The sequence below is a fragment of the Hippocampus guttulatus genome, chromosome 12, assembly GCF_054856545.1.
Source record: "Hippocampus guttulatus isolate MCC_2025c chromosome 12, RoL_Hgut_1.0, whole genome shotgun sequence".
Lineage (NCBI taxonomy): Eukaryota > Metazoa > Chordata > Actinopteri > Syngnathiformes > Syngnathidae > Hippocampus > Hippocampus guttulatus.
The window spans coordinates 5,857,670-5,970,113 of record NC_141272.1 but is presented as its reverse complement, the minus strand read 5'-3'; the positions used below and the strand labels follow the sequence as shown (position 1 = coordinate 5,970,113).

At 41.3% G+C, this 112,444-nt stretch overlaps 6 protein-coding genes across 10 annotated transcripts; 4 read left to right on the top strand and 2 right to left on the bottom strand.

Moving 5' to 3' along the window:
• Positions 1-20,434: 20,434 nt before the first annotated feature.
• Positions 20,435-36,576, top strand: vps53 (VPS53 subunit of GARP complex). 2 transcript variants are annotated; one of them, XM_086125945.1, is made up of 22 exons: positions 20,435-20,547; positions 20,905-20,985; positions 21,456-21,505; positions 21,603-21,669; positions 25,671-25,757; positions 25,845-25,960; positions 26,506-26,625; positions 27,728-27,806; positions 27,917-28,060; positions 28,179-28,321; positions 28,478-28,619; positions 29,026-29,130; positions 29,874-29,968; positions 30,646-30,888; positions 31,437-31,584; positions 31,745-31,827; positions 31,922-32,000; positions 32,116-32,264; positions 32,353-32,422; positions 32,518-32,655; positions 35,754-35,858; positions 36,023-36,576. In XM_086125945.1, the coding sequence occupies exons 1-22, from the start codon at positions 20,461-20,463 to the stop codon at positions 36,191-36,193; spliced, it is 2,502 nt and encodes an 833-aa protein (XP_085982071.1). In that variant the 5' UTR covers positions 20,435-20,460; the 3' UTR covers positions 36,194-36,576. The 2 variants fall into 2 exon arrangements, with proteins under 2 accessions (XP_085982071.1, XP_085982070.1); XM_086125944.1 differs by having other exon boundaries at positions 29,023-29,130.
• A 305-nt stretch (positions 36,577-36,881) lies between these two features.
• rflnb (refilin B) lies at positions 36,882-40,190 on the top strand. The gene is made up of 3 exons (XM_086126409.1): positions 36,882-37,429; positions 38,670-38,755; positions 39,087-40,190. Exons 1-3 carry the CDS (start codon positions 37,238-37,240, stop codon positions 39,433-39,435), a joined length of 627 nt encoding a protein of 208 aa, XP_085982535.1. The 5' UTR covers positions 36,882-37,237; the 3' UTR covers positions 39,436-40,190.
• Positions 40,191-41,037: 847 nt separating this feature from the next.
• On the top strand, positions 41,038-44,551 carry dus4l (dihydrouridine synthase 4-like (S. cerevisiae)). Its single transcript, XM_086126363.1, has 6 exons — positions 41,038-41,359; positions 41,572-41,693; positions 41,788-41,905; positions 42,933-43,055; positions 43,121-43,347; positions 43,428-44,551. The coding sequence occupies exons 1-6, from the start codon at positions 41,277-41,279 to the stop codon at positions 43,691-43,693; spliced, it is 939 nt and encodes a 312-aa protein (XP_085982489.1). The 5' UTR covers positions 41,038-41,276; the 3' UTR covers positions 43,694-44,551.
• Positions 44,552-44,969: 418 nt separating this feature from the next.
• bcap29 (B cell receptor associated protein 29) lies at positions 44,970-50,475 on the top strand. The gene is made up of 8 exons (XM_086125263.1): positions 44,970-45,091; positions 45,479-45,589; positions 46,514-46,614; positions 47,369-47,516; positions 47,599-47,734; positions 48,313-48,415; positions 49,423-49,523; positions 49,628-50,475. The coding sequence occupies exons 2-8, from the start codon at positions 45,498-45,500 to the stop codon at positions 49,661-49,663; spliced, it is 717 nt and encodes a 238-aa protein (XP_085981389.1). The 5' UTR covers positions 44,970-45,091; positions 45,479-45,497; the 3' UTR covers positions 49,664-50,475.
• A 1,177-nt stretch (positions 50,476-51,652) lies between these two features.
• Positions 51,653-77,377, bottom strand: slco1c1 (solute carrier organic anion transporter family, member 1C1). Its single transcript, XM_086125262.1, has 15 exons — positions 77,222-77,377; positions 73,358-73,530; positions 71,118-71,259; positions 68,481-68,613; positions 68,266-68,387; positions 68,053-68,199; positions 67,803-67,901; positions 66,661-66,903; positions 66,314-66,478; positions 65,857-66,052; positions 64,603-64,768; positions 63,466-63,638; positions 54,078-54,142; positions 53,871-53,988; positions 51,653-53,791 (listed from the first exon to the last, which is right to left on the bottom strand). Exons 2-15 carry the CDS (start codon positions 73,451-73,453, stop codon positions 53,554-53,556), a joined length of 2,103 nt encoding a protein of 700 aa, XP_085981388.1. The 5' UTR covers positions 73,454-73,530; positions 77,222-77,377; the 3' UTR covers positions 51,653-53,553.
• A 1,704-nt stretch (positions 77,378-79,081) lies between these two features.
• Positions 79,082-111,644, bottom strand: pde3a (phosphodiesterase 3A, cGMP-inhibited). 4 transcript variants are annotated; one of them, XM_086125614.1, is made up of 16 exons: positions 111,147-111,644; positions 95,785-96,030; positions 93,059-93,204; positions 92,870-92,985; positions 91,983-92,229; positions 91,424-91,500; positions 90,947-91,143; positions 90,135-90,290; positions 89,837-89,948; positions 89,350-89,457; positions 89,043-89,242; positions 88,741-88,944; positions 88,260-88,421; positions 86,906-87,173; positions 85,230-85,561; positions 79,082-84,625 (listed from the first exon to the last, which is right to left on the bottom strand). In XM_086125614.1, the coding sequence occupies exons 1-15, from the start codon at positions 111,216-111,218 to the stop codon at positions 85,242-85,244; spliced, it is 2,631 nt and encodes an 876-aa protein (XP_085981740.1). In that variant the 5' UTR covers positions 111,219-111,644; the 3' UTR covers positions 79,082-84,625; positions 85,230-85,241. The 4 variants fall into 4 exon arrangements, with proteins under 4 accessions (XP_085981740.1, XP_085981741.1, XP_085981739.1 ...); XM_086125615.1 differs by having other exon boundaries at positions 79,082-81,100; XM_086125613.1 differs by having other exon boundaries at positions 79,082-85,561.
• Positions 111,645-112,444: the final 800 nt, after the last annotated feature.

Genomic DNA, 112,444 nt, shown 5'->3' with positions numbered 1-112,444 from the left:
AAAATGTCGCTTCTAATTTTGCCTGACATGACATCAAAGGTCAATGAAATTATTTTTGGACTGAGTTGGCTCCAATAAGGTGGAGGCTGTCTGCTGGCTGGCAGCTACTGTACTTGTTATGTAGGAATTAGGGGCTATTAAAAAAAAAAAAAAAGCTTGACCAGATCAACCTGGAATACCTGTTCGTTGTTGCATCATTTCGCATCGAGCGTCTGACAATTTGGTGACTGGCAGTCATTGGAACTTTACGCCTGCTGGAAGCACGTCTAATGATTGGAGCATATAGTCCAAACATGATTTTGGTCAATTTGATCAAGGCAAAGGCAGACAGATTCTGCGCTCCGTGGACATGTGAGGTGGAAATTAATGGATTATATTCAGAAATATGACAACGGCTCTAAATCATTGTAGATCTCAATTTATTGAATGCACGATTTGTATGATATTCCCAATTATATTTTAAAAATCACTCCATTGGGTGCGGCACAGCGACGGGTGGTCATACACAGACACGAATGGCATGAGGGAGAACACAGTCTCTAAGTGGCAAACGTAGATATGCGATCTCCCTGGCCTAGGGTCTCACACACAAATTTGAAAGGGAATCGCAATTGCTGCCTTGATTGGCAGCAAATGGTTTTGACTATGTTCACACCCAAAATGGCGCAAAACTCCCATTTTTAGCTATGCCAAGCTATGTGCGTCTGTGAAAATATCAAAACCAGTCTAGCTGGCTTCTGCACATATTTAAGCGTGCCTCAGGCTACATTTACAATGGACACGAAAATGGAGCCCTTAATCTCAATGAGTTCATCCTAGTTAAATGACGGTTGATGGAGTGGCACTGCAGATTTGTATGTATTTTTTTGCTCTTAAGTGCTAGGACAGACTTGCAACAGCTCGAGGAGTAAAGCTGTCGTTATCTACTTTGAGCGAACAGTTAAGGCAAACTTGCTCATGCCATTGAATGAAAAGTCTCTGAACTTGTGACTGACACTTTAGATTTCAATCGTCGACAACAAAAAAGGTTTCGGCACAGAAGTGGAATTTTCCATTTGTGCAAATCCAGCCTTTGCTTCTCCTTGAAGCCGCACCTTACAAACCTAAACCCCTGTCCTGACATCAACTCTCGACAGAGCTGTCTTATCGGCACAAGCTTCCTCCATCCGTCATTCTATGTTCTCCTCTATCTCTCTCCATCTTGCTGTCTCCTCAGCTTCCCCTCACACCTATACACTGTCTATCTGTTTTCTAAACATGTCCCATTCTTTTATTGTCCCAAAGTTGCTCCATCTCTTTCCCCATGCTGCGGTGATATGAGCTGATGTGTCACTTGATTTGATTGTGCCCTCCAGCTGCCGTCTGCCGACTTTTTCTCCCTCACGTGTCATTTTCTCTTTTCCTTTCGCTCTTTCACTTTCTCGGTCGTGCATCTTCTTTGCTTTTAAAGATGCTTTCACTCTACCGTGTTTTCTTGTCTGTCTTTCACCATCAACCTTTACTTTTGTCTGTGCTCCCACCCTCTCTTTGCTTCCCTTTCTGAGGCAGGCATGTCAACAAGATTCAGCCTCTTGTCCACAGGCAGTCGGATGTGGTTGTGTCTGCTTCGGTATGTTTGCATGTGCGGCACGCCATAGTACTCACATACTCAATTAAGTGCGAGTGACAAAAAAATGGGGTGGCTGGGCATTGTTTGGCTGCTCCAGACATTAAGTAGGTCCAACTACTTACAACTAAACTAAATTTTATGTCTAATCATTTTATGTCCGTAGCAGAAGCTTCGTTGAACCACTGAGACTGATTCACCGAACCCCTGCGGTTCAATCAAACCCAGGTTAAGAACCACTGTGCGACACGATGTTATGGCAGTGTCGCAAAGCAGTGGTTGAATAACTGCACACACATATTACGGAGTTGAATGAAGACCATTGACAGAGCAAGTTGTCTCCTCACGTTTTTGGATACAACACTTGAACACCACATAACACGTATTTTAGTGTTGGTCATTATGGTGGTACTTGGGGAGCCAGGTATTTTTTTTAAGGTGGTGCTTGATGTATGAAGTTTGAGAAATACTTCTCAACGCAGAATTTCAAACTATATATACAAGGAGATGACAAGTGACTCATACTGACAAGGGGCAGCTGCGTTACCCGGTGCTGAAAAGGGGGGGGGGGGGCTGTACACGTCAAAGTTTAAACAGGTTGCACCAAATGTCTTTCATTGGACTGGACAAAATGAAAACTTTGAGAATGATCAGCACACAGACAGCTGGTCTTGAAAGGAACCAGTACTCACCAGTTTTCGGCTACTAGTTGAAGGGGCAACGTACACATCATAAGTTGAGCTAAAACTAACTTCGACCAACAGCCAACTTTTGCAGCGTGCAGGATGTGAAAATTGCCATCCTACACTTAGTGTAGAATATAGCAAAGGGATTATGTAGCAAGAGAGGGCTTAAGGTGCCTCAGCAATGATACAAGATATGTAGAGCAGAGGGTGACAACGATTTGTCAGGAAAAAAAAACCCAAAACAAAATGCAATACAAAATAAAGAAATATCTTGAAATATCTAGACATATTTCTTTTAAAAAAAACTCCATGGTAACTATGTGACAATCGAGATTTTTTTTTGAGTGGTGCGCACTCTAAGACCTTAAAGCACACAAAGCAACGTTCATATGAGCAACATTATTTTCAACATTTTATTTCATATGAGTCCATGTACTGCATGGATAATAGTGTTGTAAGGGGTTCAGATTACATTTTTCAATGTTTTGTTTCCTCATAGGTCACCTTCAATGGTTTGTTTAGGCTTTTAACTCCAGCAATCAATATCACTCTAAATTCTATTCAGCGTTTGTTGGTGTGACCAACGGGGGATATTTAAGATGCAGAGAATATTGTATTGTGAGTACTTCGAGCTATGTGTCATGGTGAGTTAGATGCAGGAAAAATACCTCACAGAAGACCAAAACTGCACCAACTGTAATGCACCCAGAAGCTGGCCTTAGATCTTGGGACTAACTGGCCACCGACAGAGCAGTTTGAAGAAAAACAACTTTTGATTGCATCATCCAAAAAAGGCCAGGAGACAACAGATGAAAACCAAAATGAATGTCCCTGCTATATAACTATGTGTACCATTAAGTAGAGACAGAGGCATTTCATGTGTATGAGGATGAATGCCATTACCGGTACGATTACTAAAGCAAAAAAAAAACCACAGTTACCTTTATCCTACAACCTGCATGCAAGAAACGAAATTGGTTTTTAATTGAATCAAAATAATTGTATTCATGATGAACCCGGTTGCAATTACAGCAGAACATATCCTTTAAAATCTCTGCTGATTGACCAATCCTAATTATGGGTTTTGTCATTAAGAGCCATTCAATATCCATTAAGAAGTGAAAGAAAATTTGTATGCATCATTTTGTGTCACTGCCGAGAATCCCTCCTAACCGGATCTTTTTTTTTTCGCTCGCTGTTGGCGAGCAGGGACCAGCAAGAGATGGCAGTTGGTCCATATCAATGACAATATTGGAACCAGACACTGCAATGACACGTCCTGATTCAAAAAGCCCCCTGATGGGGCTGCTTACTAGTAGGCTTGCAGGGAATACAGTGTACCTACTAGCAAAGAAAATGAAGCAAACATACCTCTCAGGCCATGAAGAGGATGAAAAGAAAAAACATGATGGTGGTAATTGGGTATGCGTATCTGTTACATGAGAAAAGCAATCAAGCCAGTTTGTGGGTTTTCACTCCTGTCCCATCCCACTCTCCGAGAAAAAATCCCGTCCCGTACTCTCCATAAAAGGCCATCTCACACACAATGTAGTGTCTAATTTGTGCAAAAAAATTTAATTGTGTCACTTTAACATAGTCATGTAAATGTAGTCTAACAGGCAGAAATGGGGATCTTGATTGAAACAGGTTTGGTTTGAAGTTTCTTCTAGAAAGGATCCTGTTCGTGTGAGCACAATTCTGTGTGAATCTGATTAAGCGGTTATTTTCCTTGCATGTCTCTCGCGTTGTAAACAATGCACAAAGCATCTCTGGCTTTATAAACACCCTTGTATTCTGCCCCAGGGTGTATCCTAATGTGCTGGTGGAGTGTGACACCACCTTGCCAGAAGCCTCCCCAAGGCAATGGCTGCGAGGGAAGAAACAAGAGTGTCCCTAATATTTCTGACCTGGGGGATTGTATTTTTTTCTGGGGGGTGAGGGTGTCATTATTCACCATGTTTTGAAAGGTCCAATCAACTGTGGGTATTTGGACGCCTCCTGTTCAAAACAATTGGTTGCTTGATAAGGAATGTAAAATCAGCATTCAAATGAACTGACAGGGCAAACCTGGACAGCATGGAGTGTGAGTTTGGAAGATTGAATAGCTCCAAGAATTCTGTCAATGAAAAGGCATTTCTTGATTTTCAAGAATGTGCAGATTACCGATAAAGGAATTCATTCATTTTCTTGCTATATTTGATTTTATTTTTCATTATTTTCAATGCTATTGTTTCAAATTTCTTCCGTTTCTTCCCACAGGACTGTTTCTCTCTCCTTTGGTCGCCTCTCTTACTTTCAGTCTTTTCTTGTCTGTCTTTTTGTACCAGATACGTACCGTACAACTTTCTCAATTAAGACTATTGATGACGCACAGCAGGATTTCTTGTGTTGGTTGTGTTTAATCGTCCCACTTCACAAAGCCTGACGAAAACAGCAGACAACAGTGTCCTCCTCGTCTCCCTCCTATGAATACCAGTTATAAGGGAATGCATTAGTATTAATAATAGCATAGTAATAATCTATATATATTTCTAACATAACAAACCCCTCACCCCCAAAACACACACACATACACACTGCCCAGTTTACTTTTTTCTTTTGCGAAACACGGAAAAGGCCAAACGTTGGTTCTGGATGGCGCAAATATGGGACTATTATTATGTGATAGGCTATCAATGTGTGCACAGCCATTGTCAAATAATTTGCAGTAATGGCTCCTACAATTACTGTGTATTCACTGACTTTATCAATCCCCTGTTTTGTGTCAAGCTATTTTCCATTAAACACTCATTCCCAATGTATCCTGCACATTTTGGTGGTCAAACCAAGTCCTTGTTCCTATTAAATGCGAGCCTTTAATACTGGTTTGTTCAATCATTGTTTTCACTTTGTTTGTTTTCTGGAACAGTCTGTAAAACAACATTTGATCAATACAAGCCTGCTGCCACCGCTGGATTGTTCTTTCATTCCCTGTGGAATCATGAATTCATAACCAACTCTGAGCGAACACATGGGCACTGCACACGCACGCAAGCACACACACACATTCACAAGCACACTAAAAGCCCCCCATACATACACAGGCACATGCAGACTCCAGTTGACGCATAATGATAATGTGCTGATTACCAACTAACAACGGTGCACATTTTTACCAGATAGCCATCTTGGCACGGAAATAAACCACAAGTAGATATATTGTGTTAACAAAAGAGAATGAGTGGGGTAAAATTTACAAAAAAAGAAAAAGGTGAAAGGGAAGACACCGATCACAGACAAATTGGTCCTTGAAGTTTTGACCTTTAAAACCTCCAATATGGCTGCAGTTTAAAAAAAAACACTTATTAAGATTATATTATTTGTTCTGTATTTCAAAAATGTATGCCCACAAATATGTCGTGGGATACACAGGAATGTGAGGGCAAGGGTAAAAAGCATTGCCAAAAGGAATGTGAGGCGTGGGAAATGAAGTGAGTGAAGACAAGCAGTTGATGTGACATGTCTAAGATCAACATGACATCCAACAGGCAAATGTCGTGGTTCAGTTTGAGCCAGTAAGGCAGACATATGATCAGTCACCAGTCACGTAGCCTGCGTTTCACACTTGGGCATGCAAAGGGCATTGGAAACAAAGCCAGTCATCTGTTATTGAGACATATTCATGTTGATCGAGAGCTATATACGGGTACTCTGTTACATATCTGACGATTGACGACAATAAATTCAGATCAACAAAAATATGTGATATGATTAGGTGGACATTTGATCAACAAAATACTTTTGATTTTTTTAATCCATCCATCCATTTACTGATCCGCAAGGGTCGCGGGGGGTGCTGGAGCCTATCCCAGCTGTCTTCGGGCAGTAGGCGGGGGACACCCTGAACCGGTTGCCAGCCAAACGCAAGGAATGATTTTTAAAAATTTTCATTCAAAAATGTCATAATGCACAGTTCTTAATATTTTGCTTTATTTGTAAGCACTTTTGAAGGAGAATGTGTTGTTGACCAATGTGTTTTCCAAGAACCTCTCAAAATATTTGAAATAATCCGAGTCAAAACCTCATGAAATCTGTATATTTAACATAGGAAAAGAAGAATGCAGTTGGTACGCGGCCAATTTTTTTCTCTGGCTTCCACAAAGACCTCCTTAGGCTTCACCCGTCGGAGCAAACACACATCTATGACTGGAGTCTATCCCAGCAGACTTTGGATGAGAGGTTGGATCACTGAACTTGTTGTCGGTAGTCTGTGACAGCCACCTGTGGGAGAAGGAAAACGGGACATGACTCATTATCTTCTTTCATATATTATAGGTATCTTTATTTAACGGCAACAAGACCATGACTCTGTCTGGACACGGACCGTCATTTTAAGCCGTCTGCTGTATAGTATGGTGGCATGAGATCAACCTCCAGGTCATGATTTGATCATTGAGGAACACCGGGAGGGCTGCAAGCACAGTAAGGCCTTGTTCAAACTACCAGCCCTCAATCTATTTTTTCTCTTACCCAGCTTGCTTGTTATGATTGAGTCTGGACAGCAAAAATAAGAGAAATCCAAATCATATCGAGAGTTGGTTTGCGATGTGACTCAAATGAGTTATTAGCCTTCACGTTATGGTGGTATTGCTATTGCTATTTGCAGCCAAGTGGTATCTGTTCCATCTGCACTCTCTACCAGGAGTAATATTGTACATTGTCAAACAGAATTATCATTTGATAATCATGCCGACTTGATTTTCAGCTGCCGTTTACGGCTATTACAGTTTTCTATTTCTATTACAGTCGCTCTGTTACATATCTAAGGACAGAATGGAAATTCTCAAACTACTTGTTCAATCTTCACATTACAGTGTCACTTGTGCACTTCAGCTATACAAATCAACTTCAATTTACAGTAAAATACTCTGGCTTCTTGGGTTAGTGCTGAGGGAATGTCACATTGGCAGTAGAAGGATGATTCTTGTTAATATGTGATCCATAATATTATAAATTTAAAAAAAACATTATAAAAATTCATTCATTCATTCATTCATTTTCCGAACCGCTTAATCCTCACTAGGGTCGCGGGGGGTGCTGGAGCCTATCCCAGACGTCTTCGGGCAGTAGGCGGGGGACACCCTGAACCGGTTGCCAGCCAATCGCAGGGCACACAGAGACGAACAACCATGCGCACTCACACTCACACCTAGGGACAATTTAGCGTGTTCAATCAGCCTGCCATGCATGTTTTTGGAACGTGGGAGGAAACCGGAGTACCCGGAGAAAACCCACGCAGGCCCGGGGAGAACATGCAAACTCCACACAGGGAGGCCAGAGCTGGAATTGAACCCGGTACCTCTGCACTGTGAAGTCGACGTGCTAACCACTGGACTACCGGGCCGCCCCATTATAAAAATGATTTTTAATATTACAGAAAATGACTCGCTGGTATGCAGCCCAAGTAGAAAGAGTGAATGAACAGGTGCATGAGTGAAACAAAAGCAGTGCAAATGTTTTAGCACAACCCAAAAACAATAAGAGGATGGAAAGCACATGTCAAGGAGAATAACGGCACACACAACAACAAGTTCTAGTATGGTATGGTGGAAATACTATAAATAATGCCAAATGTATACCTATACTGCCACAGTATACTGTGTACTTATAGCATAAAGCTATTTTATCCACATTTATGCAAATTGACCTAGAATTGTCATAGCAATAGCCAAATATGTGATAGAAGTGGAATTGAGACCTCTATGTCAAGGTTTTAAAATGGAACAATGTGTTACACTTTCTGAACGGGGCAAAAGTTGCAGTCTACCTGTTGTTTTAATTATCCATTCGTTATCCGAGCCGCTTATTCGCCCGAGGGTCGCCTACATGCTGGAGTCTACAAGATTTATGTGCTAAAGAAAGGGATCTGGATATTCTGTAGGTGCTTATACTGGTATGTATTTTCAGGCAATATGGCTCCACTGAGTGACATACAGATATATGTCATTATACAGTAGAATTGCTAAAACAACAAATCTAATTATGTGTCAGACTTTGGCACAGTACCCTACTTTATAATGTCATCTTCACATAAAATCTGCAACTAAGACAAAGTAAAAGTTTAAAATATGGGTGATGAAAAGAAAAAAATCCAAACAGACCTTTCGGAATACTTTCTAATGAGCCTCCTGCTGTTCAACATACAGGGTTTTCGAGCAACAGCCACCATTTCCATGTGCTTGACTGAACAAACTAAAAAGATGCAGTAGCATGATCCATATCAAAAATTCACAGCGAGGCACAGCTATTGGACTCTTGCCTTCAATCAATCTGTCTGCCTCTGTGTCTCATCTGTTGGCGCATGTTTACCTGTTGGCCCTGACTAGTGAAGGAGAGAGATGGGATGCATTTGAGAAAGAGACAGAAAATGGCACGGGGCCAAACCCAAATGGGAAAAGACCCAAGAAGGTGTGTGAGAAGCAATCGAGAGTAGGCAGGAAGTGGTGGAAATAAAGGGATTAGAGAGGACCACCACCAAGGACAATTCCTGCACACAATTGCCAAGCTCCCTTTGAAAAATTTTGGTTCTTGAGCGTATGAGGCATTGGATGATACTAATTGTTCTTTTTTGTAAAAAAATAAAATAACAATTTTTAAAAATTGCAAAACGTAATAAGGTGAACGGAAGGGCAATATTTTTTTGCTTTTGGGAAATTGTTTCTGTCTCGATTCAAAATGAAAATGTGAATGATTGTCTGATATCTTAAACATCTGATTATTAGCTCTGAAATGTGATGGAACGAACCATCAACAATACCACCCACACGTCACTACAATTACTTCATTAAAACGATTCTTTCAAAAGATTGGTTCAGCGGTCATTCCGGGCTTTGCCATTCAGTTACTTTATACTTTACAATAATTAAGGGAGATGCATCATCAAATGACCGATTCTCAACGAATGTTCATGAGCTTTGGATGCTTTTGTGACATTTGCCGTACATATATCGATATCGTATGATTTATTTTCAATCAACTATCGATGCTTTTTGTTTTCACAAGAGAGTCCTGACTTTTGACTTTGACTTTTGAGGTCTGTACAATACCGGTATATGTTCTCAAAACCACATTAAAGCAGAGCTTTTTTTTTTTTCTTATTTCCAGACCTAAAAATAACTAAATAAATAAAGTTCGTTGTTATACGCAATGTGAATTTCAGAAATAAAAGTGTTAGAATCAATTAAAAAAAAAGTTTTGTTGTGTACATTGCAATGTTGTTATGCTCCTCCGTCATTCGTTGTTCGTACAATGTTAGTGTAGCAAACTCAAAACATTCTTGGAGTGCATGCAATACAATTGACCATCCATTTAGGACTACTTCATCTTGTTGTTAAGCCCAGACACAGTTTTGGGACCCAAATGGCAAAAAGCTTATTTTATTGATGCAATAGGCAAGGTCAAGTAGCATCAGCAGATCGGGCAAGCTGGCAAAGGAAAGTTTCAGATGAGCAGGAAAGTCTTGGGTGATGCAAGTTCGAGTAGCATCAGCAGATCGGGCAGGCTGTCTATGTATTCCCAGGGCTGGAAGAACCAGAGCAGACTTGAACACAAGTTAGTGAATTTTCACAGCTTGAGCCTGAAGGCTTTTCTCGGACCCTTCATCCACGACGGACTGGTAAACTGCAGCGGGCAGCCTGATCAGCCTGATTGGCCCCCACCAACCAGCCTGGGGGAGGGCGCAATCAATTAAAACGTGATGGCCAGATCACCGAACTTTTTAGCTGGCTCATTATGTCGCGGGATGTTTTTGACTTGCCTGTAAAATGTGACGCTGAGAGGGTCTGAGAGAGCAACTCCTTTACATGGACATACATTTTCATCCAAAGGCGTTCTATCATGTTAGTATACACAATATAATCTTAGAGATGCACTGAGGGGACGGCTCATTTACGAAGTTAAGGTGAAGCTACACTTTGAGCATACAAATGCCACACGCGTGCACTTCTTTGCTGTTTTGGCTAACAAGGTTCACAGAAATGGTTCTTGTGCAGTGACTTTTGTGCTCCATATGTCCTCTTAGGTGCTTGGGCAGTAATTGTGGCACAAATCTAACATCATATTGTAGCCTTTGCCTACAGCATGCAGAATGCCGAGGTTGGGGTTTGACCCCCCCCCCCCCGCCCCCCCCCACACACACACACACTTTTTTTTAACCAATATTATACCACACGCTATTTTTCTTGATATTTCTTGTGTTATTTTTGATTGTATATTGAATTATAATCCAGCCTTATGTAGTATATCGCATGATATACTGTCTTCGTCTTGACACATAAATATTCCAGCCTGCTGGCATTTTGAACAACTTTGATTCTTGCTTTAATGATGACAATGACAGGACAGCATTAAATTCCTGATTTGTAAGGGGAAAAAAGACCAAGCGCAGCCAATCGTGGAATACTTAAAACCACTGATCCAGACTTGCCCCTCTAACACAGGAAATGTAACAAGAACAAAAGCAGTCTTGGAATTTGCAAGCATCTCTGCCCACACTGAGCATTATTACGGAAATCCTGGTGGATGCACAGCCTTTTGTCTCAGTGTTCTTTCGTTTTGGAGCTGCCGTTTCCATGCTGCCGTTTCTCATTGATTGTTGTGAAGTTGCTTTGTAATGAATCTGCTTCACGGGAGAACTTTAAATTGGGCCACTTCATTGCGGGTGAGACGGGCTTGAAATAATGTTTCCTACTTGCCGCTTTCTAAAGACATGAAGCGAGTGTTTTATCACAATGTGTCTGGTTCGGGAAAGGCCAATGGGCTTTTAGCACAAGGCCGGGATATCATTAGGTTTCTTGGTTTGTCTTGGCATTTGGAGGCAAGCCAGTTATCGTGCTGCCGGCGGTAGAGAGGGAAGCGCAACAATATTTTTGTCAGGACTGAATTATTCGAATTTGCTTGTAAGGATGAACCTTCCATCCCTGAACTCTCGCTTGCAGTGTAAGTACACTTTGGATAACTAGAATTGAATCACGATACCAGACGTGACTACTTTAACTTTGATGTCAGATATGTACCGTGTGCCACAATTGACCTCCTGTCAAACTTTGTTATCATTCATCACCTGTTTTAATTTCTGAACTGACTACACTTATAGACCCTTTGTCCAAAGCCTCACCATAGACTGCTGCATGGTTCATGGATCCATTTATTGGCATGCTGAAGTGTATTTTCTCATTGTTGTCTTTGCATACGGCAGATGGCACGCAATTTGTCATGCCACTAGGGATACGATATATCCAATTTCTATACTTTGTGTCCTTACGAGGATCAAAGTTAAGCGAGAGCCTTTCACAGCTGCCTTTGGGCAAGAGGAGGTCTCATCTAGAAATCATTCTCAGCATTTATTTGGAGCTCCGTTTTGACATTTGAAAAGTTGCTGCTACTTTCTAGGTTCCGCAAAGTTTTCAATGATTCACTAGCTTGTGTGGGATCTGAAAGATTTGCTCTCTTTGAACCAGTTTTCCTCTCATGTCAGTAAGTGCTTACCAACCATCACCTCAAATAATTGTGCTGTCTGTACAGAGTCGGTACCTTTCAAATTTTGATTGACATGCTGTGGTTGTTTAATTGCCATTCCATACAAATAGCTTTGACTCCAATGTAAATAATATTCATTCTCTTATGGAGAAGTTACCTGACTAAAACCGAATGTCAGTGCGCCTCCTCCTGCTCGGGAAGGTTTGCTTTGAGTCAGCCAACGTTAAAACGGCCACAGTCCATGGCATTTCCAAGAGCAAAGCTGGCTTCCTTTTCCCCTCTGCTTTGACAGTTTACAGTTTTATGGCGTGAATTTGTTGTTTGCAATCAAACAGTCGAATGACAAAAACAAACAGTCTCCGACAGAATAAATGTCCTGATTTATGCAGCCTTGCTTTATTCATACTGTATGTATTTAGAATGTATGTCAGCTCTGTGGTCTTTTTTTTCCAGGTTTTATTTCACATTTATCTCTCTCATTCATATCCCTCTCCGAATTCCTTCTTTCTTATAATAATAATTGGTTGGATGGAGTGGCCAGAATTTCACGAGTGAGCAAACAGAATGACAGAGACATTATATTCAGACACTTGGGAACATTTTCTGAAGTGGAAAATAAAATACACAACGTCAAGTAAAATAGTATATTTAATTTCATCGGGTGTTGTAAAGTTATCTTTGGAAGGGAAAGCCAAAATGATACATTTATGAATAGGCTGTGTAGAGTGTTTCCCACCACTTGTGTGTTCATCCTGTCACCTACCCTTTATAGTAAGACTAACATGAATAACTACCAAGGTCAGGATCATTTTCCCCACACCACAAAAGGACACACAGGTGAAGACAAAGTTAGAGGGAAGTACCGGTAACTAATAATCAGCAGCATGAATGACAGAACCCAAGTCCAGGTGTTTTTTTTTTCTTTAGGGAGTGAAAAGGGAAATAGAAAGAGCAAGAACAGCAAAGGAAAGAGGAGACTCAGAGAGAAGACGCTAAGTGGATTATAGGACAGAAGGGAAGCGTATGGGAGGGGAAACATCAAAGGTGCAGTTAAATATGAAAAAGAAGATAAAAGCAACTGAATTTAGAGTCAAATCGAACCCGTAGCACACCATACCATCCCCGATGAAGATGCTTAACAAGCACCCATAACTTAGAGTCTAAAACAGTACGACCTGACTGCCGTTAGACCTGAGTTTAGCGTCAGTGCCTGTGGGCTATCATAAAATTTAGGTCAAAATAGGTCTTGCCTTCTTATTCGCTCTTAAATATAGGAATGCACTTGGGACTCTTTGTTGGCTTCATATTAAAATAAACCCTTTGGCTTGATACTCTAGTAAATTGTGCGCGAAGCCGTGAGTCTTTGCCATGAATCACACTTGGAGCTTAATGTTTGTTAGCCACAAATGTATGGCATGATTGGAGTACTGTGTATTGTATTTGTCTAAATGCAGTAGCACTCTCCGATGTCATAAAGAAGCATTGAAAGCTCATTTGTGCATTGCTCTTGGTCAGATTTGTTTTATGGCTATATCATTTCAAAATCTCTCAATTGGATTACCAAGACTGTCTCAAAAGATGCAGATAGCTGTTTGAAAGTGCTCTATAAATACAGATGAGTTGAGTTGTGTTGAGTTATTGACGGAACAAGTGCGTGTCGATCCAGAGATTTCTTTCCAATGATGAATTTCTTCGTCAAATAGCTGGGCTAATAGAATGCTTCATGGTCGTAGAGTTAGGAGCTATTTCAGTTTGTTCTGACCATGGACAGCTGCCTTTGTTCAGGCTATCTCTGCACTTTGTTTTTTGTTTTTTTTCTGGGTCCAATTACATGGTGAGAGATGAGCTCTTTTGGCATGATCGTGCCAAGTTTGTGACAAGGGTTTCCCAGTGTTATACAAACACTGTCACTTTTAGTTTGTTCTTCATTCAAAGATATTGCACGGCGTCACAGAGTGTTCCACTTTATTCTCAGGGACGATAATAGTGTGCCGTTACCCGACCTAAACATCGGATTGTTTTTGCAAGGTAAGAAGAAACAAGGGGAGCCTGAGCTCAGCACCACTGTGCTTCTGTTTCTTGCCAATGCATATTGAATGTGTGCTTTCTCTCCCAGGGAGTCCAAAATCCAATTACAAAGGGAGTTGTTGAGGCCAACAAGTGAACGTTTCTCTGACAGCCTGGCTCAGGGAAATGTTGAAAATGCTCATAAGGACATACTGTAAGTCGGCATATTGGCACATGACACAAGTCGGTGCTCTGGTATGTTGTATGGCACCGCTACTTCATACAAATGGCCTGAATATGATCATTTGCACACTTTCTGAGTCCAGAAAGGGTGCATGACTCTCAAAAGCTTATTTAGTTTTCAAACCATGGAGACTAGAGGAAGGTACGGGGTGTAGGAACCGCTGTTTTTAACTTTTAGTGTGTCCTTGTAATTTATTATGCTCTGACTGCCACATACAGTATACCCAGTGCCTCACATACTGTATCTCAACGTGATTCTATTATTAAGATGTCAACGTTTGTAATTGATGAACCAACTTTTGTGTGCTACATTTTGACAAAACACATGAACAAATACTGCTCATGAGAGAAAACTACTGACATTTTGCTGGTTTTATACTCATCAGAGAGTGGAAAAGAGAAGAGGTTGCATTGAGAAGGTATTAAAAAAAAGGAAGAAGCATGAAATCACGTTTGACATTTGAGTCTGGTAAAAAAAAAGAGAGAGAGAGGAGCGGATAAAAAAAGAATAGGCACAAGATTAGAATTGTTTCTCACTTGAATACATGTGGGTGGAAGATAGAGGAGGGCCTGTGGACAGAGGAAAGACAGAGACACACGGGGATGTTTTCTTTATTCTTATCAGAAAAATGTCTTATAAAAATGCATTTTGTGGCTATTTTCATTCCTGTTCCCAAGAGCAGTTTTAAAAGATAATCTTAGCCTGTCCAGATTTGTTAAGATTTGACAAAATGTTGCCTCATGGCTGTTGGGACCGGGCCACAGAGGGAACAGTGAAAGCCAATGCTTGAAAACAATGCAGCGAAAATCAATGACGATTCGGTCCAGATTATCCCCAAAACAGAGGCCGTTTTAAATTTCATCATTTAAAAGTTTATTTCTGTCTGTATAACCCATTGCACACTGTCTGTTGTCTCTAGCGCTGCAACAAAAATGTACAATGGGTTCCATTTTACTCAAAATCTATGTTTTTCTTAAAAAAAAAATTTCAATGAGTACCTTATGCATTCGATACGAGAAAAGTTTAAACTGAAGTGTTTATTTGTTTGAAAGGAAATACTGCTGTGTCCTTGAAAGATTTAATCCTATCTTGTGAATGTCACTTCACACTGATAAAGGAAGACTGTGAAATATATCAACAAGAGTTGCAGCTTGTGTGCACGCGTGTGTGTGTGTGTGTGTGTGCACGTGTGTGTCAAAACGTGAAATGATCACATTAATATGCAAAACGTATCTCATCGAAATGTGAAATTTGTCACATAATATGATCTTGCACTCTTTTATGGTGTGGCAGCCATACGCTTCCCTTGATCCTGAAATGTAGCAGCTACCTTTAAATCTTCACAACGATTTGGCAGTATTACTGTTCACAGACACCATCTATCCCTTTTCTAGACAAAGAGCCATTCACACTTGCATTCAAAACTACGGGCAAAATTAGGAGGACCCGGATTAAACCAACAAAAGCACGGGGAGAAAATGCAAACTTCACATGGAAGGAGACAAGCTGACGTTCAAATTCAGAATCTCCCACTGTGCTGCTAATCATCAAAATACTGTTTTGGGGCTTTACAAGGCTCTCATCCCAGGTCTTGGCATTCGTGCAACACTGTAGAGGTATTGTAGCATGAAATTTTGAAAAGCAGCAGAGCAAATATTGAATGCTGAATGACCCAACGTATTCCAAATATCTGAAGGTTAAATCAGTCTCGGTGCTTACACGTTATTTTTTTTTTTCACGATAGTACAAGTTTTTAAAGAGAAGCCACAGTTGCTTTTAAATACCACTGCTTATCAACTTGTGGCCATGGTCTGACAGGGTACAATAAAGTGGCAAGACATTTGGAGAATGAAAAGACCTGATTCATCAAAGCGGATTGACACATAAGGGAAGTCAAGTATAAAGTTGTCGATTCACTAAAGGGCTATCGCACAACACCATTATAAGTCATTGCAACTTACACGAACCCCCATTGAGTTCATTTGCATGTAATTCCAAAATTTGATTGCCTTCAAACTCTTAAAAATCTCCACCGATGAATTGTGTTTTGTGACTGTGAGTCAAGGCAACTGCTCGAGGCCAGATTCATCTGACAACTGGAACGAGGGATGTCTGTGAACAAATTACACTGATGTAATGTACTCATCAATAGTTAAGTGTAATCACAGTCTTTCCAGCTCCTGATTAGATACGGCAGCAGCCTGTTAAAAAAAATAAAAAGCTAATGGAAGTAAAGGAGTTCCTTCGTGACTCTTCAACACATAAACTAATCCCTCTTGTTTTTTTATCGATGAGTTATATTTTATTTTATAATACACAATCTGATTGGCTGGCAACGAGTTCAGGGTGTACCCTGCCTGCTGCTCAAAGACAGCTGGGATAGGCTCCGGCACGCCCGCGACCCTTATGAGGAAAAAGCGGATGAGAAAATGGATGGATGATGGAGGGATGGATGGAATACACAATCTAGATGGATGGATGTATTCGTCCACATGGTCACCGACTTTATATGAAATGAAATTGAAGAAAACATACACTAGTTGGTCCCATGCTGCAAATATTGCAAATAGCTTCCACTCTTCTCATTATTCTTCAGAGCTATTCTTGACTGAGTTTGGTTATTATGGTAATATTGGGGCATATTTGTAACTGTCATTTGTGAGTAACATTTTTCCTGAAAATTAGTTCTGTTGCAATGTCTTTTTCATTGGAACTGTTGGAACCATACTATTGTCGAAAATGTGAATTTAAGTTTTCCTGAATAATGACTTGGTAAAGCTATTTGAGTGGCGTACATTAGTCTATATGGTGGAACTAAGCAAGATTTCAATTTATAAGGAGGTGTTAGGTATGCCACAAATGGCTAAAACGTAAGAATACATTCTACAAAGAAATTCATTCTACCGGTATATATATATAATTTTTCTGTCATTCACCTTGAGGTATTCTTCATTCTCTTGCTCTTGTTTTCAAATGACACGATAATGGCTTTCCACCAATGGCAAACAATAAACGTGTCCATTCGAAACATACCGTAACTTCTTTTCCGGCACTATTCACACTTTGCAGAGGTGAAGAAGAGGGACGAACATTCAACATGTCATTTTTTCCCAAACACTATAGCGAGGATTTTCATTTTTTGCATCTTGATTCTTCCTGGCTTATAACACCTCCATGAATACAAACAGCATCGAGAAAAAGATCAGTCACGGCAATCAACAGAAATATATATTTAAAACAAATACAGGCAGACAGCCCCTTTATCAATTTGTTTGACGAACAAAGTAAACACAAGAGTTTCGCCCTTTCTCGGCTAATTTTCGGCCTGACGCTTTATGCCGTGAACCAGTGAGCTAACTGTGAGCCAAAAATATTGCTCAACAGTTTCCGTTGGATTTTGAGTGATTACTGTAGTTCATTTGTGCCATTGCAGGAGTCCTCCACCTACACTCCACATTTGGAAAACAAAAAAAAACAAAAACAAAAAATGAGTCTACATTTACCTGCTGCTGAGACAATTACAAAGCTGACATCCCTGTGGCAGAATTTGTTCTGCACATAAAATGAGCAATCGCTCTGATTCCTTTTCTCATCACAACAAATAAATCCACCGTGATGGATATCTATCCATCCATTATCCAAATCGCTTGTGATAGAAAATGAATACATCAATAAATAAAAGACTGCTTTGCTCCTTAATATTATTACAGACTGATAAAAGTTGTATTAAAGTCAAGAGCTTGTCATGCTTACAATATGGAGCAAGAAGGCATTGTAATGCAATTTAATTATGGTTATATATATATATATATATATATATATATATATATATATAAAAAACTATATATAAACTATATATATATATATATATATATATATATATATATATAGTTTTTTTTATTCAAGACTTTCATTTATCTTCATGGTTGAGTGGTGTGATTTGTGTAGACTTTGTGACTAATATTTATTTTAGATTTTGGTGCGACGTGAGAAGACATACTGTATTTGGTTCAGGTTTGATTAGAAAGCTTTCTGGAAGCTGCATCTTTAAAGATTCTTTTGGGGTGGCATGCATTTACTTTTTTCTTTTTGTGGGTACTTACTGCATCAGCTCCTCACCCACAATGATGTTTGAGGAGAACTGCCTACTACTTTTTTTCATACTGTTTGCCAGTTATTGCTGCACTGTGAACAGTGTGACTAGAGAGATTAGAGATTAGTTGGTGACTGTCAGACAATTGCCCATATGAATCCACAACAGGGATGAGATGCATGAATGAACTGGATATGTGTGTGTGTGTGTGTGTGTGTGTGTGTGTGTATATATATATATATATATATATATATATATATATATAGAGAGAGAGAGAGAGAGAGAGAGAGAGAGATGAAAGCGAAAATATAGCCGTAACATACGAAAATAACTTTTTTTTCCCCTTATTTTCCCCTCTAGTTGGAGAAAACAAATCTCAGGATCTCAGGCTAAATAGAGTATCATCTGGAGAGACGTTTTAGCCCAATTTTGTTGGATGGCCTAAGTAAGATGATAAGAGGTTTGCTTGAGGGTAAATATGAGAATTAAAATGGCTGCCACATACATTCCTGTTGGCAGTTATTTGGATGGTGACAGTCATTGGTTACTCACGAGGCTTAAGCTTTTTACCCCCAAATCTATGTACAAGCAAATACAAAAACATTAATTTGAAACTTTTACAATCCAACAAACCTGTAAATCTTGTCACCCACGGCATTTTGAAGGATTTCAACTTTGAAAGTTCCCGTTTTCCCTCTCTGAGGTACTTAAAGCCCAACCCCCACAGTCACGTTGCAAGCCTGATGCATCCAATTTCAAAATCCTTTCAGTCCCCTTCCAAACCGTGAATTATGCCTGAAGCTGCTGATGATTTAGGGAAAAAATGTTTTCAGCACATCTTACATGTAGAAGGCAGTAGTGTTGCAACTCTTTGTGTCCTACTCTGACTAAGGCTATCTGATTGTGATTTGTAAAAGCCCTCTTTTGTTATGGTGGCACACGGTGTTGTTCCTGCCGTGTCAGTTTGATAGTTATTCCATTGTGATTTCGAAAGTTTCTGTCTGCAACTAAAAGAGCTTACTCTTCATTTGGGTCCACTTGCCATTTTTGTTTTATTTCCAATCGTGCCTATTGTGATATCATGAGACATAAAAGATCAGACTCACTGCTGTCATATTTCAGTGATGCTTTCATGTGGATGCCCAGAGGGTTGTAGGAAACAGATTTGAACTTCAGTATTTATCTTCATGAAGAGGATTTGTGGCTCAGTTATGTCGATGTATCACATATAGTGTCCATGAATCATCTTCCGAGTGCTCTTGAATATGATGGTTCCACTGTTTACCAAGACAGGTTTATTAATGGAAATAAATCAATGAGTGTGCAAGAAGAAGGTACCATGTTCGACTGACAACAATGTGATGGGTTCAGATTCCTCATGGAAAAAAAATATGATATCAGCATTTTTTTTTTCAAATTCAAAAATCTTCTCAAAGAGTAATTCATGACAGCAATTACAGTACCAGAGTTAGGAGTAAGTCACACATGTTCAAGTCACAATTCAGTCTCAAGTGGTAACCTTCAAATCTCAACGAAGTCCCAAGTAACTGTGAAAAAAAAAATCAAGCCAGTCGAGTCGGCACCAAATTTCAAGCAAGTAAAGTCATAAACTGGTTAAAGCAAGTTGTAAGACAATTCACAAAATGTTGCTCAGTAGAACATCTGGGGTTTTTCAGTGATTCTACTATAAAAAAAATAAATTATAACTAAAATTTATTGAACATTTACATTTTAAAAAATGAAATTAAAAATTAACTGATAAAATGAATGGCTCCACCTTCATTATTTAGAAGAATGCATGTCATTTTTTTCATACAAACCTTTATATGAGTGACACACGGTTAATGTTAATGATAAATACTGAAACGCTGAATGGGAACGAAAACATCCGATTTAAAATTACATACGTTGTTGCTGGTGTTACCCAAATTTAATTAGCGTGTGTAAATGGGTGAAAGAAAGACATTCATTTTTACAATATTATCTGAAGCTATAGCCTGCAAACCACAGAAACATACTTCTTAAACTTCTTAAACAATTTCATATAATTATAATAGTTCTCCACTTAACAGTTGCTTACTAGGAGGATGATATTAGTGGGCAATTAATGTGGACTAACTAACGAACGAATCAAGAAATTTCACACAAATGGGTACCGTAATCGTAATGCACTGATGAACTATCGGTTGATTGAAGGAAACTATTTTTACCCTGAGAGTCCTGAACGCACCACGAGCTGCGTCTTTGTTATCCCAGAAGCCTTTTCACCAGGAAGTGGGAGGTTCTTGAGGTGGTGAATGTTTTGACAATGATGGAGGAAGAAGAATTTGAGTTTGCCGATGATTTGGAGGCGATTTTGCATCTCACACCAGAGGTCCAGCTGGCGATTGAACAGGTAACTTTTCGGGGGTTGAAAATAAACAGTTGCTTGAGCCACATTGTTGACGGATTTTGCCACCAAATGACGAGATTGTGTCACCCTGTACCTGCTGGTCGTGGCACTAGCAGTATTGTGTGTTTATTATTTGGTTATACCGACTGAAAAGTCGGCAGAATGTACTTTATATATGCGTTTGCAGTGCTTATGTTTGTATCCACAGATAAACGTCAACGGGCTAATTCAATAAGATGGGGTTATTTGAATTCCTGAGACAAACCGCTGTCGGTTTGTTTTACACGAGTTATTTGAATACTGTATTAATGAATATTAAGTATGGCACGTTGACCAAATTGATTTTGTCGTATTTTCAAGGTATTTCCAAGTCAAGACCCGCTTGATAAAGCAGACTTCAATGCGGTGGAATATATCAACACATTGTTTCCGACCGAGCAGGTAAAGCACGGTGTAGTCACCCATTATTATTATTATTATTACAGTATTATTGAATAATCTTTATTGAACGTCTCAAATTACAAAACCGGCATACTGGCAAAGTTATTGACATACATAGTCGAATAGAAGAAAGAGCCGCCAGAGAGATTTGAAATAAAAATGTTTTTAAAAAAAGAGCATGAAGTTCGAGCCGATTTGTTCTTTGGATGGATGGAAAATCCTTTCAAACATTGGACCGGTCTTCTTGTGTAGGTATGCTACATATCCATGAGGGGGCTCTGTAAACCAATAAAACAGAAATGGAACAGAAAGATTAAGTTATTGAAGGACTTAACAGAAATCGTTTTCAAGAAACTGGGTCATATAAATATAGCATAGAAAGATGACATTTTGAATGCTAAAAGTTGAGGTGTTGCTTCTTAATCCTAACCATAATCACTTGATGTCTGCTTTTGTTTTCTTCCCCCTAGTCCCTTGCTAATATTGACGATGTGGTAAACAAGATACGTCTGAAAATCAGGTCAGTTGATCTCAGTTTTTTTTCTTGCCGACTCTGATTATATATAATATGTGGATGCATGTATTTAAATGTTCGAATCATGTGTTACATTCTGTAGGCGCCTTGATGACAACATCAGGACAGTGGTGAGGGGTCAAACCAATGTGGGGCAGGATGGGAGGCAGGTGAGTTGGCTCGTTAAATTTTGCATTTGTTACTTTCAGCCTTAAAGGGCACTTACTTCTGCCAGTGAATGAGCTATTATGTTGCATTACACTTATTGCATTGTTATTAACTTTCATGTCCTAGGCCACACACCAAATGGCAAATTACCCTTTTAATTGGCACAAAAATTCATAAATCAAATTTCACATTGCGGTTATTTGACCTGGTTAAAAAAAAAAATAAGGCCGCAATGCAATAATTGGGGAGAGTACCATCCAATTCAATGTTCAACACCTTCAAAACACACACACACACACACACACACACACACACACACACACACACACACACACACACACACACACACACACTAGCTAGAAAATGAAAGTGCCCCAACATTGTTTATCTCCTGGAGTTACGATGCAACCTGTGGATACTCTCATCTCTGGAAAAACAGGGATCCTTCTTGCTTTCCCTTTCATTTGTCTCCACTGCAATCCACGGAAAAGGACATGATGACTCAGATTCATCCCCATTGCGCAAACTCTACTTTTTTCTATTTCAAAAAAACATGTCTGGGAAATATATCCCCTTGTGTATACTTCTTTTAGTGTAACCCCAGGCTTTATTGTAAGAAAATGATGGAAAAGAGCTGCCCGTGCATATTTCATTCAAGCCTTTTCCCAGTTAAGGGTTTGTGGTTTCAAAGGAACATGACACCTGAAGGTTGAGCCATGAAAGTTCTGAAACGTAGACTTCATTTGGCGTACGAATTCTTCTGGGTGTCTGCCGTGGTGGCCATGTCTTTTCCAGTGTTGCTACTGTTTGGAAGCGGAAAGACTTTAGTCCAACCCCAGACGAATAACATTATCAGGTTGCACACACACAATAACTTGAGGTTGTTTTTCCAAGGCCACGAAGCAATTCCAACATTTCCAGAGGGAATTTTTTTTTTTCGACAGATGGAAAGAAGCAGAGGTGCTCTTTTTAGGATGAAGATTGAGACATAATAGCCGCAATAGAATCAGCAATGTTGTCTGCCGCAAGAGAAATGTGACCGTTAGTTGACACTGAAGAAGATAACTCTTAAAAACTACCGGGAGTTGGCTGTATTGTGCTGTAGGATTCATGATAGTTGAGTGTTGTCATGGAAGTCTGAGGAGGAGTACCCTTAACCTGGGTTTGAATCTAGTCTGTTGGTTTAAAAACAGAAAACTGTGCACTGACCATGACATAAAAAAGTCAAGCTCTTTGAAATGTGTGCCGGATCGGAAATACAACTGAAATTTACTTCCATTACTGTATCCATTATCTTTCTGGAATAGAATCCCACACATGTCCTATTCTGCTATTCCTCCGGGGTCAGTCTTACAGTGTCACCGGTCCCCAAAGTTCCTTCAAACTGCTCTTACCACAGATGGCCTCATGACGAACCAGCATACTTCTGTCTTCATTTATCCTGGAAGTCTGTGGTAGGCCATGAAATTCTGATGTGTCTGGTTTTGAAATCCCTGTGCTCAGAGGTCAGTGACAAACGTTCACGTTTGATGTTTAGCTGTTTGGCCAAGCATGATGACCCCACTGGGAAGGGCCCTCCACACGTGTGACTTCTGCGCAATTGATCCCGAAGGGGCACTCACACACTGCTACACATTTTGTATTGCACGGCACACAGCGAACAGACGACACAAAAACATGCAAGGAGTGACGTCAGAGTCAAAGGGGTGTACAGAGTGCTGCAGGGGTGCAGATGATGCCTTGCTTATGGGCACCATAACATGGAACTGGACTTGAGCTGGGGCACTCTGGCGCCAAAGCCCACGTCATTACAGATTAGCTACTGCAAAATCATAGTAAACATGCTCTTGCTAGTGCAGGTGAAAATGCTGGCATGATGTACATAAACTGCTTGCTAATTGCATGTCTTGCATTATATCCTTACCTCGTCCGCATTTTCCACTTGTGTTTGCTCTTTCTTTTATGTCTGGTGTGGTTAAAACAAACAAAAATGTTGAGGGGCCTTTAGCCCCCCCCCCCCCCAAAAAGCTTCACGTTAATATTTTATGTAAAATCTAAATGTTTCATATTGTCAAAAAAGTAGTTCAGAGGCTGTTTTAGTTTCCACACTTTTCATCCCCGCCCGCTGACTTTGACGGATCCATTTATTTCTGTATTCTGACACTGAATTTGCTGCTGTGAATTGGGAATTTCTCCATTGCGAGACTAATAAAGGTTTTCTTATCTTATCTTATCAGTTCTTTTAAGCCTTTCGAACAATGTGTTTTCTGCACTTGTCATTTAAAGTAACATCTAGGACACAAGCAAGCATGGTGCATTCGTTTTTCAGTTATATGTAGGGATTTGAAAGAAAAGAAGCCTATCAACTGCAACGATGCTTTGATCGCCTTTGCAGACTCACTGCGCATATATATATATATATATATATATATATATATATATATATATACACACACACACACTGTGTATATTTTTTAGTAGTAATCCTTTTTAGTGTAACAATGTTGCATGAGACACTATGCAATGAGGGAAATGTTTCAACTCTTAACACTGGTTGTTGAATTTTTGTTGTGTTGAACTGAACTTGAGACAAATTTTGGACTCATTTTACTGTTATACATGTGAAGGAGAGTTGATGACTTGTCCGGCTTGTTTAAGCATTTTGAAGAAGGTTTCTCCCCCCTTCAAAATACCCCAGTAGGTGCTGCTTATTTCATGTTAAAAGGGATACACAGTTGTGTTTGTGTGGAAAGGTAGATAGCATCTCGGGCATGGAGGCGCCTGTTGGGCAGTGGTCTTCCTTTGCTTTCCTCTGGGACAAATACAGGAAATGAGCACTCGGCAGCGAGCCAGATTGATTCGGCTGAGTCTGCATGACTGACGATTACAACCTTGAAGGGTCTTGGCTCCTCAGGATGGACAGATTTTCTTTAAGATCACCAACTGAGAAGCTCTTCGAAATGATGTGGAACTCCAACTGGCAGATCAAATAGCAGACGTGCAGTTTACCTTCCTTTTTCCAGATTTTTTGGATGTTTCTTTATTTCGAGGGAATGTTGGGCAACTGAGAAGCTCTTAGAAATGATGTAAATAGGGTATGTAGTTTATTGGCTCTCAGAACTGCAAATTATCTCTTTGATATGTTGAAACGTGTATGTGACGGTCCTCATGTTTAGCTTTGTCTCTTGGCCCTTTGCCTCAATTGAGTTGGTGCCCGGTTGGCCAATTAGGCTAAGCCTGACATTACAGGCAGGATTACAAGGATCCTTTTTCACTTGGAGCTACAGCTTGTGGTGAGAGTGAATAAAAGTGCTCTCAACACATCCAGACTTTTAATCGCAGAATTGTAGTTGAACCAACCATCGCACAACCACCCATCCAGTTTAGGATCGAAGAAAAAGGAACATTTCAAGTTGTTTCATTCATAACAAAAGTAATGCTGGACTTACCGGTACTTAAATCGCTGCCAATTTAGCTCACAACCTCATGTACTTTCGGCCAATTATGGCTACCAGCTATATGTCGTAATTTAGAATATTGTCAACATTACTCCGTATGCTGTGGCGACCACAACGGTACATGGTGCCAGAGCTGCTGCCCTCTGCCAAAGCAAATCACCCCGTTACCCAACAGACTGAATTATGTGGTAAATTACCCTAACCTGACCTACTTAAAACCAAATCGAAATAATAACGGACTCAGTTTTATGATTGCCTCAACAGTTTGGATCGATGGCGTGTGTTAACTTGATTTTCAGTGTCCAGTGTCCATACAGATCCCGTAATTGATGATGTAATGATGTGATGCGATGATGTGATTGAGATGGTTTCATTGTAAAGAACACGTTTTTCTGTGTTTTGCATGTTTATTTGTGAAATGTGAATTGATGATTGACTCCCTGCATTTCAAACATGCCTACAGGTCCACTTGCAGCTCTCACGTTTTCAAAACCCCTAAATAACTGATGTTCTATTTTTAATATTGACTTACGTGGTTTCTACAGGCTTTAGAAGAGGCCCAAGTAGCAATTCAGCAGCTCTTTGGAAAAATCAAAGATATCAAGGACAAGGCAGAGAAGTCTGAACAAATGGTATGTACGCACACACGCTGACAGCATTCTGCACCTTCCATCGATTATAATAAAAACAGTGGGTAGCTTGTCTCCTTCTTCCTTTAGGTCAAGGAGATTACCAGGGACATAAAGCAGTTGGACCATGCTAAGCGTCACCTTACTACATCTATCACCACACTGAACCACCTGCATATGTTAGCAGGAGGCGTGGACTCTTTAGAGTGAGTCCACCTGTATTGCACATACAAACACGATTGATTTATTAGCAAACGTGTGCAGAACAAATTAACCTGACATGAAATTTGTACAATTATGTTTTCGTTTTTTTCTGCATAGCATGCATAATACCGCTAATCATGTTTTTTTTTTTTTTAACCAAGCTGTATGTGGGACTTGATTTGTTCCTCTCCTTTAGCTCGAGGACCCGCTTCCAGACTTATATTATTACAGATATAAACTCCAGCTAAATCATCCAATTGAACGAATATGATAAATTCTGACCACTGTTCCAGACACCTCCGAACCGATTTGTTAGTTCTGACCATTAGAAAAGTAAGCTTTTGATGACAAACATTATTGTGTGCATCCTTATGATTGGAAGCTGGGACTTTAAATAATTTTTTTTTTTAGTCAGGACCGACACGTCATTTAATTTTGTATTAGAGTGATGCTTTTTCTTTTTCATTTATTGTCTTTTAAATCCAGAAATGAAGACATTGACAATGACACACTGAAATAAACTCAGGCATATTTGTGTGTGTTCCAGGGCCATGACGAGAAAAAGGCAGTACGGTGAGGTGGCCAATCTCCTGCAAGGAGTCGTAAAAGTACTTGAGCACTTCCACAAGTATATGGCCATACCTCAGATCAGACAGCTCTCTGAGAGGTACCTCATACTCGTACACATATACAGCACCTAATGCATAGTTGCTCACATGTCTACTGTACTGCAGAATCCTTTAGATGATGCTTTTTGTATGGCTAATCTGTCATTTTTACAGCAGCTAAAGCATCAGATGGAATGTGGCTAACTCCGGGTTCAGAGTAGTGTTGATCCGTCTAATCGGGGAAAATGGCCATCTGTTCAGTTTTGACTGAGGTGTGGCAGATAGCGTTGAATACCAAAGAACAGCTGCACGGAAGGAGTAACTTCAGGAGAAACAGATGATGGCACTCAACTCAACTGTATTTATAGAGCACTTTAAAACAACCAGTAAAGAAATATGAGAGGGGGGGAGTAATTAATGCAGAGAAACCAACACGAACAGGGTAATACTGCGAAACAGAATAAGACTGAATGTGAATTAAGCTCCTAAAATGTATCAGTACAGATTTGAAGATTGGACAAACAAAATTTAAAACTGTACAGTCCCCTCCAAATATGTTTGAATTTGGAAAGCGCAAATAAGTTTGAGACGCCACAGAAATAAATTGCTGATGTGTTACAATCACCCAATGACTTTTTTTCCTAACTTTGTGTGTGTGTGTAACTGACTTTTTACTTTTTTTTTTAGCTTTGGCTAAGGCTTTGTAAATACACACACGCGCACGCACACACAAACACACACACACAAGGATTTCTCGAATCTTAAAAGAATTTTATCAACATCAATTAGCTCTAGAGAATTTGGTTTCCGCCACACAACCAGCCGAAAGGGAGATTGAACTTTCTACCGCCTTTATTACCGATTTGTCTTACTGTTTATTGTGCATGTTAAATTGCTCCATGTACAGCACTTTGTATGCAGCGATGGCTGTTTGAAAGTGCTCTATAAATACAGTTGACTTGACTTGAACAATGTTGTGTGTGTGTGTGTGTGTGTGGGGGGGGGGGTGTTGTACTTGATGAGTCTGAGTCTTTCATTTGCGTTTACAAATCTTGCATACAGCTTCAGACCAAATGGCTAGTGAATGGCTGTATAGGCGAATATGACACATTTGTACAACTCTGACACTTCCACTGTGAATTTGCTCTTTGACTTGTATAGAGTAAAAGCAGCACAGAGTGAGTTGGGCACTCAGATCCTGGCAGATTTTGAAGAAGCATTCCCATCCCAGGGCTCCAAGGTAAACACGTCAGCTTTTCAAAATGTGTTTTCAGACTCCTTGAGGTTTATTCTCCTTTATAAAAATAAAAGCAACAGTGTTTTTGATCTATTTTTTTCTCCTCACCACAGAGGCCCGGTGGGCCAAGTAACGTGTTGAGGGATGCCTGTCTGGTTGTAAATGTTCTTGACCCACGCATCAAACTCGAGATAATTAAAAAGTTCATCCGGCAGCATCTCTCAGAGTACCTTGTGCTCTTTCAAGAAAACCAAGATGTGAGTAAATGCTCATTAACAAAGATCACCCTCTAATAAAGTTTGGTATAAAGGCTTGAAAGTACATGTGACTTTGGATTATAGGATGCTTGAAAAAGTACTTGACCAAATGTTTTAGGTTGCATGGTTAGACAAGATTGATCGCCGCTATGCTTGGATCAAGCGGCAACTAGTCGACTATGAAGAAAAATATGGACGCATGTTTCCAGAGGAGTGGTGCATGACAGAGCGTATTGCAGTGGAATTCTGCCACATCACCAGGTAGATTTATTAATCCCTTTGACTGACCTATTCAGGGCTTGGTGTGTATCACCTGCAAATTGCGGGGGGCCAATGTACCTCAATAAAAGTCCAAGAATTGCATCCGTTTGTTTTTTTTACTCTGTCAACTTCTATGTGCATCTTTTTTCCCGAAAGAGTGGAGCTTTCCAAAGTAATGAGAACACGAGCCAAGGAGATTGAAGTGAAACTGCTTCTGTTTGCCATTCAGAGGACGACAAACTTTGAAGGTCTTTTGGCAAAACGTTTCACAGGATGCACATTGACTGATGCCCCTGTGGTAAGAACACGCACAGGCAGACTTCTGTTGATTACGTCAGACAGAATTTTCATTCTCCATTTAGGGCATGGCAGGACTGCCTAAGAATAAAATTCGAAGTGTTTTTTTTTTGCCCCACAAAATCCCAAGTAGGTTGAACAGGTGCACTGCAGAAAATAGTAATTTGGCTCAGCGGAGACCTTTTTGTATCTTACCTGTTGGGTCAGTACAATTTTGCAGGATATGAGTTCATCATTTGAAGTGAAATAAAGGACTTGCAATGAAAATGGGCTATGTGTAAACATTATCCTTAATGTAAACATTTTCCATACATTGAACTAAAGTGTATTTCTCCAATTATACAGCTCAATCTATGACAACATAGATTACCAAAATATGTTTTGTTTTGTTTTATTCTGAGCAGCAGAAGAGGCCAGAGAGCCCTTTAGAGCCCTCTAATCCTTTCTTGGAAGACGATCAAGGTGAAGATGAGGGTAGTCAGAAGGTTGGCAAAGATGGGGATCTGGCAAAGGTGAGATAAGCTCCAATAACAACTACCGGTAATCAATATCTTTCCTAAGAACTGGGTTCTTTTGTCTTATTTATGCTGCAGAAATGTTGAAAAGACCTTTCCGTCCCAGGGATGGGAAGCCCATCTCTGAAGGCAGCTTTATTTATATAAAAGCACATTTCATACATTTGGTAACTCAATGCGCTTCACGCAAACAGACACAGCAACACAACAAGCATTTACAAACAGAACAGTTAATAACGTTCAGAAGCGAAAGTCACTTACCAAAATCACTAAACGACTATAAAAAGACAAGAATTAAACACATTAACAGAAACCCTAAAGAATATTTCCAACATTTTAAAAGTACAAAAAAAAAGTTCAAAAATTATGAAAAGAAAAAAAAAACATTTTAAAAAAATGATTAGATTGTTTTGTGAGGAGGGAGAATGCACATTAATCGGCAAATCAGGAAGTATGCCGGAGTTGGTGCAGTTGCCCTGTGGCATCTCTCTCTCTGTCCTTTCCCTAAATCTGCTCAACCTTCCCCTCTCTGCAATCAGCCAATCATATTGCAGCCATTTACAAGCACCCTCAAACAAAGAAGAGAAAAGCACAATACTGGTGATGGACAGTTTTAGCAGTAATTGAAACCTAGATTTTATATTATTAGGATTTTTTTAACTGCTCATGAACCAAGTAACAAGTAACTGGCCCATATGGAATCATTTGTATTAATGCCTGTTTCTCTTACATTCCTGTAGCCCAGAAAGCCCAAGGCTCCTGAGAATCCTTTCCATGGCATTGTTTCCAAGTGCTTTGAGCCTCATCTGTATGTCTACATAGAATCACAAGACAAGTGAGCAACCCAAAAACGGTTATGCACATACTGCATATACCGTATGAATCTACATCATCAGGAACAGATTGTGTATAAAGTTGACATACGCATCCTTGTTTGCCAATTTCTACGTATTCACTAACACACACACACACACACACACACACACACACACACACACATACCTCTTGCTTTCCAGCTCTCCGGCTTGTCTGTCTTTCCATCTCATGTTCCTGGACATGCCACTGACTTGGTTGTGGCAGAAATGTTTCCCATTAACTACACAACCACAGACGCTGAGAGAGCGGGAGAGCTTGAATAAATCGCTTGCCTCAGCAACCATTCTTTTTCTTTTTTTTTAAATCCCCACCTCTTCATTTTATATGCCCCCCATTTTAGTCTGCTCCTGCCTTGTTGGTTGGCTTTCTTGTTTTCTCTCACTTTTTGCCTATTTTCCCCTCTGTTACTTCCACCAGCCATCACTTTTCCCCGAATACTCTATCCTTTCCGTAGGCTCATAGTGGTTATTCCCAATATGAATGCAGTTATAGAACACCTGTGATTGAATGTTTGTTTTGTGCAGCTTTAAATGGTGCTTGTCAGTGCTCGCTTCAATTAAATCCAAAGACCTGACTATAATTTTTTTACATGCTTGCCTGTTAATCCATCTGGTATTCCGTCTGTGCTTGTTACAGGAACCTAGGTGAACTGATAGACAGGTTTGTGGCTGACATCCGAGCACAGGGCCCACCCAAGGTTGCCACCGATGAGGGTGGTGCTGTGCTGCCAAGCTGTGCTGACCTCTTTGTCTATTACAAGAAGTGTATGGTCCAGTGCTCCCAGCTGAGTACTGGGGAGCCCATGATTGCCCTTACGACCATCTTCCAGAAATTCCTACGGGAGTATGCCTGGAAAATCCTCACAGGCAATCTGCCTAAGTAAGAACACATTAGTTCTGTTCAACGGAATCATAATTTAATCCACATTTGTCACACCCATATGTGGTCTTTCTTTTAGTGCGGTGATAAAACCATTAGAGACTTGAAAATTCATTTTGAAATGGAATAGCTTCAGTCCTTGCCCTGTTTTGATGGGTAGCAGTAATGTGGCAATTGGAGTGGGTTATGTAATCGCAACTGTGTGCAAATTGCAGTAAAATTATTTGGATCACTAACCACACTAGAAATCATCACTGACAGCTGACTGTTTGTGTTGCCGATACACAAAAATGCTAATTACACATGTGCACTCGCTGACTTATGGATGCCATATTGTCGACCATATGCGATCACTTAAACAAACTCTCAAGGGTACACTGGCCCATTAGTCTAATATCATGAGTTATGACCTAATTTAAAAAAAATATACAGTATATATTGAGAACAGCTTGATTTACATGGTGACTGATCATATCGCTTTCTTCTGGCTGTTAGCCTAAGTCACTTTATATGTCTTTATAAGTAATATACTGTATGTCCGTCTACAGGTCGAGCAGTAACAGTGGGGTTCTGACAATCAGCAGTCTGCTGAAAGAAAAAGAAGGCTCGGAAACGGCCAAGTTCACTCTTGATGAGCTGTGCCTCATCTGTAGCATCCTTAGCACTGCCGAGTACTGCCTTGCTACCACGCAACAGGCATGTACATGTAAATTGTGTAAATGTATTTCTTTTTTTTTTTTTTTTTTTTACATCAACATAATAATGACCAGAATAGATAGATTTTTTTTTTCTTCTCTCATTGAGATTCTTGTCATACTGTACTAAATCTTGGATATACATGCGTGGTGTCTTTCAGCTTGAAGAGAAACTAAAAGAGAAAGTGGATAAAATCCTGGTGGAAAGAATTAATTTGACTGGGGAGATGGATACATTTAGCACGTATGTAGCAAATATAGATGATCTTGTATAGCAGCCTGCTTTTGAGTAGATCATTTGTGATATTAGTGTCTTCTCATTTTCACTATTGTACCAGAGTGATCTCGAATAGTATCCAGTTACTTGTTCAAGATCTTGATGCTGCCTGTGACCCTGCTCTCACTGCAATGAGCAAGGTCAGACAGACTATTTTATTTCCCTTCTTACATCAAACACCATTCAATAAAACAGGAATTGCACATTATGAGGAGGCAATGTGACGGTATGTATGCACATTCCTTTTCCTCTCAGATGCCGTGGCAGAATGTGGAGCATGTCGGTGACCAGAGTCCCTACGTGACTTCAATCATCATGCACATAAAGCAGAATGTGCCAATCATCAGAGACAATTTGGCCTCCACGCGCAAATACTTCACGCAATTCTGCATCAAATTCACAAAGTAATAACCATGAGAGATCCTTAGTTTAGTAGTACATGAGTCGGAAGTGAAGATACATGAATTGAATTTTGTCATTTCCCTTTTCTAGCTCTTTCATTCCCAAATTTATCAATCACTTGTTCAGATGTAAGCCTATCAGCATGGTGGGAGCAGAACAAGTACGTGCGTCCAAATCTATTTCTGCCTCGGGGTGCTACAAATGCACAGCTCTGATTTTGACTGGCTTTTTATTTTGTCTGTTCCCTCGAACAAGCTCCTTCTGGACACACACTCCTTGAAGACCGTCCTGCTAGACCTACCCTCTATAGGTTCCCAGGTACTTCGCAAGGCACCTGCGAGCTACACCAAGATTGTGGTGAAGGGCATGACCCGTGCAGAGATGATACTTAAGGTGAGCAACTCTGGTAGGCTTACTGACGTTCTTCGAAACAGGATAGCTTGAGGCAGAGATGGGTATTCCGTCCCTGGGACGGAACGGTCCATCCACCATTCTGTAAACCTCAAACCACAACCCTGGCATCCTTGAGCAAAGTACTCACAGCTAGCCCCTTATCCAAAAATATGTTTAAAAAAAAATCTATATACTTATGGACAAAATGAAAGACGGTGTCCAAAACATAGCATGTACGTTTGATGAAGTTTTTACTGCAAAGAGTAATTGTGACAGTCAAGACAACTGACCTTGTCTCAAACAACCATGTGGACCCTCGTATGTTACTGCCCCTAATTGCCCCACCCTTATCAACTGTCCCTGGGGTGAAGAAAAATGCCAACACCCTCTTAAGTGAATGCCTGTCTGCCTTTTGAATTTGGTGGGACTCCCGAGAGCCCCTCTTTCCTTCCGAAGTTTGACCTTGGTTTTGCTGTTCTGTTCTTGATGTCGATCAGCAGACTTGCATGAGTTGTGGAATTCCTTCTCACGGCTTGACAACCAGTGAAATGGATTTCATATGTTATCGCTGTATGGCTGTTATCTTTTCAGGTTTTAGATGTTTTATCTCAGTTCTGACAGTGTAGCAAAATCTGCACTTACAAAATTGCTTGGTGTTTGTGTTACAAAGCCAGTGTTTGCACACTAAGGGCTTGATTTAGAGCCTCACAGCTCAGCGAGTAGTAGATCAGCTTCCACGTCCTGTTTGCGTGACTAATCAAGTAGGGACCCATTTCTTCACATGCACATGTTTCATAACGTATGACTGCAGCACATGATTATTTACATCTTAATAGTATAATATTATGCAAAATATCTACATCTGTCCATATTTTTCATTTTTTCGGACTCCCAGCAGCCTTTTTAACTGGAGCATACAAACCCCATTTGCAATGTAAGTGGAACATTGTGTAAAATGCAAATAAAAACAATACAATGATTTGCAAATCAATTTCAACCTATTGTATATTCAGTTGAATACACAACAGAGACAAGATATGTCATGTTCAACCTGGCAAACGCCCCCCCCCCCCCCCCCTCAACACTTTCCAAAACGCTCAGACGGGAGCACCAAAAAAACTGACACCGTTGGGAAATGCTTCAAGAACACATGAGAACATTTCATTAGTGATCACTTTAATTGGAAATGGGTGAGTGTTATGCTTGGGTACAAAAGGAGCGTCCCTGAAAAGAGGAGGGAAACATCTAAAACATGCAGTATAGGGGCTTTCGAGGACCGGAGTTTGTGACCCCTGGTTGAAAGAATATTGCCATGTGGGCTGCGGAACACTTCAGAATACCATTGTCAGTTAACAAAGACCGTCGCTACATTTACAAAAGCAAGTTGAAACTCTCTCATGCAAATGGACAGCCATATATCAACAACACCCAGAAAAGCTTCTGGCTTCACTGTGGCCAAGCTCATTTGAGATGGACTGATGCAAAGTGGAAAAGTTTCCTGTGGTCTGTTGATTCCACATTTTCAAATTGCTTTTTGAAATCGTGGACGTCGTGTCCAGGAAAGGGACCATAAGGGTTCCCACGCGTCCTGGAAAACCTGGAAAATGATTGACCAGTTTTCCAGTTATGGAAAACACATGTAAAATTAGAGAAAAAGTTAAATGTCCTGGAAAGGCTTGAGTTGTTCTGGAGAAATTATTTTTCCTCCCTCTTCTTCTGTCTGCTTTGTGGATGAATGCAAACGTTTTAAAACAAACATCAACGTCTGTTTTCAGCTGCCTTCTTTCGGCAACATTGAGCTGGAGCGCTTTCCTGCTCCATCTCTGCTTCGAGCCGGCACAGCGCCCCACGTGGTGCGACTAACCAATCAAATTGCAGATTCTCTTCGAACAGATCTGCTGCCCAGTGTTTCCATATGACTGTTGCCAAATTTACAGACTTTTCAGACCCAAGCAAGGATTTATTTTCTCCAAAGCTTCAGCTCTCAGTTCTAAGAGAGCAGCTCGAGGGATCTAGATGAATTTTGCACTGGTAGCAGTGGTGCGACCAACACAGATTTGGCCGTACCCTTTTTTGGGGCGGGACAACATGACCATATTATTATATTAGAACATAAGTGTCTTGATGGACCGTTGATTGAAATTAAATAAAATACCTTTTTATAGATGGATTGTAAACCCACATTATTTAGAGATTTGTAGCTTTTAACGTTTACTGCTTTGAGGGACTTTTTTTTCTGTTTTAGTTTGAATCACACATTCTCTCAAGGCTGTCTTCTATTGACGTACATATTCTGCTGCATGATACCTTAACATCATTTTTCATTTTCTCACTCGTGTGAACTGTTATTTCTGTACCGTTTATGCATCTCATACGACCATCCATTTAATTATGCACATTCCAAGTACAGCACATTCCAGTATAGGAGTGTAGTGATGTATGTAGTGACTGACATGTTTTCACAGTATGTCTGATAACAGCATATTCTACTTGGCTTCCAACAAGTTTCAAAGTGTTCTCCCATTATTGTATTTATTATTATTATTATTATTATTATCTTCTCTCGCTGTTTCAGTTTCTAGAGGTTTAACGTTGCCACCCTGGATTTTGTTCTTGCTTGGTTGCTTTCTGTGAATACTTTAATAAGGTGTGATATAAATAGAACTTAATTGTTTGATGCTATGCAGTTTGCACCTTTTTTTGTGGACCTTAGCTGCTGGCTGCGCAAGACATTTTCCTTCATTTTAGAGAAGATTGTCGGTTTGTTGTGTACATTGAGGTCGTTTTGTGAGCCACTTATGTTCCGAGCTTTCCGACTGAGGCGGCCTCTCCTTGCTGGTGCAACGCCTGTGAGACTTGGCTGTTTTCCACCCAGGCCAACATCACTCCAATGCTCACTTGTGAAGGTCTCCTCTGGGAACTGTTAAAAAAGCAACCCCCATCCCAACATTTGTTTAACCCTTGCCTTTGTGTGTGTGTGTGTGTGTGTGTGTGTGTGTGTGTGTGTGTGTGTGTGTGTGTGTGTGTATTACAGAGGAAGTTTCAACACAAACTTATAGACTACTATTTTTTTGTTGTTTTTGTTTTGTTTTTTATAGGTGGTGATGGCCCCACATGAACCGCCCGTGGTGTTTGTGGATAACTACATCAAGCTCTTGGCTGATGGCAATCCTGAGACGTTCCAGAAAATACTTGACATGAAGGTTTGTTGGTTTGCCCAGTTGTTTCAAATCATTTTAAACTCATCCGGATGAATGTAAATCCAAAAAACAGACAATTTAGCACAGGCATCTTATGCTAGTATCAAGAGTCTTTATCAAATGCTTTTAGCAACTGTATCTGTGTGTTGTCATTCTTTGGTGCATAGGGTTTAAAACGTGGTGAGCAGAGCAGCATGCTGGAGCTCTTCAGACAGAGGTTACCCACACCACCCTCTGGGGCCGATGGGAGCACCTCTTTGTCTTTCAGTGCCCCCACCCCTGAGCAGGAGTCATCTCGTATACGCAAGCTCGAAAAACTCATCAAGAAGAGACTGTGAAGGAATAACACTTCAAGAAACGGTGTGTTGCTTGGCTGGGCTTTACCACTCAATTATTCATCTCACGAAATGCCATTCTGCTCCATTTAGTGATTGTTAAAAATAAAAGAGATGACTTCATTTACCATCACGGAAAAAAATAAAATCCAAGTTCATCGTGAGTTCTTCAGAAACTTCCTCAAACGCAAATTGCTTTTGGTACATAAACTCATTTTGTGCAATTTCCTCGCGTCTGTGTTCACACAATGGCCATAGATTGATCAATGAGTTGAACAACATCCATTCTTTTCAGTGCATCAGTCTTGTACAGGCAACTTCATCCAAGCTAAATGTTGTTCTTTTTATGACAAATAAAGGGCCATAGAACTATTTGGCAAATCTTAGTATATTGATTTGAAATACGTATGCTTGTCTTAAATGAATGTAACAAAATGAAAGTGTCCCCCTTTTTAGGCCTTAGGAGGCATATTCTGTTCACTATGTTAGACATCACATACACAGAGCTGCCAACCAAACATCGGTTGGCTTCGTCCAAACCAGCCATTGTGGCATTCATGTATTTGAGAACGTGTTTTGCCCCAGTGGTCTCTTGGTGCCATGTTGGGAGTCAAAATAAATATTACTATCTAGTTTTCTTTTGTCCATCCAATCAGAATCGAGGGAAAAAAGGCCATGGAATGGGCGGGTCTTTCCTCTTTCAACGCGAGGATTTAAAGAGGGAGAAGTTTGAAGATCAGCCATGGGGCTTTTAAAGTTATGTTCAACTTTGTCTTGTCCGTTCAGAAAATACAGTATAAAGTATATCAACATAATACCTCCATCTTATTTTGCAAAGGACTTTTAAATTGAAGGCTTGTCGGAGTTGGGAAATTATTTTTTCTTCCATGTGAGCATCCCTGTAAGTAGCAAGGGAAGCAGTGAGACGTGAGCACGGAGGGGGGAAAAAATACAAAAAACGGGTGAACCACATTCTGGTAAGCTGTTCTCCTTCGCAAGAAGCGTTGCCGGCTGCCGGAGTTTTGCAACTTCTCACTTGGAAAGGAAATGGTCAGACGGTTGAACTTTCCAAATGTTTGCGAAGAGGACCCACTTGGTATGAGTTGCCGGGCGGACAGAGGGCTTGACAGCCCGGACTCCGGTTTACCGCCCAGCCCAAGTCCCAGCGCTTGGCTGCTGCCTCAGGACAAAGCCCGCGGCGTGAGCCCGGTACCGGAGGACGAAAGAAACGGATCGCGGGTAGGTAATCGACTGGGTGTTTGGTCAGTGTCAGTGTGACGTATTCGTCACTCAGGAGTCCGATGTTAATTTGACTCGAATGCATGTGTGTAAACGTTCGCTATATCACGCTATAATACTATAGTTAAAACCCTAAATACACCTCAATTATGTAAAACAGACAAAAAAATCACACGAGTTAGCGATTCGATGAGTATACAATATTTCCTCAGAGTACAGAAAGTAATCGGCCGTTATTTGAAAGGTGTTTATTGAACAAATAGGTGGCGTTAGGATAATAGCATAAAATACATTTTTGGACAAACAAATTGCAACAAACAAGAATCGTCCAATTAGCATGATTCAACCTTTGCTTTGTCGTGAACCTGGATGACTGAAAATCTACACAGACAAACCTTTTATTCACTTTTAAAAAAATAATTGATATTGAGACGGTAAATTAAAAAATATTTGATTGATAGATGATTCTCAATTTGGCACATGTCATTACCATTAGTGGTGAAGGGGCTCCTTTCGAGGTATGCAAAAGAATCACTGGGTACTTAACTTTTCAGTTCAAAATATTTGCATTTTATCTTAAAGACCTGTTTGTTTTTAAACGTTTGGTGATGTTTTCTTGTTGCATTTCATTTTAATTCAATTATTTAAGTACCGTTGTTTTAATTTACTGTTGTTAAGCACACTGTTAATGTCCACACTGCGTGTAATGTAACAATGGCTGAAAATTGTATAGAATATACTTTTTAGGAATAAACCTTAGGTCTCATTTTTTTATGAATGCATAAGCCTACTCTGCTTATTTTATTGCTTGTCAAGGCGGTGGTACATGGAGAGCTAAATATTTTGTTTTAGGTGGCTATTGGTGTAATAAGTTTGAGAACTACTTGGGCAATTATCAACTAACAATGTTTAAAGTTGCGGCGTGACCCGAATTCCTACGCAGGCCAGAACCTACCTACTAACCTGTTAGTGCAGCAGTAAATTAATAAATAATTGGATGAAAAGATGTGTAGGCCATACACAAATCAAATGATAAAGCAGTACGTGCAGCAGTAACTGAGCGCACCTTCTTGTGCCATATGACAACATATTGTTATGCTGCGGCACAAACTACAGCACTGGAGTTTTTTTTTTTCAAGAAACAAAATGAAATTAATTAACCCAATTGCTCATTTTAGAATAAACGGGACCACACAAACTATTATCCTAATATGCTTGATTAATTTCATTTATTTTGCAGGTGTCAGATTTGCCCTCTGGTTCCTTTCACCCTTTGTCCTATGGGGAGGGAATCATTATTGACCCTTTACCTCCTAAAGAAGTAAGGTGAGTTCTGTCAAAGTCCTTCAAACAATCCAGCCGTTTCATTTTGTTCTGCGGCTCAGCGTTTAACTCTTGGCTGCAGCCTTGTTCTACCCATGCTAATGCGGTTATTCTCCGGTTATGCCATCTCCCTCCCACAGTCCAAAAACATGCACGTTAGATTCATTGAAGACTCTAAACTGTGGGTGAATTTGAAAGTAAATGCTCGTTTGTCAATATGTGCCCTGATATTGGTTGGAGACCAGTCCAGGGTGTACGCCTCCTCTCAGCCAAAGTCAGCTGTTTGCTACATAGGCACAAACAACAGTCAGGAATCATCTTCCGTCATCCACAGATACACCTCCTCAGTGCACTATGACTCTGGCCGCCACTTCATTCAGAATGTGGCCCTGCAACCGTGGGGTCAGGGCCTGGAGCACTGCACGCAGACCATCACAGCCGTGTCCCACAGCACCTGGCGTCATTATAAGACACAGCTGAATTTCCAGCCCCGCCATCGGCCACAAAGTTTTACAAGCACCACCATCATCTACCCAAAGAAAATGAGCACTGTGTACGCCACAGAGCTGAGCTACAACCGCCACCGACGAGGCAATCGTTTCCTCTCCAGCATCGAGTTGGAGGCAGCAGGAAGCCACTTCAGGAACACAGAACATGTTATTCCGGTCACTCTTGTCCTATAACGTGTCCCTTGGCTGGCTGTCACTGACCCAGCTGTGTTGTCTTCACATTTGAGTCGTTACTTAACTACATGTTATTTTTAATGACAGAGAACAGAGACATAGTCTAAGATAGAGGGAACACCTATTCATTCAATGTCTTCCCAATGTTCTCAGTGGATGAGTCATCCATTAGAAATGATCTTTTACTAGTTTCTCCATATACTGTATCTGTCTCAGTCTTTGTGTTTTTGCGGCCCTCGCCCAGTGGGGTCTAATGACTTGGCATCCATCTAAGGCTCCCATCAAATTGTCACTGCTGATGTTGAACATTTTTAATGAGAGCAAAGACTGTTACTAGTTGATGAAAGGAAGAGAAATTCACTGTTGTGCAGGGTTTGTGGTGCATGCAAAGAAATCACTCACTGAAGATAACCCCGCTGTACAAAGGATACTTTGGGATTATTATTTCTGCACTAAATTAGCACAAATTAAGATCTTCCCAGCCTTTCTTATAGACATTAACAAATGTGTTATTAATGTGGGTGGATTAGATTAACTGTTCAGGATGAGTACATTTACTTCTACATGTGAGATAGATGGAACATGAGTCTTAAAGTGACAAATACAGTATTGTTGATACCTCTCACTGGCCTACCAGTGAAAAGTAACACACTGCATTCCACTTCATTGCATTTTCTATGGCATTTGAATGACATTTTGTATTTATTCTTTTGACATTTGAGATTTTATCATCTAATAAATTTATTGTGTCACTAGTTCAATATTTGTGGTGTTTTATCTTACGTGCCTCGATGTTTTTTCATTTTGCTATTGTTGATTTATTTGATGCGAGTTTGAAATAATAGAATTCGAGGTCAATATTTAAGTTTTGGGTGGAGGATGCACATCATAGAATATTAGATGGATAGACAGCTGGAAATACACACAATTGAAATAATCCTTCCTACAGTACTTGCAACCTGCATCAATAAAAATATAAACAATAATGGCTAATCTAGATCTCCAACAATTGCGCAATAATACACAAAATTAGTTTGGATTGAAGAGTTTAAATGACTTTTTTTCTGTAGTGTTTGAGCGCCTCGTAGTGACCAAAGAGTGCAATGATTTCAATTTGGAGGAAGACCAACGTCCATATAAAGGGAACATCTATAAAAGCTTGTTGAAATGTTGAAAATCTTTATCTAAGTTAAAACCACATTTTTGTCTTTTTAATAAGAAATATTTCCACCCGGTCTTGAACGAATGATCTTTCGCGTGTTTGGCGTGCGTACCACGACACGTTTGAAACCAATTTAAACCAAGAAGGGTTAGGTATTTTTCGAGGGTGTATGAGAGCTACAATATCTCAAAGTAGAGTCAAATATTTTTATTTTTGCATTTGTTTAGCTGCTATAAGGGCACTTACGTGTTTCGGTCAGTAATTTACCATTCGTCTTGGAGGCAACATTGGACGTGCTTTGCCCACACGAACACTTATAATTTTATTATTTGTCGGTCTTGTCACAGTTTCCCAATAGGTCTTTAAATGGCAGGCAATTGTTGTAATTATTCATTTGAAACATACCGTACTTTTAGTTTGATGACATCATCCTTCAAAAGCCACGCCCACAATATTCGGCATAGAAGATGAAAGCGTCTTGTTTTACGCGTTCGAAGCTAAAACTTGGTTCGCACCTGAAGATTTACCAACACAATGACGTGTTTTAAAACATGTGCTTGTATTTGATTTGAGGCAGTTATAGGCAAAGTGACACGGTGCTTTGGAAGCGAGTGCCGACGAGTGGACACTGGGCGGTGTTAGCTGGTTATGCTAAGTGCTAACGCTACGCCTTGGAAGAATGAAGACCACCAACAACGTCGTGGGCATGTTTGAAGAAGGAAACGTGGTAAAGATCTGTGCGCCGATGGTTCGTTATTCAAAGTAAGTTGACATTTATTTTTTTCTCTGCGTTTACTTATTGGTGCACTGAAGTTGTACACCACTGCATTCTACAACCAACGTAATGCAATTAATAAAAATAAATGCATTTGTGCGAGCGTCAGCAGGTTTGTAGCTCTTACCTTGAAAACCCACACGTAGTGTTGTAGGGCTCCTCTGTGAATCATTAGCCCTCTGCTATAATTTCTCCACAGACTGGCTTTCAGGTCATTGGTAAGAAAGTACAACTGTGACATCTGCTTCACTCCAATGATAGTTGCATCTGACTTTGTGCGATCCATCAAAGCCAGAGACAGTGAATTCACTACTAATGAGTGTGAGTAGGAGTAATTCGGGCAACGTTGAGTGCTGATCATGGATTGAGAGCTGTTTGATGTTCAAGAAATGTTTTACTGTTACTTTTCACATAGGTGACAGACCCCTAATTGTGCAGTTTGCTGCTCACGACGCCCAGACTCTGGTTGATGCAACGTGTGCAGTTGCACCTTTCTCAGATGGAGTTGACCTCAACTGTGGATGCCCCCAGAGGTGCATGTCTGTCTCCTTGCAGTGCATTCTTAGATTGCATTTACACAGTAGGTCTGCAATAGATTAGATGTCATAATTAGTCAACAACTAATTGATAATCAAATTAATCAACAACTATTTTAATAATCAAGTAACAGGTGTCAAAGTCCAGTCCTCGAGGGCCTGTGTCCTGCATGTTTTCCATCTCTCCCTGTTGCAACACACCTAATCCAAATGATCAGCTCATTAGCAAGCGCCATAGGAGCCTGATAATGATCCTGCAACAACAACAACAACAACCAAAAAAAAGCCTACTCGGGTGCCATCTCGGAAAACAAAACTGCTTCACTGAAACTGCTGATTCGAACAATCAACGATTTGTAAAGGAAAACCTTGAAAATGATCAGGGGGGCCTTGTGAGGATAAGCGGATTAGAAAATGGATGGATATATTTCGTTTCGTTTGTTTATTGAACATAAAACATATACAGTAATAATTTATAATAATAATAATGTATCATAAATTAATGGTGAGTGGTAGGCTCAAAATAAGCAGAACAGTTTTATTAAAATCAGTGACTTAAATTGAGCATCAACTTTATCATTTTGAAGAGCATTTTTTTGCAGGTTAATCCCAGAGACCTGAATCAAGGGTTTTATTAATGATCTGTACTTTTTTAATGTGTTTGGGCAAACGTGGGTTTGTATTCATCACCCACTGGCGTAAGACATCAAGTTTACATTGACTGGGCAGTCAAACTGGCACGTATCCTATACGCATTAGATTTTTATCCGTGTTTGGAAGGGCCCTGATCCCAATTTGATCATATTTGGTTCCGTGCGGGGAGGGTGGGGGTGTATTTTCGCTGCCACGACGTATGTCCCACTTGGGAGCAAGTGTCACTTGAACCATGCAGTGTAAATCCAGCTTTAGAATACTTTTTCCACTCTTTTGTTCTCAGTATTTATAAGAATCAATATATTTATTGAGCCTGCTTAAGTATGGCAGCAGCAACCTCTTTGAGTTGTATGAAATATCTTGTCTTCAGATGGGCCATGTCTGCGGGATATGGTGCGTGCCTTATCAACAAGCCTGAACTGGTTAAAGACATGGTCAGACACGTCAAGAACCAAGTGGACAATCCAAACTATACAACATCCATTAAAATAAGGTAAACGAGAAAGCTCTTCAGACCTGAATAAAAAAAAGAAGATAATCATTCAATTTAATCTGTAGAATTCACAATGACCTGAGGAAGACAGTTGATCTTTGCCAGAAGGCTGAATCAGCAGGTGTGGCGTGGATAACCGTGCACGGTCGTACGTCGGAGGAGCGCCACCAGCCAGTCCACTACGACGCCATAAAGACAATCAAAGACAGCGTGTCCATTCCGGTCATTGCCAACGGGGACATCAAGTACCCACGCGATGTGGAGTCTATTCACCAGCTCACTGGTGTAGATGGTGAGGTTTTTTTTAAAATTAATATTGCTTTTGTGAAAATATCATTTTTGAAATTAATTTTTCCTGGCGATTTGTTTTAGGTGTGATGGTAGCGCGAGGATTGCTCGCTAACCCGGCGTTGTTTGCGGGGCATGAAGATACACCTTTGGAGTGTATATGGGACTGGGTGGACATCTCTGTTCAGCAGGGCACTCCATTTACGTGCTTCCACAATCATCTCATCTACATGCTTGAAAGGGTTAGCTCCCAGCCTGAAAGAAAAGTATTCAATTCTTTATGTAGTACATCAGCTGTAATTGACTACCTGCAGAGTACATATGGTTCAGTGTATGATTTGGTCACATGAGCATCCATCCATCTTCGATTGCATTTGTGTCACTCGGGGCCCATCACTGCTGATTTTGGGGCAAAGGACACTCTGAGGTGGTCGCCAGCCAATTGTCTGTCACATATAGGCAAAGATACATTCACACTCGCGTATCAAATTTAACTTTTTTGCATAGCACTTTTCATGCATGAATACTGCTTCACACTAAAGTGGGGCTGAAACAGGTCCTCGAGTAATTGGAGCACCTCAGACTAAAAAAAAAAAAAAAAAAATGCTCAAGGCATTTTTCTGCCTCAGGTAACCATTTATTTAGTGTACACTGTCAAAAGGTCAAGCCAACAACTACGGCAACAAGTGTTCATGCTGAAGTGGATGGATTGATTAGCCAGTTATTTAACCAGTGAAAAATGTAAATATGCTAATTTTACTGTTTGTATTTTATGTAAATCTGTGAAATTTAATGCAATATATGCCCATTTTAGTTTTACTTACAATTGAATTATTATTAAATGAGTCAGTTCGATTGTTTTAGTAGTATTTTAATTATTTTCAGTACTTCAACTAAGAAGTTTTTTACTTACAATTGAATTATTATTAAATGAGTCAGTTCGATTGTTTTAGTAGTATTTTAATTATTTTCAGTACTTCAACTAAGAAGTTATAATAAATTTAAAAAAGTAAATAAGCATTTTGACCAGCCAATTTTAGGGGATAAAACAAGCTTCAATAATGGAACAAACTGGAACATATTGTAAACGTAGCATTAGATGCATGGTTTTGGACCTCTTGACTGTGAGGCACGTGTGTGAACCATTCATTCTGCTGATTTGTGGTCAGTTGTAAGTAACACTGAATAAAGCTACAGATTGACCCCTGTGTTGATGTCATGCCACTTGTTTTGTTCTCTGCTGTGCCATCATATGAAACTAATTACATATGATTTAATACTGAGTTGTGAGGATTCAATTGACTTGTTTACACATTTACAGGATTAATGCATTAGTGCACTTAAAAACAACAAAAACATTTTAATGATTTTTGACTGGACCAGAACTGACGGAAGTCAGTTTCTTTCACAATAAAAGCATTTTGGGAGCACCGAATGCACCATTCAGGGATTATAGTTATTTCGTTCACAGTAAAGAGTACTTTGTCGGATTTGACATTTTTGTGCCCCCACGCACCCCACACTATTTTGCCACAATACGCACCACATGACTACATTGCATTTTAATCTGAAAGGAAAAAGCGGAAAACATGCTTCCTACTTCCTATTCCTACCGGAAGCATTGAGGCGGTTCCATGAAGCAAGAAGTGTGTGTGGCAAACAGATCGAGTGATACGACTTTGTGCTCCCAGTATTGTTTTCGTCAAAAGTTGGAAAGTCCGTTGAGACGTCGATTGTGCACCTTCCTGGTAAGTCAACAAGGCATATTCTTCCAGTGCAGCCTGTATGAAACGCATTCTTATGGTTTTAAATAATGCAGCTTAGAAGTTTGGCTGGCGGTCACTTAAAATTTGCCGTGCAGGTGGAAATGTTAACAAGTGCGAGTAATTTTCTCGTGTAGTCGCAGCCGTTCCTTTTATGGGGAGTATTTTACGTCGCATTGTTGTTTGTGACGGCGTGGCGCCGCGTAATGTAATGCAAACTCAGTCTTGAGTCATGCATGACCTGTTGACAGACTGGTAGAGAACTCTCCTGATGAAGATGGACCACGCCTTCCATTGGACCTGTCGCAAAGATGACGGAGGTTGTAAAACCAGTGTGCGCTAATCTTGCCCTTTTGCATTTCTTTTTTCAAGTTGACCTAACCTCCGAAAGATGACGCTGCAATGGATCGCTGTGGCCCTCTTCCTCTATATGGAGATAGGCATCCTTTGCATCCTCTGCCTGCCCTTCATCTCAGCTAAGCGGTGATATACCTTGTTTTATAAGCAATTACATCGTTAAAACACACGAAATTAGTCTTGAAGCATTCCAACCAATTGATCTGCTCATGGTTCAAAGTTTCATGCTGCTATGGCGCTATCATGTGGTCAAAAACAGTAGGATTACATATACAGTACACAGAATGAAATAAGATTGGGGGCTAAACAGTTACAATTTTACCATATTGCAGTTTTAGCAGTTGGTGCGTAGTGCACATATGTCTTAAGAATATGTTTATCAATAAATATCAGAATTTAAAACTGTCAAAATCTGTTCAGGCATCAAGCCCATGACAATGTGAGTGAAAGAGCAATGTGCGATAAATTGCACCAGCTGAGCATAAGTGTATACTCTCATGCAACGATATGACTACACATGTACTGGCCGCAATAAAAAATAAACACAACTGCTAACCATACACAAGAACTTCTATGTATTCTTTTGTTACACACATAGTGACTCCTGAACTCGCAAGCTAACATGAAGCTCACTCCATACGATAACACCTGCCAAGAGGTACAAGATCTCGAGTGTTAGGAGAGAAGGATATGTTGAATGCGCCAGTGACATTATCCGAACAAACAGAGGCCTCGTATGTCATCGGTTATGTGAATTTCTTCTCAGTGACACACACTCTAAATCCAGGCTTCATTTGGCACGCCCACTTTTGCTCCAAAGCCTGTTTTCATTTGGCACATCACTACCACACAACTTTCTCAGGTTTCATGAACTAACCTCACAGCATTTTTTCGTCATACAGCCACTTGACATCGCCTCACTCCACTCCATCATCACGTCCTTTCTGGGATCAATGCATGATAAATTGTGTGTGTGTGTGTGTGTGTGTGTGTGTGTGTGTGTGTGTGTGTGTGTGTGTGTGTGTGTGTGTGTGTGTGTGTGTTTTTCAGGTGGCAGAGCATTTTCAATTTGAGGATCTGGAGCCCAGTTGCCCACTTTTCAAACAAAGTCTTCCTTACAATGATTATCATACTTATTGTCCTTTTCCTTGGTAAGTGCAATCAGTTGTTTAGGAATTATTTAAATAATAATAAAAAATTAATGGCTGCACACTGAATTGCGCACAATCAGCTATAATGTGCTGGTTAACCATCAATTTTGGGGGGGATTAACGATGTTTCCGGTTCTACTATCATCATCATTATCATTATTATTATCCATCCATCCATTTTCTGATCCGCTTTTCCTCACAAGGGTCATGGGGTGTGCTGGAGCTGGTCCCGTCTGTCTTTGGGCAGGAGGCTGGACACACCCTGAACTGGTTGCCAGCCAATCGCAGGGCACACATAGGCGAACAATCATCCGTGCTCGCAATCACACCTAACGACAATTTAGGGTGTTCCATTAACCTGCCAGGCATGTTTTTGGAATGTGGGAGGAAACCGGAGTACCCGGAGAAAACCCACATAGGTGTGGGGAGAACATGCAAACTCCACGCTGGGAGGCCGGAGCCGGAATCAAACCTTGCACCTCTGCATTGTGAAGCGGACGTGTTAACCAGTCGACAACCGTGTCTCGCTATTATTATGGTTATTGTTATATTCTTTGCTTTATTTTTACTGGTACCCGTTGTTGGTGGCATCACAAGGGAAGGGGGGGGGGGGGGGGACACGCTAATCACGCTTTTTTTGGAGTTCATCCCACTGATGAATCACAATTCTGAAATTTCCCAAATTGTGTTTTTGATCATTTGAATCTTATGAAAGATGATAGCGTGACAGCATGGTCTGCTTCTCCTTCTATAGATGCAGTCCGCGAGGTGAGAAAGTACTCGGTTAAAAATCTCGGCACGGATGCCAAGCTGCTGCCCAACATGCATGACCACATGCATATGAAGCTTTTCCGGGCACAGCGGAACCTTTACATATCTGGCTTCGCCGTCTTCCTCTGGCTGTGAGTCTTTGCTTCACTCTTACAGAAAAACATACATAGACCAGTCAGTTTTAAACCTTTTATTTATTTACTTTGTAAAAAGGGTTATGAAGCGAGTGGTTACCTTGATTAACCAACTGGCTTCAGTGTCGGGGACCACCACTGCCCTGCAGGCGCAGGCTGAAAATGCAAACAAAACTGCCCAAAAGTACTTGGAAGACAACGAGCTGCTGAAGAAGGTACACTCGATAGATAAATAGATAGATGGGGTTGGAAGGAAAACGGATTTGAATCGCAAAATGAATTTTGATTTAAAGGATGTGAGTGTAGCGATACACACAAACAAACCAGTCTCGATATCGAATCAACCGGTCAAAAACTGATCAAAACTCATATATTGGTTTGATGTTACTGATGATTTGTATTTTCTTCTTTTTTATGACGCTAGCTTCATGTTAGCTTCCTGTGAGAACTACCGGTACCTTTAACGTTCCCCCACTGGCTGTTTATTTTCGCTGTTTCACGCTGCGTGTGTTGAGATGTTGCGTAGTATCTCACTGAATTGAACCAAAAACGAATGCACACCTCATGTATTGATATATGTATTCAATTTTTTCTTTTGTTTTGTTTTAACTGGAGAGATGCACACCCCAAGATAAATGGTGCACTTCCACTCGACCTCAGACCAATCCCACCAGCCTTGTCGCCACGCAGGCTCTTTTAAATGGCATTGCATTCATTTTGGATGAATAATTCAACACCACAGAGCTGTTGTAACTTTGTGAAAAATTAAAAAAAAAAAAAACAATCATTCCAGACGCTGATGGAGGGGACGGGAGATAAAGCAACTGCGGAGGGCATGGAGCTCTTGAGGAAAGAGGTGGAGAAATTGAAAGACGAACTGAAGACGTCAGAAGACGGTGAGTGCGACAGCACTCCACGTGAAATGAGTACACTCAACACCCAAGTTTTGATGATTTTTTTTTTTTTTGTTACTGATGAGCTTCAAGCTTTCAATAGATTGTCACATCTGATTACCAAATTAGCAAACATGTCACAGTGGACCGATGAAACTGTACCGAGTCGGACCTCATTCTGAATAGTCATCAGCTATTTGTGGTTGCAGCGTACACGCGCGAGGGAGGAGCCGGCCGCCTGACAGAGAATGCGGAAGTTTGTTTGTGTAGCGGTGCGCAGCTGTGTAAGGAGTCATTGAGAATTAAATGAAGCATCTTGACTTGAGTTCAACGAGCATAAGGAACGAAATTACGGGAATCATAAAAATTTAGAGGCGGCACTATTGTTTAATGGTTAGCACATACGCCTCACAGTGCATACGTTGATTCCGGCCGGCTTTGGAGTTCCTGTGTGGAGTTTGCATGTTCTCCACGTGCCTGCGTGGGTTTTCTCGAGGTACTCCGCTTTCCTTCCACATTCCAAAAACATGCATGGCAGGTTAATGGAACGCTCTTAAATTGTCCCTAGGTGTGATTGTGAGCGTGAATGGTTGTTTGTCTGTGTGCCCTGCGATTGGCCGACAGCCATATCAGGGTTTATGTCTCCCCCTCCCCGCTTGCTCTCCGAAGACATCTGGCATAGGCTCCAACGCGCCTGCGATCCTTGTGAGGAGAAGCAAATTAGAAAATGGAAGGATGCATAAAAAAAACATCCAAAAATTGTTCTTGTGTTCTCTGGAAAAGTAAACAAAACATTTGAGGCCATTTTCACTGACATCTATTCCCTCAAGCATGTTAGGGCGTGTGCTGGTTGCATAAACTGCCATGCGCCACAGTGGTCAAACAAACAATACTTTGCTTCACCCCCCCCCGCCACCTCCATTTGGGATGTTTGTTGAACTGTGACGAAGCTATTTGCTCCGCTGTTTGGTTTTAATCTCTGATGTGTGGTTCATGTGTTTCAAATGCAGCGCTGAAGAAGTCTGAGTGCGATGCGGATGGATTGAAGAAACAGACAGACGGTCTTGCTAGGGAGTACGACAGACTGCTTCAAGAACATCAGGAGCTTCAGGTGATGCTTTTTTTCCTAAAAACAGCTCGACAGATGCCTCAGGTCAAGTATGAGCCAACAACTAGAAAGTAACTTTGTCCCCTGTACTCCTTTTTGACTTGCAGAATGTTCAAAGTCCTGTGAACAAAAAAGAAGACTAGCATGTGGAACAAGCACTCCACTGAACACCTGAAGCACATGCAACCTTTTTAATGGCGCACTTTTTCCTCCCCAAAACGAATCTTTTTGGGTCTCCTGTCGCCTGACTATCTTCAAGGGGAGTTTCACCCCCGCTTTCCTTTTTCTTTCTGGCACTGCGACTAAGACGATTGCCGCTGGAGTCAATGCTCTCTCTTTTTAGTTGGGAATTTCTCTGGAGCAATATTGGCATGCTTTTCCAAGGGGGAAAAAAAAGGCCCATTCAGCATGCCTTCAGCTGAGTCTTTCTCGGAAATGGTTTCTCAATCTCCGAATGGATCATTCCCTTCTTCCTGACCTCCATCACTCGTGAAAAGTTGCTGTTCTCATACGTTTACATTTATTCGGATGTGCACTGAGAAATCGTTATGTCCTCATTAACTTTAATTTCCAACATCAAGCAAATTCCCCCATGGCCATCCGTGTCTTAAATTGAATGTGAAATGAAAAAAAAAAGTGTTACGAAATGTTTTTGTGGTATGTTATGGTACAGAGTACGGGTTTTGCCACATGGGACGTTGAATGTTGACACCCAAATTCACCAATGTTTCACTTCGTCTATGGGGAATGGGCTTTCTGCGTACCTTGTTCATTTTGCTAGTCAAGTATTGTAAATCAACATGTCTGTCGGGAAGTTGCAGAATGTTTTTGATGATTTTCATTTTTTTTGTATGTTTTTTTTTGTTGCCGTTTGTTTTGTTTTGCGAGGTGGCCTCTTATACAAAAGCAGCCCAACACATTTTTAGGATTGGTTATTAAAAGTTATTGTAATGTATTCAGTTTTACAAAAATAATCCTGAACATTTAAATACATTCAGATTTTTTTGTGATGCAAGTTACATGATGGATAACTTCCTTCTGGTAAGCCTCGTCGACACTATTAGTTTGTACATAATACTTGTGCCTGACACGGCCCAATTCAAAAGACAGTAGTGACAATACATTTGAAACTCCCATTTGGTTAAAAAGCGCATATCTTCCATCGAGAAAGTCTTCCAAACAATATTCTCGACATTTATGAGGGCATTATACATACATACATATTCTGAATGTACAATTACTCAGTATATCACGAAGATGTCCCGCTCCAGAAAGAAATCTCGTGAACACCTGAGAACATCATGTCTGTTGGCTTTTGGCATCAGTTTCTGCACACGCATGCACACAACCCCCCCCCACCCCCAAATGTCACAAAACAAAGCCACTGGTGTAAAGTCCAACGATGTTGAGGTAGAGCTAAAAACATATCGGCAATATAAATGAACTACAGTATTTGCGTCACAGTAGAGCCATCGCTGGAAAGCCGAGGGCAATGTTTGGCGCAGTTTATCGCATGGAAACTCCCATACAGCACAGGGCAAGCGTGGCAGTCAGCGATCGCCATGGTGACCGCAAATGCCAATTGGAGTGCCTATTAGCGAAGCAAAGCGCTGCCTAGAATTGTTGCTAAGCATTCCGGTCCAGTTAGTATGTCAGCATTCTGTTGAATCGCTGTCTTAGTAGGGCTATAGCAGTGTTGTGTGAGTCACAAGTTGGGTCTGGAATTCGCATTATCATACCTGTCAACTCATACGGTTTAGCCATAGTTCATACGGATTTTGTGGTGAATCTTACGTATATGGCCGTATCGCACAAATCATACGGATCCTGAAAATATCCGGGGGGGTTTTCTTCCCCTAACAGGTAGTTCCGTTTGCTTTTGCCCAGAATGGTGCTAGTCTACTCGAATGTTTTCATTTCCGGCAACTTTCCAAAAAAGTAACGCAGGAATACAACTCTGAACACAGTAATGCCACTAAGTAGAATGATGATTAGACATTAACCAGACATTGTATTATGGAGATCTACAATAAATATCATTGAAAATTTCGTGGGTTTTTTTCTGCCGTTATTTTGACATAAAATGCTCTGGTATGTTATAAGGATTTTTTGCTCTTTATAAGGATTTTTTTGGTAGTTTATACAGGTTGGCGCGCCGAAAAGTTGACAGGTATGCATTATGGATCCACTTGGGCACTTGGGTGGTCTTCGCTCTTAAGCACGATTGCCTTCTGATTCTGAGGTTAAGGGTTCAAATATCAAGATCTGCCCTTACTGTGTGGATTTTTCACGTTGGGTCTTTGCATTCAAAATAGATAATTGGATCCCTGATGGTTGTTATTAGCGTTGCTAAAATGTCTATTTTGATGGGAGACAAAGTGAAAATGCTGGAAAGGCCAAGAGTCCCAATAAATCTGGAGGGTGGGTCCCTCTGTTTTTCTGACCTTGTGCTGGTGTTGGGGCAAGCAGTCTTCCTTGGAGGAGACTGGACACTGATATGACAATCCAGACACTTAGCACACAACCTCCTGATGGCAGTACTGTCCATAACCCCTGCAAGGCACTTTCTGGCACAAAACATTCAGGGTGTTAAGAGTGGCGGTCAAGCTCGCGGCGATGTTCCTTGTCGTCTCGCTGCTCTCCTCTAATGCCGCCAAAATTTCAGTTACATGCACTCATTGCAGGGCTCGGCATACTATAGGTGGTGTCCTCTGAACCTTGTGCTCCCCAGTTGGCATTCACCAGCGTATACCGTAGGTCTGTTGGATTCAGTCCCTGTTGTTTTGCTCAAATTTTTTTCATATAACAACCTTTGTGATCCCTTTGTCCTCCTGGACTGTCCCCACACTCAAATTCTTTTAAACGGCTGTAACTGCTACTACACACCAGTAGCCTTCGCAAGGCCGAAAAAGTTTACAATCGGGTCCTCCTTTGCTCACAGGGTCTGGCAATGGCTTCCCAATCCACAAACGAATACGTTTCAACTCCAAAATCAAGGGTGCCGTATGGGGGAGAAAAGTGAGGACGATTCGAAGGCAGAGTGGGGCCTGAGAACATCGGCTTTTGAATTTGCGGTAATGAAATGGTGGGGCCCATAGTGATGGTTTCTTGTAGCCAAATCCTTGGCTGAAACAATGGCTTTTTTTTACTCAGTTGTCCTTTCTCCGCCCCGTTTCGAACCTTGTACTGTCCAGCAGCGTTTCCCCAAAACATACATGTTACATGTCCATGCCACACAAACTGCAATGAAGGGAGGATATCAAAACGCTAACGTTGCACAGCAAAACAGTTCTAGTGCTGTAAGATATTCAGGTCCCCTGTCCAGCATGACTTCTTGGCAAAGTGTACAGGTTAATATATATATATATCCAGCTCTGTTCCGCCATATGTAAAAAAAAAAAAGAAACAATAAACGCCCCAAAGTCCTTTTAAATTTATGAGAACTGACAAAGTTGTAATTATCTGAGGATAAAGTCAAAATATGCATTAATATTGTTTAAAAAATCACAGTTTTATAGGAAACACTTTTTTTTTTAATTATATTACTATTTTTAAATTTTTATATTACTTCAACTACCAAACATGTTCAAACATTATTTTTCCCAACCCCTGTTTTTTGGAGAAAACACTTGATATTACTTATTATTCAAGAAGATATATGTATTTTCAAATTACAACTTGACCCTCATAATATTCCAACTTTTTTTTTTTTTTTTTAAAGATGAGTTTATTCTCTGACTTTGCAGCTTGATTTTGCTGATGGTACAGCTCCCCCCCCCCTTTTCTATTGTACTTTTAGTGTTGCATTATTATTCCTTCATACACAGAGTGATATTTATTTATTTTAGAAAAAACATTTCAGCGGGATATTCAACCACAGTATATCAAACCTCTCTCAAATCCTCCACGCACGTGAAAGAGTCAATATAGAGTTTATGCTTTAGTCACTGCAAATGTGTGTGTGTGTGTGTGTGTGTGTAGGTTTGTTCATTTATGTGTGATGAAAAGGAGGTTGGTGGTGCTTGGGGGTCAATCACAGTCGTGTCTCGCGGTCTGTGCCGTTTTCTGAGGTTCTTTGCAATTTCTCAGAATTTGAGAGGCCAAGTTCTTCCTTTCTAAGCGCTTCCAGCTCTGTTCCGCCATTGGCTTGAGATCCACGAAGGGCGGCGTGCTCCTCCTCCTTCAGCTGCCTGCTGAGCAGGATGAAGCCCGGGATGCAAATGAGAAATGAGATCGTCCGCAGGCTTAGAGTGAGACCCAGGTAAGCTATCCTATGGAAAGAATTGAAAACACCGTGGTGGGTACATACCTTATACAGCACGTATTGCTTTACGCTGAATAGAGATCTACCTGTACTTTGTTGTGTTGTAGAGTCGACAAGCTCCTCTTCCACCGCAGCGTTTCCGACCCCATTTCAGACATGTGGTGTCAATGATTGCTCCAAAGTAAATGGGGGCTGGGATTCCAGCTGTACATAGACAAGGACATTATTTCAGCCCTCAGGCATACAGTACATGACAACAGTATTACTTGTGGAAACATTTTGAAAGACCTTACCAAGCATATGTGTTGCTAGAGCATGGAATCCCAAGGCAAATGATTTCAGCTGGGGTTTGATGCACCTATGAGAAAGAGATTTGGAGTGTTTTTTTTTTTTTTTAATGATTCATTTGGTGAAATGTGTTTGAAAGAATCAGCAACAAAAGGCGCATTGAAAGATTAACATTTAAGGAAGAATAAATTCTTTGCTTTCTCTTGATCATTCCCCTTCATTTTAGGATTATATATATATATATATATTTATACATACTTTTTTGGGGGGGGGGGGGTATTTTCTTTTTTTGCATTTGAAAATCTGAAATTCCCCTTGGAAGTTTGACCTCAAAATGTTCCGGTCAAATGTAAAGAAAAATGTGTGTTCGGTACTGCTTGCTTTGTTTGTGAATACTGTAGATCAGGGGTGCCCCAGCTCCGGTCTGGTACATTTTACAGAATAACTCCATCCAGAGCAGTACGGTAAACTGGTGATTTACATGGCTCCATATTGTTATTCTGACATTTGTGGGGTGTCTTCATCTTCCTCCCACATTCCAGACACAGGAGTCTCTCATCGGGGGGGTAGTCAAGCTCAATCGCATCGGGAGCCAAAATTCAAAACACCCTTTTGGTCACGGGCCAAAAATGATTCACCACCGAGTGGACAAAACGAAATGTTTTTTGGATTTTTTTTTTTTAACTAAAAACACACAGTATATAATAATACAGTATTCTAAAATAAATCAATTTCAAATAAGTACTTTTGGCCAATTAATTGCATCTAAATTGTACAATTGAATTTCCTGCCGTGGAAATTGTGCCCTTTTGTCAGAATAGGATACTTGGCAACTTCTCTTTGATTCCCAGAAGGGACTGCAGATGTTCCTCAAGTTAGGCGACTCCTAAATGAGGTTTGATCATCGCAGCCAACAGATTTGCGCTCAGATAAACGTTTGGACTCCACAGTTGCCAGAAGGCTTCATGAGGCTTGCTAAAATGTGAACCAAAATTTCAAATTCTCATCTGTAATAAATGAGAGAGATATTGTCAACATGTTCTTGTTGCCAAACGCCCCATTACAGTAACTTAAACAATAGTTCAATAAACCGTTATTCTTAACTTCCCGGTCAGCAAAGGCTTCTGGCCCGGATTCGGAATGAAGCTGGCACAGCTGGCCTTGAGTCGGCACTGGCATAATGCATGTGGGCCGAACACGGCCCAGGAGTGGCAAAGGAGGCACTGGCTTGACTCTGGCAAACCAGATGAGGGCCAGTTGTGGAGTGAAATATTTGGGCCAGAAATCAATTTACAACTGCGGTCCGTATATGGCCAGCCAGTATTGAGCCACCCTTAAATGCAGTTTCAGATTTATTATTTTATTTTTATTTATATTTATATTTATATATAAATATACATTTTATTATATTTATTTTATTTTTTCAACACAGCCTTGTTTTACAATTGCACGCCAATGCGGAATTCCATTCATCACTGACACACACACACACACACACACGCGAGGTTCAATCAGGCCCGCAGGATAATTAAAAAATGAGAAAAATGCAAAAAAGACACAGAATTAATATTTTTAATAAGGTGCAATTCATTGAGTATCTGCTAGGGGACACTGTTTTGACCAGAGAAGAAGACAACAGCAGCCTCAGTCCGTCACTGAGACAGACCCTTGAGAGCAGATGCTATCAATAGCACTCTCACATTTACACATTTAATAGCACTCTCCTTAGTTTGTAAGGTGGAGGCAGGGATTACATTTAGATTTTATATGCACGTGTAAATGGTTTAAAACTTCCTTTCTTTGTAAATCTTGTTTAATCATAAAGTGCATTACTATATTTTTCAATACCAATGACTTGTTAAAGTGGGCGGCCCGGTAGTCCAGTGGTTAGCATGTCGGCTTCACAGTGCAGAGGTACCGGGTTCGATTCCAGCTCCGGCCTCCCTGTGTGGAGTTTGCATGTTCTCCCCGGGTCTGCGTGGGTTTTCTCCGGGTGCTCCGGTTTCCTCCCACATTCCAAAAACATGCATGGCAGGCTGTTTGGACGTTCTAAATTGTCCCTGTGTCTCTGTGTGCCCTGCGATTGGCTGGCAACTGATTCAGGGTGTCCCCCGCCTACTGCCCGAAGACTCCAGCACCCCCCGCGACCCTAGTGAGGTTCAAGCGGTTCGGAAAATGGATGGACTTGTTAAAGTTTGTGGGATCAGTTGCAATGCATATATGTGAATGATAAAAGTAAATTGTACATTTGTCGAAGGAAATGTAAGGTGCTTCATGAAATGTTTTGTAAAAGATACGTTCATTAAATTTCAACATTTTCCAAATGTTCTTGTGCTTCTTTATACCAAAATAAAGGAAAGACATGTTGTTTTGGTTGTTTATAGCAAAGTATGGTATCATTTTAATGATCCGGCCCACTTGACATCTACGGAGGCCGAATGTGGCCCACCATGTGAAATGAGTTTGACACCAGTGATGTATAGTAAGGCATTTTTAGCCGGAAAAAAAAGACCATGTATAGTAAGGAGTTTTTAGACGAAAAAAACGACCATGTATAGTAAGGTGTTTTTAGCCAGAAAAAACGACCATGTATAGTAAGGCGTTTTTAGATGAAAAAAAAAACGACCACCTATAGTAAGGCGTTTTTAGCCGAAAAAAAAAACCATGTATAGTAAGACATTTTTAGCCGAAAAGGCGTTTTTAGACGAAAAAAAGGACCATGAATAGTAAGGCGTTTATAGACGAAAAAAACGACCACGTATAGTAAGGCGTTTTTAGCCAGAAAAAACGACCATGTATAGTAAGGCGTTTTTAGACGAAAAAAAAGGACCATGAATAGTAAGGCGTTTTTAGATGAAAAAAAACGATCATGTATAGTAAGAAGTTTTTAGACGAAAAAAAACAACCACGTATAGTAAGGCGTTTTTAGCCAGAAAAAACGACCATGTATAGTAAGGCGTTTTTAGACGAAAAAAAAGGACCATGAATAGTAAGGCGTTTTTAGATGAAAAAAACAACCACGTATAGTAAGGTGTTTTTAGACTAAAAAAACGACCATGTATAGTAAGGCGTTTAAGGCATTTTTAGACGAAAAAAAACGACCACATATAGTAAGGCGTTTTTAACCGAAAAAAACGACCACGTATAGTAAGGCGTTTTTAGCCGCAAAAAACGACCATGTATAGTAAGGCGTTTTTAGCCGAAAAAAACGACCATGTATAGTAAGGCGTTTTATCCGAAAAAAACGACCATGTATAGTAAGGCGTTTTTAGATGAAAAAAAAAACGACCACCTATAGTAAGGCGTTTTTAGCCGGAAAAAAAACCCCATGTATAGTAAGACATTTTTAGCCGAAAAAAAAAGACCATGTATAGTAAGGCGTTTTTAGACGAAAAAAAAGGACCATGAATAGTAAGGCGTTTTTAGATGAAAAAAAATGACCATGTATAGTAAGGCGTTTTTAGACGAAAAAAAACAACCACGTATAGTAAGGCGTTTTTAGATGGAAAAAAAAACACGACCATGTATAGTAAGGCGTTTAAGGTGTTTTTAGACGAAAAAAAACGACCACATATAGTAAGGCGTTTTTAACCGAAAAAAACGACCACGTATAGTAAGGCGTTTTTAGCCGAAAAAAACGACCATGTATAGTAAGGCGTTTTATCCGAGAAAAACGACCATGTATAGTAAGGCGTTTTTAGCCGAAAAAAACGACCATGTATAGTAAGGCGTTTTTAGATGAAAAAAAAAACGACCACCTATAGTAAGGCGTTTTTAGCCGAAAAAAAAAAACCATGTATAGTAAGACATTTTTAGCCGAAAAAAAAAGACCATGTATAGTAAGGAGTTTTTAGACGAAAAAAAACGACCATGTATAGTAAGGCGTTTTTAGACGAAAAAAAGGACCATGAATAGTAAGGCGTTTTTAGATGAAAAAAAATGACCATGTATAGTAAGGCGTTTTTAGACGAAAAAAAACAACCACGTATAGTAAGGCGTTTTTAGATGAAAAAAAAACACGACCATGTATAGTAAGGCGTTTTTAGACGAAAAAAAACAACCACGTATAGTAAGGTGTTTTTAGACGAAAAAAATGACCATGTATAGTAAGGCGTTTAAGGCGTTTTTAGACGAAAAAAAACGACCACATATAGTAAGGCGTTTTTAACCGAAAAAAACGACCACGTATAGTAAGGCGTTTTTAGCCGCAAAAAACGACCATGTATAGTAAGGCGTTTTTATCCCAAAAAAAACGACCATGTCTAGTAAGGCGTTTTTAGCCGAAAAAAAGACCATGTATAGTAAGGCGTTTTTAGCCGAAAAAAACGACCATGTATAGTAAGGCGTTTTTATCCAAAAAAAAACGACCATGTCTAGTAAGGCGTTTTTAGCCGAAAAAAAACCCGACCATGTATAGTAAGGCGTTTTTAGACGAAAAAAAAACGACCACGTATAGTAAGGCGTTTTTATCCAAAAAAAACGACCATGTATAGTAAGGCGTTTTTAGATGAAAAAAAAAACACCACGTATAGTAAGGCGTTTTTAGCCGAAAAAATAAACAACCATGTATAGTGAGGCGTTTTTAGCCGAAAAAAACGACCATGTATAGTAAGGCGTTTTTAGACGAAAAAAAAACGACCATGTATATATAGTAAGGCGTTTTTAGCCGAAAAAAACGACCATGTAGAGTAAGGCGTTTTTAGCCGAAAAAAACGACCATGTATAGTAAAGCGTTTTTAGACGAAAAAAAAACGACCACGTATAGAAAGGCGTTTTTAGCCGAAAAAAAAGACCATGTATAGTAAGGCGTTTTTAGACGAAAAAAAAAACGACCACGTATAGAAAGGCGTTTTTAGCTGAAAAAAACGACCATGTATAGTAAGGCGTTTTTAGCCGAAAAAAAACCCGACCAAGTATAGTAAGGCGTTTTTAACCCAAAAAAACGACCATGTATAGTCAGGCGTTTTTAGCCGAATAAAACGACCATGTATCGTAAGGCGTTTCTAGCCCGAAAAAAACGACATAGTATAGTAAGCCGTTTTTAGCCCGAAAAAAACGACCATGTATCGTAAGGCGTTTTTAGCCGAAAAAAAAAACGACCACGTATAGTAAGGCGTTTTTTGCCGAAAAAAACGACCATGTATAGTAAGGCGTTTTTAGACGAAGAAAAAACGACCACGTATAGTAAGGCGTTTTTAGACGAAAAAAACGACCATGTATAGTAAGGCGTTTTTAGACGAAAAAAAACGACCACATATAGAAAGGCGTTTTTAGCCGAAAAAAACGACCATGTATAGTAAGGCGTTTTTAGCCCAAAAAAAAGACCATGTATAGTAAGGCGTTTTTAGCCGAAAAAAAACTACCACGTATTGTAAGAAGTTTTTTGCCGAAAAAAAAGGACCATTAATAGTAAGGCGTTTTTAACCGAAAAAAACGACCATGTATTGTCAGGCGTTTTTAGCCGCAAAAAACGACCATGTATAGTAAGGCGTTTTTAGCCGAAAAAAACCGACCATGTATAGTAAGGCGTTTTTAGCCGCAAAAAACGTCTAAAAACGCCTTACTATACATGGTCATTTTTTTCGGCAAAAAACGCCTTACTATACATGGTCGTTTTTTTCAGCTAAAAACGCCTTACTATACATGGTCGTTTTTTATCGGCTAAAAACACCTTACTATACATGGTCGTTTTTTTTCGACTAAAAACGCCTTACAATACGTGGTCGTTTTTTTTTCTTCTAAAAACGCCTTACTATAATGGTCGTTTTTTTCGGCTAAAAACGCCTTATACATGGTCGTTTTTTCGGCTAAAAACGCCTTACTATAATGGTCGTTTTTTTCGGCTAAAAACGCCTTATTATACATGGTCGTTTTTTTTCTCGTCTAAAAACGCCTTACTATACATGGTCTTTTTTTTCGGCTAAAAACGCCTTACTATACATGGTCATTTTTTTCGGCAAAAAACGCCTTACTATACATGGTCGTTTTTTTCAGCTAAAAACGCCTTACTATACATGGTCGTTTTTTATCGGCTAAAAACACCTTACTATACATGGTCGTTTTTTTTCGACTAAAAACGCCTTACAATACGTGGTCGTTTTTTTTTCTTCTAAAAACGCCTTACTATAATGGTCGTTTTTTTCGGCTAAAAACGCCTTATACATGGTCGTTTTTTCGGCTAAAAACGCCTTACTATAATGGTCGTTTTTTTCGGCTAAAAACGCCTTATTATACATGGTCGTTTTTTTTCTCGTCTAAAAACGCCTTACTATACATGGTCTTTTTTTTCGGCTAAAAACGCCTTACTATACATGGTCGTTTTTTTCGGCTAAAAATGCCTTACTGTACGTGGTTGTTTTTTTTCGTCTAAAAACGCCTCACTATACGTGGTCTTTCTTTTCGACTAAAAACGCCTTACTATACATGGTCGTTTTTTTCGGCAAAAAACGCCTTACTATACGTGGTCGGTTTTTTTTCGTCTAAAAACGCCTTATTATACATGGTCGTTTTTTCGGCTAAAAACGCCTTACTATAATGGTCGTTTTTTTTTCGGCTAAAAACGCCTTATTATACATGGTCGTTTTTTTTTTTCGTCTAAAAACATCTTACTATACAACGTCTTTTTTTCATTTAAAAACGCCTTACTATACATGGTTGTTTTTTTTCAGCTAAAAACGCTTTACTATACATGGTCGTTTTTTTCGCATAAATACGGCTTACTACACATGGTAATTTTTTCCGGCTAAAACACCTTACTATACATCGTCGTTTTTTTTGGGGGGGGGGGGGGGGCTAAAAACGCCTTTCTATACATGGTTGTTTTTTTTGTCGAAGAACGCCTTACTATACATGGTCTTTTTATTCGTCTAAAAACGCATTACTATACAGGGTTGTTTTTTTGGGGGCTAAAAACGCCTTACTATACATGGTCTTTTTTTTTCGTATAGAAACGGCTTACTATACATGGTCATTTTTTTTCGGCTGAAAGCGCCTTACTATACGTGGCCGTTTTCTTTCAGCTAAAATCACCTTACTATACGTGGTCCTTTTTTTTCAGAAAAAAACGCCTTCCTATACATGGTCGTTTTTTTCGGCTAACAACACCTTACTATACATGGTCGTTTTTTTCCGTTAAAACGCTTTACTATTCATGGGCGTTTTTTTCGGCTCAAAACACCTTACTATTCATGGGGGGTTTTTTCGTCGAAAAACGCCTCACTACATATGGTCGTTTTTTTCGTCGAAATACGCCTCACTATATACAGTATGGTCATTTTTTTGGGCTAAAAACGCCTTACTATACATGGTCGGTTTTTTTTCGTCTAAAAACGGCTCATCGTTCACTTCAAAGAGACTCTTTGTACCGGCTCGTTCGCGACCGACACATGACTTGTGAAAATGTTGGTGATTGAACAGTCAGAGGTGCTGCCAAAAAGAACCCTTTCTGCACTGAAATACAATGACATTAATTTTGATTCCGTTTCCTGCAGTACAAACCGGATACTTCATACTTGACCATAAAGTTAATTCAAAACTTAGTACCTCAATTCAAAAACAAAATCTGACGTTGAAAGAAAACGTCTTTTTGTATTTGTAAGACTGAATATGAAAATAAACAGAATTTAATTTTCAGTGAGGATCAAATACAGTTTCAAAGAAAAAAAATCTATCGTTTCAAATTCAGATTGTACAATTCAGATTCAGTTATTCAATATGATTCAGAGTAAAATATACAAATCCATCCATTATCCGAGCCACTGACCTTCAATTCACGTAATTCAAATTCAGTATAAACTATTTAAAAGTTATTCACGTTTAGTTTGTGTGGCTAATATTCCGCCCCACGGCGTCACACCTAGTTTAGTTTTGGTTGTAAAGTGTCCTTGAGTGTCTTGAAAGATGCTTATAAATGAAATGTATTATTGTTATTATTATTATAAGAAATTTTAGGGGTTATTTTTATTGACCATTCATTGTTCATGACATGTACAAATGTTTGTTTTCCTAACACACTGTCCATTCTTTTTTTCTTACAGTTCTTACAGCCGCTGTGAGACCTAACGGCCTAACATCTTGGGCCTCAGACCAGGAAATTGATGTCAGAATCAAAAGATGGCTACATCTGGCTCCTGATCGGGATGATGACAGGAAGAAGAGCATGAGAAGAAAAGAGGACATGGAGAGCGCAACAATTTGATGGACAGAAAAATACCGTTCAAGAGTAAGCTGCATCCCAAGTTGGACTTTGTGTTCACTGTTAAATAAAGAAAATTTTATTTTCTAAAGTCTAAGTGTGTTGGTATGCGAAGTCTGTAAATAGGGTTCTTAATCATGATCTGGCGGTCAAGCCACAATACTGTGAGAATCCCTGTTTACGCAATATAACTTTTTTTTATTTCTCCAACTTCAGGCTGTGTGCTAGCACACTTTTCTTAAAATTAGGTCAACGCAGACAGTTCAGATAATCAGTTTTTACAAATGATCTCGACAACACAGCAGCCATTGTAATTTGTTATCGCAGTCTGGGACACAGAGGACGGTTCCCAACGTCGGCCTCATAACCAAACTAAGTAATCGGGGAAAATCTTATTAGCCTCTTTCTCGAGAAAGTGCTGCATCAACATTTATCCGCGCTTCATGCTGAACCTTGAAGAGACCTATGACTGCAATTGTTTTAGATAACAGAGTCAATCGTCAAAAGTAAATTCATTGATTTTAGTGGAAGTGGGCGCGTTACTAAATGTTTCCGGTGTGTCATTCGTAGTTTGACAGCCCCCGTCTGTCATCATCATCATTATCATCATCATCATTTTTTTCAAGTCGAGCCAAAACTGTCATTTTCAGTCCGTTGCATCCATCATCGCTAAATTACCTTGAATTGGTTGTCAGTCAATCGCAGGTCAAAATATAAACAACCACTCAAATTCACATCCACACCTATGGACAATCTCGTAATTTATCAAGTACCATGCGGGTTTTTGGAATGCGGGATGAGTACCGAAGTACCCAGAGAAAACACACGTAGGCAGAACATGCAAACTTTTTCACAAAAAGTTGGCAGATGGCCTACTGGAATTTCCAGCTACAAAGACCCCCCAACAATCAGCAGAAAGAGCAAATTACACCCAAACGATAAATAACTCATTTAATTTTATCATCATGTTTTGCGCTAAATCAAGCAAAAGTCGTTGGAGTCACACGCAAATTATGCCTGAGCGTACGGTGCAAAGCATTTAATCATGTGGAATCTAAAACAGCATCACACCATATGTATGGAGACGTCTCCAAGTAATACAGCACCACAATTCGGTCCACTCACTAATCTCAAAACCTCTCTGATTAAAAGATGAGGAGAAAGAAAAGCTTTATGAAGAGCTTTGGCGCAAGGCTGACCTGATGAGAAGCATGTAGCCCGGCGTTCCTCCCAGAGAGATGATGAAGGAAGTAAGGACGGAGAGAGCCAAGAAGAATGGGAACATCCTGTCACAGTCTTCCTTATCCGGGCACTGACCTGTATTGGCTGTCAAATTACCGGCCTCACCGACACAGCTGCAGTTCGAGAAGACCTGGACAAATGTGCACACACGTGAATAATTAGAAACAGACACACCCATCAACTGAACATGAGAGTAGATTCTCAGACATAGCGTTAGATTGTCCACAAAAGTTTTTTTTCTAACAGAGAGTTTGGTGAAGAAAGTGAAAAAATAGCGCCCCCACCTCATAAAATTCTAGTTACCACATCTCAACCTCAACAGTGGTGGGCATTCTGTCAGTGCTGACCCCGCGCTTTCCTCTCATGTTTATGTACCTCCATAGGAGGAGTTTGGGTGTTTGTTTCTGTCTGTATGTCCCTCACAGTCGCTGCAACAACTGCTGATGCTCTTGTTAGGCACCACCTTCTCCCAATCTGCGGTTTCACCAGTACCTCACCCTGCTGCTCCGTAAAAGTCATCCTTCCATAATTTGATGCCATATTGGCAAAGTTTGCTTGGCATCTATTGTCGAAATGGGGAGAGCATCCACGAAATGCAAACAAGCATTCCTCAGCACAATCCCCTGTCTCGGGCACATTCTCCTCTATATCTATTTCTATTTTATTAACTCCAAAGTATTAACTGTGCACCTGCAGGTGTCGGGACGGTAGGCCTCTCTCACACACGAACGCGCGTGCGCACACACGCACACACACACACACACACACACACAAACAGGTTTTCTGCATCAAATTGACCCCTGAGGATCAGCAATGTATGCAATATGTGTTCAGGATATTGAAAAAATATCAGGATCAATTTATGCTTTGTCAATTGCCCCCATAAAATAAGGAAAATACATGAAATAAGGAGCAAAAAAAATAGTCAACTATTGTTTTTTCTTTTTTTAATGAGAAACACTGAATGGGATCAAATTGACCCCAAGGATGATAAGGGTTAAACTGCAATTACTATGGAAAGCTCAAATTGTCTTGCTAGTGCAACACATCTCCTTGGAGTTGTCTAACATTTGACTTTTTACAGTTGTACTTACTGTGTTTTTCCCTGAGCCGGTGAAGATGGTGCAGCCAGCAAGACAGGGAGAAACATATGTGATGCCATTCCCTCCACAGACTGGGTCCCAGTTATTTGCTGAACAAAAACAATTGGAGTTGCAGGTGGTGAAAACAGAGTGTTTGTCATAGGAGATGCCCTCCATGCTGGAAGATACAGAAGAAGAGAATATGCGACTAAATACTGGTTGTGATATGTACAGTACCAGAAACTAGTGAGGAACAAATGAAGCTTCATGAAGCACTTCATCATTTTAACTCCTCTAAATGGTGGTTTTGGTTTCAAAATGCAGTGGAAATGTAATCAATTTCTATTGCACTAGCCTTTATCTTTCAACCAAAGGAGTAAAATGTGCTTCAAGAAGCTTCAATTTCCCATCACTACCAGAAATCTTCAAAAGTTGTACAATTTGAGATTTAATGCAAGACTAGTTGAGGAGAGGGCAAAGTATAGCAACTATTTATTCCATCCATCCATCCATTTTCCGAACCGCTTGATCCTCACTAGGGTCGCGGGGGGTGCTGGAGCCTATCCCAGCCGTCTTCGGGCAGTAGGCGGGGGACACCCTGAATCAGTTGCCAGCCAATCGCAGGGCACACAGAGACGAACAACCATCCACGCCCACACTCACACCTAGGGACAATTTAGAGCGTCCAATCAGCCTGCCATGCATGTTTTTGGAATGTGGGAGGAAACCGGAGCACCCGGAGAAAACCCACGCAGGCCCGGGGAGAACATGCAAACTCCATACAGGGAGGAACCCGGTACCTCTGCACTGTGAAGCCGACGTGCTAACCACTGGACTGACGGGCCGCCCACTATTTATTCCTTTTTATATTTTTCTGATTCATCAAAATAATTGGGGCGGCCCGCCTACTGCCCAAAGATAGCTGGGATAGGCTACAGCACCCCCTGCCACCCTTGTGAGGATAAATCGGATCAGAAAATGGATGGATGCATCTAAATAATTGATTGATTCATTGTAAATATGAATGTATATGAATAAATATTGGTCAGACATATTTGACATTTACATTTTACAGATTCTCTTTGGATCCATCATTTTGTTTGGAAAAAAACATGTTTAAAATTCAAACAAATCAACGGCTGTTCAGCATCCCAGATGGATTGTGTTCAACCTCAGAGGTTCCTCTGTACTCAGCTAATAGTTAATGTAAACATTTGTGCATACGTTGAACGTGAAATGTTGTTTTGACTGATTTGAGCAACTCACCCGTTGTATGGGAGCGTCACTCCGGCTATCCTGGCGTTGTCGCAGCTCATCGCAAAAAAGAACAATGAAAGGACATAACCAAGGAAAGAAGTAACAAAGGCAAACTTTGCTGCTCCCATGATGTTCAGCCTCATCTTCTTCATTAGGAGGCCACCAGAAAAAATCCCAAGTGCAACCGCTGGGATATTAATCACACCTAAGAGTTATGAACAAAACAGAATGATGAACACAAATGGCATCACATTCATATTAACTCATTCATTCCCTGCCAATTCTAGACCAAGTCTGAAAAGACGTTTAAAAACGTCTTTGGGAGTGAATGAGTTAAAGGCCGAATGAATGAGAGACATTGAACCTGTGCATATTGTTTGGTCAAAAGGCCAGGCTGAATTTTTAAAAAGTGCTTTATACAATTCTTCATTAATCTTTCAGGCTGTTATACACAAATCATTCATACCCATTAGAAAGTTAGCCTTTGAGGCGGATTGCCTAAAGTGCTGTTCGATGTACTTGGGTTTGTAGGTGACCATGCCAATAAGCGAGTTGAGCTGAATGATTGTCACACACAAGTAGATCAGGTAAACAGGGTGGGCCAACAGGGTGCGCAGGGTTGGAATAAAGTCTGTGAAAAGACATGAATAGAGCCGCATTATGACTCACACAAATGACTTTGAGGAGGATGCGGGGTACAGCCCCAACCAGCCAATCACAGGGCATACGTAGACAAACAACCATCCACACTTGTGATTACACCTACGAACGATATGGAGTGTAGATAGATATGATAGCCTTAGCTTTTCTCACCTTTAGCCATCTCTATGAAACTGGTGTGCTCTTCCACTGGATACTTGTGCTTCACAGGGGTAGAGCCTTGAATAAAACTTGCCTGCTCCGGCTTTTCTGGGGTGTGTGAGCCCGGAGCCGGCAGCGAACGTGGTAGAAACCAGAATGGAATGGCAGAAATTAAGGTGATGACACCAGCTATGAGGTAGCCCAACCACCAGGCTCCAACCCAACGGGAATCTGCTGGGGTGATTGTGATGGTTTCTGTGTTGGGGTAAATAGAACGACACGTAGTCATTGTGTTTGATGTTCACATGTTCGTGGCATGTACACTTCGTGGATCTGCACTACTGTGAATGAAAATGTATCATATTCTGTGAATTAATGTATTCAACTAACAACCTTATATTCGTTAAAAAAATTTTTTAAAAACAGTGGGGAGGGGGTTAACGTTCTCCAGTAAAATAAATAAAATAATTCTCATAAAATTATTACTTCCTTCATGTAAAATGGCAGATTTTAATATTAATATTCACATTTTATTCTTGTAAAAAAAAATGTTTTTGATGTCAAGATTTTATTCTTGTCATAAAAAAGACAATTGTTCTTGTAATAATGCAACTTTTTCCCCCATAGAATTACAGTTGGATTCTGGTAAAATTCTAACTTTGCACTGTTTTGGCAGAATGTCATGTTCTCTTACTTATATGACAAGGAAGATTATGAATGGTATACCCAATTCGAATTTCATGGAAAGACCGACATTTATATTACTATGGACTAAGGTCTATACTCTGCAGTCTTGTTTTTGTTTGTTTTGTTTTTGCTATAACATAGCCCATATTCTCACTTGCACTCCCTCTGCAGCACTCTATTTGATTGAAAGCAGCTCTGGTTCTTTAACTACTGATGCTCTTGCCGAACATCTGTTCTGACTCGCACTCAACTATATGTGCTGCACCAGCTGTTGTCTTGATAACATCATGCCTCTGTTTTATGAAGGGGCGCCTTTAGTTATAATCTCGGAAAGTGCCAGAAAAACGGTGTTTCCAAAAACTCACCTTTCATGAATCACATTGAGATGCTGTGAAAGGTTTAATATTAATAATACATAAGCGTGATCATTCTCTCTAACCAAGAAATGTCAAAATAAACAAACTTACCCATTTTTACAAATCCAATGTCCACATAAATTTTGGCACATAAGGAGCCTAACAGGTAGCCGAAGACAGGCCCCACCACAGAGATGGTCTGTACGCAGCCTAGAACCCCAAACACACACTCACATGAACAGACAAATATTGTAGGCGAAGATGGCACACACGCAAAGACCATCCACATCCATCAATTCCCAATTGAATTGATGAAATGTTAGTGTTGTTAATGGGGCCTTATTGAAAAAAAAATTCTTACCCACATACAACGCGGCATTCTCCTCACTAGCAAAGTCATCTATGTAGGAGATTCCAAGGGGTTGAACAGGGGTCTCTCCAATCCCACGAAGGACATTTCCCAGGAGCACATAGATCCACATGGACAGGTTGGTGTCACCTTCACAATCTGGAAAAAAATGATTACAGTATGGTACCTGTTTGTGCAGCTGAGTGGGCTTATCTGAGCAGATACCTGTCACTGGCACTTCAGGTAATTGACTATCTAGGTTGAGGTCAGCTGTTGAGCCCGGCGAACATGGGGACGAGGTATGGCTTGAGTTCACAACCCACTGAGCCGCTGATTCATATTCGTAACTGTAACAACAAAGGTTAGAATGAAATTTGAGGAAGAACCAAGTGACTGATTACCACCATGTTTACTAGACATCAAAGTAGTTCTTTACTCACTGTCCAATGATGAAGTGAGGTAGGGCGATGATGAAGGTACCAATAGACATCAGTACGCAACCCATTGCAATGATCTTTGGCCGATGGAGCTTGGCACCAAAGTAACTGACAAAGGCGATAACTAACAGGTTACCTGTCCGAAGAGACAAAATATTACCGACTTTATTGGATACCCAAATTGTTGTATCCAAATAAATGGGTCAGCTACTTTTGTACAGCCGGAAAGCAAAAATTACTTGCATTAAAATAATGACATCAATCTTATTGCGACATACAGAGAGTAATTACGGTGATCTCTCGCCACGTCGCCCGTCGGGTTTTTGGACTTCAGTGTTTCACGTTTTTTTTTCAAAAATTAATTTTAAAAAAATCTAAAAATAATTTTAAAAAAAAATACAGCCATATTGCACAGACACGTTTCATCTTGATGCGGGAGAGAGGTAAACGTCTTACAGCTAAGCCCACAATGTGCATTACGAATATGTCCACGTCACCAATTGTGAGGATAACAGTTAAAGTTACTGCAGCAGTGCAGTCTGGTTTGAAACAACAAACAATTGATGATGCAGCAAAGCGCAGGAGTTAAATCGATGGTGCAGACGCTCCAATGAAGCGGCCAGTGCTGGTTGGAAATGCCACTACTTAATTTTCCCATGTTAGGAAAAGGCACAATTTACCACCGTGAGTTATGGAGGATAGGTTAAAAAAAAATTGGATGAATATGTGAATGTCAAACTGTAGATACTGTCCACTGTATGGAAAACGGATGGATGCATAAACCAATTCTGTTCTCCTCTGTAATGCTCTCCCACTGTGCTCCGTTCTCAACAGAAGTACCATCCTTTCCTCTTTGTATTTATTCATGTTACCTTACTTGTCTGTGTTCCCCTAGCAACAATGCTATAGATGTAACTGGTTGCCTTGACCACATGAGAACATTAATCGACAGGAGAAGCATGAACTACGATGACATGAATGTAATCCATCTGAAGGATGCTCCAGATCAGTCACCTTCTCAGCTTTGCAAAGAATGTACCAAATTACAGTGGCACCTTGCCTGACGAGGGTTAACTTGTCCTTTGACCACACGCATGACAAAAAAGCGGACCAAAGGACTCTTCTGGTGTGAATACATCCAAAATGGTTTACTCCAACAGCATATCTTTATCTGAGAGAAATGTAACTGACTACTGAACTGCTGCAGAGACGCAGTGAGTTGAATTCAAGCTCAACGCAGACGACACCTTATTCACAGGGCATAAATAGAGACGCGTTCACACTCACATACATTCACACCGTCACTGAGTAGAAACTGAACCGACGCTGCCAGCACCGATACGACACAACCTGTTCAATATACACCGATTATTTTAGTATTATCATGCGGTCACTTTTGCGTGGTTAAATTCTGTTTACACATGTCCGACAGTAAAGTACGGTTGACAAGGTTTTTTGAGATGGCCGCAATTTTAGTATGGAAAGGTTTCAAAACATTTGCTTTATTGGCTGTGGAAAATTGGAAAAAAATAAAATTAATAAAATGGAAGTTTCTGATGATTCCAAATCATCTTTTAACCCAGGAGAACGCACGGGGTCAAATTTGGCCCCTATAAATTCTGCTACTCAAATGCTACGGTTAAATACCAAAGGGCCAAATTTGGCCCTAATCCTAAATTAGGATTAAAGCACTAAATATTTGAAAAAACATACAGTATATTTTGGTGTTCAGTGAACATATAGCAGTCATTTAATGTAAAATTCATCATTTTCCAAAGAAGAAAGGGGTTCTTGGATTCTCCAGGGTTAAAATCATTTCTTTCAAGAAACTTGAACTGCAGCACCCGATGTATTACCCATAACCAATACAGTATGATACTGTATTGGTACTGTACCAAGCAGGTTAATGCAACCCACCCAGAAACCTTGCACTGCAAGTCATCATTAATTTTCAGGCTTGCAGTACTGCCATCAAAACACTTCTTGCCGGAGCCAGAAATTAAATAAAAGTTCAAAAGGTTGAATGTTTCTGGGATGCACTCTTGTCGTCTCTCAGTAAATCATTTCAATCAAGTATCCTGTGATAGGTTTACTACAATTTTTCCTCAAAGGAAAAATTATACCATCGCTGAAAATTATCCATCCCCATCGAAAAACCGAAGCTGATCCAGCAACCAGTCTGACTCTGTGCTTTCAAAAGCAGCAGCCTCAAGCATCCACAGAACAAGTCGGTTGAAAATAATGTGAACAAACAGGTTTCCAGAAAGATGTGTCCTTTGCTTCATGTTTGCTCCTAATGTTTGCCTTCCGGTTTCGGTGTTCCAGTGCACATCACTCTTGCATATACACACACACACACACATATATATATATATATATATATATATATATATATATACATACACACACACACACACACACACACACACACACACACACACACACAGTATATGCTTAATTGTTTTTTCCTCATATTGAGTTTTATTACACCACACACACACACACACACACACACAAGCCCAAGAAGTCCCATGTCAGTTTCTTGAATAAATAAACGTGTGGGGTGAGTGAATGACACACTTGCGACACAGGCTACTAAACAACATCAACATAAAAGTGACGACAAGCAGAACTACGCACCAATCTCAAAGCTTCCGTCAATGACGCCTATTAGGTAACTGGGAATGTCAAAGCGTCTCTCCAGCTGAGTTATGGTGCTCTTCATGTAGCTCCCCGACAGAGCCTTTGCAAAATAGGCAAAGGACAGAGCCACCAGAAACATCTGTGAGGAGAATGGAAATGTAGACGATAAGGACAAATTAGATACACGTAAAAGGCCTTTGCATTGACATACAACAGAGCCTTTACTTACCAGTACATTAAGTGAATACCTACGATGACAGTGTTCAGATGTGTGCAAACTATAGTGAAGCTTTCACATAGCAACTCCTTTCTGATTTCCGAATAGAGTTGCAATTCATCATGAGAATTCATAATCCTTTGAAATTATGTCATCCATCCATCCCTCCCATTTTTCTCATGAGTATCGCAAGTGCGCTTAATTTCACAATTACAGGCCACTCTTGAGGTGGCCCGGTGGTCCGCGTCGACCTCACAGAGCAGAGGTGTAGGCTTCGATTTCGGCTTCGGCCTCCCTGTGTAGAGTTTGCACGTTCTCCCCGATTGGCTCGCAACCGGTTCAGGGTGTACCTCGCCTATTGCCCGAAGACAGCATTCATGTTTGAGCTTTTGTGCACATGTGTTGCATTCTCAAGAAAGTTATTGTACAGAATATGACATAAAATCATCAGCCTTTTGTGTCACCCAATCTATAGTCATACTGGAACAATAAACAAAAAGCGGGAAACAAAAAGATAGGATGTGAGTTGCAGGAGACTGTGTCATGCCCCACCCTAAACTGTGTAAGAAATAGTCCGTCCAGGGACTCAGTCTGTATTATGACAACCTGCTTGAACACCATTGTCTCACCTCACTTTCATCTGTGGGGCGGAGGGGAGCAACGAGAGCATTTGATCTTATTTAAAGTCGCGCTTACTTTAAAAGAAGACTTTCATCTTATTTTTTCTTATGGTTGTTTGACGTAGAGGCTAAAAGAAAGGCAAGCGTGAGACGGAAAAGCCTGAGGTGGTGGAATCATAACATCCCCTTCATGCTGTGTTCTGCCTTGTTTCTTCTGCTCTTGCTTTGGGGAGGACTACGAAGCAAACATTTGTGAGTCAGGTAGATGGATAATCAAGATGTGTAACAAAAAAAATATCTTTCCAAGTGTCAAACTGCTATATACTTGTGGCACAGCAAAAAAAAAAAAAAAGAAAAAAAAGAAATGAAAATAGTGCTTGTACCTAGATAACATTTCTTCATTTAATGTAAACGGATATGTATGAAGATGAACAGCTAGCTTGATTCAAGAGCGTTCCGTTTAAAAGGCACAGCCCAAGAAATGCCAGCTCTACCGTTACACCTCGAAAGAAGCTTATGTTTCATGATGAATAAGATAAGATAAGATAAGGTATCCTTTATTTGTCCCACACTGGGGAAATTTACAGTCTACAGCAGCAAAATTGGGGGGTAGAAAGAAAAAAATCCTATCCTCAAATGGGAAGTCAATGTGCTTTTCAATAGGTGTTCAACAGAAAACAAGGTACAGGCCATACTCTCGTTTCGTCATGTGGATTTATTATTTATTTGTTTGTTTGTTTGTTTGTTTTAGGGGTGTGGGATGCGGAGAAATTGACGATAGACGGACTGGCGGACTGGTGAAATTTACTGACGGAAGCATGGTTAAAATAACCTGATGGACTGACCAACTGACAATTACAATTTGGTTGGGCTTGAAAAAAAAAAGACGATTACGATCGGGTACTCTAATGAATGACAGAATGGCAAAATGTTGTAAATTGCCCACCCCTGATATTTCCATAATCAAGGAAAGTTTGCAGGAACATGGTGACAAAAATATATATACAGGTATATATATATATGGGCGGCTCGGTGGTCGACTGGTTCAATTTCGGCTCCCCATGCCTGCGTGCGTTTTCTCCGGGTACTTCGGATTCTTCCCACATTCCAAAAGCATGCATGGCAGGCTGATTCGAACACTCCAAATTGTCTCTAGGTGTGAGTGTGAGCCGCGCGATTGGTTGGCAACCGGTTCAGGGTGTGCCTGCCTACTGCCTGAAGACAGCTGGGATAGGCTCCAGCACCCTTGTGAGGATAAGCGGATCAGAAAATGGATGGATGGTTGGATATTAGGTATTATCGAGTCAAACAAAAAAACAAACCAAAATGAATGAGCATTAAATTGTACTCTGCAAAATAATATACTTTCCATCTCATTCTGAAACAAATACAGTACTTGCCTTAAGACTGGAGCAGGATGAGGGGCGTGTTTTTCCGGATGCATCGTCACCGCGTCGAGTCTTCTGCATGTCGCTGCGCTCTGCTCCAACCTCCATCCGCCTAAAAGGTCACTGTGTCTGCTTTGCTGTAGTCCACCACCAAGTGCAAATTCTTGGCACTGATGCATTCAAGCCTGTAAATGGATAATTCAAGCATGTGACCCACTTCTTATTCTCAGTACAAACCAAAACATCCTACAGCAGGCACAGGGAGTACACGTGACTTTAAGTAGTGCAGTTGAGTAAGACCTACCACACAATTGTCACGCCGTAAAACACTGTGTATTGTTTAGAAAAATGGCTCTGCAGTATTTCTAAAATGGTAGAACACTAAAAATGCAATTTCAACAGTTGCAAAATAAAATAGCTCTCGACTGCAGAAGTATTAACCTATCAATACGTGTACAATTGTATTTACAGTGAAAATACACATTTGTAAAGGGCAGAGGATCAAGCCAACCTTGAGATCGGTTTTAGATGTTTCTGTCTTTCTCATTTTATTAGCCTTGTCCTGCCTCGTCACCCCCACTCAGTATATTTTATCCAAGAGAGGAGTCATGTGAAGCTGTGAATGTGATGCCTCAGGGGGCAGAATTAGTGACGCCACTCCAGCATAGAGGGCAAACAGAATGCACCAACAGCATTACTGGCAACAAGGATGCATGGAAATGTTTGTATTTCAACAGAAAACGTTCTCTTTTCAGGTTTTGGCTCATAGAGGGAGTTCAATCAGGTGTCTTTGAGCAAGGCAGAGTGCCAGGGTTCGATTCCGGGGTCCGAGTAGTACTCAAACGCAAGGTTTCACCAGATCCAGCATGGGCCTCAAAATACTGCTGCTATTTTTTTAATTTGGGGAAAAACAACCGTTATTTAGGGAATTGAGAGGTTGTACTTGTCTGAGTTTCTCTTTTATACATGTCCCAATATCATCACCAAACATTGATGATGATATGGATGACGACCATTGTCTTCTCACATCCCAGGATGGTGGTCCCTTCTTTGTCTTTGTCATCCTCTCATTCAATCAAACAGAAAATATCCCCCATGCATAAACCACATTAACTGTCGAATCAGTCATTTGTCAATAGAAAGTAAATCAGCAAGTGTGAGACACAAAGTCAGGTAAGAATGTACAGAAATCAATCCATGGGTGTACAGCTTTTCCATCACCGTCCAACAATGGTCGCTAAATCGTACCAAATAATTATCTTTTTTTTTTTTTTTGAACAGAGTGTGGTGGTTGGCTATACTCCCTGCTGAATCTGTGACATTCTCTTAAAGGGCATTACTCAGAACGGCACACTCCTACATTCATCCAGTCACTGTATCATTCTAGCTGCATTTGAAAATTACATATGGTCACAAACTATGGGGAAAAAAAATAAAAAACAAGAGATTCCACCGAATATATAATGCACACTAAACTCGAAAAACATGCCTGCGTAACAACAGAATGTCTACAAATTTGGTAGCTGTAATCACTGATTGTTTGTGCCTTAACTCGGGGATAAAATGTTGTGAAAATAGAGTGCAGCATCGGCTGCAACCAGCAGAGGTGCTGTTGATTCTCAAGTGGTTTCAAGAAGTGAAACATTTGAAAAGTTCAGCTCCTCATACTCATCCAGCAAAATTATTACCGTATTTAGCTCAATACAACAGTGGCACTGAAAGAGAAATTCAGAATATAGGAAGAAATATTCTTCAATCACATTAAGATAACAGCAAAACCAACAACTACCAATCACGCTAATGGGATGCCATCCATCCATCCATCCATCCATCCATCCATTTTCATTCGCTTGTCCTGAAGAGGGTCACGGGGAGTTGCCGGAGCCTATCCTAACTGACTCCAGGCACAAGGTAGACTACAGTTGAACTGGCTGCCAGCCAGTCGCAGAGTAAATTTAGATTCAAACAACCATTCACACCCACATCGTCGCTGAGTGGGAACCGACCCCACGCTGCCCGCACACAAGTCAGGCGAGTGTTCCACTACACCGTCCGCGACATCTAATGGGATCCATAACGTAAAAATGAAAGCATTCCCAAGTGTTGATCTATTTGCTGCTTCTCAGCTTTTGGGGTTTCCAAACGCTCCATTTATTAACAACACAACAAATCAGGTTCAGTTGAAACTCAATGTCCTTGCTGATCTTGGATTCGTACTACGATCAGATGAAAAAAAATACGATCCATGCAACAATCACAATTTCAGCAATGCTGACAGCCTGTTGTGGGAAATGCATGACAACTCAATTGCACTCCCAGAAGCTCTGTGCTTACTCAGAGACCTGACCCAAGTTAGCATTCAGCCGCTGTAAAATACAGAATTTTCCTACTCGTTTATTTAACAATCGCCAGGAAGGTCAAAACCGTCAAAACGAAAAATTCCAAATACACTGGAACAATTTACTCGCAAGATACTACGTAAACCAGTAAAAATAATTACAGCATGTTTGTGCCAAATTATGCAGGCTACTCTGCTTGCATTTGATAACTTGATGTAGCAGCACTACCTGATACATTTCTCATTTGATACAGGTCTTATTTAATGTCGCTTCAAAATAAAGTGAGAAAGGGCAGTGTTCCATGAACCTGCCATGCATGTTTTTGGAATGTGGGAGGAAAACAGAGTACCCGGAGAAAACCCACGTAGGCACAGGGAAAACATGCAAAGTCCATACAGGAAGGCCAGAGCCGGAATCGAACCCTGCACCTCTGCACTGGACGTGATAACCAGTCGACCACCGTTCCACCCGTTTGCAGAATCAATCTCCTTTAAATTAAAGACAACTAAGGATCTACTCCGAAAGCCCTAAATACAGAATGAACAAGGATAATTGCTTAACACAATTATGTTATGAATGATGATTTTGAATGCTGCAAGGCCAATTCAACGTGACTGACATTAATTAATTAGTCAACAGTAAAAATCTCAGAACCTTTCACATGCTTAACTGTTTATGGGCTGGTCTTGTGAGGAAAACATGAATATACTATGTAGTTGCAGTAGGTGGACTCACATGACCAGATCAAATGATTCCAGATGCATAATACTCACTCTCCGATGCTCATTAATCTTAAAAAGTAAGGTTCTATGCATTATAACCGAAGCCTCTCTTGCCGCCATCTATTCTGTCATGTAATCACTTTGTTCAAACACCTCTATTGCCTTTGTGAATAAAGCGCTTACCTTCCATAAACCAATAATAAATGTACACGTTCTCCACCACTCAGCCCTTTCCTTTGTTCCAAATTCATATGAATTGGGGCATTTGCAAAAACATACTTTTGTATTATATGACTGTTGAACACCTGAATACCAATCAGGGTTCCTCTAGTGTGCTGTGAGAGATCACAAGGGGAAAACTGTGAAATTATTTGATCCAAAATTATTACAGTATATCTTTGTTCTCTATGCCAATAGATAATCAGGCAGAACAATGAAATGTTGCTCCTCTAGATGGCAGAAAGTACGAATAAACACCTGTTGCCATTCTTAAAATAAAATGAGTGAGTATATCATCTTTGAGTTCAATGAAGCACCAGAATGCAATAGTTATGACACGGATGTCATCGTTTTTTTTAAGTGATTGAGTTCGACAACCTTGAGGTAAATCATAAAAACACGACGCGACAGTAGACGAGTGACGTCAGAGACGAACCGTTCAATTTCATAATGGGAAGCCCGTTTTTTGTGATTGACACGTACTTGTCTGCAAATCAAATACGATACGATCGAGAGGCTAACTACAACAATCGGTGTTAAAATCGATTTTCCAGGACACGTTGAGCTAAACTGAACTTGGAATGCTAGTCGCTTACCTTCGTGACAAACAGTTGTGTTTTGTTTAGACGAGGTGGAGGTTCCGAGATGGAGATCACTGCACAGGTAGGCTTCCCTCAGCCAGCTCCGCTCAAACTTCAAATGAGGATGACAGAGCATGGGAGGAGACGCCGGCTCTTAACTGTGGTCGCGCCAGCACCCCGTCGACATTGTCAATATTGTCCATACTCTGCGCTACAGTAAAGTGCTGCAAGTGCAAACGCGCTCGGAGAACGCATTTCAAAATAAAAGTGATGAGAATATCGCAAAAGTTGAACGAGAGCGTGATGATGCCAGAGAAATTTACTAATATCCCTCCTAATTCAGAGGCAATAACAATCTTGTAAATATTTTTTTAAAGAAGATTTAAATGCAACATTCAGTTTCTTGATTTATGAAACTTCCTGGGTGTAATCTTGAAATACTCAATAACCTTTGACTGGTTGCGTGACAAAAGTCATTTGTAATATTTTTGTTTTAATAATATCTACATACAGTCGCATTATTAGCTTCATAAAAAAAAGGTGCGCAAGTCATGTTTAATTTGCTTCTCATAATAACGATATATACTGTATATATATATATATATATGTGTGTGTGTGTGTATATTCATTTTGAAAATACTATTGCAGTTGTCAATTCATTTCTCATGAGTTCACTGGTTGGTATCAGGATAGTTCCACGCTGTGTCCATCAAATTTTTCGTTGCTCAAACCCCGCAAGGTTTTTAGTTATTGTTCATATAATACGAGAACTCTTGACACATAATGAATGTTAAAACGCAGTGGTTGACCTCCTTTGTTCACAGCTAGCATTGTGTGTACAGGTAATAGAAGAAACTCTTGTCTGCCTTTTCCTGTTGCTACGGTTACACGAAGTCCATTCAACATGGACTGACGTCATAAGTCACGGGTTCTGCATGAATGTTATAACTGAGATGCAGTTTTCACCCGAAAAGTCAGCCTAAAACATTCTTGAATAATGAGGAATTGGGCCTTATTATGAAGAATTGAAACAGTCGAAATGATCCACTCATTTATTTTGTAAGGGAGTTTTTTTTACAGTGTTGCAAAACTCCACAAAATGAATCAACTGAATACATTTGTGTTTGTATTTATTTTTGGGAACATGAGAGATAGCAGTGGTTAGTATGGTGTGTGAAATTACAAGGGGGATTTCAACACCTCAACACGGTCACAATTCCTCTGTGGAATTCTGTGGCGTGACCGTGGCTTTGGCCTACAAAAAGTATGTTTCATGTGATTAAATGTGGCTTACAGCTCATTTGTAATATCATATGACAAACAGAATGCTACTTTCCATTCACAAAAGCAGGCAATGCTCTGCCCTACAAACGCAGAGACTCCATTGTGAACCGCATGACAACTTATTAGCTTCCACAAAATACATGCATATGTGTTTTGTTTTAGCAGAGTACCGGTAGTTCTTGTACTGATTTGGATATTCCAATCCGTAAATTTGAAAGCAAATGCCGACTTCACGAACAAAAATGGTGTGACTCAATACCTCCCTGCTGCTTGTATTGTTAGATTTTTTTTTTTTTTTTGTCTCTGGGTGACTTGTATTCAGGGGAGACTGCTTAATTGATACATCATTTACATTTTTAGGGCTCAATCAAGATGGATTTCTTTTAGGCCGATGCCAACTTTGGCAGAAAGAAAAATACAGATTCCTGATTTATTGGCCGAGTAATTGGCGTATTTTTTCTGTTGCATTAACTTGTGGGGTTAACTTTGTGCAAGAGCCGTAAATTGGTTTGAGCTGGATGTTAAACAAATAAATACATGACAGTATGCCAACTGTATGTTGTTATGGAAACAGGACAAAGACGCTTGCAGTACTTATAAATCATGTAATTCAACAATTGTCACATTACAACATCAACACTGCTTTGCTAGTGACATGTTCTCATAATATCTTGGATAGTTACTTTGTAATACATTTTGAAGAGGCACTTCCAGTAAGTCTGGCAATATAGAAGCTACAGTATCGTGTCTTAATTACAAAACAGTAAAAATAAATATTTTTCTAAAAGGTTGTTTGATGTAATATACTTTTTCAATATGTACAATATACTGTATATATATATATATATATATATATATATATATATATATATATATATATATATATGCAAAGTCATAAAATGTTATATTCCACTGAAACAAATAGGGGTCCATCACACAACTTCCCCATCCTGTAAATATTGCTACATGTGTTGTGAGTGCAAGTGCCCGCGAGAGTAGATTGAAGGAACACAAACATAACCAGCCTGGTTGAAATGTTTGGTTTCAACAAACAATGGACCATTCATACAATGCAATTGGAAATGGTATGGCACAACAAACAATGGAAAACAACAATAGGCATAAACACCAAAAAACAGGATTCTGCTCTTCGAATTGGACACAACCCTGTCTTCTCAGAAGAGCTGTTGTGCACTTCCATGGGCCTGGATTACATTGACGGAACAGAGGATGACCGAAAAATGATCTTTTTTAGTTTCATCGTGTGCTCATGACAAGAAATATCGAACGCTCAACAGCCTGTTTGGGGTGTGATGATAAAGTGTGCAGCAATCTTCTTCTAATTGATTCTGTAGAAAATCTCAAACTTTCATGAGCGGAAGTCGCCGAGTTGTCGAATTATCATCTGGATCTGTCTGGTTTCGTTCCAGCATGGCGTCATACAATTTGTGTATATTTCAAGAGCAGATTCAAGATAACTGGTACATGTTCTCACAATGATCAAAAAGCAACTGAGGGCATGAGCATTTATTGCAAACAATTTTTGTGTTCCTACAAACTGAAGCCAGTAGCTATTTATTGGCACGCACCAAATAAAGAATTGTGCCAAATTCACCGCATTCCCAAAAAGAATTTACAAGTAAGTTGTAACAAAATAAATAAATGGAAAAACAGTGAAGCACAATGTGAAGCAAAAGCTTCATTCATGAAACTGAGCTGTGAAAAGCTCTTTTCATTTGCCCCCCTCCCACTCCCTCACACACAGCTATGTCAAGTACAGTACTCAAGAAAAAAAATGCTGTCATACTGCAATCAACTTCCATCCATCCATTTTCCGAACCGCTTGATCCTCACTAGGGTCGCGGGGGGTGCTGGAGCCTATCCCAGCCGTCTTCGGGCAGTAGGCGGGGACAGCCTGAATCAGTTGCCAGCCAATCGCAGGGCACACACAGACGAACAACCATTCACGCCCACACTCACACCTAGGGACAATTTAGAGCGCCCAATCAGCCTGACATGCATGTTTTTGGAATGTGGGAGGAAACTGGAGCACCCGGAGAAAACCCACGCAGGCCCGGGGAGAACATGCAAACTCCACACAGGGAGGCCGGAGCTGGAATCGAACCCGGTACCTCTGCACTGTGAAGCCGACGTGCTAACCACTGGACTACCAGGCCGCCTGCAATCAACTTAAATTGATGAAATTTATGAAAGGAAGAAACAGCAGCTGCTGGTCTTCGACACCTGCGTTCAAGAAAATGGGGACATTTGGCTTAAATTTGTTATAAAAAACTCAACTTGATTTTAGTCATAATTTGATTCTAGGGTGAGAACTTGTTTTGATTGTAGATGTGAGCATTTCACATGACGCTACTGCAGTAAAAAAAAAAAAAAAAAACCCGAATGAGGCAAAGTTGATGAGCTGGCTCATTCTGCCTTCAAAGCATCACAGCAACATCGTGAGAAACATGCGAGAACATTTTTCGTCCACAACAGCAAAGAGTATCACAGCTTGAGGAGAAAAAAAAAAAAGTCTATTTCAGTACCTGTGCTGGAGCACAAAGTTTGTGAGGCAGATCAGATCAACTTGAGCCCACAAGGAAACGGGGGCTTTGGGGGAAACACAAGTGATGCAGTGCCGTGAAGATCAGATGCACATTAGATGGCAAAGTGAGGCATGAATATACTGCACAGTGAGAAGGATATATACAGTGCACAGAGCTTGAAGCTCATATTCCCGCACGTAATCCACACGGGAGGCAGCACACTTGCACAGCAGTCTGTTTAGTCAGTACATTTGGAAAGCACGGAAAGAAAAAAAAAATGGGTTTGTATGTTTCGACGAAACAACTCATGTCGGTGGCAAGTTGTCTGCTATAGATGCCTTTTGCTGCATCTGCTCGTGATACAACGACGCCCAATAGTGTCGGCACAGGATCTGGACACCCGGAACATATCACGTGACCGTTTGTCCTCCTGCCAAGTTGCATTCCTTGTTTTTTTTTTTTTTTGTTGATGTTGTTTGAGTCAAGGTCTTCTACATAAAACGCTTTGGTTTCCTTTGAAGCATACAAAGGGACAATGAGCCCTTTCTTTGGACAGATATTTTGTTTAAATCAAAGACTAATTAAAAAAAGAAAAATCTTTTGTCAAGCCTTGGCAGTCAGGAGCAATGGGTTGCACGGCTTAGTTCTCTTCCGCACGAGGGGCATGTTAAGAACTGTGCAATGGGTCCAGCTCATGAATTAGAGGGGTATTAACATTGGAAAAACTCAAATTGAGTTAAGTAATTGGGTCACAAGACAGCAGTTCAAGTTTCTACAAACATGCCCGTTCAATGGAATTCGTTTTATTTTTTTCATAGTCAGACAATTCTATTGACTGACAATATTATTTTGCAAAGCGTATCATTTCAAAAGCAATCTTCAAGGACCTTTTCGTCTGAAAATGTGTCGGAGAGAGCATTTCGCTCAGACGTGCTTGAAGTCGTGATTAAGTTGGTGGATGCGGGTGTTGCTTTCATGGTTGCAACGTCAACTCTCCGCTCTCGGGCTTTTCGGGATAGTTGCTATGGTTTGTCATCAGAGAATTGCAGACACATCTTAGTAATGAAAAGAATAAAAATGCAAAGGCAATCACTGTTCATGGGAAGAGTGAGAGCGCCTCGGTGCATTGCGTTTCCTAAGCTCGATGGTGTGATTACAGAGCCGAAGCCTTGTACTTGTTGACCTTTAAGAGGTTGCAATTAAGCTGTTTGAATTGTGGTGCGAAGTAATTCTTCCCTTGGTTCCACGGTGGTTAAACAATGACGGCGAACTCATTTCATTTCTGGAAATCGACTGGGATCCTCTTTGCCGCATGCGCCCCTCGACAAGGTTGTGAGGAAAATCGCGGTGGGTATTTCACGCAATAATCAAATGCTATCTTTGTTTGGATGTCATCAAATGATTGCCACACGAAATAATGGAATACAAACGATTTTTTTCAAGGGTCAAACGCCGTCCTAAAAACCCTCACAAAGTTTATAGTTGCGACACAAGACGCGCCTCGCGTATTTTCTTTAACGTTGTTTAATTGTCCGACGAGTGTCAATCGATCGACTTCCCTATGATAAGCGTCATCAAAGACGTGGACAACGTATTTTCAGGTAGGGATCATTAAATCCAGTTGACAGAATGGTTTGTTGACCCTGAGTGATGTCGGACCTGCGCAAATCTTTCTTAAAGTGACAACCACTTTGTCTCAGGTTCGAACAGTGTCTTCTCCAGACTGCATATTTCCGTTTCCTTTCAGAGACGTCAGATGTGATTTACACAGTCCCGTTTAAAGTACCTAAAGGTGATACTTGAGTAAAAGTATCCTAACAGAATATACAGTCACTTTATTAGAAGTCGCTTGGAGAGTACAGTATTACTTGAGTAAAAGTCTTATCTGAAATAGTGGAGTGAAACTTGGGAGGGATTTATAAATAAAGTAAAATACAGATACGTCAATAATCGACTTAAGTCCAGTCATGAAGTATTTGGATCCGATTACAATACAAGACTGGATTTAGGCGCTTCGGACTTATCCAATGTTTTGTTCTCAGCTGTTCTTAAATCCTTTTAACCATTTATTTGGGGTCATTAGCCAAGTAGAGGAGCCCTGACCTATGACCAGGTCCAAGCTTTTCGACATTGAGCAATGCAAATTTCACTTCAGGATTGCCTTGATAGACCGTGCACAGATTCAAGACACCCTGTACCAGATGTAGTAAAGCAGCCACAGATTAAATTTTTTATTGTATATATTTTTTTCACTTGTAAAACATGGGGCTGATGTGACTTGCCAAAAAGTTTCCGTTTTGTCTCATTTGTCCAAAGGACATCTTTCCGATTTCTCGCTTGTTTATGTCGCTTGCATTTCAGTGACCATTGTGGGTGTTTCTTTCACGGAAGAGTACCAGCAATTTTGTCCATGTATACTGTTCGATATATGGCACCAAACATAAATGTTTGTCATCCGCATGCTAAAATTTGAGCAGAAAAGCCGAGGGGTGACATTAAAAAGCAAATCATACGATAACTTGTTGTCTACAGGAACCAGAAAAAGAACGAGAGTTTTGCAAATCATTTGAATAGACGATCGGTTATCTTGTTCCGTGATGAGTTTTGTTGGGAGGGGGAATCACGTGTATGTACATGGTCGTACGTTACATCAATAATAATCTAAATCATCATTTCAAGCGGATGAGTTGCCTTGGAAAGTAATAAGGTCATCTTGGTTTTATTTCCCTGCCTACCTGAGATGAATGACCTATCAACGTGTTAGTGTGCTGTGGGAGGAAACATACACCGAAACACGCTATTGTTTGACACCAAGTAAAACATTGTTTTCTAAGTTGTTGTTTTTGTTTTGTTTTTTCTTTGATGGGAGGTAAAGCTTTTCGAGGGCTCTTTGTTCAGCCTCCTATTTTGTCCACTGTAAGAAACATGTTTGTCCTGTAGGACTATATGCGTATATAAAACTTCACTCTAAGTATGCAGGTGTGATGTTTTTCCCCGTACGTTTTCCCCACATTGCCAAGCCTCAGTGGAAACAGCTTTTTCCTTGGCTTTTATCTCATTGTCTATGAGAGGAAGTCTCCTCAGACTCAGATGTAGTGGTGAGCAATGGGTTGGTGGGGGAGGAGGGTGGGGGGGGGGGGGGGGCAGTGGGGATGAATGGGCGTGGGTCTGGATATCCACCTGACAGGCATATCCCACTCACCCTCCTCGTCGACGTGATGGTGAGTGGGCAGCAAAATAATTTTGGCCGGTCAATACTAATAATCCAAATACTGTACCAATATTCATGCGCTCGTCACGGACATCCGCTGTGCTTTGCACGCCGCTGCTCGGATGGGAGGCTACGAGCAACGAGAGTAATTGGCAAAGGAATGTGACAATGTACCAGGTGTGTACGAATATTTCAAGGACTTGTGTCACAAAAGAAATAGTCCAAATCAGGAGGACAAACTACAAGTCTTCACCTTTTAAGACTTCTTCCTTGGCGGCCTTCCCTACCATGCCTTCACGCACTCATGGAAGGATTCTTACGGGATCCTTTGCGTCGGCATCATCACGTCTTCAAAACGAGTCCCGGCCTAGATGACCTCTTCAAAGAGATACAATAACATGGAGACAGGTGTGGTGTGTTGGAAGGTTTGTCCTCAGGGAGGAACTGTCAAAAGCTCAGCGCATTGTGAAGAGACAGACGCATTGTCATGCCAAAGTAGCAGTTGACCTGCCTCGACTCTCACGTCGCATCTTCTCGCCCATTGAATGAAGCAAAAGCCGCGGAATGTCTTCGTAGATGAAGAAAAAAACTTTCCTTTGAGTTTTAAATATGTTCAGCAGAATGAATTACGTTTAACGCAAGCCCTGGAACATTTCAGACACACCTCGTATTTCTCACTGATGGAGGAAGTCGGTCATCTGTGTCGTTGTGCAAATGTAAAAGAAAGGGCGAGCTAGGTAAAGACTGGATACCACGGATGAAATCACGTTTTTTTTTTCTTCTTCTTCTTCTTTGTCTTCACCGGGTTCACTTCTTTAGCTCCTGCAAAAATCTCTAGTCGTAAACCCTGTTTTTGTTAGGCACAAATTACCCAAAACATCTTCTACAGTGTTGTGTCAAAGTGATGTGCTGGCTACCATATTAAGAGTTAGGAGAGCAAACAAACAACGGTAAAACAAATTCCTGGTTTGGGAGTACGCACTTGTTCAGATTATCACTGGGATTCCTCCTCTTCCCCGCCTGACGTCTGCGATTGCGAGAGCTCGTTCCCGTCATCTATCGCTGGCACCTCTTCGTTTTTATCGAAACATTCCGTCAAATCTTCCTCCTCTTTGCTTGCTTGTTCCTCCTCTTCCTCATCAATGGCTGTAATTGGCTCAGTGGCGGAACTAAGACAGTTTGGGTCTTCTTTCGAGGTGTCCTCCTGGACATCTGCAGCAATGACTCGCTTCCACATTTGGTGGTTCTCCAGAAGGTGCTGTGTGATCTGGCAGAACACTTTCCTGCTGCTTCCCGTCTTTGTCTTATGCCTCTCTGGAAGACACAAGGGACGTGACGCAAGGTTCAGAAACTGACATTCCAACGAGATTTCCTTTTTAATCTATCAACACACCCCGATTATTTCCACGAAGGGAAATATAAAAATGCACTTGACGTTTGTAATATTACAGAGCATGGATGCATCGGTAGAGGGAAACCTTTGTATATCCTTCTCGACAGTCATAGTCTGTTGTACAGAAAATACTACAGGAAAATACTCCCCCGCAAAAAGAAAAATTCTCTCTTTCCCTCTTTCTACTTCCCTTGTGCTTCTATCGTATTCGAGGGCTCTTTTGCATTATCATCCAAGGGACTGTGCTACCAGTCTCGTGTTTGCTAAAATATTTCCACACACTTGAAGCCACTGTCTGCCGCCATCAAGCGACTGAAGCGTCGCGTTCAGTGCCATACAGAGACCCAGGACTCAAGATTGTGTGTTGTATCACGCAACATCTTTGATGAATGAATAAAGCTCCTTTTTTTTACACTTACGTGACACACTTGCCAGCATATAGTTCATATATTTTTTTCCATATGAACAGATTATTTCGATTTACATGATCTTCATGTTGCAGTTGCTGAACGATCAACTCGATCCCGGCATCGTACCCCCGCCGGTAAAGCGAGCTGGCTCTCAACAGCCTTTTCAAATGTCTCTCGGTCATAACGATTCCTTGCATTGCCAAGCTTTTCGTAATGTCCTGATAACTCATCCCGAGTTTAAAATGAAATTCGATCACGCTGCCCCTGTCCATTCTATAGCTTTCCTTCGACCTTTCAACTTTGAAAGAAGTTTGATTTTTTTTTTTTTTAATTCAAGTGACCTGCAAGGAGCCATGGCTACTTTGTACACACACTTCTTAATACAGTACTTCATGCGGGCGAAGTTGTTCATTCGCATGAAGTTGTATTTCGTGCCCACAAAGTAGTTCCCTGTGAGTACACATTAGTTACAACGTGAAAACAACGTTTAAAAAAAACAAACATTTAATTCAAAAGTCAAGTCTGGGGCTCCGTAATATGTGACCTATAATTGGCTGGCGACCAAACCCTTGCCCGCAAATCTCCCCTGCAGGCTCCAGTTCATCCGCAATCTTGTGGAAAAGAAAATGAATGTTACTAAGATTAAAATGAATTTATTAGCTTGACTGTGACCTGGTTAATTAAATTTCCAACACAATCCAAATAGCTCAGTAAATTAAACGCAATAACACAATCCACCTGCCAATAATTGAATGCCAAGGCAAAGATCGAAAACTTGCTTGCAACAGAAGTAATAATTGGAACTCACAACAAGCACGTTGGAGAGGAACATGAATAAATGAGAGGTTTACATACGGGGGAAGTCAGCGCCAGGAGATATATGTTCCTCACCCCAATCTCCCTGTTCCTCCTCCATATCTTGACTCTCATTTGATTCTTCTTGTTCCACCTCCCCCTCCGGCAGGTCGACCCAGTCACCGGGCATCAGAGCGGCCGAATCGTACGAGGAGCAGAGGGGGCCCACTATATGAGTGATGAACGACTCTTGGAGTTTAGCGAGCTGTGGCGCTGAGCGGTCCATGAAAGGGCTGATGGGAAGGCCCAGGCTTGCTTCTTCATCCCCCTAGAAAGGTGCCAATTTGTATTATTCTAGGTTCGCGCAAATGCGGACCTAATGTGGAAACACGTGATTTACTGTTATTTTCATAATGTTCTGTCTCACAGTCAAGAGGTTCTGGGTTCGAATCTTGGCTCTGGAATTTGCGTGTTCTTTCGAGCTTGCATGGCTTTTCTGGCTGATTCTAAATTGCACGGCTGTTGTAACGGCAGTTTGAGCCCTGCACCTGACAGCTGTCCCGACCAGGGAAGAGACAATCTTTAGCCCCCTGTGAGCTGGGATAGGCTCCAGCTGAGCAGTGAAAGTCACTGCTGCGAGGTGTGCCCGCTGTTATTTAGGCAGTATAAATGGTAACGAAACCCACCGGTGTCTTTTTTTTTTTCTTCATTTTTTGCAAGTATAGATGGTACCAACAGTACTCCAAATGTGGCACTGAATACTGAACACTCATTTTGCATTTGTGGTGTAAGAATGACATTGAGTAATTCATCGACAAACAAGGAGCGCCATACATACGAGTGCCCGCAACAGAAAGTCAATGCTAACGAGTGACATATTGTACTCACCCTACCAACCGAGAGACATGAATTGACTGCTGACAATCAGTACCATTTACTTGTGGTCAAACTAGCGACAATTGAAGTTTGGCAATTTGTTTTCTCAACTTCAATGATGTCATTTGTAAAAACATCCTTACCAGATCCCCTGGTTATTTTTTATTAAATTCGCCCACTTTAAAACAACTAGAATAAAAAGGAAATAAAAAGGTGTCCATTTTTTTTTTTAATGTTGGTCTTATTTTAACCGTGAGCCACCGAATATGAATAATAAATAAATAACATAATGTAGGGTTAGTGCTGTGTTGATTATTGCCAAACTAATTTAATCAAAACGTATTATATTTTTCTGACTGAAACAGGGGGCCCCGGTTTACCACAGAGGTTCCTACTACTGGAATGTGTATGTGCCGCAAGTCAGCGCGTGCTGCCTTATCACAAAATGAACCCCTTGTATTGTGAAGAATTCGATATATCTGATCTATCGGTAAATAATCAAACAGAAGCCAAGCATTGCAGAGGTTTAGAATCATACTTGTTCGTAGAATTCATTGACGATCCCTTCAGTCCATTGCAAGTGCAGCTCCTTACACTTCAGCGGTCCGTTGACATCAGCGAGCTTGATGCACATCTGGCAAACCAGCAATCGGTCATTTTCGTTTGTCCAGTCGATCCCAGACATTCCTTCGTCGCCAACCTGGTACACGGGCATGAAGAACAGTCAGTATCTGGTATGATGTATGAAGAATGTCTCTCTGATCAATTCATTAGGGATGATCTTGATAGAAAAGCAACATTACACGGACAATTAAAAAAGTATTGTTTAAAAATAGAAGGAAATATGGGGTAGAATTCAGGTTTGCGTCAAGTTGTTCCACAATAAACATGTCAAAGGAAGTCTCTTCAGATTATTCCTCGCACACTGGGGCATATTCAATCAAAACAAAAAAAGGACCCTTCCCAAACTGTTCCCCGCCAGATCTAAGTATAGAATTGTCCAAAATGTCTTGTTTTACCTTGGCATTGAACTCTGCAAGGAAGTCAAAGTGTTTTTTTAGGTCAGTGGCCAAGATGGCTTCAATGACAAGGAATCGGAAGCGTTTGAACTCAACATGTTCAAGGTTAACCAGGAAGTTGTACTCCGGACGAGACATGAAGAGGTTCCACGCTGAAGCAGCGTGATGGTTTTCCAAGACAGAACGGTCGTTGTACAGAAGCGCCTACGGTGGGGGGAAAAAAAATAATTTCCACTCACTTTGATTTGACTAGCCAACGAAAATCAAAGGAAATGATATTTCAGAGTCCCCTAATCATTTACCTGGGGTGCACTGGTTGCTACTAGAAAGGCATTGGTTCTTCCCGGATGGTCATAATCGTGCATGGCAGCAGCTACGTACAAGGCCATCAGCTCCAGGCCCGGAATTAGGCAAGACAAGGAGCCATAGCCTTCCTCCAGCAAAGAGTGTATCTTGGTTGACAGAAAGGCCGTAGCACCATGGGTTATGCCATTTGCTGGGTCTACAGGTAGGGGGGGGAAAAAAACTTAAAAAAGGGAAAATGCATCTTTTAAGACAATGTGTGGAATAGCGGATGGGGATTAGACATGACCAAGAAATGCTTCTCACCAGTGTGTATGCCATTCTCAGTCGGGAGCGTGGGCAGTCTAGGCACGGGTTGAGTGGTGAGGTACCAAACCGCATGCAGCACGTCAGTGGCATGGATCCTGTTGTGATCTATCATGAGCAGCAGAGGGCAGTCAATGCATGATCGAAAAGCTGTACAAATCGCAGTCTTTCAACTATTCTGAGTTGAAAGACTCAGAATAGTGAACTATTCTTCACATCTGTTTATATTTCCTATATTTTCATTAATGTTCAGTTTTTTTTGGAAAATAAATAACAACTCAAAAAGTGTATGGAAAGAAACAATTTTTAAGTCGTTCATTTGTACCTAAGGTCGATTTTTAATCCACGTGTTTCATGCAAATGAAACACGTTTATGCTATTTATTGATATGAAATGTAATGTATTCTTTTTGCAGGTTCCCAACTACTCTTGAAGTGTTTGTTTTTTTTTCACAGAGAAGGCAATTAAAACAGGAATGTATACTCACATGGGATATCTCTATATCCGCTCTCCAAAGCGTGAAAGTAGTTCATGAACTCTGCTACAGGAATCTTGAAGGTCTCAAAAAGACCCGCATCTTCGAAGAGCCTGTAGGATACCTAGGACATTGCCCGAAAAAAAAAAAACTAAAAAAAACAGCTTCACTAAACCAAGTCTGGGTCAAATTTGGTGTAATTTATGTATGTGTTTTCCACCAATGCATGCCTTATATACAGTATTTCTCTCCATCAATGTTGTCGTAAAATAAATGCCACAATCATTTCAGAAAGATAATTAGTCCTTACCTGGCTAAGAATGCAACCCGTTTTTCCGTGTGTCCGCTCCACAAGACTGAAAATTGGGAAATTCCATTTGTTGAGCTGACTCATGAGAGGTTCCAACCCAGGCATCACCAGCGGCTCAGGGGCCAGGATTAGCTTGTTCTGTGTGTGGAGGACAAACTAAAAAGAAATGGCATGATGCAATTACAGTCATTATATTTTTCATTGTTTGATGTGTTTGTTGCTGATGCTAAACAGCCAGGAAATATTCAAATATTGCAGCATACACTGGAGCAAAAATGTCTCAGGGTTATACATACACCACATGCACAAAATGAAGTTATGTATTTGTTGATTGCAAAAGCAATGTCTCTTGAAGTGAATTTGAAATGTAAATTCAATAGAAGTAACAAAATGTAAAATTAATTAAATCCATCAAACCTGCTGGTCCTCATTTGAGGTGGAGGAGCGCAAGACCTGAACCGATTCTTATCCCCATGCCTGATTTTGGGTGAAAGCACTGGACTGGTCGACAGCCAATCACAGGCCACATGTAAACCGGCATCCACATTTGCAGTATATTTGCACCTATGGGCAATTTAGAGTCTTTGATTAACCTAATATGGCCAGTTATGTAATGTGGGAGACAGCTTGAGATACTGGGGACAATCCCACACAATAACAGGGAAAACATGGAAATTCCACACAAAAAAAGGCCAGAGCTGAGATTTGAACCCGGAACCTCAGAACTGTCCAGCAGACATGTTAACCAGCGGACCTCTGTGCTACTCCAAACTAAATCAAATCATCAAATTAAATGAAACATGTTTGCCAACCTCAGGGGATGGCAGGAGGGGATGAAGAATGATGCTCTCCGACGGATACTCCCGGCAGCCTTCTCTTGCCTCAGACGGCTTCTTGCCTGCTTCAGCTTCTTCCTCATTCTGTAGAAAGTCGCTGCTGTCACTGTGGTTGGTCTCATAAGTGCTGTCATACGTGCTGTCGTAGTCCGATGAGGTAACCGCACGCTCCTCTGACAGGAACACGGAACATGCAGTCAGCACTGGTACAATGAAACTGTTCAGTGACATCATTAGTCGCCTCACAAACTATTTAAGAGGAGAAATAAACATAAAAGACTCATGGTCAAATCTGCTTGAGGTTTCCTCTCCCTTATCATGATGGAAAGGTTTGTGTGTCCCAGTGATCCAACATATAGGAGTTCATATATATATACGTGATCATCATCTGTGTGAGATTTGTGCAGGACAGCCAAAAGTATCTGAGATGCATAAGTCTGTTGTTTGGTTTACCTGGACAAGGTATTCGGTCTACCTTGACCATAGATTCTACCCCGTGGTTCAGTCGATTGTTGAATGGCCTGCCGCAGCTGATAAAAAGAGAGCAGAGAATGTGCATTATTTCATCCTGATCATTCTCTGATTACTGACTCATTTCCTGTCCTCCTCATGCTGGTAAATCAAGTGACTCATTTCCTCACAGACCGCTACAGTAGATTTACATACATATACTTTCTTTTGTTTTTCTTTTGTTGCAGATTTGTAGCATGTACAGTATGTCAATATTGCAATTCCACATGAATGAATTCCAACTTTAAAACAACGACCAAAAGATCATTTTGAAGTCCTGCATGGACATGGACATTTCATCTTTTGCAAACCTTGTTCCGCGAAAAAATATGTTTCATCATTTGTTGACCATGTCTTTCACTTAGACTTTTAGTTTTGAGTTAGGCATAAAGTGTGCAGTACACTATTGTAAACTTTAGCTGCTAAACTAACTGGCATCGACTTTTGGCATACAGTACATGTGACAGATTCTGCTATTATTGGTGTATAAAGCTATTTTTACCTGCTACAGAGTGATGGCGGTCGCCAGTGAGGGGTGGTGGAGCTTGGGGCGCTCTGGCTATGTGTTAAGGCTCGGTGATGACTCTTGGAGACCACACAGCCAGCAGGGGTCTGCTCGGTCAGCGGCACGGAAATCTCAGGAAGCTGAACTAAACATGTCTTGATAGTTGGGCTGGAGACAGGGGTACCCTGAACAGGTGGCGACGGACATGGGGAGCTCAAAGGTGAGATGTTGGAGTTGATGAAACCTGAAGGAGAGAATGACAAACTTTGTGGAGCAATTAATGATATGACGCTACATTTAACACATGTGGGATGACACTACACAGACAAGTACAGCAGGTCCCCACAAGGTAGTGACACAGTAACAGAAGCCTTTCTAAAGTATGTTGGGAGTGTACAGGTGTGGTCAAATGTCACTGTTGTTAGATGAGAGGTTCGGGTTTGTTTGCGCGATTCTCGTTCATCCCAAAGCTATTTAATGGGCTTAAAGTCAGGGCTTTTTATTTCTTCTGCATCAAGGCACTGGAAAAGGTGGACCTCCCAAACTGATCACACAAAGTTGGAAGCACAGAAATGTCCAATCCCAACTATCTATAGTATCCTAAGTGTGTTTTAATTACTTCATTGAGAGGTGCGTCACAGTCCCTATGTCCTTACAATAGTTTGAACAAAGAGATGCTGTATTCAACAATCTCATTGCAAATTCCATCCATCCATCCATTATCTGATCCACTTATCCTGAGGAGGGTCGCGGGCGTGCTGCAGGTTATCCCGGCTGTCTTCAGGCAGTAGGCAGAGTACACCCTGAACTGGTTGCCAGCCAAACGCAGTCATTGCAAATTTTCTCCAACATATTCTTATAGCGGGCGGGACCTTTTCACCCACCTAGTTTTCCCGGTGGTTTGCTGTAGAAGTGGTTCAATGTGACAGATGTGGCACACGAGGCAGACATGGAGCGACCTTTTGAGATGGTTGTCATGACTGAGTTTCTCCATGATTCACTGCATTAATAAGGAAAAAAAGGAAGATAAAGCAATCATCTTAGCCTCAAATTACATGTGATATTGCCATTACCTTTCTGTGGTGTATTTGATGCTAGCTGAGCGGTTTCTTCGTACAGGTCCGGGCTCGATGGCAGGTAGCCCAGTGGCAGATGTGGTTGTGGTCCACGTGGATGAGATTCTCCGCAACAACCCTGGGGGAAGGCTTCGCCGAAGACGCTGCCAATGCAGAAAACACAATTGAAAACCGATGAGGCAAGCACTAAGCCCAAGATGTGCTCTTAAACTTCCTGCCGATAGACATACACATGAAAACACTTATAAATTGCAAATATACTGATAAAGCACCAACAGGTAACCGCATCACTTTGCAAACACCTTCTTATGTCCTCTCCTGTATGTCCCTGTCAGGTGTCTCATAAATGTGTGAAGACTTTTACTTTATCTCACACCACGATATAGTTGTGTGAGAGCACGGCTGTCAAACTCACATTGTTTTTTTTGTGGCCTGTGAAAGAAAACCATGTGTGTCAATTTCCATGGTCCTTGCTAAAATCGAAAATACCAAAATCCGCTTTATCCTCACAAGGGTCATAGGGGTGTTGGAGCCTATCGCAGCTGTCTTTGGGCAGTAGGCGGAGGACACCCTGAACCAGTTGCTAGCCAATCACAGGGCACACAGAGACAAACGACCATCCACGCTCACACTCACACATAGGGACAATTTGGACGGTTCAATCAGCCTGGCATGCATGTTTTTGGAATGTGGGTGGAAACCGGAGAACCCGGAGAAAACCCACACAGGCCCGGGGAGAATATGCAAACTCCACACAGGAAGGCCAGAGCCGAAATTGAACCAGTCGACCACCGGAGCTGGAATTGAACATGGTACCTCTGCACTGTGAGGTCGCCATTCTAACGACTGGCCCACCGGGCCAACCAGTCATAATAATGACTAAAGGCCTCAAACATCCATTCATTTATCCTGCTTTTCTATCCTGCTTTTTGGACCATTTTCTAGCATTGAGGTTGTGGGTGAGCAGTGGTCTTGGTGTACATCCTGCAATGGTTGCCAACTAATCACAAAAGCACAGAACAATCATATCCAATCGTATTTCCTTTATTGACATGGGGAGTAGCTAAATGAAGCAAACAAAGCTCTCTACTCAAAGTGGTTTCATTCAACGAAGCAGCAGTCGTGATCTTAATTGTCAATGTACCCGTTGCTAAACGAGATCCCAAATATATTCTCAGCGAGCCAAAGCCAAGCAGCAATTTCATTGAGCTCCATGTTTGTGTGCACTCATGCAGTGTTCAAGCTACTTTCCTGGTAGGTCATTCTTGCCTTGCATCATACGCTTTATTTAGTTTGCTTGCCACCGAAAGTGCCTGCATACATTTGAGGCGCTGGCCTTGTAAAACATTAAAAAGCCCTTCAGAGGCATGCGCATCATTGTTTAGTTCCATTACGGCTCAATTCTGTGTCAGCAAAGAGGGTTGGACATATGCATATGGATGTTGACAACAACAAAGAACTTTTTTTTTTAAATTAAGGGTGAAGGATGGCTGTGCGGAATTTTCATGTTCTCAGGATGTCAGTGTTCTCTGTGGGCACGTTGCTTCCTCGCAAAATCCCCCAAAATGTACAGTAAAGCACAGTTTTAAATGAGTGTTCATTTATTATTTGTCATTTTCATGTTCTTGTTGCCTGATGCTGATACCTGTGTAGTTCCTTATGTGCATTTTGGGTGTGTGCCAGTTATGGTTGCGTGCAGTGCTCGATATATAAAGTGACATTAGATTGGGGTCTCTTGGAAAAAAAAAAATCCACACGGTTTCCGCAGCTTTCATAGCTATCCTGTGAAGCTGAACATACAGCAAGCTAAAATAAGTGGTGGAGTAAATAAATTCATGAACAAAGTTGCCGATAGTTGGTTTTTATTGTATTTGGTTTGTTCTCACAAGGTTACGTTTGACGCACCTTTTTGGTATGACTATGCTGTCTTCGGCCTCCGTGCCATATAGCCGGTGGGACCGAGGCGAATGTTTATGCTGCATGATAAAAGGGTGGACGGGTAGCATGAGGTCGAAGAGACATGCTACGCAAGCCAAAGGGGCTGTTAATGTTTGTCTCCACGGCTTGCAGTGTCACTCTCTCTTTGTAAACAAGTGCACACGCGCTTGCTGCCTGAGCGCATCACAACTAAGGTTGGAAGGGATTGTCACACACGGACGCACGATCGAGGGCTGAAGGTCGGTCTCCAGAGTGGACAATTTTACATCATTCGCAAGTGGAGATCTTCTTGCAGTTCCTTTTAAATGTGCTTTGGAGGTACGATTTCCTGCATGGACTGCAGCTAGTCCTTGCACCGTGAAGACTGCTTCCCTTTCCTGCTCTAAATTTAAAAGGAATTAGGTGCCATCTGCTGCCATTGGTCGGAAAATAAGACAGCTGCAAATACCCAGTTCTATCTGCATGCATCTACGAAAATAGCGAAAGAAAGATAACCCCATCCATGCACGCGGCTAGACTGCACTTTGCGCTCGATTTGTGCTAGGCACAAAAATTAGCTCCTCAATGTTCGCTGCTGAGACAGACATAAAGCCCCAGGTTTGAAAGCACATGACAACGTTCCATTTTTCCGTACGTTCATACGAGTCGCTAGACCAAGAAGCATGTTATCAGTGGAATGTGGCAAAATCGGCAGGCAGTTTGCACTTTTCTACGGTTCGGAGTTCAGGATCCTGCTGAAAAAGGAGGAGAAGAAGGAGAGGAAGAAAAGAAAAAAAAACCCTCACCTTTGGAATGGCCAGTCTTTCTACTTTATCGGTCTTGTCCTCTGAGTCGGAGCAGGCGTGTGTGACTGGTGGCACATGGGGCCGATGGAGTGGCTGGAGGATAATCTGGGTGCTGAGGAGACTGCTGACAGCCTTCAGAGAGCTGCAAGTGTTAGGGGGCAGCGAGGGGTCTGCCAGCAAGTCTGATATCAATCCATGGGCCTCACCCATCACTGCGATGTCCACCAACACACTGGTACCGGACGACTTGAGAAGAGAAGACAAAAAAAAAAAAAAGAAGAAGTCAGTCTGTCGTGCTCGAATATTCTTGTAAAAATTGGAAAGAAATACACTTTTTCTGAAGTGTAATTGAGCTGAAAGTCACGCATCCACACGCACACATGCAGTAGTGTATTGGTGTGTTGACATGTGCCTCGAATAGGGCTGTAGCCCAGTGAGTGCAATCGCTGGTTGGCTACGCAGTTATGAAAGTCGGATACATGCTCCTTCAAAGTGCTTTTATTTTTTTTTCAGAATTTTGTGAATTCACTTACTTGCCACTTCTCCTTTATTTACTGAAGAACGCAGCTATTTGCTGTTTTTGCGCTCAAGTAAAAGCCATTTAGAAGATAAAAAAATCTGGTTCATAGATTATCGGTGTGGCATCTCCAGAAAATTTTTAATTGGTGTGAATTCACTCATGGATCCATTCATCCATTATCCGAGCCGCTTATCCTCACGAGGATCACAGTTGTTCTGGAGCCTATTCCAGCCGTCTTCGGGCAGTAGGCGGGGTACACCCTGAACTGGTTGCCAACCAATCGCAAGGCACACATACACGAACAACCATTCGCGCTCACAATCACACCTATTCAGAGTGATAACCTGCCATGCATGTTTTTGGAACGTGGGAGGAAACGGGAGCTTTACAAACAGGAAGGCAGGAGCCCGAGATTGAACCCACAACCGCTGTACTGTGAGGCTGACATGCTAACCAGCTGAAAACTGTGCCACCAGCTTTTTGTTGGCTCTTGTGAAAGCGCAATATAAATAAAGATGTATTGTATCCGGCGGCATGGAAGGAGACTTAATATTGAATGGCTACCAAAGGATGCTGAATGTAGATATTCAAACCAGACCAGATGTTTTCTCCTCTTTCTTTTTTTTTTCTCCATCACTGAGGCAACACACAAAGCAAATGAGCACACGTGACACTTTTATGTGTTGGCTCACCCATCTGCCTCACCCCAAGGCAGTTTTGCTTGACGACTGCCAGCTACCTCTTTCTTTACCGCTCTGCTTGCATCTGTGACCGACTTTTAACTTTACAAACCCGCAGTGCACAGGGGACAGCAAAAGACGTCTGGTTGCTTCCGACCGGGCATTCGACCATCTGATGAATTTCTGTCATATCAGGAATTTAGATGACTGGATTTTCCAATCTCTGAGACATTGTTTCGTTGCTGCCCCTGCGCTAAGTAGATGAACAGCTAAACTCATATTACCGAAGCAGTTGTGTAGGAACACACAGTTAAGGTTATTATCTTACTTTGTTGGTAGCATTGTTTCTAGCATGAGCATTCCAAGTCCCCACCTGACGAAGATGTCGTTTTGTAAAATGTTAGTCACGGTGATAGTTTCAATTTAAAAGAAAAACTCTGTCCAGCACAAATCATGCAGTGTATTTCTTCAGAACATGCGGCGCTATCGCAAAGACTTTGCTAAGATATTTACAATCATTAAACACTGTCTGATGCTTTTGAACAAGACCCCCAACTCAACAACAAACAGTGACGTTCTCCTGCACACTAACGCCAGCACGACGTGAGATACCTCCAACCTAGTTTAACAATAGGCCACTAATGGAGACAATTCAAGGTCAGAGTATACACACTCTCAGCTCACGCAAAGCTTAAATTTTGATGCTCTTATGCGCACTTCATGCTGTATTATTGCTTTAAGTGCATTAAAACGTTTTCAACTTCGTCACTCACATATTCGCCTGCATCTGTTATTAAACCCGGAGAATTGGGGGCATGAAAAGTAACGCCAGCGACAATTACCACTCTGTTGTTCAATCAAAAACGGCAGACGATTCCCATAACATGCTCCCTAACACAAATCACGTGAACACTTCAACCCTATTTGCTAAGGAGTAAACGCCATCATCAACTTGTTGGGAGATTGTTTCCTGGAAGAGCGTGTGACGGCACAAGTGCGTGTGGGAGTGTGCACGTGTCACCTCAACCTGAACAAAACCCATTAGACCACTCCAGCACTCCAGAGCTTTATGACATCCTGCTATTGTGACATTTACCCATTACCTGGTAGTAATGGACTCTCTCTGTGGTGACAGGGGAAGCTTGTGTATATCTGTTTATCTGGGAACCAATGAGAGTTTTCGACCTTGGAGTTGAGGACACTTTTTGACAATATTTTGACTGATCCTAATGTATCAAAGCAAGAACATGCAGGCTTATTTGCTGAGCACAGTTTGTACGCAAGGCAATTGAAAGTGCCTTACAGGAAATAGAATAAAACGCGAAATTATTAATCAATTAACTTCATTAAATGCAAGATATGATACTTGATATAAGATATGAGCCTTTCATCAATTAATATTTTATTATTTGGATATGTTCAGCTTTTGTCACATGACTATTGATTGTTAGTAAAACATTGACAGGTGGATTTAGTGTGGCATAAATAAATGTGCAGTTCATGCCATAGCAGTGCAGCAGGGCAAAGGAGAGGTAATTGATTCATTTTCAGAATAAAGGTCCACGGAGACAGCAAGGGAAGTGTCAATCAATACGTTAGACCCGCTTGCACAACAGCAACGGCAACGTGGCCGAAAGTCACTGAACGAACAAATTAGTCTGCGACTCATAACCCGCACACCTGGAAATTGACCCTCAAACATATACCAACTCGACACAATGCTGTTCTTGTTGGGAAACAACAAGTTTTGTTGAACCATGAACACATGGTGCTGTTGTCAAGGAAGGTCAAGGAATCGATCTATTTATCCATCTAGCTAGGTAGCTATCTTACCTTTTTATCTTACTTCATCACATTATATTATATATACATTATACTGTATTTTTTCCCCTGCTCACTCTGCATCCAGAATATGTTAAATCTCTGTCAGTCCTCATAGACTCCTCCTTCCTCCACCCCATTTCTGCTGTTTCCAACTTTTTTCAGTTTCCCCCGCTCCAACCCGCAACCCCCAGTCTTCTCCAGAGACAGTAAGAAGATATGTAGGCAGATCAGGCATAAAGGCAGATGGTGAGAGAAGAGCGAAAGAGCAAAGCAAAAGAGAGAAAGATAAGAGAGGGAGAGGAGCTGAGTCCAAAGGCAGCCTGTGGTCAGTCAAGTGAAAATGGGAACAGCTCATTCGAGCAGGCCATCTGAGCTCCTCCACAATATAAGCTCCACCAACATAGCTACATTCTGTTCTAGTCATTATTAGTGTATTAGAAACAAAACATAGCCATGCCCGCACTGTTCACAACTTAAGGTACACCTGTATAATGTGATCAGATGCAATGTACTGTATATGTAAATGTATTGAAAGTTCTGACAAAAATGCTAAGTTTAATTTTCGATTGGCTTAATTTAAAGTGATGTAGATGCAGGTGTGTGAGCTGCTTACAGCTCTTACTTTATGAAATAGCTACAGGTGTACCCAATGAAATATCTGGTTACTATAGAATAGCATCATACAATTTGGAACCCCCGTCTTTAAAAATGCATGCCCCAGCGGCGAAAATCAACAACGCGCGCCAGAGGCCACGTGTGTTCATGTTCTGGATCCAAGAGAATGATCGCAGAGTTACAGTTTTCGAATGAGCACAAGATAGGGGCTGATCACATTTCCTGGGTCTCTTTGCGATTCCTTTTAAATACGATATTTTAAGAAGAAATGGTTAAGACAATCGCTACTCATCTCCAGAGGGAAAGTCAGGACACAGGATGCAAGATCGCGACTACAACTCAGTGGACAACAATAAAGACATGCAGAGCAATGGTATTCCCTTTGGACAGGATAGGATAAAAACGAACACATCTAATTTTATGAAAGGAACACGATGGTCATGAAATAATAACAGTGACACGAAATCTCTCATCAGCCGTTTCACTCTTTTGCTTATTCACCAAATGCTGCACACTCATAACTGACCTAAAAACTAGGCTGGATCAAGCTTAATTTAGACGTTGCTTCAACTTGTCCCAATTTTCAGCACACGCATGCACAAACTCAGGACAGGTACACGTACATACTGTCCAGAAAGTCTTGACCTCAAGAAAGACTCTACCTGCTTAGCAGGACGTGAATTGTCCAGGTGACATCCCATAATACCCGATGAGTGCCTCCTCTGCATCTTTTGTGTTGGGTCTGAGCACAAACCAAGAATTCTTGTGATACAAATCGCTGAAGCAGCCTCTGCAGTGATCTCTGTCCTTCACTGCAGTTCAAATGGCACACGAACCTCAACACAGAGCAAGTGGCATTTCAGCGCTGCAGCCCACCAACATTTCCTTGCCCTCTTTACTCATCTGCTCCTCTTCTCTCTGCCGCTTCATGAACCTCCCCCTGCCCTCTCACCCGCCCAACCCTGCTCTGCATCTGCCAATTGCAAGTGTTAGACTGCTGTACCAGCGATGGGACCACCTGCAATTCGCACAGATCCCAAGTATTGAAAATACCCGGTTACTAAGATACATTGGGACAAAGATCAAGGTGACTCATCAATGGACCATAAACTAGCTGTTCGGCGCCCAGTTGATCACAATAATACTAGGCCCGTCCCTGCAGTACTTGTAGAAGGTTTCCTGTGCTAGAGGTGGTGCATGACAACCAAACTGCGGGTCGTGAGTATGAGATTATCAGAACACGGTTCTCCTCATGGGTTGTTACATGTCAATCACTGAAGGTCTGTTCGTTATTGTTTGTTGGGGCTGTGTGAACTAACTTTATTTAGTCAAGACACACCGCAGGAAGATTTGATTCAAAGCATATATCATTTTTACCGAGTTTAATTTTTGGACTTTGATGTCACATACCTGGACCATGTTTTCTGAGAACCACCCATAGATCCAATAGACAGTAGGAGGCCTGCACAGCTGCTCCCAATGCATTACAGAATGAGGGATGGGGAAAAATAGATGGAGCACGTTCCATTCGCTGTCTCTTCTTTACTTGCCCTCATGCCTAAAAATAAAAGAGGAGCAGGAGCTACTGATGAAGAAAAGAACTCATGACTTTCTGTCACCACTGAGGGTTGATGTGCAAACAACTCACTATCCACCAAACATTCCCTCATCGTCGGGCTGCAATGATTTTACAATTTGCTTGTGGCACAATGGCCGACTGATTCGCACATCCGCCTCACAATACAGAAGGGCAGGGTTCAATTCCAGCTGTGTGGAGATTGTATGTGCCTGCATGGGTTTTCTCCGGGTACTCCGGTTTCCTCCCACATTCCAAAAACATGCCTGGCAGGTTAATGGAACACTCTAAATTACCCCTAGGTGTGATGGTGAGCGTGGATGGTTGTCCGTCTATGTGTGCCCTGCTATTGGCTGGCAACCAGTTCAGGGTGGCCCCCGTCCGCTGCCCGACGACAACTGGGATAGGCTCCAGCACACCAGCGACCCTCGTGAGGATAAAGCAGTTCAGACAATGGACGGATGCATAAATGGATATTTAGGACCATTGACTGCTATACATTACAATGCAGTGTGTCGTGATTTGACAGTGTTCCTTAAGGTTCAAAGAATGATTTTGTCCTTGTTCTGACTTAATGATGTCATGAAGGGACTGATACAGATTTCTCAAAAAGTCTCAAAATAAACAAAATAAATACTCCATGTATCGTGCCATGAGTGAAAGGTAATACAGCACAACTTCCAATAATTCATATAGAAATTCATATTATTAGGGAGGAATATCATCTTTTTTTTCCACCCTTCTGTGTCCACAGTGAATGGATTGCCGCTGGCAAGTGTGTGTGCTTGTGTATGTATGTGTGTGTGTGTGTGTGTGTGTGTGTGTGTGTGTGTGTGTGTGTGTGTCTCACAGAGGAGTTGCATGACTAAGGCTTTGCATGTAATGTCAAATACATTTCCATTTTCCCTATCACGTGTGTGACGCATGATGTGCTTAACAGTTTGTCTTTGGGATTTGTCGTCCCTTGGTTCAGAAGAACATTTCTGAGCTCACACATTGTAAAATGTGAGTTAAGACGCACAAATGCAAATTGCAAAAAACTGTTTGTCTTACAGCTCCTGTGACACCTGCGTGTCATCTTTACTGGGGTGACTAAAATGCATCACACGCTAACAAATCCTGCATACACCGAGCTCATTTGAAATTCACACACATCATTTCCTCCCTTCAAGACCGCACGGCTAAGTGGAGTGCTTTCACCGCTCGTTGTTGTACCCATGTAAGGCTACTGACGCCAGCTTGTCATCCTACTCTTGCTGCTGCAAGAGCTGAGTGCGTCACAGCTCCCATAACCCACTTCTCTCTGTCAGCTTTCTGCTTTCGTTGATTGACACTGACGGTGCCGGGCATTTCAGGTCCATACTTTCCCTCCATCAGCACGGAGCCGCAGGACTTCAATTGATATTACAGGACAATCAGGCAACCACAGAACAGAATGGGACAAATCAACAATATGGTACTAAATTGGTGGGTGATGGGGATGCGCTAAGCCAAGATGTGTTAAGAGGCACATTGAAGGGTACTGAATTGGATACAAATAGACAGAAAAAAATGTTTTTAATTTTTAAAGATGAACACTGTTGAGTAATGTTTGGAAGTATCAGCGCTGCATAATTTGCATGAGTGGGGACCAGGATCCGGGCAGTAGGCGGGGGACACCCTGAATCAGTTGCCAGCCAATCGCAGGGCACACAGAGACGAACAACCATCCACGCCCACACTCACACCTAGGGACAATTTAGAGCGTCCAATCAGCCTGCTATGCATGTTTTTGGAATGTGGGAGGAAACCGGAGCACCCGGAGAAAACCCTCGCAGGCCCGGGGAGAACATGCAAACTCCACACAGGGAGGCCGGAGCTGGAATCGAACCCGGTACCTCCACACTGTGAAGCCGACGTGCTAACCACTGGACTACCGGGCCGCCCGCATTTATACTCATCCTGCATAATATCATGATTGCCATCATCGGAAATAAGCATCCCCATTGTGTCGCTTGCTCTACTTTAACATTATCGAATTGAAATCAATTTCGATTTTTAAACCCCAACTTTCTCTGATCAATCAATCAAGAGTGATTGAGCGAGTGATTGACGTTTCTAACTGCAATTAATAGCGAAAGAAACAACACTCCATCCATGCACACAGTTGCGCTTTTGCTAGTCTTGTGATCGGCACGAAAATCACGCCCTTCATATTAGCATAGAAATAATATGAATGTGTTATTTTGACAAAGTGATAGGATGATCCTTCACAGAGTGAAAGGAAGGTTATGACATCATATGACATATGACATCACGGGCCAGCTGACAGTCTACAAAGGCCGCATAACCTCTCGCACTTAGCTGCTCTATGTATGTCATCAATGTATGCCTGCAGCATCTGTGAATGATTAGCATTATAAACCATAATGGAAGAGACATAAGAGCACTCCCAGATGCATGGGATTCAATTATACCCTTGATTATATGATCGGTAAACTGGACAATACCAGGCAAAAACACGGTCAGGAGACTGTTGACAGAGGGAAAGCCACAAGAAAGTAGACACACGTATACACGAAGCACAGCCTCTATGATGCATAGCTGTTCAGGAAGACACTCAGTAGAAACACTGCGTAGCATTTGCAAGAAATATTTAGCTGACATGTGCTTGTGAGTGTACTTCGAGTATACGTTAATTTTGGTATGCCCGAAAATATTGACATTGCAATGGCATTCCAAGATTTTCAGACGGATCCAATATGAAATTAGATTGTTTGTAAAATTTACAGGTCTGGACAAATGCCACTTTTATTAGAATGATTTAAAAATGGTTTATAGCCTCCTCCACAAATAACCTGGGAAGAATTTTTAAAAAAAGAAGGTTTTTTCTTCTGCCGCAAGTCACGGTGTCAATGTGCGCTGGGCCTGACCGAGCATATTTTGGAGCTAAAATACACCATTGAGCAAGTAACAAGGCAATCCTTGTCCAGGGCCACCAAACCTCATCTGGACAGCCAGCAGGGAAGCCACTATATGTATGAGAGAGTGTGCATGGGTATACGGGCCGGGTTAAAAGTATTTGCTGCTTCCTTTTAGTAGCAAGCTGTGGCAGTGATATTTCACACTTTTTCTTTTTTGCTCTTTTATCTCTCTGGCCGGGCGGCCCGGTAGTCCAGTGGTTAGCACGTCGGCTTCACAGTGCAGGGGTACCGGGTTCGATTCCATCTCCGGCCTCCCTGTGTGGAGTTTGCATGTTCTCCCCGGGCTTGCGTGGGTTTTCTCCGGGTGCTCCGGTTTCCTCCCACATTCCAAAAACATGCATGGCAGGCTGATTGGACGCTCTAAATTGTCCCAAGGTGTGAGTGTGGGTGTGGATGGTTGTTCGTCTCTGTGTGCCCTGCGATTGGCTGGCAACTGATTCAGGGTGTCCCCCGCCTACTGCCCGAAGACGGCTGGGATAGGCTCCAGCACCCCCCGCGACCCTAGTGAGGATCGAGCGGTTCGGAAAATGGATGGATGGATGGATGGATGGATCTCTCTGGCCCTCGCCTCTCCCTGTGAAGCATAATGGCATGGAGCCACGAGCACATCGCCCGGTGACGACAAATATTAAAACGTACGATCGAGGTAAACTTGCTTGAGCGCTGCGTATCTGAGCCCACGCGAGGGCTCAGAGCGTTGCGTTTAGTTTGAGCGCTACGACCGACTCGTTGTCCTTTTGCCATCAACACTTGTGATGTTTCTTGGCAGCCGAACACCTCCCACCCCCACTCGTTTCTTCCCCCATCTTTCATCGCTTTGCCTTTCCCCCCAAACCTCCCTCGTTCCAAGATCCCTCCCCCTGTCATGAAGTTCCATTGAGTGAGTTTGACCATGAAAACATTTTTGCTGTTTGACTGCAGGTTGAGGCTGAATGCACATTTTTCATTCAGAATGTTATTTTTTTTTAAATCATTCTTCTCCTATAACTGTATTTTTAAAGATAATCTCTCAGAGTACAATATCGTAACACGATCATCAGATATCGACCCCAAATGTCATATATTTGGAGTTGAATGAATATGTTTGCTTCAAATCAAACGAACACTTCCAGGTCAAACAGTCATGAGATGTGGCATTTCACGAGACATGAGTGAAGTCAGAAAGTGTACCGCGTATTTTCTGCGAGCACCTAATCTTTACTTCAATTAAAAAAAATAAAATGAAACGAGGAATAGTGTTCGCTTTAATGATTGTCGGTGTTGTCTTTTGCAGACAGTATATTTGACAGTCTCTAGGTTACTTTCATGCATGCAGCAAGTCTGACAGCTTATTATTGGTTTCATTATGATTCTTTTAAGGATTGCATCAGGAATATGTCAGAAGTATCTTCCTGTCAGAGAGTTCGACAAAGGCATGTGAGAAATGACGAGTACTTTAAAGGAGTGATTGATGATCCTCGAATGTTAAGGTTTGGTATCATTCCAGCGATATCTGGTGAAGGAATGTGTCACATTATTCTAGAGGACATTGTAGACCCCCACAATTGTTACATTAATTCAAACCTTGTTGGCTTCCTTTCGCATAGTTAAACTCTCCAAATGTTGTGTATTTATTTGAAATGAAGACCAATTTTCTCAGCGGTCCCAAAGGAAGCGCTAATAAGCCTTGATGAACTCAGCAAGCCCTGGAAACGAGAACAGGTTGTGTGTCTCTCAGGAAATTCATTTGCGTCAAAGAGAGAATGTGGGCCTCCCCTCAAATAGACTTCTGAGCACGTCTTTACTTCAAAATCCTTTGAAAGTCCCCCTCCCTCCTCCAGACACCCCCACCCACACACACACACACACACTCACACACATACATACACACACACCCTCTGACACAGATACTGCAAATGATGTGATGATGACTATGTTATGCAACGGGGCATTGCCTTATCCGAGATCTGACCTCTATTTATAAAAGGTCAAATATTTCAGGGAAAAACACATTTACTCCTGAGTAGCACTGCTTTTTGTGTGCATTGAAGTGCAATCTCAAAGGCGTTAATGAACCTGAATAGCAGGCTTTTTATTTCCCCTTTTTTGTTATACAGGCACTTTTGCAATTTATTCATGCGATCCTCCTTATTAAAACAATGACAACTGCTACCTACCCTGAAAATAGCCCAATGTCCAAGAGGTACTTTTAAATGGCGGTTATCATGATTAACTGGCAGGGGGGAATAATCGCATTGATTGACCTTCATGTTCTCATGCATGAACAAACACGATGTGCTTAAGTCTCCCCGTCTTCCAACCGCGCTGGGGACGTACAGTATACCGTGATTGGTCTCAAAACTCATGCTGAAGCTAGTCAGACTTAATGGGCAAACTGATTGGGTGAGGATTATATTAAACTATGGAGTTGCATGTACTGCCATCCTGGCCCGCTCTTTCTCTGCTGTGCGGTGTGGCCAGGTCCTCAGATTCAAGTCTCGCATCAGTGACAGTGCCATTTGAAGTCTGGCGATATGTGGCTCTGTTGACCCGTGCCCCTATTAGCTAACTCAATGAATGCACACGTAATTTCACCTGTGTAACGGTTCATATCGAGCATCTATTTATTGTTTGTGAGTCTTGTGTTTGCCATTTGGTTGCCTTAAGTGTACAGTAGTACTCCCAAATCTGGTATCTCACAGCGGTAACTCTTCTAATACATGTGACGACCACATAGTTGCATCATAACAGTGAATTGTTCCCAACTGTTATTTCAGTTCATTGTATGTACCATTCTGACTTCCCCCCCCCCCCCTTTAAAATGTCACTGGTGAAATGACTGAAGGTCTTCAGAAAATTTGAGTTCAGAACATTCGCAGGAGATTGCTGTACTACACATGTCCAACCATTTAAATCATTCAAATTGACTGCAGCATGGCATCATCCTCATTCCTCATTAAGGTAAGACCGTGTCATTTGTTTGAGCAGATACATTGACAGCAAAAAAAAAAATTGAATAACAAAACAAAAATATATACAATACATATACAGTATATATAAAGCCAGAGAAGACCTGGAAATAGAGTATGTTGCTGATTCCAGTCCAGTTAAGTGCCTGTCTTGCCTCGGGCTTGGCAGGCTATGCCAGTCGGCTTCATAAATACTTCATCAGAAATGCTTGATGAAAACCGTGCTTCTCTTAGGTACAACTGCACTCTGGAGAGCTTCATTTGCGGGCCTGTACCTAATGCCTGGCACACACACCAATATTGTTACCAACTAGATCGTTTCTGAGCATGTGAGGGACCATCTACGTAAGAATATAAGCAAAATGTGTTGTCATTGTTCGTATTACAGTGTGGCGTACGCACTTGGAAATGACCAACAAAGCGCACCGCACACTTAATGATCTCCCTACCAATAAATGACCCTTTCACCCAAAACCAGAAGTCCAGCGCACCACCTAGAAAGACGTGAGAGAGGCAGTACTGACGAAAAATCGGGGAAAAAGAGTCCCATAAATAGAAGAATCAAGGCTGGGTTTTAGCAATTTCTATTGTGAATGACTTGGAGGACACGTTATTCTAGTGTTTAATTTTTTTTCCAGATTTTGTTTGCCTTTTTGTATTTACAAATAAACAATTTTGGTTGAATACATCCTGCACTCCCACCTTGCTTTTCCTGCTTCCCGAAAATGAGTCCACCTCTAACCTCCACCACCAAACAGCCTCAATAACACATTTCGGAGGTAGAATAGCATCAGCTGTTCAACTGAGGATGTGGGCAATTTTAACGCAGATGTTCAGCCTCATGAGGGAATCATTTACGGCATATTTTTTCTGAAATATGAATAGCACCGGAGTTTAGTTAGAGGCCTTCTCTGCCTCTGCTTCTTGTTTTTCTACCTTTCCTTCTTCTAAATACATGACAAAGCTCTGGAGATGCTCCACCATGTGTAAAAACAGTTAAGACTCACTCGCTTTCGCGAAGTCGAACATCTCTCACTAAATTGTCCTCCTTCAGTCAGAACATCAGTGCAATTGCCCAGCAAGTTGTTGTGGTAATTGGCTCTCTTTGATAGATAAAACAACCATTCGGCTTGCCAGGGTACACCTGATGTAGGACACAGCCTGCGACCTCTCATATTGGTCCAACCGCAAATGCATGACTCACTACTTATATCGGACTTGATAGGACATATCAAGAAACGTTAAGAGGGAACATATTAGCCCAAGCACCTGTCACTGTGTTCGTGCTTGTGTACGTATGCACTTGCGCCTGAGTCCATCAAAATTGATAATGGAATACTTTTTGCAACAGCACCGAGACCAACACGGATACTAGAAATGATTTCTGTATAGCAATTGCCAATAAACAAGCCGAATTAGGAGAACAAATTTACAATAGAAAATCGTCCGATTTCATCCTCAGGGAAGAAAGTCTACGCTCGAAAGGAATGTCGGCTCGAGAGAGAAATTGTATATTTCAAGGAGAGACAAGAACAGCCACTTCCTAGCAGAACTGCAAGTATAAGCAAAGTATATTTGAAAAGACTTTTAACTCATTCAGTACCATCCAATTCTGGACCAAGTCTGAAAAGACGTTTAAAAACGTCATTGGGAGTGAATGAGTTAAGTGTGAAAGTAAAAAGACAATTGACATCAGTTATTATTGATTATTCTTTAACAGCTACAATTGAGTTATATGGCCAGTTCCTCCGAGTTGCAGTAAGAGACCCTGTGATCCACTAACGTAGTTAACATAGCTTTGTAAAGTTCCTAGTTCCCAATCTTTTTTTTTTTTTCTTGGCACCACGGGCCGCTTTCACGTCAGGACATAGACCATCGCAAGGTTCGAAATAAGCACGTTCCCAACCCTGTTTGCGACATAAGATGTGTATTTTGACCCTCAAACGAACCCATTGAAACGCAAAACTGCGGATGGGTCGGGATTCATGTCGGAAAACGCAGAGCTGCCAAATGTTATGGAATCACAGAGTGAACTTGTTAAGCCCGTCACACATCGAGAACGTTCTGAATATTAAAACAAAAACAAAACGAAAGAAAATCATCAGTGTGGCCACCGTTAGCGAGTGCTTGTTTTGCCTTCGGCTCCACTTCCTCTGTTTTTTCTTCTTTTTTTTTTCTGCTCGGTTCCCACTGTGTAGGACTCAATAGGAGAGGAGCGTGGCCACCCATCTGTGTATCCCCCCCTTACCAATCGGAGAGGACAGCCTGTCTCGTGTTTCTTGGCGCCGAAATGAAGCATATTACAACGGCAGGAGCCGCTAAACACACTGAGGCTATGTTTAGCTGGCTCGGCCGGTTCGCTCTGGTCTGTGCATGTTCTGATTTGACGTAAATGCCCAGTGATGTCATTGTTTACGCACTTGAAAATGGCGGCACCTTCCCGCAGCTTGTCTGTGATGGGAGAACTTGTTTCAAGCTATTTGCAACCTGTTTTTATCCCGCCGTTGCTTTCATAAAACTGTGAAAACAATCCCGACCGCTGTGCTAAAACAGATGAATGAAATCCATCTTGGTAAATCGTGTGATGTTTACATCGATCTGCGCAGGTCACAACGCTGTAAAACGGCTCTTCTGATGAAAACGGTGGAGCGTGCAAATTGGTGACCAGGGATCTTCAGTCGGAATCATTTCAGTTGGAATGAAAAAAAAAGTCTCGATGTAAACAATTTAAGGCTGGTGAGTTGTGTAATTGAGATCATTTTGTCCTGCTTTTGAAATGGGATACAATTATCAGACATCTTTAATAGCCGACTAATATTTACCACAAATAGTTTTTAATATGACTGTTTCTCACTGACTAAAAGGCAAGGCAAGTTTATTTATATCGCATATTTCATTTAGAAGACAATTCAAAATACTTGACATAAAACATTCAACGGATTACAGAATGAGGAACAAAATATTATGATATTAGGCATTACAAAAATCGGATTCAAATTAATTAAGATAATTAGATTCAAATGATTACAACCAAGCATCAGTCCAGATAAATTAAAAGATAGCGGGAAAATAATGAAAATGAGAAGGTTAGATTCAGAAGAATACCGCAGAAACAATAAAGTTTTCATCCCTGATATAAATGAACTGAGACTTTGAGCAGAACTCAGAAAGTTTTTTTCCACAGTTTATTAATTTTTTTCCACAGACCTTAGGTGTGTAAAAGCGCTGAATCGAACTTGAGCGCAATGTTCAATTTTCTTTCCTCATGCGCACCGGCACACCACTTATGTACACCCCTGCATATAACGCAATGTACTGAAGCCAATACAAATAAATGTTAGTGAGCAAAATGATGTTGCCCAGAAGAATTGAGCGATAACGGCAGTCCCCGTGGATGAAGGCCATAGTTGAGAGTGACTCTGTTGGTCACTGTCAAGTAATGCACAACATTTAGCTGCAGTTGCTTCAAGATAGGGATTAATTAATCAAGTCCGCAAAATCAAATGACTTCTTAACAATTAGGAATGATTCTACCCATCTGAAATTAAGGAACTGTTAACATCCAGCGGTCACCTCTTATGTTTCTTTTTTTTTTTTTTTGAATGAGTGTTGTGATAAGTCAGGAAAAATACAGTTGCTCAGAAAGACTCAAGACATTCAATTAACAATTAGAAACATCCATTAACCATTATGATGCAGCACTTGATGACAACAAGCAGACAGTCAGGCGGTCAATCTGGGACATGAGTCATATCTAAGTGGCTGATGAAATCCAAAACCAGCCCCACACACATTGTTATGATAAAATGCGTTGTAAGTTTGTGAAGTTCGTAAAAAGGTACATGCTTCTGGAGTCTGGACAACGCACATGGTAAGATGATAAAACATGCCACTGTGCCCTCTGCACGCACACAAAAACACAGCAGCGTCCACAGTAATTAGACCATCACTCTGCATGAAGCCTCAAAGTGAGCACAGCAGGATGCTGACGACCACATTAACAGTAGTAGCAGAGTGCAAATAAACATCAGGAGGGCACAACATTGATGCCCATGAAGACGTATGATGGCCAGTGCTGATACTACACACGTTGTTATTGCCCGCTAGATACGTCCTGTGGGGTACTTTGCGTCAATACACCACACGTGTCGCAATGAAAATGGACCCACGGCGGCTGGAAGGTCATCAGCACCACAAGCGCGTGCGTTTAAAGGGCCACGCGTCCGTCCGTCTTACCTGGTCCCGCGGAATGCAAGGCAGCGAAGTCCTGCGGTGGGACTTGCTGTTGCTCTGACTGTGAGCCATCATCTCCGAGGCTGCTATGGAGCTGCACCTCCGTCTCCGCTTGAAGACAGGGATGTCCTCCTCCTTCGCCCCGGTCACAGAGCCACAGCACCCCGTCCCGCTGGTCCCTGGGGCCGGCAGGAGCCGGTCAGCATACCGCGGAAGCAAAACACCCAGCAGGCAGGCCAGGTAGAGTCTTCCAGCCGGCCTGGGCTCTGCTTCCAGAGAAAGGGGAGGCGGCCTTGGTGAAACGCCACCGACACTCCCTGACCCAGTCGGACGACGAGCGGCGGGGTCCGGCCAGCCGAGAACGTGCGGCGGGGTGAGGAGGGAGGGAAGGGAGAGCGAGGGAGGGAGGGAAGTAGGTGGGGGCTGACTGCGCAGCGGTTTGGCTCAAAGTGGCGCACCGCGAGACGAAAAAAACAGCGGCACAACAGATGAGGGACGGGCCCGACCCAAAAGAAGGCACAGTGACCGTAAACACGGAGGGTGGGGGTGAGGGGGGCGGGGGGGGGGGGGGTTGAGGAGGCGCACGAACACAGGCAGCCAGTCAAAAGCAGCTCAGGAGCGCATCCGGCCGCCGAAGGCAGACGAGAGTCAGAGTCGCCTCGATGCTTTGTGAAGCCCGCATCACGCAAACGGACCTCGCTGCTCCTCCGAGAGACGCTGCCCAAGTGTCAGATCATCTCAGCCTGCTACTACAGCGTGACACGTGTGCTCGGGTCGCCAAGCGCTCCGAAGCCGACGGCGGGATGTTTGAGCATTTAGTTGATATTCGGTTTAAGCCTTAAAAAAGTGGGTCGTGTTGGACCCGTTTTGAATTGACACAATTGACATCAAAAAGAAGACGTGCAAAATGTCATTCTTTCTACCAGAGTTTTGATGACTTTTCCTCAAGTCATTCAAAGTATACAAAGGTAAATGCACTTATAATGTCATTCTTTTAACCACTGTTGTGCAACAGAACGTCCTGTCCACTAATTCTGCTGGGGGTTAAATAGCGCTACTACGAGAAGCACACATACGTCAACTATAGTGCAAACTCGGACACGTGAAGTTGCAAATAGAGAAATTAGATGAGCCTTCACTCCTCCACCCATTATTTGTGAGTGCGTGTGCGTGTTTGCCGCTCGCTGTAACACGGCACACTTGTGTTGTCCCTCCCAGAGACAGCGCAAGAAAGCATCGCTGTACTCTGTCTTTTTACTGCGGAAAATGACAACAACAAAAAACAGCTAGGCACAGTTAAT

Excerpts from the sequence above, each read along its gene's own strand:
- vps53 (XM_086125944.1), top strand. The coding sequence starts at position 20,461 with ATGATGGAGGAAGAAGAATTTGAGTTTGCCGATGATTTGGAGGCGATT. Across the intron at positions 27,807-27,916 it reads TCCCATCCCAGGGCTCCAAG|AGGCCCGGTGGGCCAAGTAA; the intron begins GTAAACACGTCA and ends TCCTCACCACAG. Across the intron at positions 32,656-35,753 it reads GTGCAGAGATGATACTTAAG|GTGGTGATGGCCCCACATGA; the intron begins GTGAGCAACTCT and ends TGTTTTTTATAG.
- rflnb (XM_086126409.1), top strand. The coding sequence starts at position 37,238 with ATGGTCAGACGGTTGAACTTTCCAAATGTTTGCGAAGAGGACCCACTT. Across the intron at positions 37,430-38,669 it reads ACGAAAGAAACGGATCGCGG|GTGTCAGATTTGCCCTCTGG; the intron begins GTAGGTAATCGA and ends TTTATTTTGCAG. Across the intron at positions 38,756-39,086 it reads TTACCTCCTAAAGAAGTAAG|ATACACCTCCTCAGTGCACT; the intron begins GTGAGTTCTGTC and ends CGTCATCCACAG.
- dus4l (XM_086126363.1), top strand. The coding sequence starts at position 41,277 with ATGAAGACCACCAACAACGTCGTGGGCATGTTTGAAGAAGGAAACGTG. Across the intron at positions 41,360-41,571 it reads CCGATGGTTCGTTATTCAAA|ACTGGCTTTCAGGTCATTGG; the intron begins GTAAGTTGACAT and ends ATTTCTCCACAG. Across the intron at positions 41,906-42,932 it reads AACTGTGGATGCCCCCAGAG|ATGGGCCATGTCTGCGGGAT; the intron begins GTGCATGTCTGT and ends TCTTGTCTTCAG.
- bcap29 (XM_086125263.1), top strand. The coding sequence starts at position 45,498 with ATGACGCTGCAATGGATCGCTGTGGCCCTCTTCCTCTATATGGAGATA. Across the intron at positions 45,590-46,513 it reads CCCTTCATCTCAGCTAAGCG|GTGGCAGAGCATTTTCAATT; the intron begins GTGATATACCTT and ends TGTGTTTTTCAG. Across the intron at positions 47,735-48,312 it reads ACAACGAGCTGCTGAAGAAG|ACGCTGATGGAGGGGACGGG; the intron begins GTACACTCGATA and ends CAATCATTCCAG.
- slco1c1 (XM_086125262.1), bottom strand. The coding sequence starts at position 73,453 with ATGGAGGTTGGAGCAGAGCGCAGCGACATGCAGAAGACTCGACGCGGT. Across the intron at positions 71,260-73,357 it reads CATCCTGCTCCAGTCTTAAG|ATGTTTCTGGTGGCTCTGTC; the intron begins GCAAGTACTGTA and ends TTCTCCTCACAG. Across the intron at positions 64,769-65,856 it reads GTGACGCTCCCATACAACGG|CATGGAGGGCATCTCCTATG; the intron begins GTGAGTTGCTCA and ends TGTATCTTCCAG.
- pde3a (XM_086125613.1), bottom strand. The coding sequence starts at position 111,218 with ATGATGGCTCACAGTCAGAGCAACAGCAAGTCCCACCGCAGGACTTCG. Across the intron at positions 91,501-91,982 it reads CCGCCATCACTCTGTAGCAG|CTGCGGCAGGCCATTCAACA; the intron begins GTAAAAATAGCT and ends TCTTTTTATCAG. Across the intron at positions 88,945-89,042 it reads TAGCAACCAGTGCACCCCAG|GCGCTTCTGTACAACGACCG; the intron begins GTAAATGATTAG and ends CCCCCACCGTAG.